The 111,375-nt window shown below is 35.8% G+C and overlaps 9 protein-coding genes and 1 non-coding gene across 14 annotated transcripts in view; 4 read left to right on the top strand and 6 right to left on the bottom strand.

The window, feature by feature from the left end:
- Positions 1-4,979: 4,979 nt before the first annotated feature.
- On the bottom strand, positions 4,980-8,637 carry LOC108989195 (metal tolerance protein 4-like). Its single transcript, XM_018962728.2, has 7 exons — positions 8,371-8,637; positions 8,067-8,236; positions 7,627-7,825; positions 6,086-6,264; positions 5,840-5,990; positions 5,492-5,622; positions 4,980-5,202 (listed from the first exon to the last, which is right to left on the bottom strand). The coding sequence occupies exons 1-7, from the start codon at positions 8,582-8,584 to the stop codon at positions 5,023-5,025; spliced, it is 1,224 nt and encodes a 407-aa protein (XP_018818273.1). The 5' UTR covers positions 8,585-8,637; the 3' UTR covers positions 4,980-5,022.
- A 4,079-nt stretch (positions 8,638-12,716) lies between these two features.
- Positions 12,717-17,267, top strand: LOC108989194 (peroxidase 54-like). Of its 2 annotated transcripts, XM_035689983.1 has the most exons (5): positions 12,717-12,819; positions 14,945-15,082; positions 15,233-15,424; positions 15,688-15,853; positions 16,531-17,266. In XM_035689983.1, the coding sequence occupies exons 1-5, from the start codon at positions 12,805-12,807 to the stop codon at positions 17,019-17,021; spliced, it is 1,002 nt and encodes a 333-aa protein (XP_035545876.1). In that variant the 5' UTR covers positions 12,717-12,804; the 3' UTR covers positions 17,022-17,266. The 2 variants fall into 2 exon arrangements, with proteins under 2 accessions (XP_035545876.1, XP_035545875.1); XM_035689982.1 differs by lacking the exon at positions 12,717-12,819 and having other exon boundaries at positions 14,807-15,082; positions 16,531-17,267.
- An 11,192-nt stretch (positions 17,268-28,459) lies between these two features.
- Positions 28,460-30,538, top strand: LOC109020930 (peroxidase A2-like). The gene is made up of 4 exons (XM_019003459.2): positions 28,460-28,754; positions 28,888-29,079; positions 29,515-29,680; positions 29,821-30,538. The coding sequence occupies exons 1-4, from the start codon at positions 28,533-28,535 to the stop codon at positions 30,309-30,311; spliced, it is 1,071 nt and encodes a 356-aa protein (XP_018859004.1). The 5' UTR covers positions 28,460-28,532; the 3' UTR covers positions 30,312-30,538.
- A 1,121-nt stretch (positions 30,539-31,659) lies between these two features.
- Positions 31,660-31,732, bottom strand: TRNAA-AGC. The gene has a single exon. It is a non-coding gene; the product is annotated as a tRNA-Ala (tRNA).
- Positions 31,733-32,288: 556 nt separating this feature from the next.
- Positions 32,289-34,258, bottom strand: LOC109020926 (peroxidase N). Its single transcript, XM_019003455.2, has 4 exons — positions 33,968-34,258; positions 33,661-33,843; positions 33,197-33,365; positions 32,289-32,835 (listed from the first exon to the last, which is right to left on the bottom strand). Exons 1-4 carry the CDS (start codon positions 34,181-34,183, stop codon positions 32,408-32,410), a joined length of 996 nt encoding a protein of 331 aa, XP_018859000.1. The 5' UTR covers positions 34,184-34,258; the 3' UTR covers positions 32,289-32,407.
- Positions 34,259-42,313: 8,055 nt separating this feature from the next.
- LOC109020932 (probable plastid-lipid-associated protein 12, chloroplastic) lies at positions 42,314-46,425 on the top strand. Its single transcript, XM_019003462.2, has 11 exons — positions 42,314-42,631; positions 42,762-42,815; positions 43,113-43,187; positions 43,389-43,508; positions 44,067-44,258; positions 44,392-44,475; positions 44,567-44,659; positions 45,605-45,658; positions 45,761-45,840; positions 45,959-46,066; positions 46,174-46,425. Exons 1-11 carry the CDS (start codon positions 42,359-42,361, stop codon positions 46,259-46,261), a joined length of 1,221 nt encoding a protein of 406 aa, XP_018859007.1. The 5' UTR covers positions 42,314-42,358; the 3' UTR covers positions 46,262-46,425.
- A 3,630-nt stretch (positions 46,426-50,055) lies between these two features.
- On the bottom strand, positions 50,056-52,909 carry LOC109020929. The gene is made up of 2 exons (XM_019003458.2): positions 50,937-52,909; positions 50,056-50,352 (listed from the first exon to the last, which is right to left on the bottom strand). The coding sequence occupies exon 1, from the start codon at positions 52,564-52,566 to the stop codon at positions 50,953-50,955; it is 1,614 nt and encodes a 537-aa protein (XP_018859003.1). The 5' UTR covers positions 52,567-52,909; the 3' UTR covers positions 50,056-50,352; positions 50,937-50,952.
- Positions 52,910-54,783: 1,874 nt separating this feature from the next.
- Positions 54,784-91,233, bottom strand: LOC109020928 (callose synthase 3). 3 transcript variants are annotated; one of them, XM_035690170.1, is made up of 44 exons: positions 91,071-91,233; positions 90,915-90,950; positions 90,512-90,769; positions 88,402-88,502; positions 87,054-87,178; positions 86,863-86,956; positions 86,561-86,671; positions 86,305-86,418; positions 85,487-85,579; positions 83,764-83,855; positions 83,478-83,604; positions 82,940-83,077; positions 82,763-82,839; positions 82,591-82,681; positions 81,445-81,567; positions 81,230-81,347; positions 78,001-78,335; positions 77,790-77,842; positions 77,639-77,699; positions 77,355-77,436; positions 77,221-77,270; positions 77,054-77,140; positions 69,318-69,455; positions 69,133-69,218; positions 68,896-68,980; positions 68,661-68,821; positions 68,385-68,508; positions 68,194-68,291; positions 67,975-68,107; positions 67,746-67,897; positions 61,867-61,976; positions 61,652-61,777; positions 61,481-61,549; positions 61,167-61,356; positions 60,940-61,093; positions 60,244-60,363; positions 60,037-60,155; positions 59,852-59,935; positions 57,965-58,077; positions 57,652-57,881; positions 56,760-57,557; positions 56,625-56,675; positions 55,440-55,625; positions 54,784-55,276 (listed from the first exon to the last, which is right to left on the bottom strand). In XM_035690170.1, exons 3-44 carry the CDS (start codon positions 90,717-90,719, stop codon positions 55,028-55,030), a joined length of 5,856 nt encoding a protein of 1,951 aa, XP_035546063.1. In that variant the 5' UTR covers positions 90,720-90,769; positions 90,915-90,950; positions 91,071-91,233; the 3' UTR covers positions 54,784-55,027. The 3 variants fall into 3 exon arrangements, with proteins under 3 accessions (XP_035546063.1, XP_035546064.1, XP_035546065.1); XM_035690171.1 differs by having other exon boundaries at positions 90,512-90,761; XM_035690172.1 differs by having other exon boundaries at positions 90,512-90,757.
- Positions 91,234-99,357: 8,124 nt separating this feature from the next.
- Positions 99,358-100,893, bottom strand: LOC108994476. Its single transcript, XM_018969697.2, has one exon. It carries the CDS (start codon positions 100,802-100,804, stop codon positions 99,497-99,499), a length of 1,308 nt encoding a protein of 435 aa, XP_018825242.1. The 5' UTR covers positions 100,805-100,893; the 3' UTR covers positions 99,358-99,496.
- Positions 100,894-108,498: 7,605 nt separating this feature from the next.
- LOC108994511 (nucleolar complex protein 2 homolog) overlaps positions 108,499-111,375 on the top strand; it is a 7,557-nt gene continuing 4,680 nt past the window's right edge. For both annotated transcript variants that reach the window (XM_035690374.1, XM_018969756.2), the window contains exons 1-5: positions 108,499-108,565; positions 108,784-108,827; positions 108,930-109,054; positions 110,462-110,533; positions 110,625-111,167. In XM_035690374.1, coding sequence (XP_035546267.1) covers positions 108,809-108,827; positions 108,930-109,054; positions 110,462-110,533; positions 110,625-111,167 — 759 coding nt within the window. In that variant the 5' untranslated portion in view covers positions 108,499-108,565; positions 108,784-108,808. The remainder of the gene's footprint in view (positions 108,566-108,783; positions 108,828-108,929; positions 109,055-110,461; positions 110,534-110,624; positions 111,168-111,375) is intronic.

Genomic DNA, 111,375 nt, shown 5'->3' with positions numbered 1-111,375 from the left:
CTGAAAAGCTTGTAAACAGATAAGCTATCAAAAACACGATGCTGAAGGTTTGGAAACCAAAAGGAGAAATGTAAATCAAGGGAGTTGGTGACAATCTTTTCTTGATTGAGTTCCAGAGAGTGAAAAGAGGAAGACCATGGACGTTTGACCGAAACTTGTTATGCCTTAACTTGTTTAATGATTTATCTGCACCAAAAGATATTATCTTTGATTAGAAGTACATGTGGATACAATTCCATAATCTTCCTCTTGGTGGAATGACTAGAAACATTGGTGAAAAAATAAGAAAAATGATTGGCGAGGTGGTAGGAGTCGATGTTGATGAAGAAGGGATTGGTTGGGGGCCCTATCTACGTGTTAAAGTTGTTAGTATTACAAAGCCTCTGATGAGAGGTATTCTGCTTATATGCATGGTACCAAAGTATGGATTTCTTTCTTTTATGAAAGATTTCCTAACTTTTGTCTTAGCTATGGTATTATTAAGTATGGTGGTCATGTAGGATGCCCGAAAGATTCCTCTACGAGATCCCTGCATGGTAGTCATGACTCACAGTATGATGCATGGTTTCGTGCATCAATCCTACGAGAAAATGTAAGGGTTACTCAAACTGGCAGTGGAGCCAAAGAAGGGCAAAGTGGCCATGACTTAAAACAAAAGGTTGAAGATGATGATGTAGAGGGATCAAAGTCTCTAAATGGCAAGATTTCAAGGAAATCAGAAGAGGTGGTTGATTCTTGGGAAAATTCCAAGAATCAAGAAGTTAATCAAGCAACTTTCCTTTCAAGGGGAAGTGAGGAATTCACGGGTCAAGGATCACATATGGAAATGAGGCCTTTTATTGTGGCACTATCAAAGGAGCTAGAATATCACATTGTGGGATTTGGCAATCAAATTGAGGAAATCTTGGTGGAACTGGCTAGTAGCAAAGAAGCTAATAACAAGACTGATATTCAAGATCTCTTGATTATTAATTCAGCGACTGACATTATGGAGAATATAGCAATTAAGCCACCAAGTCAGCTTGGACTAGAGGTTGACAAAGAGCAAAGCAACATTGGTTGCAACATGGTGATCGAAATACCAAGTTTTATCACATGCATGCTAACCAAAGAAGAAAAAACAATGCTATTCACTAGATCATTGATCAACAAGGGTGTATGGTTATTGAGAATGAGCAAATAACTGATATTTTCACAAATTACTTCTCTACTTTATTTTCTACTTCTAATCCCTTTGTATTTGTGATTGCCTTAAAGGAATGAAGCAAAAGGTGACTGTTGATATGAATTCCAAATTGCTGGGAAAGAGAAAATCAAAGATGCTGCATTCCAAATGAATTCTTTAGGCTCTCTAGACCCTGATGGTTTTCCAATTTACTTTTATCAAGTTAACTGGGATACCATTAGGAGGGAGGTCTGTAAGTTTACTCTCGTCATTCTTAACCAGGGAGGCTCTTTGAAGAGTGCCAATGAAACTTTTATTACTCTCATTCCCAATTTTGTAATGTTATTTACAAAATTATTGCAAAGGTGATGTCTAATAAGCTTAAATCTATTTTGCCTTGTATAATCTCTTTAAATCAAAGTGCATTTGTTCCAAGAAGGATCACTACTGACAACATTCTGGTTGCATATGAAACTCTTCATTCTATGACCTCTCGAATGTAGGGAAAGTGTGGCTGCATGACACTTAAGCTTGCTATGAGTAAAGCCTATAATCGAGTAGAATGAAACTTCCTTACCTCAATTATGAGTAGTCTGGGTTTTGATCAAAGATGGATCTCCTTAATCATGAATTGCCTCACCTTTGTTTCTTATTCAATCATTTTGAATGGAGAGCCTCAAGCTTCATTCACGCCTAGTAGAGGCCTCGGGCAAATGGACCCTTTTTTCCCATACCTATTAATTCTGTGAGCAAAAGCTTTAACCTGCCTTTTGAATCAAGCTGAAGCAATTGGAAGCATTTCAAGTGTTCCTGTTGGTAAGGGCCCCATAAGAATTAGTCACCTCTTTTTTGCAAAGGACAATCTTCTGTTTTGCAAAGCCAACTCTTTGGAATAGAGTAGAATAATTCGAATTATAGAGGTCTATGAGCAAGCTTCAGGTTAGGTCCTCAATAAAGAAAAAACTTCCATCTTCTTTAGCAGAAATACCCTTACTGAGAATCAAAGAACTATCTTAAGAATAGATGGAGTAAAGTTAACAGGCTCCTTTGAGAAATGCTTGGCTTTACTTGCTATGGTGGGTAAAGCAAAGACTTCTGCTTTTCATTCCCTTATTGATCGGACTTGGTCTCAAATTTTTAATTGGAAATCTAGGTGTCTTTTGGCCGTTGGAAAAGAAGTTCTCCTAAAGGCTATCTTATAAGCAATTCCAACCTACACTATAGAAATTTTCCTTCTCCCTCACTCCATAACTCAAAGGCTCAATCAACTTCTGAAAAACTTTTGGTGGGGCTACACTAAAGACCATTCTAAAATTCAGTGAATAAAGTGGAGCAAACTAAGCCAATCTAAGGAAAGAGGTGGTTTGGGATTCAGGGATTTAATAAGCTTCAACATTGCTTTGCTCTCTAAAAAAATTTGGCGTATGGTGCAGAATCCTGACACCCTTCCAGCACAGCTTCTAAAGCAAAAATACTTCCCAATGGTTGATCTCGTAGATGCCAAACTTGGGCACAAACCCTATCTTGCATGGATAAGCATAATAGCTGGTTTGAAAAAGTTAAAAGAAGGCTTATTGTGGAGAATTAGAAATGGTCAAAAGGTCAGAATATGGGAAGATAAATGGCTTCCTAGTCCCCATTCTTTTAGAGTGCAGTCAAGAAGATGTGAATCTGAACCTTGTGAGATGGTGGCTGACCTTATAGACTCTGACTTGCGAATATGGAAGGAAAACCTAATTCATAGTATGTTTTCCCATCATGATGTTGAACTTATTAAATCCATCTCAATTAGTCTTGGTCGTAGAGAGGATAAGTTGGTTAGGAGCTGCACAAACAATGGAGTATTTTCTGTTTAGAGTGCCTACCATTTACACAAGGAATTAATGACCAGACATGAAGGAGGCCCATCATCAGAAAGATCCCAAATTGAGGTCTGGAAAAATATTTGGAAGCTTCAAGTCCCTAATGTAGTGAAGATGTTTATATGGAGAGCTTGTAGTGAAGCACTACCTACCCTTTTTAATTTGCAGAAGAGGAAAGTAGTGGAAGATAGCCATTGCCCTGTATGCAAGACTGATATAGAAACCTCAGGCCATGTATTATGGGGTTGTGGTGCAGCTAGAGACATTTGGGGTCAAGGTTGAAAAAAAATGCAGAAGATGTCAGTCCACAGTATGAACTTTCTAAGTATGTGGGATCAACTTGTCAAAAATTTACAGCAAGATGAACTTGAAGAGGCAGCCATGCTTGTAAGGCATATCCGGACCAGAAGAAATGAGTTTGTACATGGGAAAGAGTTTAGACATCCCAATTCAGTCCTCAAAAGAGCTCGAGAGGATCTGCAGTTGTTTAGAAGCACAAAACAGACTCAACTCACAAACTCAGGAAGTCACACTGTGAGTATTAATACTTGGAAGAAACCTACCGATGGGAACTATAAGCTTAATTGGGATGTAACTATTGATAATGCACGTGGACAAATTAGTGTTGAGGCCATCCTAAGGGACTGCAAGGGATTGGTTATTGGGACTCTTAGAGCTCGAAGATTGTTGAAAGCTAACCATTTCACAGCAGAAGCTTAAACCATGATGTTAGCTATTATGTTTTGTAAAGAAGTGAGTGTTAACAAATTCATATTTGAGGGAGATGCTTTACAGTTGGTTAACAAGCTAAAGAAACCAAGATCAGACTAGAGTCAAGGAGGACTACTGATTACATATGCCAGATAAGTTTTTTTTTTTTTGTAGTTTTGTATTTTTTTTATTTTCACTAAAACCTCCCCGATTGATCCGATGAAAATATATTTAAAGATATAGAAAAAAGTTTGAGACGGAAAGATGCTTGGATTGGAGTTGAAAATTCTTTTCGTACTTTGAAACGAGGAAATAACCAAACGTAGCCATAGTGTTGAAATTTCAGCGAAGACATCCTTAAAGTTTTCCCACTACAAGAAAATGAATATCCAGAAGTTGCAAAGGGATTTCCGAGCATGTCTTGAACTTACCAAGAAAAATGATAAAAAAGCCTTTAGAATGGGAATAAAGTTGGAGCCCTCTAGCACCGTAAGTTATAAATTTAATGGAAAGTGTGCTATTTGTTTCTGTAATTTGGATACTTTTTAGTGTTAAATAAATCAGAGCTCTTCATGTCATAAATGCCGAAGGATGCACATGAAAGATCAAGTAAAGAGATCTTGGATGAGGATTCAAGTACACTTTCTAGGGGTGGGTAGCCACCTCTATGCACAATCCTAAATGGGGGCTATGACCAGCATTCCGATTCCTTCTTTTCTTTGAGAAGTTTTTCCAAGGGCCTTTAACCCATCCCTACCGAGTAAATCTCAATCTCATATACCACACTTTCAAAAAATTTTCTATACAAAATTAATTAAATCGTTAACTTTTCACCAGGAGATTTAGCCCCCCATGAGGTGTTGAACCACTTTGAAGGCAGTGATATCTCAAGACCAAGACCTTCAGTTTATTTTATTGATAATGAAACAAAGAATAAAAGATGGTACTTAATTTATTGATAATGTAAATCCCTTATTTTTATTTGTTGACAAACAACAAAAAGAATCCTTTTGAGTTCATAGGATAACATATATGTAGAAGTGGTTTGGATGCTCCGTCCCCCGGACCAAACGGAGTCGGTCACATTATTTCTTGGTAAAAGAATTGACAGTTATCCTGTTGAGTTAATATTTGGAACCACTAAACAGCCTCTTAAATAGTAAATGCCCTATGTGATTCAATATAAAGAAACTAAAATCATTTGACCGATATAACCAAAGATCATAAACTCAAGATCAAGGTGAACAAAAGACTCTCTGTGGATCTGTAAGAGAAGTTTGAAATTCAGGACTGAGAGTTGGGCAGCCTGCTGAGAACAGAGTGCTCTGGTTTGTGTTCACATTCATAATCAAGGTGAACAAACGCCCGCTCAACCTCTGGAAGTTTTTCTATCTTAATTTGCAAGCTCTCTCCAATGGCGTGGGCTTCTTTCAAGGGTAAGTCTTCTGGAAGTTCGATGTCAACCTGTTTCAACAATGTAGTGAAAGATCATCATGCTACTGTTATGAGACTAATGTAACTTCTGATGGTAGACAATAGGCATGCCACACTCATTGCATAATAATGTCCAAAAGAAAATGTCTCATGAAATATTTTATTTTTTAAGATTTATTTTTAAAGTGATCTTAAAAGGATGGCAGTTGATTGCTTAATTTAGACTGAAAGCCTTTTTTTTTTAAAAAAAATGACAATAAAAGATTGAAGATGTGATTGAAAGCCCACCAATATTTAATTGGAAATTTACACAACTTACCTCCACAAAATAAAGAACACCAAAGGTGTAAGCACGGACAGTGTCAATACGCTTGACTTGAGGATGCCTTATGACAAGATATGTCAATTTTTGTAAAACTTCAGGAGGTGCAGACTGTCCCACAAGTGAAACTGCACCGGGAAACACATCTTAATATTTCGTGGATATGAAAATTAGAGCCATATAAACCATGTACTAATGGAAGTTTGAAAAGTTCTGGCTTAAGCAATCTACTGGTCAAATGGTGGAGTTAATGAAAAAGTTTTAAGATTTGTTTTCTGTTTCTATCTCTGGATCAAATAAGAGATTCTGATATCAAACAGAACAAAGACAAGGCAGAAAGAATACCTGCATTTTCTATAACAGTTTTAGACCAATTTGTAACAGTGTACACCGCTAGGATGATAGCACCAGCAGGATCAATCCACCAGTAAAACTTATCGCCCAGAACAGCAGCAACTAATCCGACTACATTTGTTACCACATCAAAAAAATGATCCTGGGCATTGGCACTTCAAGAAGTTATGCAGCTGATAACCAGATGGCTAATGCATACAACAGAAGCTTATAAGTATAAAAATAGAGAAGGAAAACCTGTGCATATGCACGGACAATCTCATTTCTTGAGCTTTTACAGTATATCCACAGCAAAAGTTTCACCACAGTAGCAGATATCATGATTGTGCACATCCATATCATTTGACTTGAGGACATATCTTCAGAAGGTTCATCTTTAACCAGTTCTTCTACAGCCTGGATCAATATCTGAAAGCCTGCAAGAAAATTGAAGGGGCATAAAAATGCCATCTTATGAAAGGAGTCTATTGCACATTTTGAGAAGTTAAACACATAGTTTTATAAGGTGAAGGATACGTCTTATAGTTTCATTTAAATATGCTGCAACAGTACATTACAAAGTTAAAAGTGCAAACATTTGCAATTTACCATTGGAGAATATTAGAAGAATCTTGTGAGAAGCCCAAAGGTGTCAATCAAAAATATTTTACCACAGAGATACAAAAAGAAGTTTAGCTAAATATTACATATGTCCTTTGTGAAGATATTTGAATGAATATAAACTCCTTTCCGATAAACCAAAGTTTATCAAGTAACAAATCATTGTGATTAGTTATGCTTATTTCTTATTGTCCCTAAACGGTAGTCATTGTAATTAATTATTCCTATAATCCAACAAAACCTTTATCCATTGTAGCATATAATCGCTCCAAGGGTAGATATTAAAGAAGTGGTCTCTCCTTGATTAGGAAATGGGAAACTTCTAAATTGGATTTTGGCATAGAGAAGTTAGCCGCTGAAGTTTGAAGCATCTGTGCTTAAACCTGGCAAACCACAGGGCTTCTTCATAACTAGCAGGGGGATGTGACAAGGACATTCATCTATCTCTATCCAAGTTTTAGATGAACCCATTTAGAATAATGTTAAGATCAAGCCTGAATAACTGCCTGCCTCATACTGCAAGTGAGAATGTTGTTTTCATGGGGTCATGAAGGTTTTTATCCATGGTTAACAGGAAAAATATTTACTTCATCTTAATCAAAGCAAGCCCCCCTTCCCTTTACCCGCACAAGAGAAGAAATTAGGAAGTAGGAAAATTCCCCAATGCGTTCTTCATAATTCCTTGTCTAAGTCATGCTTATCGAACAGCATATCAATAAACCTTGGCAGTAATAAATAATGTATTTATTATTTAACCTCCCAATCTCTAGGTTATTCAATATTGTTGCACATTATGCCAACCACAGCAGTGATTGTGGATATGCATGGAAATAGAAAGCTTCATATATTCAGTTCCAAATATCAATAATAATTTCAGTAGAAGAGTGCGAAAAACAGTTTCTTGATTCTTCTTTTATTTTGTACGCCATCTTGCTAATTAAAGAGTATTTGGGAACAATCCATTCAACGTTGCAACTGTTACCTATGCTAGTAATCATGTTGAGAATTAAACAGATGTAAAATTGCATTCTCTTCACTTATCTCATTGACCAAAGCTACCTCATATAATAACAAAAGTTCAATTAATGATGAAACACACCACACGTATTACAATCAACAAGCATGTGACAAATGAAAAATAATGGAAACTTACGCCAGGTAAAGGCACTTCAACATACCTAGTGTAGCCATGACAGCAGCAAATACGATTATGCCTACTGGCTGCATTCTCAACTTTCCTATAGGATACTTATAGATATTTATGCTCTTCATCGACAGGTGGGTGAACCAAAGTATGCCACCGGCCATGAGATCCAGTAACGAATCAAGTGTTGATGCTGCAATGGCTATCGATCCACTCTTGATTGTGGCATAGAGCTGAACATTGTATGTAAGAATTTGCATGTATATGAGCAACGAGTTACAGAAAAATATTATCACAAGTATAAATTTGATGATTTAGGGGTGTGCGGATACTAATTATTCAGTTCATATACATAAATACACAGAAAGTTAACACACATCGATTACATATACGTCCGATACAGCATTGAAACACACTTCCATTCAAGTCAATATAGTCAGCTTCAACTCGTGGAGTTTGAATTTGATAGACAACCTTAAATGCCAGTAGTATCATGTTGGCATAATTAGAAATCCGCATCGCTCTTTCATGCTGAGCTTGTTCCTCGAGGTTTTCCTCATCGACGCTATCTGACGCCATCACAGTATCAACTTCCTCGAAAGATTTCAAGGTGTCGAATTGTCTTTCATAGTACGCCCTTTGTCCTACACACAAGACATGCAAGAGAAGACGACCAACGTAAGAAGAAATCGAACAACCATGCTGAGTATGTACATATCATCTTGCTTTATTTTTCGTGCATTAATTTTATCAAAAAACCAAACGGAGAAAGAGATACCTTTGCTTAAGGCTCCGGTTCTGGAAAGATCAAGGTCGGAGGTGGAAGACTCGAGGTCGAGAGCAGAGCGGACACTGTTAGGGAGTCTGGAGACAAACTCTGTCCGCAGTGAGTTAACCGAGTACCGCCGACTGAGTCGGCCATGTCGACCGCTGCGAGAAGACCCCCGACTATCCTTCCCCAGCATCGGTGTCTTCGGATCCGTATCCTCCATTTCTTGGAACTCTCTCACTCTCTCTGGATTATCCTATATAAAGTCAAGAGAACTGCCCGTAAAAAATGCCAAATACTGAAATACATGAGGCCCGGCCCCGTAAACGGATAGGGAGATGTGATATATGATTTTAGATAAAAATTAAAAATTAAATAAAATATTATTATTTAATATTATTATTATTTTGTTATTTAAAAATAATGAATTTTTATTATATTTTATGTAAAAATTTATAATGATAAGATGAAATGTGATATAATAAAATCAAAAGAAATTATTTTTGTATTCAAAGTCAAAGGGTGGATCTTAGGCAAGATTTATATATATAGAAAAATGGTATTATGCCCTCGAGTTTGCTTTGCCCTAATTTGATTGTTCATATATTTTATTTTATTTTATAATATTTTTTTATTTAATAATTAAGAAGGTGATTGTTAATATATTAATATTTTTAAAAATATTTAAATATAGTTAAAAAATGTTTTAAATAAAAAGTAAAAAAAATATATAATTTACTTTAGGGCCACACCAAGTGGGCAAATTTGGGTGGATAGCAGCAGTACCCTTTTATATATATGTAGGCATCGTTTGATTATACAGATAATATGATATGAGATAAAAATTAAAAATTGAATAAAATATTATTTTTATTTTAAAATTTTTTAAAAAAAATAATTATTTATTATATTTTATGTAGAAGTTTAAAAAATTATAATAATTAGATAAAAATAAGATGAGAAGATAGTTTGTGAAAACAAATGAGAATTTAAGTGAAACATATAATTGTTCCCAAAGAAAATTAGTACGATAAGCTATAAAGTCAATAAAAACATTTAGGGATAAATTTTTTTATAAAAAATTATATAAACTCACATTATTTTATATGATATTTTAGATTATAAAACTAATTTTATCGTAACATAAATCTAACTAATCATATAAAATTAAGTAATACTATATACACTCTTATCCTACTTTCATTCTATTATAAAATGTGATATATTATCATTATAAGATGATTATTTATTTTTTTAAAGAATAAATATAAATATTGATAGGTAAATGCCACCTCATCTTAAGATTAAAATGAAAGTGTGATGAGAGTGTAATGTATAAAATTTTTCTATAAAATTATACTAATTTATAAATTTATTTTTGTATATATCATCTAGCCGTAGCATTGTTCGTAGAGTTGGATTGAATATAATTATCTCTTTAGAAAGAAATATTATACTTATTATTTACACGTTACACACCATATATTTTTTATTTTTTTTCTTTTTCCTATAATAAATATATAGTTTATAGACAATGAGTGAAACAACTCAATTACTTTAATAAAAATAAAATAAAAATAAATAAAATAAATAAAAATTAAATATATAAAATATGTCATGTGAGATGATGAGTAGCATTCTCGTATAGATAGGACAACAGTTAAGAAGCACTACCGACAATGTACCGAATTGTTTTTTATTTTTTATTTTGTCCAAATGTAAAGGAACAAGAAAATGAGTATAGTAATGATGATTAACAAACTGATTTATTGTTGTGTTAATTAATATGCTTGTCTAATTTTCCTCCTCTTTGTCGCATGGTCTAATTTTTCTCTGGTTTACAAGTTGAGAAATGAAAAAAGAATTTATAAGCTGACTAAAAAGAGCCTTCAAAATGAAATTCGAGAGAGAGAGAAGCCGAGTCATGGGATGGTGTTGGAACAGAGTGCCACATGAGAAAGGGCTTCCCACGGTGTGCGTGTGACACGTCGGCTCGGCTTTTGTTCAGGCCGGCTGCCTGATATTTATTTTCATAATTTTTTTTAATTCATCTCATTTAATTATTATAATTTTTTTTAATTTTTATATAAAATAAAATAAATAATTTAATTTTTTTAAATCTTAAAATAAAAATAATATTAAAAAAATATATATTAATAATATTTTTTTTAACTTTTTAACTTTAATCTCAACTCATCTCATCTATAAACAAACGAACTAATCGTTTGCCCAAAGCCGGTGTATTTTTGTTTTGAGTAATAACATTCATACAACATATTTTATAATATATTTTACAAATAAATGTTAAATAATGATATTTTTGTAAAATAATATTATTTTATAAGATATTTTATAAAAATTTTCTTTATTTTAAAATATTGTGAAAAATGATATGTTTTTCTTTTGTTTTATATATATATACAGTGCGATGTGCATATAAAGTGAAGTTTTGTGAGAAATTGCTATAAAACAGCCACGTGGATCCACTTGTCTTCTAGAACATCCTTGATTTTTTTTTTTCTTTCTTCAAGACTTGAATTGACCGTAGTTTTCATAATTCACATGCCAGGCCCCCATATTCCTTGACTTTTTTTTTTTTCAACTTTGTTTCTCTCTCTTTCAATTTCTCTAATGAATAATTTATTTCTTAATTTTGAATATTAATATTAATATATTTTATTTTATTGTGTAGATTAACAGTTTTATATAAAAAATAAAGCTCATTTGCTAAATCAGGTTGTTCTGCTATTTTATGTTAATATTTATTTTATTCTACAATATTCATAAGTATAGTAAGAAATTTATATAGTAGATATTGTTCATTTCTATTATAAAATATGTAAATAAAAAATATGCATGAGAAACTTAAAAAAAATAGAAGAATAGAAAAATTGATTGAATCTCAAAAATGATCTTTAAATAAATTTGTTACTAGCAATAAATAAAATATAGCAAAAAAAATTAAATGAAACATATGTAGATGATCAAGAAATACACGAAAAAGGACCAAAAGATAACAAAATAAATCAATTTCTCAATTTAATTAGCAATTTTACATCTCAAAAAGCAAGAAGAATAATTTTTAAATGAAAATATATTTAGATATAACTTAGTTAATTTGATACAAGAAAAATGCTCAATTTTAACTTCTCGCCTTAGGCCTCAAAATCTATTGAGTCGGCCTTGCTTTGAGTTTTTAACAATTTTTAGAAAATTTTATTTAAAAAACCTCAATTTAAAATCTAATAGATATTAAAAAAAAATCTTACTATCACGATGTATTGTGTGCTGTTAAATTATTTAAATAAATACTAAATCTTTTATTGAATTTGAATATGATAACATAAAAATATTATATGTCTATAATCTAAGATTGTATGATAGTTATTATTTTCAGTATACTCACAACATTAATTGTCTAATTACATATATATCTTCTCTCCTTTCAGAACCCTCTCTCTCTCACTCAAAAAAAAAAACCTCTGGATCGATCTTATGTTTGCCGGAAGAGGAGGCCTCGTTCTCCCTCTCCTCTTCTTTCTCTCTATTCTTCACTCATTTCTTACTTTATTTTATTCCTTCAAGGCCAAAAAAGTCAAATCTACAATATTTTGATAACTCTTGAGAAAGGCGCCGCACAAGAAGACTCTCAGGCCGCAAATTATTTGAAAGATAGTGACAATTTTGCAGAAATCACAGTGTGTGGTCTTCACGCTTCGCTCACAACTGTGCATGGTCTTCACGCGTCACCCATTCTGGCAGCTCTTCTAGCCACGAGTGCAGGATCACCCGAATCACCACTTCTAGATCTTTCACATTTGACTTTTGTAGTTAAAAAGAGACAAGGTTGTTGCCTTCACGCTCTGTCAAAATCTATCGAATTTGGTCCAAATTATAATCCATCATTTTTTTGTTCTTATTTTCCTTATTGTATAGTAAAAATAAAATAAGGGTTCGTCTCTTGAACGGTTGTGTTCTTAGAGTTTGAGTCCTCCCTTTCTATGAAAGGTGAGGTAGAGTCTCTGTTTAGATAGAGTGTTATCTCTTGAACGTTTATCTATAAAGAATATCAGCAGCAGAGAAATCTAGATCAGTCCAGTAGTATACTGGTGGAGTTATAAATGGTTGATATAAAGATATCTCTGTATGTATCTATTTATGACTATAAATTTTTCTTGATAAATGAATGAATTATGCCATTTTTCTTAAAAAAAAAAAAAAAAAGTATACTCACGGAATTTTCGTTTAATAAATTGTCACAAGAAAAAAGAAAAGAAAAATATAGCCTATGATCAAGGTGAGGCTAGGTGTATCCTAAATGTGAGGTCCTCGTACTACTGTTTTCCATCGTGAACGTGCAGAGAGAGAGAGAGAGATAGTAGCAACTTCTTCTCGGCTCTCAGCTATCTACATGCAACGTCTTGCTTTTGCTTCCTCGGGGACATGTCCAGTCCAGTAGTAAGTTTTCCCACTCTCTCTCTCTCTCTATACCCACTTCAGAATTCGAGCTTCTTGATAAATGTCCTATCTATATATAAATAAGAACATGAATGAATTTTTCAAAAGCTTTTTCTTTCTCGTGGATGAATCTTCCAATTTGTATGGCCTCTCTTCATTAATTTGGGCTCTTTTATTTCAAGTGTGAATTTGACCATATATATATATATATATATATATATATATATTCGGAAATCCATTAATCCATCTTATAATGGCAGTCAAACTTGAAATGAGGCAGGCCATTCATTCCTGTGAGAGCTAGTTTTGGCAAAACGAGCAACAAAGTCCAGGTGACTCTGACTGACAACCCATCAAACCCAGCAAAAGCATGCATATGTATGTATATACGTTGTTCGAAGTTCACTTCTGGCCTGACAAAAGAAGCCTGTGAGCTTAATATTACTTAGGAAGTACGACTGAACAGCCTCTTAAATACTAAACACCCAGCTTGTACCTCAATATATATAAAGAATCTAAAAATCTAGCATTTGGACGTACGGACGATACAACCATAGGTCACAAACTCGGTGGTTTTAGATCCAAAATTACCATTAAGCTGAATGGATGCCATCCACTGGGTTGAAACTTCTCTCATGTATGTTTGAGGCCGACGGTGCCTAATTTAGGATTGGTTTGTATAGTGAGATAAAATGAATAAAATATTATTTTTTAATATTATTTTTTAAAATTTTAAAAAATAAATTATTTATTATATTTTATGAATAATATTATATATCACATTATATCCTATTTTTATTATATTAAGTAATATGTAATACATCTATTATTATTAGATGATAAAGAAGAATATAATAAATAATTATTTAATAATAAAAAATATTTTATATCTTATTTAATAGAATAAAAATATAATGATAATATGATATATATAATTTTTTATATTTTATATAAAAATTTTAAAAAATTATAATAATAAGATAAAATAAGATTAATTAAAAGTAATTTTATATAGCGACGGACATTAACCTTATCTCAAGAATCGAGATATGTCATTTTCTGCTTTAATTTTTAATCATTATCCTTATCCTTGATTTGTTTTTTTTAATGAACGACAAATAACTGAATAAGTAAAAAAAGGAAAAACCAAATTGTTTATTGACTTAATTGGAAAATATTGAAAAAAATATATAGGCATTGAACGCATTACCTAATACCTAACCCAATGGGCCCTACTACCATAAAATATTACCACATCGCTATGACACTGCACCACATGGCTCCTCTGAAATGGACAGTAAAAGATAATAAATACTGTTTGAGAAAGAGAGGGTTAAAAAATCTACGTGCTCCAGACAAGAAATGGACAGTTAGGGGTGAGTTTGGATACACATGAAGAGATATTTTGTTAAAAATTAAATAAAATATTATTAAATATAATTTTTTAATTTTAATTTTATTTTATAACTTAAAATAATTAAATTATTTATTATATTTTTATATAAAAATTTAAAATAATTTTAATAATAAAATAAAATGAAATATTTTATGTATCAAATTCACACTAATGCTTGAAAAGAGTAGCTAGCAGCTTGGAACCGGAACATATATAAATTATATATTTATCTAGATGGTTGGACTATAGTCTATTATTAATATTATTTCCCAGGCCACAACCAAGACAAAGTCCAGACCTAGCTAGCTAGCTAGCTAAACCTCGAATCATGCAACTCTACCTAGCTAGCAGGTACAGAATAAGGCAGAAATATTAATTGGTGAGACTCCAAGAAAAGTAAACCTGCTCCAACTATCGAATTACATAATCTTTTGAACCCCATGCACACCGACAGGCGACAAGTACACCTAAACAGCTTTACCACTTTTTCCGAGCCCAAGAACTTTCAAACTAGCTAGCGTGCTTGGTAAAACAACGTGTTTGTCACTTTATAAATAAAGGCTCCCAATTTGGTCTGTTAAACATTGAAAACTCGTTCTTGTTTTTCCAGAAAGAGAGAACATTATTACATTACACACAGAGATCATGTCTTCTTCCCACTGCAATGCCATAGTTCTATTCTTCATTGCATTCTTGCTTGGAGGAATAATATCAGTGTCCCATGCCCAGCTTTCCTCAACATTTTATGACGAAACATGTCCAAACGTGACGAGCATCATACGTGGTGTCATCGACAATGCGTTGCTGAGCGATTCCAGGATTGGTGCCAGCCTTCTTAGGCTTCATTTCCATGACTGCTTTGTCAATGTACGTAGTACTTCTCTCCATGCATGCATCCTCCTTACTTTTAAAATCAAGCACCGCTAGCTTGCTTATTAATCATGGGTTTCCAAGTTTTTGTTTTTTTCTTTTTATAAATTGTGTTGAAACGTACGTGTTTTACTTTAATTCTTGCAGGGTTGTGATGGATCAATTTTACTGAACAACAGTGACACCATAGACAGCGAAAAAGAAGCTGCCCGAAATAATAACTCCGTCAGGGGCTTTGGCGTTGTTGATGATATAAAGACTGCGTTGGAAAGCGCTTGTCCCGGAATAGTTTCCTGCGCTGATATTCTCACCATTGCAGCTGAAGAATCAGTTTCAGCGGTACAACGACAACATCAACATGCCCTTGATCTCTTTAAATTTTTGTCCCCGACTCTGCTATACACAACTTAAAATTTTCTCTTATTATGCCTTAAATACCTTTTCTATAGAAATTTTCCAGCTTCTTCTATCTCAGAAAATGTTCTTTTCTGATCTTCATAGATGGCAAAATATGAACCATCTAGTTGAAAATAATGGTTGAGATTTAACAGGTTTTAGTAATGTCTGTTTTACATATGAAGCTAACTAATTGGTGCTCACAGGCAGGGGGTCCATCGTGGACAGTTTTACTGGGAAGAAGGGACGGCACAACAGCCAACCGTACTGGTGCTGACATTTCCCTTCCAAGCGCCATTGATACCCTTGACACTCTTAAATCTGTCTTCTTAGCCGTGGGGCTGAACACCACTGATCTGGTTTCCCTCTCAGGTAGCTAGCATTTCTATACTCATCACTGGTGTCCAAAAATAATAGGTAAAAAAGAAAAAAAAAATCGGAAATCGTTGTTCTCAACGCTTAAATTTTTGTAATTATCAATCACACCAACTACTATATATGTCACATTTCAAGTAATTTTTCATGGTTGATATCCGTGGCGGACCCACGTTTAGCTTTGAAATTTTTTGAAAATTCGAAATAGGCCCAAGATTTCAAAATTTTATTCAATATAATTTTATAATTATAGAAAATGACCCCTCAAAAAAGTTATAATCACCATATATATATATATATACATGCTCTATAAAAGTTTTTAAAATTTCAATATATCTGAAATATCTTTCTATTTTTTTCTTATAATCTTAAAATTTTGTATAATTTTTAAATATTATATATTTTCAAGGATGTGGCCTCACCAAATTTAATTAAAAATAAGTACTTTAGGAGAAATAATTATTTCTCTATGCATGCAGTAGAAAATTATCGAGATGTAATTTTATATATAGTAATGTTTCATAATTTTTTTAATCTATTTTTATTTCACATAAATATCTCAGTAGAAAAATCGGCCCCTAAAAGAAAATTAGAAATTGTTGGTTCCGCCTCGTACGGTTGATATTCATCACAAGTATGAATTAAATGACAAAGTTGACATGCGTAATTTTCAGGCGCTCACACGTTTGGACGCGCACAGTGTCTGACTTTCAGTGGCCGATTGTACAATTTCAACAACACAGGTAATCCTGATGACACCCTGAACACAACCTACTTGGAAACTCTCCAAGGAATATGCCCCCAGAATGGAACTGGGACTGACTTGACAAACCTCGACCTCACAACACTCGATACTTTTGACAACAATTACTTCTCCAATCTTCAACTTGAGAACGGATTACTGCAGACCGATCAAGAACTGTTCTCAACGACAGGAGCGGACACCATTGATATTGTCAACAGCTTTAGTAGTGATCAGAGTGCTTTCTTTGCCAGCTTCGTGGAGTCGATGCTTAAAATGGGGAATATCAGTGTGTTAACGGGGTCGGAAGGAGAAGTTAGATTGAACTGCGGCATAGTTAATACAGACTCTTCTGGATCAGAAAGCTATTTACATAGCTCGATTGAAACCAGAGATGATGCTGAGTACAAATATGCCATATAAAACTAGCTTGTTTTAATAAATGGTGATGATGACAAATATGTTAACAAGACAATACATTAGTAAGTTTTGAGACTTATTAGCATATGTTAGACAAGCCATACGAGATTTGTTAGACAAGTGTCGGGGATCGTTATTAGCATATATATGTTGTCATGGTCTGATCATGTTTTGATAGAAGTACTCTACTCATGGCTGGAAACTTCTTGTATAGAAGGATTTGGTTATGAATAACAGAAAAGTTTCAAACAGGTCGGGTGTTATTTTTCACTTTACAAATAGAATTTCAACACATATGAGACTTATGGATCTTGTGGTGTGTTAGAGTTTCTTGAATTGCAACTCTTCTCTTTCTCTCCTCTCCCCCGCACCCTCTCTTCTCCCTCCTCTCCCCTTTTCCATTTCTCTTCTCTCCCCCTCTTTTGTAACGTGGCTATATATGTTGATCTGTAAGGGGATTGGTGATCCACACCTTAAGTAATGGGTAATACGAGAGTTCTTGATCTTAGCATGCGTTGCCTTGCACATGCACTTTTTCTAAAACTCTCTTGTATTTCTTTGTTTGTTTTTGAAACTTCTTTTTTTGGTGCTGGGTTATTTTTTTTTTTTTTTTGCAATGGCAGGCTTTTTTTTACTGCAAATTTGTGTTTATTTTTATTTTTTATTATTATATTTTTTTTTGCGCTGGGTTGTGACTGTTTTGCTCTAGAAAAGGGTGGGAGGGACCTTGGAAGTGTTTTTCACAAGTCTTGAAAACTTCCCCCACAAAGGAGGGGGGCTGCAAAGAGAGAGAGAGAGCGTGTATTTTAGAGAGAGAGGGAGGGGGAGCTGGAAGACACGGGGTGGGAGAGGAGGAGAGAGAGAGAGGGAGAGAGATCGGGTTGGGTGTTTCTGAAGAAAATAGAGATTGTCGTGAGTTTATTGTTTAATGAGAAATGATACTTGCAGTCGTGAGTGTGTAAATGTCGTGCAGTTATTTTAAAAAAAGTGAATAAATATGAGACCCACATGAAAAGAAATTAATTTTTTATGAGTGGATCTTACTCTTTTTCAAAGCGACTGCACAACATTTACATATTTCACGACTGTATATAGTATTACTCTTGTTTAATTTGCTATAGTATAAAAAAAAATATTTCACCCATCCGACTGGTAGTTTCCATCTCTAAATAAAGATTTGTCTTTTGGCCTTTCAAGAAGTACTTGGGTTCTCATTATTATATCTCTTCACATTCTTTTACAAATTCAGAATATATAGTATTTGAAACATAGAACATGTCAGATTTTGCTCCCTTAGAACTTCATCACCTTTTAATTGGTTTAAGCAGCCATGTCACGCTTTCTTTATGCATAACAATGAGTTTGATGTTTACAATGAGAAATTCATGAGTCTAACTCATTTTATAAAACTGATTCTATAAGAGATGATTGTTCATTCTTTATAAACATGCCCAAGATTTTGTTCACAGGCAATGTGGAAATATTCCTCAACACCCTCCCTCACGTGTATGTTAGTATTTCTCCTAGTCATTGTCATGAGATAAGTAGTGTAGGCCTCATTTGTCATAGCTCATTCGTCCTATGACAGGCTCTAATACCAACTCAACATCATTTGAATGAAAAACTACATCAACTTTAATACTCCTCCTTGATGTATTTTTCTGAAACTCCAAGCATCATTCTTAAGAACTGGAACTTGACTCTAGGAAGAGCTTTTGTAAATATATCTACAACTTGTTCTTTAGTGCTACAGAATTTCAATTTAACTTCTCCTTTTGCTTCACATTCTCTCAAAAAATGATACTTGATTTCAATGTGTTTAGTTCGATTATGAGAAACAAGATTCTTAGCCATAGTAATGGCAGTTTTATTATCACAATAAATCTCCACTAGACCTTGTTGTTTTTCTCCCATATCTTCAAGAATTCTATTCAACCAAATGGCTTGATTTACAGCTCCAGCAGCTGCAACATACTCAACTTCTATAGTTGATTGAGCAACAGTAGCTTGCTTCTTTGATTCCCATGAAAGCACTCTTGACCCCAGATTAAAACAACACCCTGAAATACTTCTCATATCATCCACTGAGCCAGACCAATCACTATCAATAAAACCGATTAGTTTTTAGTGTAAACATGACTTGAACCGGATGCCAAAGTCCATAGTACCTTGAACATCTCTAAGAACTCTTTTAGTAGCACCAAAATGAATTTGACTTGAACTTTGCATAAACCTAGAAAGTAGACTAGAAGCATACATGAGATTTGGTCGAGTTGCAGTTAAATACAACAAACTGCCAACCAAACTTCTATAGGTAGCTGCATCAGTTTTCTTAGCCCCATCTTTCTTTTTAAGCTTTTCATTTGCAATTAAAGGAGTTGCTATTGTCTTACATCCTAACATTTGAATTTTTTCTAACAAATCTTTTGCATACTTTCTCTATGATACGAAGATTCCATTTTCTTGGCAAACTTCCATTCCAAGAAAATAATGCATAAGCCCCAAATCACTCGTTTCAAAATTATTCATCATCTCTTGCTTAAACTCTTCAATCATCTTTAAGTTATTTCTAATTAAAATCAGATCATCAACATACAATGAACCTAGAAGCAAAAGCTTTATCCTTGATTTTCACAAAGATTGTAGGCTCACTTATGCTTCTATTAAAGCCTTTATCACTGAAATAACTAGCTATTTTTTCATATCATGCTCTAGGTGTTTGTTTAAGCCTATATAAAACATTCTTCAAGCAAAACACTTTTCCTTCTTCTCTTATGAAACCTTTTGGCTGATCAATATAGACTTCTTCTTCTAGAATTATATTGAGAAAAGCTGAGTTAACATCAAGTAGAAAAATCTTCCAACTTTTCTGAGCTGCAAGTGCACAAAGAGTTCAAATTGTATCCAACCTCGCAACTGGTGCAAAAGTTTCATTATAATCAATTTCTGGTTGTTGTGAGTAGTCTTTAGCAACAAGTCTTGCTTTGCATTTTTTTAAAGAACCATCAGAGTTAAAGTTTTCTTTTGAAAATCCACTTAACCCCAATCACTTATTTATTGTCAGGACAAGTGACTAACTCCCATGTATTGCTCTTTTCAATCATTTTGACCTCCTCCCCCATTACATCAATCTGGACTTGTTCTTTTACTGCTACAACAAAATTCTTAGGTTCTACAGATGAGTAGTTACAAAATTCATAAATCCTTCTAGGTGGAGATTCTGATGAAGAACTTTCTGTTGAAGACATTTCATTCAAACTGTTTTCTGATCTGGGTGATAAAGATGGAGTCACAGTCATATCTTCATCCTCTTCTCTTCTTTCATTTTGATTTTCAGAAATAGGAAACTGTCTTGTTTGCTATCAAGACTAAAACTCAAAATTTTGAAAACCTCTCATTTCATCATTAAAACTTTACTAAATTCCCACACAAAATAAAATAAACAATTCAACTTTTTCAAATCTCAAAATAAAAATAATATTAAAAAATATATTCTAACAATATTTTATTTAATTTTTTAACTTTAATCTCAACTCATCTCATTCCATTTCATCTCATATCTGAAAACAAACAGGTAAATGAACATATTTACTGATCATCTTTTCTTCATCCCAATTCCAACTAGCCTGCTCATCAAACTCAACATCTCTACTAGTGACAAGCTGTTTTGACTCTAAATTGTAGATTCTATATCCCTTGGATTGAGAGCTATATCCAAGAAAAACTCATTTTTCAGATTTTTCTTCAAGCTTGTCTCTTTTCTGTGAAGGAACATGAATGTAACACATACACTCGAAAACTTTTAGATGACTTGTAGTAAGTTTTTGACCACTCCAAGCCTCAATAGGAGTTTGATTTAGAACTACTTTTGTTGGAAATCTGTTAAGCAAATAAATTGATGTATTAACAGCCTCTGCCCAGAACTTTTTTGGAAGTCCTTTCTTGAGCATCATAGATCTGGCCATTTCCATTACAGTCTTATTTTTCCTTTCAGAAACTCCATTTTGCTGTGGAGTGTAGGCTAATGTCAATTGATGTTCTAACCCTTCTTCTTCACAAAAAGCATCAAACTTCTTTGAATTAAACTTAGTGCCTCTGTCACTTCTCAAAGTTTTGATCTTGCAACCACTTTGGTTCTCAACTAACAGCTTATACTTTATAAAGATCCCAAAAACTTCAGATTTTTCTTTAAAAAAATAAACCCATGTCGTTCTCAAAAAATCATCTATAAACAGTATAAAATACATGTTTTGGCTTAGAGAAGATATTCTCATTGGACCACACACATCAGTGTGCACAAGCTCCAACACCTTTTTAGCCCTCCAAGTTTCACCTTTAGGAAAAGACTATTTGTGTTGTTTTCCAAGCATACAACCTTAACATACTGGCATGTTTAAATCTAGTAGAGGTAAGTTACTTATTGTATTCTTTTGATTCAACACTCTTAGGGCATTAAGATTGTAAGGTCCAAACCTTTGATGCCAAATACTTGTTTCATCAAACTTAGCCATCATAGCCATTTGAAACTGCCAATGAATAGGAAAGCTTTTGCAATTTTCCATTTTCACTTCTGCCACTACTTGTTTATGGTGCTTTAGATAACAAATGGTGCATACTTCCCCCTTCAAAGTGTAGTGAATACCCATTTTGCGTCATTTGACCAACACTTAGTAAACTTTGATCAAAACTTGGAACTAAAAAAACATCATTAATGAATCTACTTCATTTCTTAGTTTCCAAAGTGATTGTGCATTTTCCTTTTGTTTCTACCAATTCACCATTTCCAAGTTTGACTTTACATTTACAGATCTATCAATTTTTGAAAAAATACCTTAATTTGGAGTCATGTGATTGTTGCACCCACTATCCAGAAACCATTCTTCACTTTTCTGTTCAACAGTAGTTTGACATGCATAGAACAAGTGCTACTCCTTTTCTTTTGTATAGTTGGCCTATTGGTTCTTGTTTTTGAATCGATAGTCCTTCTCTATATGTCGAGTTTGTGCACTGAGGCTTCCCGTGATGATAACAATCATTCTCTAAATGATCATTCTTCTTACAAACACCACAAGGAGGAAATTCTCCTTTTTTGAGAACTTTCTCCACCTTTTGGTACACTTTTATAATTCTTTTTAAAGTCTCTTGGTTTTTTATTTTTCAAATTATCCTTTAGTTGGAATGCATTCTCTAAGGAGACTTCACTTCTTCTATCAATTCTTTGTTCATGAGCATGTAAAGATCCCATCAACTCAGTGATAGTTAGTTGAAAGGTCTCTAGATTCTTCAATTGCAACAATCATATGATCATACTTTTCTATCAAACTGATCAAAATTTTCTAGACTACTCTTTCATCAAAAACTTCTTCTCCATAAACATGCATCTGATTTATGATCTCAATAAGTTTGGAACAACAATCTTTTACATTCTCAGACTTTTTCATTTTGAGATTTTCAAGTACTTCTTTTCTTAAACCTTGAAGCTTAATTGTTTTAACTTTAAGATTTCCTTGAAACTCTTGCTGCAGAATCTCCCAGGCCTGTTTTGAAGTTATTGCTCTCATCAATCTTGAAAAGATTGCTTCACTAACAATTTGTTGTAGACTATTAGCACTATCACCTCTGCACCATCCTCACCAGCAGCCGCAACATCTGCTCCACCAAAAGGCACCCAAGCACTCGACAGCAATACAGAATAATCTAGAAGATTTTATTGTTACAACACTTGTCATCACTTTATGCAATATGTGCATTTTGTTATGAAAAGAATATTCCATTCTTTGTTTATAAATACCACATCGATGCACTGTATTAAGATAAGAAAAGAAATACACAGAACATTCTTTCCTCTTCTATTCTTCAGCTCTTAAGTATTTTATTTTTCTGTCTTTATTTTGACATGGTATCAAGGGCCATATAAGACTCATGTCTAAGGTTCTTTCATGGCAGAAACTTCTTCACAATCCCAACCCCATTCTATTGTTTCTCACCTTTCATCTTCTTCCCACTTAGTTACAATAAAACTTACCCATGACAACTACCTCTTGTGGAAGGCTCAAATCATGCCTTACCTCAAAGGTCAAAATCTGTTTGGGTTTGTTGATGGCACCACAAACCTTCCCCCGTAACTTACTAAAAGTTCAAAGAAACCCAATCCAGAATACTTGACTTGGCAACAACAAGATCAAGCTATTATGAGTATGCTAATATCATCCTTATCTGAGAATCTCATTGCTCATGTTTTGGATGCTTCTACGTCTCAAGAGATCTGGGCCACTCTCATTGATCTCTTCTCTACCAAATCACAAGCACGTCTCATGCATGTGCAATATCAGCTAGCCACTTTAAAAAAAGGTTCGGCCTCCATATCTGACTACTATCAAAAGGCAAAACTCCTTAGAGATACTCTTGCCATGGCTGGTAAAACTCTCTCAAATTCTGAATTTATCACATATCTCTTGGTTGGTTTGGGTTCCGACTTTGACTCTATGGTCACTTCTATAACCACTCTCGTTGAACCTCTTAGTCCCCCTCAGGTCTACAGCCACTTACTTACGCATGAATCAAGGCTCTCTCATCAGATTACTAATCTTACTGCCACCACCGAGTTCTCTGCAAATTCCACTTTCAAGTCTCCCACTGAAAATAGCACTCGAGGTCGTGGTTTTTATCGTGGCAGAGGAGGTTTTCGAGGGCGTGGTCGTGGCCGTAATAGTGGACGAACTTCATCTTCCCATTTCTCTTCATCCCGTCCCACTTGCCAAGTCTATCTCAAACAAGGTCACACTGCCATTAATTGTTATTACAAATTCAATCACAGCTACTAGTCACCTCCACCTCCCTCTCTTTCAGCCCATTTCACAAATGTCCCCACATCCTTCTCCACCCTAACTCCATTGGTTGACAATCTTTGGTACCCTGATTCGGCAGCTACTTATCACTTCACCCATGACTTTTCTAACTTATTTGTTAGTCCCACAGAATACAAGGGTGACGAGCAAGTGTGTATAAATGATGGCACATCTCTTCCGATTCAACATGTTGGCAGCTCCACCGTGCACTCCAATTCTGGCAAACTACTTCTCTCAAAACACTATCATGTTCCTTCTATTTCTAAGAATTTAATTTCTGTTCAAAAATTTTGTAAAGACAATAATTTTTTCTTTGAATTTTATTCTACTTTTTTTCGTGTGAAGGATGCTCATACCAACCGAACTCTGCTCCAAGGCAAAACTAAAGATGGAATGTATGTGTTTCCATCTGTTTCTTCTTCCCATCAAGCACATACAAGCATCCGAGCATCACATTTTCAATGGCACATCAGACTTGGACATCCTTCCATGCAATTGGTTCGTCGAATTATCTCCAAAGTCTCTCTTCCCGTGCACTCCTCCCCCATGCCTGACCTATGTTCCTCATACTGTCAAGCGAAACTTCATCAGCTTCCATATAATCACTCCACCTCTCGCTCGTCTGCTCCTCTTCAACTTTTGTTTTCTGATGTTTGGGGTCCTGCACCGGTTCTTTCTCGCGGTGGTTTCCGTTATTATGTTTCGTTTGTAGATGATTATAGCAGATTTACATGGTTGTTTCCATTAAAATGTAAGTCTGATGTAACTTCTACTTTCCTTCCCTTCAAATGTCATGTAGAGAATCTTCTTAATACAAAAATACGTGCCTTACAAACCGATTGGGGTGGTGAATATAGATCTTTACATACTGTTTTACAATATTTTGGTATCTCTCACCGTCTCTCTTGTCCATATGCACATTCTCAAAATGGGTCGGTTGAAAGAAAACACCAACACATTGTTGAAACTGGGTTAGCTCTTCTCTCTCATTCATCCAGTCCTCGTTTATATTGGTCTGATGCATTTATCACTGCAGTCTTTCTCATCAACCGACTCCCTTCCTCTGTTTTAAATTTTAAAACTCCATTTGAACTTTTATTTCATAAAGTTCCAGACTATACTTTCTTAAAGTCTTTTGGATGCATTTGTTGGCCTAACCTTAGACCTTATAATCATCATAAAATGGAATATCGATCCCTTCCTTGTGTATTCCTTGGATATAGCTCAAATCATCATGGCTATCTATGTTTTCATGTGCCTACTGCTCGCATGTATGTCTCGAGAGATGTGCTATTTGATGAATCTAACTTTTATTTTGCTACACATACCTCTGCCTCGTCCCCGAGTTCTCAGCCCATCTCAAATAACATTCCCTTTTTCAATACTTCCCCCTCATCGGCCCACAACCCAATCCATATCTCCCAGTCCAACACCGACCACACCTGCATCTATACGTGACTTAGCCTCTCAGCCTATACCTTCATCCGAGCCCACCAACATAACCCGCCCACACTTTACCTCATCTAGGTCATCATCTTCATCTGCTTCACAATCTCTATCATCCCCACTGCCTCCTTCCTCTGCACATCCTATGAAAACAAGATCCAAGTCCAATCTTCATTTTCCAAAAGTTCTCACTGACGGCACTATTGCGTGGCCTTGACCACAAGCTCATACCATCTCTGCCGAGACACCCCACGAGCCTACCTCAGTGACTGAAGCCTTCAAGTATCACGAATGGCGTTGTGCTATGCAATTAGAGTTTGATGTTCTCTTATCCAACAATACTTGGTCTCTAGTTCCACCTGCATCTAACCAAAATCTTGTAGGTTGCCGATGGATTTTCAAGACCAAATACCTCTCGGATGGATCAATCGAACAGAGAAAAGCCCGACTTGTAGCCAAGGGCTACAGTCAACTTGAGGGGCTCGACTACTCAGAGACGTTTAGTCCAGTCATTAAGCCAACTTCCATCAGGTTAGTGCTCTCTATTGCCGTGCTCCTCGTGCATGGTATGCACGACTAAGTTCACTTCTCTTGGAATTGGGTTTTATTGCCTCTAAATCTGATGCTTCTCTGTTTATCTATCGTCATCAATCTGTGACAATTTATTTTTTGGTCTATGTGGATGATGTCATTCTCACTGGCAATGACCCGAATGCTTTGGCTCAACTTGTTGATATTCTGCAAAGTGACTTTCCTCTTAAAAACTTGGGTGACCTTCATTATTTTTTGGGGCTTGAATGTCATAGAAATTCCAACGGAATTACTGTATCACAACACAAATACATTTTTGACTTGCTCAAGAAGACCAATATGAGCAATTGTAAGCCTGTCAATAGCCCCATGTCCCCCTCCACAAAACTGTCAGCTTTCAATTCTACGTCTATGGAAGATCCCTCTCTTTATAGAAGTGTAGTTGGCAGTTTACAATACTTATTGTTCACTAGACCAGATCTGTCTTTCTCTGTGAATCGGGTGTGTCAATTCATGCATGCACCCTGTATATCCCACTGGCAAGCAGTTAAGCATATTTTACGCTATCTCAAGCACACCATGGATTATGGTCTGGCTATTACTTCATCTCCCTTTCCTCAATTGGCTGCTTTTTCTGATGCCGACTGGGCTGGATGCCCAGTTGACAGAAAATCTACTGGGGGATATTGTGTTTTTTATGGCAAAAATCTGGTTTGTTGGAGTTCTAAGAAACAATCAACAATTGCAAGATCGAGTACCGAAGCAGAATATAAAGACTTGGCACATGCAACTTGTGAGTTATTGTGGCTACAAGCTCTACTTTCTGAATTGGGAATTTTTCTGTCCAAACCTCTCATTCTTTACTGTGATAATTTGGGTGCAACATATCTGTCCGTCAATCCTGTGATGCACTCCCGCACCAAACATGTTGACATCGATTACCATTTTGTGAGGGATCGGATTCATGCCAAAACTCTTCAAGTCTCTTTTCTCTCAAGCAAGGATCAATTGGCTGACATCTTTACAAAGCCATTGTCACTTTCCAGATTTTGCAGTCTGAGATCGAGCCTCACAGTCCTTCCAGTCATGCTTGGCTCGCAGGGGCGTATTAGCACTATCACCTCTGCACCATCCTCACCAGCAGCCGCAACATCTGCTCCACCAAAAGGCACCCAAGCACTCGACAACAATACAGAATAATCTAGAAGATTTTATTGTTACAACATGTGTCATCACTTTATGCAATCTGTGCATTTTGTTATGAAAAGAATATTCCCTTCTTTGTGTATAAATACCACATCGATGCACTGTATTAAGATAAGAAAAGAAATACACAGAACATTCTTTCCTCTTCTATTCTTCAGCTCTTAAGTATTTTATTTTTCTGTCTTTATTTTGACATAGAGTAAACAAAGCTTTAGCATCTCTTTGCTTGTCAATCTTGTTTTGGGTTAATTCTGAAGTTCCTTCTACAATGTCAGAGACTCCACTTTCAACAACATCCCAAAAGTGTCTTCATCTTGATACTCAAGTAATCATAGTTCTCACCACCAAATATTGGAATAGTGGTAGATGAACCAAGAGCTGCCTTGACGCCTTTTTCAGATCGAAGTGACCCTGATGCCAATTGATGGAAATTACAATTGAAAAAACATTGGAAAAATGAAGATAGAAACTTCAATCCCCGAAACTGATGAATTGATTCTTGATGTTCTGTCTATTCCACTTCTCAGAATACAACTGATATAGTCACATTGTAAACATCACAGCATTAATAAAGGAACAACTTTCAAGATAAGCTAATTAACATTATAATCTAAATATATATAGCAGAACACACTAATAATAAAGTTTATGAAAAACTACATCAACTTTAATAAAATTCCACTGATTGGATCTCAGATTCAATGAACCGCATGAATTTAAGATTGCTCTGTACACTGCCTTTTCCTTAGCTGTACCAGGAAACGAACATAGATAGAAACGAACATAGATAATGCATGAGAAAGAGAGGTTTAAAAAATCTACGTGGTCCAGACAAGAAATGGACAGTAATGCTTGGAAAGAATGGCTAGCAGCTTGGACCCGGAACATATATAAATGATGTATTTATCTAGGTGGTTGGACTATTATTAATATTATTTCCCAAGTCCAAACCTAGCTAGCAGGTACAGAAGTCGGAAATATTAAGAGTGGTGTTACTTTGTCGGTTGAGTATAATCATTTTATTTGACCGTTAGGTTATTTTAATTTTTTAATTTATTTATTTTATATTTTTTTAACATATTTAAATATTTTTAAAAATACATCAATACATTACAAATTACTTTCTTAATTATTAAATAAAAAAATTCAAAAAAAAAATAAATATACAAACAGTGGACAAAATAAGAACGCAAACAACCATTTTCCAAATATTAATTGATGAAAATCCAAGAAAAGTAAATTACCTGTTCCCATCGAATTATATAATTTTCCAAATGAATGGACACGCCGACAGGTACACCCAAACAATATTTCAAATCAACTTTGAGACTTTTTCTGAGCCCGTGAACTTTCAAACTAGGTAGCGTGCTTTGTAAATTTAACGTGTTTGTCACTTAATAAATAAAGGCTCCCAATTTGGCCTGTTAAACATCGTTCTTTTTTTCCAGTAAGAGAGAGATAGAGAGCATTGCACACAGAGATCATGTCTTCTTCCCACTTCATTGCGGTAGCTCTATTCTGCATTGCATTCTTGCTGGCCGGAGGAATATCAGTATCCCATGCCCAGCTTTCCTCGACATTTTATGACCAAACATGTCCAAACGTGACGAACATCACACGTGGTGTCATCCAGAATGCGTTGCTGAGCGATCCCAGAATTGGTGCCAGCCTTATTAGGCTTCATTTCCATGACTGCTTTGTCAATGTACGTAGTACTTCTCTCCATGCATCCTCCTTGCTTTTAAAATCAAGCATCGCTTGCTTTATTAATGGGTTTCAAGTTTTTGTTTTTGGTTTTTTTTATAAATTGTGTGGAAACGTGTTTTACTTTCTTGCAGGGTTGTGATGGATCAATTTTACTGAACAACAGTGACACCATAGACAGCGAAAAAGAAGCTGCCCGAAATAATAACTCCGTCAGGGGCTTTGGTGTTGTTGATGATATAAAGACTGCGTTGGAAAGCGCTTGTCCCCGCACAGTTTCCTGCGCTGATATTCTCGCCATTGCAGCTGAAGAATCAGTTTCCTTGGTACAGCGACAACATCAACACGCCCTTGATCTCTTTAAATCTTTGTCCCTGACTCTGCTGCTATACACAACTTAAAATAGAAGGAAACTAAACTGGAGAAATTAAATAAATTAACAGCTTGCTTGCTATGCTACTTAAATGAAGGCATCCAGTTTTGATAGCAGATCAAGATCTAGTATATAATATCTTATTAAACCTTAAATACCTTTTCTATACAAAATTTTCAGCTTCTTCTATCTCAGAAAATGTTCTTTTCTGATCTTCATAGAATAATGGTTGAGTTTTAACAGGCCGGTTTTGATCTACAAAACATTTTTATTGCCCCCAAAACATTAATCATGACACATAAAACACAAGGGAAAGTCTACTGCCACTCCGAAACAAGTTTTTAGTATGTCTGTTTTACATATGAAGCTGACTAATTGGTGCTCACAGGCAAATGGTACCTCGTGGACAGTTTTACTGGGAAGAAGGGACGGGACAACAGCCAACCGTACTGGTGCTGATATTTCCCTTCCAAGCGCCGTCGATACCCTTGACACTCTTAAATCTGTCTTCTCAGCCGTGGGGCTGAACACCACCGATCTGGTTTCCCTCTCAGGTAGCTAGCATTTCTATACTCATCACTGGTGTCCAAAAATAATCACACCAATTACTAATATGTCACATTTAAAGTAATTTTTCATGGTTGATATTCGCAAATATCTATTAGATGACGAAGTTAACATGCGTAATTTTCAGGCGCTCACACGTTTGGACGCGCACAGTGTCCGACTTTCAGTGGCCGATTGTACAATTTCAACAACACAGGTAATCCTGATCCATCCCTGAACACAACCTACTTGGGAACTCTCCGAGGAATATGCCCCGAGAATGGAACTGCGACTGGCTTGGCAAACCTCGACCTCACAACAGCCGATACTTTTGACAACAATTACTTCTCCAATCTTCAAGTTGGGAACGGATTACTGCAGACCGATCAAGAGCTGTTCTCAACGACAGGAGCGGACACCATTGATATTGTCAACAACTTTAGTAGTGATCAGAATGCTTTCTTTGCCAGCTTCGGGGAGTCGATGATTAAAATGGGAAATATCGGTGTGTTAACGGGGTCGCAAGGAGAAATTAGATTGAACTGCGCCTTAGTGAATGCAAACTCTTCTGGATCAGAAAGCTATTTACATAGCTCAATTGAAACCAGAGATGATGCTGAGTACAAATATGCCATATAAAATTACTAGCTTGTTTTAATAAATGGTAATGATGATAAATATGTTAACAAGACAATACAATAATAAGTGTTGGGATCGTTATTAGCATATATATGTTGTCATGGTCTGATCATGTTTTGATATAAGTACTCTACTCATGGCTGGAAACTTCTTGTATAGAAGGATTTGGTTATGAATAAAGATTTGTGTTTTGGCCTTTTAAGAAGTACGTACTTGGGTTCTCAGAATAGATATATAGCATTTGAAAGTACATAGATGATCATGTCATATTTTGCTCCTTTAGTACCTCATCTCCTTCTTGGTTTAAGCAGCTGTGTCACGCTTTTAGCAATGAATTCCATTGATTGGATCTTAGATTGCATGAATCTCACGAATTTAAGATTGCTATGTACACTGCCTTTTCTTTAGCTGTGTACCAGAAAACGATTTAGGGCTTGTTTGAAAATAGATATTATTTCAAAATTTTCATATCATCTATTTTTCAAATATAATTCATATATAAATATTTTCAAATTAATCATTATAGATTTCTCACTGTCAAACAAGAAATAAAAAGAAATTCAAATTATTCAAATCTACAAACAATAATAATATTATAAAACTATATTATAACAATATTTTTAATAATATTTTAATTTTATAATATTTTTTTATTTAACTTTTACTCTTTTTTTTTTTTAAATCTAAAATCTAAAAATTATTAAATTTAAATTATTTTATTACTATTTACAAATTATTAGTTTACGAATAATGGTAAAATGATCATCTTATCTCAGCGCTGGTGCTAGAAGAAGTTGCCAAGGGATTCCTAAAACAAAACATCACAGCAGCAGCGATTGAACGAGATGGTTGTAACAATTGAGCTCCGTGGCAATCTCAGAGACACATATGATGGAGACGCCACATGCCCGCTTTCCCACCGTCTTCGAAAAACTCGTTTTCAGGAATCTGATTTCTTTGGGTGCAATTATTTCGTGGCCTTTAATTTCTACGTACATTCTATTATTTGTGGGCGATTTATAATCCTGTGAGCTGATATTTGAAATTGGGAGTTGAAAGGTCAAAAAATGGCAAATGGATAGTGATAGGGTTATTGTCCAATTACTATCCATATATTATTTAAGTATATTTGAAATTTTTATTATTATTTTTTAAAAATATATTTTTAACATTTTTTATCATAAAAAAATATATAACTTTATTAATATTCACTTCCTTAATAAAATAAAAAATTTAAAAAAAATCACTTCTTTAATCAAAATTAAGTAGAAACTCTATCATTATTTAATCAAAAATTAAAAATTAAAAAACATTAAGTAGATAGTCTATCATTATTGATGGGAAATAATGGAGATGCGGGGTATCGATCCCCGTACCTCTCGCATGCTAAGCGAGCGCTCTACCATCTGAGCTACATCCCCTTTTGGTGGGGTACAAATATTAATAATAAAATTATAAACGAGCGAGCATAATTTTCATGCATATATTTTTTATATTCATGTGTTCATAGATGAAAACAATAATAATAACAAAAAAAAAACTCAATTATTCCTAACTAGCAAAATGTGTATGCACAACCAGGTCGTCAGTCTTGACCTTCTAGACCAATGGCCTGACATGGGTCAACTACTCTCTATGGAGAAAGGTCCATGTTCAAAAAATGGGCGAGAGATCTACAAAGTTGATATGAAAATGCAAAATTTTGATATGCTTGAAAGTGACATTTAGGCTGACTTTGGATGCTAAGTGTATATAAGATATCTGTAAATAGTAATTAATTGTTTGCAAATAGTAATAAAATAATATGAAAATATTTAAAAACAATTATATTTCCAAACAAGTCTTTAATAATATGCGCGTGATTGTTAGAGAGAGATAATAGGAAAACTATTAGCATTAATTAGGGAAATGCAAAAAAATCACAATATTCAAGAAGCTTAATTAAAAGGAGATCATGTCATATTCATATATAAAGCATTAAGACTAAATAACATGTTGCACTTTATAAGTAGCATTTTTTGGTACGTACATGATATCCTTAATTTATTTTTCCACATCACGTATTTTTTGCTAATTATTTCAGCACAATTTTCAATTTATGATGAATTCACTGATCTGCAGCTCTTCCGAATCTCTCCACTGGAACCAGTGAGAGGACTGATGTTGCCCATCTTGATCATGGAATTAGCAAAATCGGCAGAGAAAAGAGGAAAGTTATTGCTGTAACTTTGGACCAAACTTTTGGTTGTTGTGACGGCGGCGACATCACCGGAGACTAGAATTTGGTCGGAACTAAAAAGTCCTTTTCCGTTGAGCAAGTTTTGAAAGTAATGGCTGTCGAACAAATCAGTTGAGTTTCGGTCTATGGCTGTCGTCCTGTTTCCATCCCCATTCACCGGACAAAAGCTTTGCAAATCAGACGCCATGCTTGCATCCATTGTACTGTCTGCAGCGGCCGTCCCGTTCGAGTCGAACAACCTATTGCTGAAGGTGGCACATCTGGCCAGTCCAATGGTATGACCTCCTGCACAATATCATGCATACTCAATTATATATTCTTATACGAGAAATATTTTAATTACAAAAAAATTTGACGAAAGTAAATTTATAAATTAATATGATTTAATGTACTATATTAAATTGTAAAATTATTTTTATTATAAAATAATATAACATATTATATAAATTCATCTCAATTTATAAATTTATTTTTATAAAATATCTTGATACTAGAGCACTTCTATTCATCTTTTACTATTGCTAAACATTTCTTGTTTTTTGAGTGCATGGCCACGATCGAGGTATTTATATATTCTCCTTTACTGATAAAAGGCAACTCATGTAAGTGGAAAACATTAATTTGATTGGCATTATTAATTAATTACCAGATAAGGAGACGACATCTGTGAGATTGAGGCCAACAGCGTCAAACTTGGAAATGATAGAGTCCAGTGCCTCTGTTGGAGCAGGAAGTGCACCATTTACTGTGGATTGCGTTGCGGGCAACAGTGCATCTCTTCTGCCCAACAAAACCTTCCATGACGGCCCTCCACTCTGCAAATTATTTAACCATCATGATACATATAAATATATATATATATATATATATATTTACACACATACACACACACACAACATGCTTATTAATTATTAATGACCAAAGTAGTACCTAACATGCATGCATGAACTCAGAATGATCTCTTTGAGCTAGTTAGCGTTGCTTGATCCAAATATCAAATTGCATGCATATGTTTCCCTAGAAGTCGTGATTATATATATGGATTATTTCAGCTATATATATAGCCCAAAGAAATTGGGGGGAATATTATCATGTATTAGATAAGCTTACTAAGAGCACAGCATCTCGGGCAGCTATGGCGAGTATATCAGCACAAGATACAACGCCACTGCATGAGCTCTCCACGGAGCTTTTGATCTGGTCCACAACTTCATATCCTCTGACTGAGTTTTGGTTAGGAGGGGCAGACTTCTCACTATCCGTTCCATCCAACAGTATCGACGCATCACAACCCTACGAACAAAAATTATTATGGTTTAATCATGATCATCAGGACACGACGATGCATGATATATATATATGCAGCATGATTATATATAAAGACTAGTACGTAGTGATATTGCCCAAACTCACGTACGTTTACAAAGCAATCGTGGAAGTGAAGCCGAAGCAAAGAGGCAGCCATTCGCATTTCAGTCTTGATAGCATTTATCATTTGTTTCCGCACAACGCCAAGAAGATTTGGACATGTTGTCTTGTAAAAGTCCGTAGTTAGTTGAGACCTTGCAACAAGGAACAACATAAAGGTGGTCATAATCAAACAATAACCCTTCTTCATGCTCATGATTTTCATTAGCCTCCACAAACAGGTAATCGAGGGAAACAACGTCTAAGGACACGGCCAAAATGCTAATGCCTTATAATAATTAAGTCTTGCACTAGTTGCAGGCTTAATATATATAGCCGATCGAGGTGATCGCGAGTGCAATATATAGCATGAATTTGATAATGTATGAATCACGAGAGCAATAGGAATTCGGTAATGTATCATTAATAAAGTTTTTGTTGTTTACTATATGGCTAAGTACTAGTGGTGGTGATGTATGGCGGCTGTAGCTAGCCGGTGTTTGCCTCAATTCAAAATTAGTACTGCACTGATGAGATTGATGGTACTTAGAATAAGCCTGAAATAAGTACTGCAAATTAGTAGTTTTAACATTGCCGACATTTGTAATTAATTGACAGATCGGTAGTGGGATTATACTTATCAGATTGCATAGAAAATTATAAATGCTTGAGCTTTCCAATCTAAAGTACCACATGTAAATCCACAAATTGAAAATAACTTTATATGATACGTAAGATCTATTATAAGAAATTAGGAATTTTTCAAAACTCAAAATCATCGCAAAAATCCCATATAATCGCCACATTTATCCATTTTCGTCGATTTTTAGTTCACTGCATTTTTTATAAAATTAATCCTTTACTTCTGAGTTAACCCAACGATAGGCAAAATTCGTCAAAAAAAACAAATATTCCCGGCAATTTTTGTCCGTCACAAATGTCTCATAAATCGATGGAAATGGTCTTTTTGTTTACCATTAAATCGTTGAGAAAAGTCAATTGCCGCGATATATACCTTCACAAAAGGTAAATAAATCGCCAAAAATGACACTTATTTTTTCCAGTAATATAGAATTAGCATCGCCATTAGGTATTCCCAACGGGTCGCAGCAAATAGACCTCAAATCGATGTAAATATGCATGCCCTTTTGCAACAATTATTATTTTCATCGCTCTTGAATTTATTTCCAACGTCCACAAATCGGCGTTAAAGCTATCCTCTCTGCCGCAAAAACTCAATTGTGATGATTTAGTAAGTTGTCCGTATAGATATTTGCAATTGATATCCACTTGTTACGTCACATACAAATCGCCAAAATTGCCTCAATTGCATCGATTCTTTGAATCGCCGCAAAAGATGTGTTCCAAATTAATTGTGTTGATTTCCAGCGAGTTTGAATTTCACTGCAAGGCTACTTTGGTTCATTTTTTTGCCCAAAGACGGTGGCTAGGCTTTATTTTCAAACTTCATCTAAATAATTTGATTTTCTTATTAACACATAATTTATCTTATTTTAGGTTAGTCACTAAATAATTAAGTCATGTAAAATAATATTGTAGACCTCATTCATTGTGAAACAATTTCAGTCATAATATTATGTGTTAATTTCCAATCTTTTTTCACCTAAATTTTTCTTGAAATAATTAAGCTGAGTACTTCTAGAAGTGTTTATCCAACCCCCATGCCTTATGATAATAAGTACTTAGAAATATGAAACATAAAGGAAAAAGATTGAACTTTCATCATATGCACTGAAGAACATGTAGGATTAATTCTCATGTTCAAATCTTTGAGCAGTACCATTTTCATCTAATTTAATAAATTAAAGACATTCATTCATCCAAATTCAGTTGAGAATTCACATTAATGTAGTTATGGGTTATACACTCGGCTGGACCAATTGGAATCCAAAACCTACAACTTAACTACTAAATATTGAGAACATATTATATCCAAGCACAGATCTGAAAATGTGCACATTTAGATAGATTTGTCAACTGTGTTGCTTTTCTATCTTTAAAAATTATATCTAGTCAGCTATAACATTAATATGCACCTGGGCATGAGGGGTGGGTAGAACAGCTTCAATATGACTGCATCAATGCACTTATACTTTTGGGATATTTCATATTTCCATCTCTCCAACTCCAATCTGGCAGTTATACATAAAATAACAAATCAGTTCATAAACATTATACCAGTTATATAGGAGCAGTGCATTCGCTGTTTTGACCAATTAACAGAAATAAAATATGAGATGGTCATATAAAAAAACATTGAAATCTATAACTAACCGACAAAGGATGACAGGTGAAGATGTTGACAAACCAACCCAGAAACCTAATCTAATATGGATCTATGCCTGCTGCTTAAAAGCTTAAAGCAGCTAAAGAAGTTTTGAGAGTATTAATCCATCCTTACATGGTAAAAAAGCACATCTTTTCTGCTACAATCCACTATTATACTGTTGTTGTTTACATGAAAAAAAGTGTCTGGTTTCAAAATCATCGAGGCAGAAATAAATTAGTACTGTTGCTACGTCTGGGTAGGATTACAAATATCACATTCCCTTTTGTAGTGCATTCAATCACAAAGCATGTCCAAGTTCCGTAACTAACTTCATTGGTTTCCTTTCCTTTTGATCAATGAGCATAACGAGATTTGGCTAAATTAAGTGACCCCCACAACTTCAATTTTCTACAAACTAATTGTGTATCTACAGATAATTTGCTGGGTATCTCGAAGAATCCTCCATAGACCTATTTCATACTAGAAAAAAATTAATTACCAGTTTTCTACATGTTTAATATATAGCTTTAAAGATCATAGATATATAGCATTAATGAAATCTAAAGGGATATATAGTGAAATATTATAATATATATATCTTGAAATGGATTAGATCGATATTATTGCATGGTAAACCTCACGACTCATTCAAACAAAGCAATGAACACTGAATAAATTCTCCCTCAGATCATGGCTATAGAAGAATAGACCATCTTGTAAGCCACATAAAGGCAGCATGATTGGGAAGTTGAGCTATAGAAGAATAGACCATCTTGTAAGCCACATAAAGGCAGCATGATTGGGAAGTTGAATGGAAAGCAGAGAATAGAAACCTCATTTCTATTAGTGGATTGAATAAGATAATAATGGAATTGTACGTTGGTGACAATCTTGTGGATTGCACTCTTTTCATTTACTTTGTATTTTCTCAGTCCCACTATTTTCCTCTCATCACTACTTTTATTTTGGACGAATGCTCCCTCACTAAAATATTAGTGCTTTCCTCTTCACTTAACCAGTATTCCTTTTACTCATCTGGTAATAGCATACATCAGTTATCAGTACGCACTTGCCATTGTCTCCACTAGTGTCATAAATGTCTTGTAAAACACAGAAAAGATTTTGGGATAAATAATACTACAGACCCCCTTGAAGAGAAGATTTCATCCAGAAAACTTGTGAAACACCTTTAGATCCTAGAAGCTCAACAATCATGTTGTTCTACTCCATAATCGAACATCAAGAATTTTCCTTTTTTTTTGTTTAATTTGATACATCCTTTCTTTACATCTGACCTTATTAGCATTAGTAGTTCAGATGGGTTGGCAAAATTTACTCTGGTAGTTGATGTAGTACTTGCTGTCTTTGAGATATATATTGGAAATGGCTTAGTATATTTATTTTCTTTGTGGGATGGGAGAGACGGATGGAGGGTTTACAACTGCCAGCCCTCACATTAGAGTCTCTACTCGTGCCCTCTTTAGATCAGAGTTAGACAAGGAACTTGATAAATGAGGTGGTACAGACTACTGATTTCAATTATATTATTTTTTGTTTGAGAAATTGCAAGAATTCTCTGAGGCTTCTTAATACCTCTCTCTCTCTCTCTCTCTCTCTCTCTCTCTCTCTCTCTCTCTCTCTCTCTCTCTCTCTCTCTCTCTCTCTCTGTGAGTATAATTTAGATTTGTCTGTGATATGCATTTTTTCTTTTTCTTTTTCACATCACTGCAGCTAAAGCCTCACTCTATGTACTAAAGCTTTATTGCGTCTATTCATGTAGTGACTCTTTCAATAATATATTGCAGATGCTCCCATCCAAGGATGCAAATTTCGTTGGTTATATCATTCACAGAATTTTGAGATCGTGAATGAGGATCATATACTTGGCATTGGTCAGTATCAGCTACAAGTTCTCTGGATATGGTGCTGAGATATATTATTTATAGTAAGACAAAAAGAAAGAAAAAGAAGGGGTGGATGGTGAGGGATGTGGATCATACCATTCATGATTGGCCATTGTGGTACAAGGTCATTAATATTTGCATTGTCACTATCTCTATGCTTTGTTATTCTTCAAATTATTTCCACAATATTTCTTTTTTCTAATTTTAACTTAAACAAACTGTCAATGAAGTTGGTATCCTTCATTGACAGTGGCATATTTTATTTTTCTTTAATATTTGATATTATTTTCCTTGAGAGATTTACTGATTGGTAAATGTACATTTGGCATGTATATCTCAATTCAGCTGAGTTGAAGAAAAAGACTAACAAGCCCCAAGAGATCCTCTTTGTGCAAACTAACCATTCCCCATTAGAGTTAATTTATTTCATCTCAAATGTTCTTATTACTATAGTACACTAGCTAGAAAGAATCATGGTTCATGTACAATATCATTCTTTTCCTCTTTTGATATATATATATATATATATATATATATATATATATATATATACACCTCGTGGAGTTTTATGAAGAAGTGTCGAATACCTTTCTTATGCAATTGAGAACCACATCAGAGACACAAGCATGCAGGCATACATGATAAAGTAGGGATTTCACAACATGTAATTTGTGTGGGGTAAAGGGGGATGATATGTGTGCAAACGAGATGCTATGATGTTGATGGGTGATTGATAAAGTAGGGATTTAATGCAAAAAAATGACAAATCTATGGTGTGCAAAATAAAAAACTCAAACAAAAATTATCAACATCTAATACCCACATCAACACATTCACAAAATGCTGATATACATGCAAAAGTCATGCAAAAAAGGACATGATTTCACAACTGCACAACTAGAAATTAGTCTACAAACAAAAAGCTGTAAAGCAACAACACAAATAAAGGGGGTGAGATCTCCACTTCTAAGTTGCAACCAAACATGTGGTGATTGAAGGTATCCAAGAGTCTCAAATAACAAATCTCGACCTCTGATACTAGGAAATCTATGAAAAAATCCAATTGCCCAAACGACGAATCGCACGGCACAGTATGGGGAGGAGACAAGTTCGACCGTAGCTTCCGCGGGAGGAAAATGGGGTGGAGGAGAAAGCTTTGGGTGGTGATAAAAAATGGAGATGAAATCGTTTGGGGGTGGATGGAGTAAGCAGGTGATCGAAAGGACTAGGTACGATGAAATGGGGAAGAACAGAGAGAAATGGAGAAGGAAAGAAATTGGGGGGGAAAAATAAAACATTTCGTGCAATTTTGACACCCTAGACCTAACCCCGACGATTCTTTGAGTGTTGCATACTTTTCCCGGCAAAAGATTTCGCTGCAATAACCCTATTATTCGCTCTAAATGCAAAAAAGGAACCACCTACTTTAAATTAACTATCGATGTAAAAACACTGCGGCGATTTTATACAATTATAAAATCGCCGCAATAGGTCATCGCCATAATAGGTGATTTTTCTTGCAGTGACCTATTGCGGCAATTGTAAAATAGATTTATTTTACAATAAAAATAATTTTACAATCTAATTTATCATATCAAGTGAGTTAGTTTGTGAGTTTACTTATATACAATTTCTTTGAAATTAAAGCATTTCTATTATGTTACTAATAACACATACAGTCAGAAACCTCGTGCTAGCTAGCTTGTGAAAAGGCTAAAGTTTTTTGGTTGTGACTTATTGCACGATTTAGTTGTGACTTATGAGATATATATATATATATATATATATATATGTGTGTGTGTGTGTGTTTGCAGTAATTAAGAATGTTTGATATATATCTATAATTAAATTTTGTTGTTATCGGCATTAATCTGCAGGTGGTTTCGATTTAGGTGCCGTTTGGATAGTGAATTGAGATGATATGAGTTAATCAGATGAAAGTTAAAAACTGAATAAAATATTATTCTAATATTATTTTTTATTATTATTATTATTTTAGAATTTGAAAAAGTTGAATTGTTTGTTATATTTTTTGTGAAAATTTAAGAAAATTGTAATGATGAGATAAACTGAGATAAGATGAAATACTTCTTGTATCCAAACGAAACCTTATGCTAGCTCGTCATGTTGTTATTAGCTAGAATGCAATCTCAATTTATGGTGGCAAATTATAGATAGTCGGTTTAGACTTCAACAAAACATAGAAGTAAATGTTGCTTCACCAATGCATGATTCTCATGATCATCATCATCATCATCATCATGTATATATAGATCATCATCAGACCCTAGTTTTCATATATTTATGTATATACGTGCCAATTATATATGACTCTCGCGGACCGAATGGCATTACCCTAATTGATCCTTAGGGACAATGTGTCAATGATCGAGGTTTATATTTGCAGGTTGGAGTACTTCAATCGGCCCCAAACTGCAAGCTAGGGCATTAATGTCGCTAAAAAACTTACCTAGCTACCATTGAATTAACTTTTTAATTCTTTTCAAATTTTTTCAACATACTATATATGATCTATTTTTGAGAGAGAGAGAGAGAGAGAGAGAGAGAGAGGGGTCACATTAAGTTAGGCATAACATTTTCATGAACAATCGTATATATATGATGGCTCGAGCGGGTGTGTTTACTTAATAATTACATGTATTATTTTTGTTTAATAATTAGTAGTTTATTTGGTTTGATAACTGAGGGAGGAAGCTGATCAGGGAGGGAGGGGATCACTCAGAAGAGACAAATAGGGAGCAGAATGCCACACAAGGACACTACCAAAATTTTCATCTCTCTCATGATCCTAACCAGTTTTAATTACTAAATTAATCTCAAGAATATTGTAAGGAAATTAGTATGGAAGTAGTTATCGAAGCATAGTCAAAAAAGAAAGTCAGCCATCAATGATCAGTCAAAGTTGTCAAAAACCAAAAAGCTAATGCTGACAAAACTTAAATCTAAAGCTGTATTTGGTTGTAAGATTAAGTTGAAATTTAGTTTAATTTTAAATTAATTTTAATATTTAAATACTCAACTCTCAAATTATTAAATTTATGTTAATTCAAAATTCTTTTACACGTGAGACTCACAATCTTTTTCAACTTCTTATAAAAAATATTAAACTCATCTTAACATCTAAACATATTTTAAACTCAGTTTAGATAGGTTCTACATAATTTTTTTCACTACTCAACTCACTATTATTCATAAATAACTAAGCTCAACTGAATTCAGCTCAACATTCAAACGCAACAAACATTCTAATTACTGCATGTACAACATAACAGTGTGAGACAAATGGTAGGAAAGAGGCTTTTAGATGTACATGCACTACTAGTCTTTTAAGTGCGCTGCAGTTGAGAAATTGCATGAAAAACTTACATATTTTAAGCAATCTGACAACTCGAAACCCACCAATCTATTACCATACAAAAAGGTCGGTAATATTAAAATCAGTACTGATGTGTTTGGTGTCTGCACGTATCATTAACATCAATGCAGCTAATTCTATATATCAATATATAGTAGTGCATGCGCACACTGGTTGAGTACTACTAGTACTGCATGAGCTGTAGTACTTACATCACTAGCATTAACCTCATAAATAATACTTTTCTATTATATAGTGCATGCATTATAAAACTTTCAATGCATCTAAGCCTTATCCCTTGGTACCTCTGGCAATCTCCAACACCTCAAAATGCAACTGTAAAGTGTGTAAAAATCACATATTCGTTTTGAAAAAAAATGAGATTCACTATTAAAAAATTAATTTTTTTCATGTAAATATCATGTTTTATTTATTTTTTTAAAAATGATTACGCGACGGTTGCATAATTTACGGTTATAAATATATTTTCTCTTCCAAAAACAAGAGTTGCTTTCCTTTCACGACACGTCGTTTTGCTACCGATCAAGACGCTAGAAAAGCATGCATTTCTATTGCATGGTGAGAGAGGACCTTAATTTGGCCCATCAATGGTTCGTTGAGCCGACCGAACTCGGCCCATTGAACTTTATATGCATCTACTGCCACTCGCTCGCTTGCTCCAAGAATCTAAACCCTGAAGGATAGATAACAAACACGTGTCTGATCCAAAAATTTCCACGTAAGCACCATCTACATTGATAATCCAACGGTTTTAACTGTATACCACAGTACTAAGCTAAGAACCAAATTCATCTCCTCCTCCTCTGTGCAATGGCTCTCAAAGTCTATACAACAAATCTAGGATTTCAATGGAACCCAACACCCACATTCTCACCCATGTTCAAGACAAGAAATCTTCGGTACAAAAGTACTAAGCTCTTCGACTCCTCCTATAGCAGTATTCGCAGAAATGTTACTGTTAATGGATCTAATGTTGTGGACGAGCAGCAACAGGTTTCATTCAACGAACAAGAAAACAAGCTCATTGAAGCGCTTATTGGGATCCAGGGCCGAGGCCGCTCTGCTTCTACTCAACAACTCAGTGTACAGTGCTTCTTACACTTTTTTTTTGTTTTTTTTTCCGGGCTGCATTAAGCTCTAACCTATTTCTTATGAATTTACGTGCTTTCTGATCTTTTATCAATTTTGATATAGTATGAAAGATTTTCTGCAGGATGTTGATCGTGCCGTGCAAGTTCTAGAAGGTTTTGAAGGCGTGCCTGATCCGGTGTGTTGTTTTATGTATTAAGATTGTTTTCTTCTTCTGTTTTGTGCTAAATTTCAAGATGTCATTTATGACAAGAAGTTAGCCGAGTTTGTTTGTTTACATCATAGTAGAGCTTGAGAAAACTAAAGCCTAAATTGATTTTCTATCCTTCAATTGGAAAACCAGGAAATTCTGCTGCAATATAGTACTAGTGTTTATTTGCTGCCACTGAGGTTTTGGGTGTAGAAAATAATAATATCTTCTAGTCCTATATACATGTCTATTCCACAGAATTGACTATGCCTTGAACATCTGCAGACAAGCTCTAGTTTGATTGAAGGTCGGTGGCAACTGATGTTTACAACTAGACCTCAAACAGCATCTCCAATTCAGGTCAGACTTCGAACCCCTGCCTCTCAAATGCCTTGATAAGATTGTATAGATCATATTTTTCCATTTTCTAGATGAACTCCATTGAGAATCATGCATCTTAATTATCTCGTTTCTTTTGATCTATTCTTCCCAAGTGCCAAATAGAAGCTTTAAAATCTCGAAATAAACCAATACGCACACTTCCCATGTATGTTTCTGCAGAGAACGTTTGTGGGGGTTGACTTCTTTAGCGTGTTTCAAGAGGTTTACCTTCGGACGAATGATCCGCGTGTATCCAATATCATAAAATTCTCTGATGTAATAGGTGAGCTGAAAGTAGAGGTATGACTTCAATTTCTTAGCTTTCATATTTACTTTTTGAGTTGTGCTACACAGAAGCCTCACACCCTGCACACCCACTTAAAAATATGTGATTTTACTTTTAATTCAATATGAAATATGAGGATAAAAAAGTAAAATCACATGTTTTTAAGTGGGTGTGCAGGGTGTGGGGCTTATATTTAGAATTTTTCTTACTTTTTTGGGTTAAATTACTTACGGCAAGGATTGCCACCTAAGCCTCTTCAGCAATAATATAGAAATGCTATACTTAAGACATGAAAATAAATATGCAGTTACCAAACTTACAAGAAAACTGCTTATTTTTTACTAGTTATTTATAGCGAAAATGATTATTTCCTGTCAAAATGAGTGTTTTGTCGCAAATAGTCATTATAGTCACAAATGCTTATTTTTCTTGTAGATATATATCGATACTCTCAATTCAAAGCATATATCATTGACATGGCCTTAAGGCTCAATTTCATTCACCTGCAAAGCAATAATTATATTCAAAATTCATCTCTCTTATATCATGAATTATCTTTTGGTTCTATTCAGGCAGCAGCATCAATTAAAGATGGTAAACGAATACTTTTCCAGTTTGATCGAGCAGCCTTTTCTTTTAAGTTTTTACCCTTTAAGGTTCCATATCCAGTGCCTTTTAGACTTCTTGGAGATGAAGCAAAGGGTTGGTTGGATACCACGTACCTGTCCCCTTCTGGAGACCTCCGTGTCTCAAGAGGAAATAAGGTAAATGGGCACTTCGTTTGTTCCTTGATACTTTTACTTCAGTACTTGTGCTCAGGTAAAAACCCTTGCCAGAACCTCCTCTTATTTGATTTGATAAATGCTAAGGATATCCAGTAATGTCTCTGTAGTGCAGGGCACCACATTCGTCCTGCAAAAGAAGACTGTACCAAGGCAAAGATTGATATCAGCCATTTCCACGGGTACAGGAGTTAGAGAGGTAAAGATGCCGATACATTTTTTACATTACATGTCATGGAAAATGTTGCTCTATTGCTGATTTGGGTCAGCCCTATTAATCACTTTGGCAGGCAATCGATGAGTTTATCTCCTTGCATCAGAATCTAAGTAGAGATGAAACTGAACTCCAAGAAGGTGAATGGCAAATGATATGGAGTTCACAGGTACTCTCTTCTAAAGATCATAACATCACCTCATTATTTAGTTACATCAACAAGAATACATGGAGACGATTGTCTTGCACAGAAAGCCAACAAGAAATGCCTGAAGATGGCTGCAAAACCAGCCATGCTTTTGTGGTAGACATGGTTTTTGATATTCTGGCAAGAGGCTACGATGGCAATTCAGAGCATTATGGTGCAAATTTAGACGAAGTGGATATGAAGACATTGCTTTTTTTTTTTTTAGAAGAAAGAAAAACTTTATTAGTCAGCCCTCAGAATTAGAGAGCAGAAACAGATGCAGAACCAGAAGGAAGCCCAATCTACAAAAACTAAACATAGAAAACTTATTTACATCTCAAGTAGAAACACCCCACTCTCTAATCAAAGAGTTCCTTCAACTTCTTTTAGAATACTGTCCTGAGCAAAATACTGAATAGAATTCCCCTCTGGCTCGACTCCTTGCAAAGAAATCAGCAGCACCATTGACTTCTCTGTAAACATGACAAGTTTAACCAGATAGACCGCTAGTAGCTTCTGTAATCAGTTCCCAAACGTCAAGAAACTCCTAACGAAGTCCTCCTTTATGCTTCAGCCATCCAATATGAAGGCATTGCTTAAAGTAATGAAGAATCTAGTCATCAAATATGGCTCTTAATAGAGTAAGATCACCAGACAAGAATAAGATTTTATAGCTCAGTTGGGACTAGGTAGTAACTTCTATGTTCTACTCCTCTGTATCTCTAAGCAGGAACTACTACTAACACCACCATTTACAAAAGTTAGTATTATGTACTGCATTTGCACAAAATTTCAAATTACGTAGCTGTACTCATTGCTAGTGTCCGTCGTGAACTCATTGCCGTCATGAGAAGAATGCCTGTCTCTTTTAAACTTGACAAACTTTTCGAGCCGAGCTAAACTCATCGATCCCCTTTCACTCTGTAGATAGAGACAGATAGTTGGATAGAGAATGCTGCCAACGGTCTTATGGGTAAGCAGGTGAGTCAATAATAAGAGCGCTCAGTCAATTATACAGATCGTGTAATAGGATTTTCTGAGATGATTAATCACTTCCACAATCTTAAAATGCTACTCCTATAGATTGTCAAGGAAAATGGACAAATAAAGTTTCTGGTTGACATCTTCCTGGGGCTCAGATTCTCCATGCTTGGTAAATTTGTGTAAGTTCCTCACAGCTTGCCGATTGCCATACCAGGCATCTTGAAGAGCAGTTTTTTTTTTTTTTTTTTTTTTTTAAACATTGGTTGGAATGATTCATGCTGTTGCACATTTCGGCAGGAAATCTGGCAAAAACGTATATGAACTTACAATGGACGATGCTGTAATACTTGGCGGCCCCTTTGGATATCCTATAGAGATGGAAAGCAAGTTTAACTTGGAGCTACTGTAAGACTATTCATTCAACATCACTGCCTTTTGCTGTTCATTTACAACCAATTAATATATAGTCATAAATTGCAGAATTGGAAGATAACTGAATTTACTTGTTGCAGATATAGCGACGACAAGATCAGAATAAGCCGGGGGTACAACAACATTGTTTTTGTGCATTTAAGGACAGATGGATCGAGCAAGAAATAAAACACAGTTTGGGTTTGACCAAAAGAAAGACATGTATTTAGATTCATCACGCTACTCTCTTGCTTACGCCATATGGATGTCTTGTTTGTGAAGTGAAATATCAGGGTGAACATGTTTGCTCTTACTGATCCTATGAAATAAATAAGTATATATCCTTCTATCGACATCATCGTAGTGGACAACTACAAAAGATGAAGTGGTCCCCATCTCAAGAGGAGTGGTTAATCAGTCTTCGTCTCTCCGAATTGACATTTTGAACTTTTGTATCTGATCTTTAAGAAACCCAGCAATCTTCTCGAGCATGCAGGCAACCTGAGCCTCTTATCAACCTAGACACGACAAAAAGTCTTAAAAGGCGTCAAAAGATATTTGAGATTCCATGAATAACTCGGTGAATAATTTATAACAAGGGCTCCTTGATCCCAATTTAATAACTAAAAACAAAGCCTGTGGCTGTTGATTGAACCACACACAGGATTTCAAGTAATAAAAAGTGTTTTCATGTGTCATTCTGTCCTCTGGGTGTCATTTTTTCTTTTCTAGATAAGTATGATTTCATTGTAGAGAAAAAAAAAAAAAAAAAAGAGATCACGGCCCTAGATATACAAGGGAAAGATACCAAATTTGAATTATATTGGATTTGTTCGGATACTGAAAATATTTCATCTTATCTCATCATTACAATTTTTTTAAATTTTCACATAAAATATAATAAACAATTTAATTTTTTTCAATTTTCAAAACAATAATAAGATTATAAAATAATATTCTAACAATATTTTATTCAACTTTCAACTCATCTAATCTCATCTTACTATCCAAATGGCACCTTAGTCTCTGGCCGTCACGACAATCCATATATAATTAAGATGGAAGTATAAATATGATATTTATATCTTCAAATTAGAACTTGAAATTATACAATTTTACTAACGTGACATTTAATAAATAGACTAGAATACCAAAGTTATCCATATTCCGATAATATTAATAAAATAGAGAAGGACGTTGCTACTCGGCCATATAAGTTTACTGCTCAGATAGAACGCTTGACTTGACAGTACCACGTGACATTGCCATGTCATATTAAAATACAAAAACTTTTTTTTCTTCCTTATTATCACAATTATTAATTTATTATCATAATTGCAAGCATCTGCAAAATGATTCACTGAATATAAAAAATTATCAAATTCTTTAATAAATTTCCAAAATGTATGATTCAACTCATTACCAAACAATAATGCTGCTAGAAGTTTTGATCAATCTCCATTGTTTCCAAATTCATAATTTCATGTCTTTCTATTGTGCCAAAGAAATATCACAATTGATCTGACTTGTTTTTATAGTCATTGCTATTAATAAAAAACAAAGCAAGAAATGAATCCGAAGATAATATGCCTAACAATTGAGGGTAAAAAACGGAGTGTTTCAATTTTTTTTTTCCTATTAATATGACTTGATTGTGTCACATGGCATTGCTAGCTTAAGCTGTCGAGTGGTAAACTTAAATGACCGAGTAGCATTTTCCTATGAAAAACTCTAATTACGCCCGGGTTGGGAACCCCCGCATAGCCATCCCTCCACGTGTACAATAATGAAATGGTGCGTTGAAACACCCCCACAGACGAAACATGAAACAAGCTTCCCCACAGACGAAACACCCCCACGAAAAATAGAACACTGTGAGAGAAAGCTAACTTGAGGGAGGGATTGAAGCTAGAGAAAGAGAGTGGGAGTTCTACCAAGAGAACAACCAAGGAGGGTGGAGATACCCTGTGATAGTGGCTCACGAAGGCATGAGCCTTGTATAGTGGGGGAAAAAGTTAGGTTTCGTTATATTGACCAACAGTGGAGAGAAGAGGAGGAGAGGTAGCAGTTCGGGGGGCCAAGAGAGGCAAATAGCTAGTGGTTAGAGCAGAAATTGGCGGGGATAGAGACTGCAGGATAGAGGTTACGCGGCGGCACAGCACGACATGGAGCAGCCGAGAGGGTGGTGAAGGACTGGGCTTTCGTGGTGGTTGGCAGAATGCTTTGTTTTTTAATAGAAAAACAGAATATGTTTCAGTCGACTGCGGCGTGGAGTAACGGCGTGAGGTGGAGGCCCTAGGTGGTAGTTGATGGTTCTTGGTGTAGGGTGGTAACGGCAAGGAGGAGCTTAGGCAGTACTACGTGGTCTTGTTCGATTCTCCTCCAACGAAGGTTGATGTGTGCATGGGGCTACTTCTCGTTTGAGGACATGGAGGAGCTGGGCAGGGGGGTTGGGCGTGGCTGTTGCGGTGTGGAGGAGGCTTGGAAGGTGTTGGTGAAAAGTAGTGGCGCACGGTGGGGCTTATAAAGGATGATTCATTGAATCAAGCTGAAGATCAATCAAGCTGAGCATCATGCATGAAGCACGATTGTAACAGTTAGAAAATCACAAAGGATTTATGATTGTTTGACTATGTAACAAACAGAAACTTCAGCCACAATTTTAGTCTTCTTACTTAGAATAGAACCTGTAAAACATGTATTTATTCTATTCTTATTCGTGTATCAATTAGTGTGTGAATATACAATTATTTTGTGAGCAACAAAGATTCTGTCAATATTCAATCTTCATTAGGGTTTTGGGCTCATAGTTTGGCTATTTCACAAGGGTGGTGCAATGGCTTCGTCGTTAGGTTGGCGAATGAGGGAAAAGAATGCGGTTGTGGTTTCTGGGCAGGGAGAATGTAAACGATGTGGGGGAGTGTTCATCATTGAGCTTGAAGACGGCACCAATGGGTTTCATTTCGTTCCTCTCTCATTTTGTGTTTTTTGAGTTTTTTTTTTTTTTTTAATATATCGTCATATCAGCCGATTCCCCCAAAGGCACCCAACCTCGTGTACCTGTAGCAGAACTACTTTCCTATAGAGAATGCTAGATATTTGCTTTTAAATTCAACATCATCCTTTCTCAATCTTCGACCGTCTTCAAAAGTTTGCATATTGTGTTCTTACCAAACCATCAGCCAAACATCAGAATTTCTATGGTCTCCAAGGGATTCAGCGAACATTCCTATGGTCTCCAAGGGATTCAGCGAACATTCCTACTCCACCACCTGTTGTTGGGTGATAACCCACTCAATCGCAAAGGCGTTTAATATCGTCGTCCTTGATTCCCTGACCAACTCAATGTAGCAAAAATTGATGCTTACTTTTTCCATTTTGCTACACAGAGCACCTATCCAATACCCTCTTTCTTAGATTATCCCATCCCATGGATAAAGATCTTTCCTCGTTTAGTTTCACAACTTATCTTATCTCATCTTATCATTACAACTTTTTTAAATTCTCATACAAAATCAAATAAATAATTCAACTTTTTCAAATCTCAAAATAAAAATAATATTAAAAAAATATATTCTAATAATATTTTATTCAATTTTTAACTTTAATCTAACTCGTCTTGTCTCATTTCATCTCAATCAAACGAGGCGAGCAGCCAAGTGCTAACCAAAAAAAAAAGGGGGGGGGAACCTTTGAAGGCACATTCTCCTAATACACTTTCCAAGGAAATAAGAGCAAAGAGCACATTCAAACAGGATTCAACCTCAAAAACCATCCAAAGGACGAGTTGACCTTTAACATCTCACCTCCCTTCTCCCCCCACCTTGAAAGCAACAATCGTGGCCACACTACAACTGTACAATTAAAGTGCTCAATAGTAATTGTTCAATTCATATATTTTCTTTTAACTCATTTAGTGAAGTGTGTGAGTTATCAGGATTATCCTTTGATTATCCTATACGCCATGACCAGCAACACAAGAATTGCATAAACTTTCCTCATATAATGAAGTAGTGGGGAGGCCTTTGGACTCTAATGTCTGCCAGAAAATTCAAGTAAACTCATTATGAGCATAAAAATGAAGGCGTTGAATCGAAAGAATTTCTAACCCTCTGCAGCTGATCCATCAAAATTTAATCTGATCTACCTTAATCTCTCCATTGGAAAGTAAGAGGCCACGGTTAGAAATGAAAAATTTTATTGAAGACTGCAAAAAGCATAACCATTTACACAGGACGTTTACCAACTAGCAGATCCCCCCCGCACAAGCACACAAGCAACTGCATACACCAGCAAAATTCACCAAGACGTCAGGTATTAGATACTACTTCAAAAACCACTTCCATACGAAACAAAACTCATTCTAAAGTTCCTACACAGCTTTTCAGCGTAACAACAAAAAGATCTTCCCTTTTAACAGATAGCAAAAAGAAATTTATTGGCAAATATGCAAAAGAAATCAAACGAAAGAATCAACAATGCATTGAACCAGAAACAATATACTTAAAGAAGAAAGAAAAAAAAAAACTCCCGTGGGGAAAAAACAGAAGCATAAGTGCATAATAAGTCATCAGATTTAGCATACAAATTCACAGTTTCTTTTCAAAATTAGCCTTGCACCCAAAGAAAAGGGAAAAGAACTAAGAAAGTAGAACCTAATAAGCCTACAGATGTTATTACGCGGAATGATGGCAGCATGTGGAGAACAATGCCAGTTCTCTGCGTCTCTCCTCATCAGACCAACTACAAACAAAGAAAACTAATAACCTACATTCTATTCTATCTCCCATATCCATATGTTGCACAAATCAACGACGGTAATTTAGATGTTCTCGAGATCTATCTGTTCAGAGAAGCTACTTACATTAACGCGGGACAAACTAGTCACCGTCGCCAATGCTCTTCTCTGAGAACACATTCCTCAGTTCCTCATTCGTGAACTCGTTCTCCCCCACAACAATCTTATCCATTGCCTTCTCAATTCCAGTCCCATCGTTGACCGAAGTCAATTCTACATCAGACACAAATTTATTTGCAACCTTTTCAACTTTGACCTCCTCTGCAATGGCGGCTTCATTTGGTAATAACTCGTTCCTTCGTTCTTCATTCTTGGCGTCATTCTCAACTGCAATGACTTCATTCCTTACAGACTCAGTCCTCATATCCGCATCCTTTACCACATTTTCCTTCACAATTTGTTCACCTTTAGGCTTATTTTCATCGGCAATCACTTCTTTCGGTAGAAGCTCATTCCTTTCTTCAAACTCTTCCATACAAACACCGCTTACACCCTCATTACCCGATGCCACATCATTCTCATTATCAGTAGTTCTTTCCTTCACTCCCTTTCCAGGCACATACTCCATGTCTGCATTATTCTCGAAACCCATTAAAGCTGGGGCATCCAACCCCCCCTCGCTTTCGTTTTCAGACCCATTCTCCACCACCTCCTCATTCACATCCCCCATCACTTGGTTCTGTCTCTCTAGGAATTGCAACCTCCTCCTCAAGTCCCCCAGCTCTCTCTCCATCAAGAAAAGCCTCTCCTTCAACGTCAAATTCTCCTCCTCCAACTGCGCTATATGTGAATCCTGATCATCAACCCTATTCTCCAAAACATTATGGTACTCAAACCCACTGTAATTTGGATATATCATCTCGAAGCGGCTCAAGTCATGGTCCAACCTCCTCTCCACTTCCACGTGCTCCTCCACATCACTCTCACTCGACCCACCATTCTCGTCCTCTTCCTCTTCCTCGTGTTCATTCCCACCCGGTGACCGAAGTCGAATCAACCCTTTCATTGACCCATACCCATCAACACCCCACTCCTCCTTTGCCATATCCCCCAACACTTCCCTCGAGGGGGAGAATATTGGCGTAGGGAGCACCGCCGGCGTCACAGGACACGGGGACACCAGATCAGCAATCCCACCAGTCTTCTTTGCCCTGATTATAAACGACGTCGTGTTCCTAGGCGCATAAGGCGCAACCCGATTGTTATACTTCTTCTTCTGGTGGAATTTCCGGGATTTAAATCTATTCTGGGACTGCAATTCGTAAAGAGCCGGGGGTTTGTACCCTCCCCCACTACCACTCGGACCGGTTATCGCCGGGTTTGGCATCGGCATGGGAATTGACATTGATTTCTCCATCCGTCTCGGATTCTTGTGCTTATCAGGCACCTTCTTGCCCTTCCAATTGCTTCGACCAGGCTTTAAAGCCGCCGTGTAATTGGGCTTCAAAGAAGAAGAACTATGAAACTTATTGCTAGGATGATCCATCGAAGCGTGTTGGGGCCACACTTTGTTGTATCCCCGGTTCAACATGGGCAGAGGCTGCGACTGCTGCTTAGACTGGTTCATCATCATAATCTGAGGCTGCTGAGCTTGGGACTGAGCCATCATCTGAATCTGGGGAGGCGGGGGCTGGCTGATCATCTGGTTCAACATCTGCGAAGGCTGCTGATTCATCATCTGTGACTGATCGTTCATCGTTTTTCCACTAATTGAATGGAACCAAACCCTAAAGACTGATTCTTCACAGCCTCCAATCACAATCGCGGGTTAGAACGATAAATTTATTGTTCGTTAAATTGAATCCGAAATCGAACAGTTAGCGACAAATAAACAAACAAATATACAATCAAACGAAAGAGGATAGATCGAACCCTAGAAACCTAATCCATTTCAGGTTCCGATCTTAAGAGACCTTTGAGCGCGTTTCTCTTTAATTTCGGTGAAAAAAATCACTTTTCTTATAAAAAATTTTCTCTCTCTCTCTCTAGAAGTCTGGTAAGCTCTGAGGAAAGGAAATTCTTGAGGTTTCTTCTTCCAAATGTACCGTTTCAGGGGTGACCAAATCGTCACCTAAAGGATGGTTTTATAGATAGAAGTAGAATGGGATGGACGGTTGGATTGAAGGACTTAGTAATTGAACGGCTGAGACTGAAGATTCTTGTCGGCTATGTGTAATTGAGTTCGATGGTAAATATGATTCTATTTTTTGGAATAGTTTTAAAAAGTGGAGAAGTTACATCTTCCCCCTCATGTAGTGTTTAATTTTCGTATCAGCTCTTTATTTCTCAAAATTATAATTTTCTCCCCACTTCAGGAATTCGTTTTTTTTTTTTTGGCTAAAGCAGCTAAAAACATTTTTTATTCAATATTGGATTATATTCTCCCATCCCATCAAATAACAACCAAATAACATAAATTCCGTAAAATTAATTTAAACTACAACTGCTTATATATATATATATATATTCATTTATTCAAGTCACCGACACTATTCATGAAATAGTAAAAATTGAGAAAGTACTATTTATGAACAATGCGTCGTCCCGTGATCAAATTAGACTCAAGTTTGCAGAAGTTTTGAATGAAATAATTATTATAAGATAAGAAATTGTCAGTGTTGTCAAGTCAAAAAGAAAATAATTCGATAGAAGAAAAAGAAAAATCATAGTTGAAGGAATCCTCGTAGCATTCTCAACTCTATAAATAAATAAATATATATATAGTGCAAAGTGATAATAATTGAAATAAAAAAAACCCAAAGGCTTAACTAAAATGTTGTCTTTTTTATGCTTACATGTCAACTTTAAAGAAAATTGAAACCATTCGAGAAATTTTAGACCTTGTTTTTTATTTTGAAGGAAAACACATTCTTTTTTTCTTTAAAGAGGAGAGAAGGGGTTTCTATGAGCAGAGAAGCAAACATGAGCATATTGGAACCTCCCAAAGGAGGTGGTTGAACGGGGGTTAAGAGATGGAGCATACGAAAGCTAGAGCAAGGAGTTGGGGGGGGGGGGGATTAGGAAGTGGGCGAGAGAGAGATCCATGGGAAAATTATGCTTTCATATACTTTTAAGGTGTCTTTTTCTAAAGGAAGTTTTGAAGGGTTATTGCACAAATCTTGTTCAAAATTATCTTTTAGTTGATGGAAAAATGATATTTTGGATAGTTGTATCAAATACTAATCAAGAAAAGGGACGAAATCTATTCTTTGGGATCGCCATGAAAGGGGAGTGAGAAGAGAAGTTGAAGGTTAACAAGAGGTACTTCAAAATTTCTAGCTTGGAGAAATAAATGCAAACTGCACAAGGTCAAGGAATAAGCATCATCCAAATCCATCATCCTCTTTCATTCTTTCTTATAAATCGTTTGTTGCAGTCTTTGCGAGAACTTCTAAACTAGTCTCGGCTATCTAATTGATCTCCCAGGGAGCACATAGAATGATTATTCTTAAGATTAGTTTGGATTCAAAGATGAGATAATTTCAAATGAAAATTAAATAAAATATTATTAAAATATTATTTTTTTAATATTATTATTATAAAATTTGAAAAAATTAAATTACGATTTGATTAAGTTGAATTATTATTAATATTACATATAGCTGTGAAATATACAAATGTCATGCAATCACTTTGAAAATAAATAAAATTCATTATTAAAAAATTAATTTTTTTTTTCATATAGATCTCGTATTTATTCAATTTTTATAAAATAATTATACAGAGCTTACACACTCACGACTACAACTATCATTTATATAATGTTAATAGGTAAGATTCCATCAAAAAAGAAAGAAAACTACATTTCTTTTTTCACCTTATCCCCAATATTTTCCTTTTTCCCTCTCTTGACATTTCGTCAGTATTTTGAGGCTACGGTAGTATGCTGGAAACAAAAAAAGAAAATCAGTAATAACGAAGAATTCGTAGGAAAATATCATTTCAAATAAGAAATCAATCAGTCCAATGTGTTTGGATGACATGGTGAAGAGCTGCAGTGCTCGAGTCATATGGAATACACAAAATTGCACTAATGCAGTCCTATTACTACCATAATTACAACAGCTTAAAATAAGATACGAACAATGAATTCTTTTGCCAGCCATATCGGCGTGCTCCGGAAATAAGCATAAACAATATTTTGTATGTTCGCAAGATTAATCCTTGTTGCGTGCTGCGCGATCCTTCCGTTGGCCACCAAGAATGCGAGAAATCTGTAGACCTCGGCTGAAAGCTTGGTTGAAGAGCATACGAGTCTGGAATTCTGAAACAAAAGGAAACCATGCAAGGAATGCAACTGGAGTGAAGAGAAGCAAGCCAATAATAATCTCATAACCACGAGCAAGCGTCCGAACTGAACCCCAAAACCCAGCTTTCTGAACAGCCGGCTTGCAGGCTTGCGCAATCTGGTGCAATTGGAGGACAAAAAACAAGCATGTGAAATTTAATTAAGCACGCAACTTGCATATACTGGATGTGAAACCAAACAAGATTTTTTTTTTTTTTTTGGTTACTTCAGCACAATATAATAGCAAAATGGAAGTATAAAGAACAGAAACAGTAGAGTACCAGAAGCAGCCCCCAACCAGTTGGCATAAAGGCAAGGATGCAAACAATGATGTCTTGCAGTGTCATATGCGGGAGGGCAATCAAAGTGACCAGAATGGAGACAAAAGTCAAGAATATCATTCCTTTGATTAATCGGAACACCAGTTGGAATTTAGCACTGAACCTTCGACGCCCAACAGAGACAGTCTATAACAAAGAAAAAAAACTTTCAAAAATAAATATGCTCAGAAAGAGATGCAAATGAAACCTTACACTGCAATACAATAAACAGGTAAGAGGAATAAAAAAGACTAAGAAGCAAGTAGCAGAATATTGTGCTGGAACATGCAAATTAAAAACAGAATAAAAATAAAGAATGCCCTATAAGCTGCACTGGGCATCAACCCCCAAACATTTTTCATCACAAAATCAGCCAGATAGTGTGAAAGAAAAATATTTACCATCCCTTAACTCATTAAAATATGTTTACTTGCTCAATTCTATAACCAAGAACAAGTTCAATTCAATATTCAGATATTTGGGGAATGCACTCCTGAATTGCAGTTAAAAAAGAAACGTAATGCTAGGCTCCAATCTATTGCCTGTATAATTTTCAAAGCATCTTCTTTGATTCCTACTAAGCCACGTCACCATTCCTTTACTTAATTGTAACTTAACATGTATAAAATGCATTTTTATTTATTTTAATCGCAAGCATTTTATTAACATCTCATCTTTTGTCAATATTGGCTTTTTCCTCCCACTCATCCCAAGGTTTGTCATGGAGAGGTAGCAAGTGTAGAGATATGCTTTCAGAGAAGTGGGCAATATCTCTGGACTAAATTTATATGAGTAGTAAATTTATGATTTTCTTCTTTCAGCGAGAACATAAATAAGTTGGAAACTTTGGGTAAATTATTAAACTGCAATAATCATTAGAAAAACTAAAAACTATATGGGATAGTGTAATTACTAGAGCTATTTTTGTTGCTTCAATGCTCTGGCATATAATAATCACGTTCAACAGAATTAACTGAATAATTTTGCATATATTTTCATTAAATTTAATAATTCCTTGCACCGTGCGGGTCTACAACTAGTTAGTCTAAAAACATGAAAATTACCTGTTGCGTGGATGAAGCAATATTTTATGCTGTGCATTATGGAACATGTGATAGGAAACTAATAGCAAAAGTTTGCACTTACCTTCATCACAAACAAGATTAGAAAGATCACCAGCCAAGATACTCCATATACCTGCGACCAGGCAAAAAGATTACATGATTTTGCTATTAATATCTTCCAAGAAACAAAATAAAACACAAGAAACAAGATCCTTACCAGAAAACTCCTGGTGTGTTTCGTAATGTTTAAATGATATACAAGCCCATACTGATAGATAAAGAATCTTAAAGATAAAAATATCTCGGCTACGATACCACGCGTTCCAGAATGACGAAGATGCTCTTGTTCCTCTTCCCACCATGATTCCCAACTTTTTTCAGGTGGAACACCTATGCCTCCTCGGTTACTAATCCACTTATTCCAATCGGTCCAGTCGTCTACAATCTTTTGCCACTCAAAACCAGAAGGGTTGAACAGAAAGGGAGCAAAAAGCCAGGTGCCCACCATAAACCACATGGATATAGTGATCAAGACATATGCAACAGCACTTCTATAAGTCTGACCAAATATTTGGTAAACGAGAAGTAAGACCATGAGCTCAAGACCCTTGACAAAATGACTACGGGAGTACAGTCTATAATTGTCAGCAAACTTGGCATGGAACACCACAAAACCTCGACCAGTAGCCCTATATTTTGCACCCCCATGAAGTAATGTCCTCCCATAGTAGTGGGTCTTTGTTCCGAGGGAGAATGTGAAAAATACAGGGGCCAGTTGCAGTTGCATCAATATGAATTCACTCAATGCAGTTCGAAAACCCCTTTCCAAACCAATCTCCATCAACATAGGCAACGCCATCAAAAATCCAATTTGAACAAAAGACTGAGAAGCAAGAGCCACTTGAAGAGGTTTATTGTCTCGAATTGCTCGTTCAGTAATCATCTCTTCTTCAAGCCCACTAAGGACAAGATAAAGGCGACCATAAAGGAACGCATATACAATGAGCACAGTGATCTGCCAGAAGAAAATTAGATAATGGTCAAAGTCTTCAGCTAAATACATAATATTCCAAAACCTGGAAATATTAGCTAGTTAAATTTGTACGTACAAGAGTACTGAAGTAGAAACCAACTGTGGTAAAATAAGCTGATAACATCCGGAAAAAGTCAAAACGGTGTCCAAGCCTGTATATATCGCGACTCACTGTCTGCTCTCCATTGCCATTAGCTATCTTCGCTTCAAACATAGAAATCTGGTTGAGGCCCACGTCCCTACCCTTCCCGACTTGTATGTACTCATGATGGGTAACGTTGCCTTCACGAAGGGTAGAATTGAAGCCTGTGTTTGCAGTTATAATAAAAGTTACTGGATAAAGCCAGAATGTTGCACAAACAAAAAAAAGAGTATAAAAGCTTATATACCAGCAAAGATATCTTCACTCAAATTAATAACTTTAGATGCTTTACTGACACCCCCTCTTGTAAGGTGAAAGAGTCTATCAAACACATCAGGATGACCATAGTGGAATCGAACCCTAGATGCACAAAACAAGAAAAGAGAATTGGTTTATAATCACTCTTAGAAACGAGATAATGTGAAGAAACAACTGAAGACATGCATTTATGATATATTATGAAATGTAAGACTATGAACAGAAACAAGCACGCAACACATTTGTAAAAGAGTTTTGCTATTCATCATCCTCACACACCACACTTTTTTTTTATTTAATTCTTTTTGTTTTATTCTTCCTAAATTAATTGAGTTTTTCTACTTAGCATCCATACACCACACATTTGGTAAGAGAAAAAAAATTAAAAAATTCTGTGGTGTGGTGTGAGGATGATGAGTAGAATTTTTCTTTATAAAAAGTTCCCTTCCAGATATACAGATGGACAAAGAAAGAAAGTGATTGCATATTTTCCGAGTCCCATGCACTAATACTGCCATTGTCATAGTTCTTTTATAAGTAATCAAATAATTTATTAACAGTAAAGTATAACCGTAACCCAAGGACACAGGCGAATACAAGGGAAGACGCCAAGAGGTAGAAATAGATACAAGGAAATCGTGAAAGCCTAGTCATTCCAGAGACCTGCAGACTTGCAATATTTAGTTAAAAAATGGTGCCCCAACGTCATTTTTTTTATAACGGGGGAACCACCCCACGGCAGAACCCTTAGACTCACCCAAGGAACCTAAACGCCCGGAGAGAACAGCCCACCGCCATGGCCCCAATGTCATTTTATTTCTGAGCATTTGTTATATTATACATTACAAATGTCCTAAATCATATTCTGCAAGACAATGATTAACACTTACAATTAGAGATTAAATTTTCAATGTAGTTTGACATTAGTGTCTTGTTTGCAAGGGTCTACTAGTTTCAAGAGAGGTGGAAAAGTAAGTTTCTGGCAGAGAAAGGGGATGTTTGGACACAAAGATAATGCATGAAATTCACAAAATTTCTCATAATTTCCTTCCCAAACATTTCTCAAACACAAAACACTTTTCAATTTCAAATCTTCAACTTTTTCATCTAATCATTACCTAATCATCATCCAAACACAAAAGTAATACAACTTTTACAAACTTCAAAACAAAACACAAAAATCAATACAACTTTTTCATACTTCAAAACAAAAAAATTATATTCAAACAATTTTTTAACTTTATAATATTTTTATTCAATTTTTTCTCTCCTTTCTCAAAACCCAATAAAACATCTTTAACTCAATCCATTTCATAATTATTCACAGAATTCTGAGATACTCGAAGGTTGAATCTTGAGTAGCAATAAATTAACCAGAAATCCAAAGCACTTCCACCATGAATTACTTTCTTTGACTAAGAACTTCCGTTTTTGGAGAAGGCATTTAATACTTCAAAAAAAATCATCCCAGATTTTTCCATCCCCTATGTGACACACTTAAGTGGTTTCATTTGTCAAGCAGTTACATGAAAATTACTTAGAACGTGCCATATAGCTGGTATGACACTAGTGCATCATCTATGAAGCTGTAATGTCAACCACTTTCCTGCAGTGATGATTTTCTAGCTGCTGTTAAAAGTGCATGCGAACAATAGTCCATGAGTTAATAAAATTTTCACCATTTTATTTGAACTGAAAATAGAATATCAAAAAATTTACAGGATTTACAAATAAAGCAATTCCTCTCTCTCAATCATTTAAAATAAGTTCTCAGTTCAATAAGATATTACACTCCAAACTTTCATCAATCAATTAAAATAAGTTTTCACCCTTTCTACTTGTCATTAAAAAAAGATTCAGAACAATGACAACTTACTTCAGAGGGTTGGCTAACAGTCTCTGTCCAATTGTCACAAAACTGGTTTCCTGATTTGACATAAACCAAGCAAGAGAAGAAACACTGCACAATGGTGGAATAGAATAGTTAGCCAGACATTAATATCATATAATTGGTTCCAAAGACAAACAGAATAGATCCAATAACAACATTTAGTTGCTTACCTTCCAGTAAATATATGCTCCCTAAGCCCCAGAATCGTAGGGTACCTCACACCATCATGCTTTTTAAGGAATTCTTGAAGCAAATTCCTCATTTTCAATGCTTCTTCCATGTAGTTATCCTATAGCAATAGACATTTGGTTATGAATATGGTAACAGAAATTGCCCAATAGAGATAAGCATGATTTCTAAGTTTTGACTATCGACACCTGGTTCATATCTATCGTTTGCAAGCCTTCACCCCGAGTAAATATAATGGCATGATTCTGATTTTCTGGCTTTCCCTCACCCAAGATAGCCGGTCCCGGAAGTCTTATTCTATAAATTTCCTGTTTTGACATTAAGACAATTAAAAATGTATTAGGAGGTCGTAGACTGTGTACATAAAAAATTTTGATATAAATGTGTAAATATAAATACAAATAAATAAATTAGAAAATTTTTACCGCATTCATAAAATATAGTTATATCCACAAAAGTCTCGCAACTACTGAAGATTTTATCTTCAGTGCTAAGAAAATCATTCACTTCTACACTGCTATTACTACCCACTGCTAGTTCTCATACCTCGAGCTCCGTCTATTTAATCATGCAAGGGAAGGGAACGAGAGAGAAGGGGGGAGAGGTGCTGGCCTGAACCTGATATGTTAAAACATGCATAGGACTTGACTGCATTTCAGCAAGGTCAGAGAGATATGGGATGCAAAATATCTCTTTTAACGATGCCGGTCTAGTTTCATTGGTAATGTCATCTCATTTAAGTATCAACTAGGTCCAGTATTCACAAGTGTTTTGTCACACTTGAGCGCAACATTTTATGAATATGGCGATTTAAATGGCAAGGATTACAAGATGACTATTCAAAATTTGAGTAATTTCAGTTCTCCGACTGAATGAGCCTCTACCTGGTCCAAATTCTGTACAGGATCTGAGTTATCAGACTTTGGCAAAGCAGCCTTCACTAGACAAGAAAAATAAACCTTCTCATTGATTTTGTTGGATTTTTCACTGCTGGGTTTCTCTACCTCATCAATGTATGCCACACGAAGTGATGGGTATCTGCCAAACAGAAACATATTCAATACCAGAGAGCAATGAAAACAAGTTCACAGTACTAAGTTCGGCTAAATACGTTGTCATGAGCCTCAGGATGTCCTGTGCACGAGGATCACCAGATCGTTTGTTAATCCCATATTGCTGACATGACACCACATACGTGAACTTCATATCAGCCACAGCTTGACATTGCGCCCACAGCGACCTTTCCCCCTTTGAGTGGTCCTCAACATTTGATTCTATGGCTTTATAGCCTTCCATTAAATCTGAATAATCACAATAATGATATTAATAAAAGAGAAAAATCCTTAGAACAGAGATCATTTAAAAAAAGATGATGTTTTTTTTCAAGAATAAACCTATCAAAATATTTTCTTAAGTAAAAGGTACCTTCATCTTTGGCCATATCAAGGAAAGCCTGAAGCTCCAAAGCTTTCCGGTAGTACATCATACCTCTTACTGGCATTAGTAAAGTATCCAATTTGAGAGGACAACACATAAACTCCCAGTTAATTCATGTCAAAACAAAACATGCACGCAAGAGAGAGAGAGAGAGAGTACCAGTTCTAGTCAAAGATTGGCCCCTATAAGATGCCCAGAGGCGAAGTTCTTCCTCTAACTCATCAGATTCTTTAAGTTCTTCTTCACTAGAGCATTTCACTCGTTCAAGAAAGTTATTCCATTCATCTATATATTCATAATTGCCTGTATGTTATGGACCCCAGACCAAATGCTAGAGATGGAAATAGAGCAATAGAAATAGCAACAAAAAGAACCTGGAAAAATTTTTTGCAAGTAGAAAAGGATCGAAACACCATCTTCATTTGGCACTTCCAGATCACGTAAGGAGAAGAGAACCTCCTCGTTGTAGTATGGAGTTAAAACGCTACAGGTAAAGTTATCACATTAGAAACATATATTGGATAAAATTAACCACTTCCTGTATATACAATGCACCTAATGAATAAATGATCTTAGAACGCAGTATATTATTATGCATTTCAATGTTCGGTTCCCACAAAATCTTATAAAGAAAGCTAAAACTACAGAATCTTCTGTTTCTAACTTGTGAAGTCAGTACATAACCATCATGCCTACCACCTAAAATGCAATGTGGTCACTTCTGTTGTACCCATTTCCTGGAAAACAATATGCTAGTAACAAAAAGGAGCAAACCAAGTACACAAGGTAAAAACAAGAGAGCAGAAGACTAGGAAAAAGAGGAAAGTAAAACGACATAAAAAAATTAAAAAAAATCTAAATCCAGGATGCCTAAGAGTGTGGGGAATCTTTTGGTCTGTTCGGGAGGGATTCATGGAAATTGTCAAATAGCGGCTGTTTGGAAGATGATTCCCGTCTTATGTGGTGTATTTGGAATGAGAGGAATGGTCGCTGTTTCAAGAATAGAGCACGCTCGGTGGATGGGATTAGGGCTTTCTTTTTTCATACTTTGTTGCTTTGGGCTTCGATTATTGTAATGGATGGGTTTAGTTCCAATGACTTTTGTGCTGTTTTTCAGCTTTAATTTGTAATTTGGTGTTTTCTCTAGTATACTTCTTGTGTACTTGAGCGTTGCCTAATTAAGTGGTTTTAATAAATTTCTTACTTAACAAAAAAAAAAATCCAGGATTATTATGGAGGGTTAGAGCAGGAGATTAACTTGCCATGCCAAAGTTGGCCCATATCACCCAAGTATGCCAAATATGTTTACATCTAAGTAATGAAAGGGAACCGGTGGGTAATGTGTTTTGAAAACATTTCTGAATGCCCATACTAATTGACATAAACCCGTCATTTCGCTTAAATGGTGGAAAATATGGACGTCACACCTTGAGCAAAGGGAGATCAGAATGGGAAATAGTTTTACTTTCGGGGCAGAAATCAAATTTGGGAAACCATGCAGGTAAATGTGCTTTTTACTCTTCCCCTCAAACTGTTATGCCATAAGAAATCGAGACAAAGGCCATTTCGACGTTCACAGTAGATGGTGAGGGCACATAATAGAATCCAACTCCTACTGCATTGATTTTTTATACAATAAAACTCCAGGTATTGTGAACCTGTAATTTTTAGCTACAATGTTCCTTCCTCACCAGAATCTTCATTTTAAGTTTTACAAAAACTAAAATTTTCATAAATTGTTAAGGGTGTCATGCAATTGCTTTAATGATAAGTTGGTGGTCATTGAAAACCAGCCAAGCGTATTGAGAAGCACAACAAGGGCTTGGTTGAAGCTACAACCATAAGCTACAACCATTTACCCAACTCGGCTTGGTTGAACTTCATCAAGTTATGAATCCCCAATCCACCCCCAGAAATTGGAGTACAAACAATTGACCAATTTACCAAATGAAATTTGAACTCTTCCCCCAATCCACTCTACAAAAAGTCTCGTTGTAACTTCTCAATACGGTTGGCAACCTTTGCATGACACAAAAGGGGGGCCCTATGGAAGTCCGTTATAAATTCACAGTTTGGGGAGGCTTGGGGATGATGGTGCTCGAATTAGGTACGTGGCCCATATGGGTTGAGTTTGTGGAAATACATTAGGAGACATTGTGAGATCTTCCGAAGACATGAACTTGTGGTGGGCAACAACTCGTGTCAGATTTTGGTATGACATATAATGTGGTGAACGAAGCATCCAATACACCTTCCCTACCATTTTTGAGCTCGCACGAGCAATGGATGCAGTGATAGTTGATCTCTTGGTCTTTTCTAGTGGCTCCCCTCAATGTAATGTAGAATTCATTAGGGCAACCCAAGATTGGGAGTTGGAGGCTATCACAGAGTTCTATGCAACATTGCATTCCGTAAGCATGACCAAGGGTACCATAGACAAGATGAATTGGAGCCCCTCCAGGAAAGGTAAATTCACTGTCAAATCATTTTATCAAGATCTAACGACCCTGGAATGGCCAAGTTCCCATGGAAGAGCATGTGGAAGACAAAAGCTCCTTCAAAAGCATATTTTGAAGCTGTGTCGGGGTTTAAGGTCAACCTTGGCAAATCTGAGATGGTGGCGATGGATGAGGTGCCTCAAATAAGCAATCTAGCAGCTCTCTTGGGGTGCAATGTGTCTTCTCTACCTATGAAATATTTGGGCCTCCCTTTGGAGGCGCCTTTCAAAGCAAGAGCTATTTGGGAAGGAGTTATTGAGAAAGTGGAGAAAAGGTTGGCTGGGTGGAAACGGTTGTATCTTTCTAAGGGAGGGCGGATTACACTAATCACAAGCACTTTATCTAATCTTCCGACCTATTTCCTATCTTTATTTTCGTTGCCTGCTGGGGTGGCTAATAGAATCGAGAAGTTATTTCGGGCTTTTTTGTGGGGTGGTTTGGGGGAGAAAAACAAATTTCATCTTATCAATTGGAATAACGTTTGTTCCCAAATAGCAAGTGGAGGTTTGGGTGTGCATAATCTAAGGACTTTCAACAAAGCGTTATTGGGGAAATGGTTATGAAGGTATCATTTGGAGGGTGAGTCTTTGTGGAAGGAAGTTGTTAACGCTAGACATGGAGGTGCTTGGGGTGGTTGGTGCACTAATTTAGTGAGGGGGCGGTATGGCGTGGGTTTGTGGAGATATATTAGGGGGGGGTTGGCAGTGTTTCGAAAACATCCATTATGTGGTTGGCCAGGGTACTAGAATCAGGTATTGGCAGGATGTTTGGTGTGGTGAACGCTCTTTGGAGAGGGCCTTCCCAACACTCTATAGCATTGCAGCTAATAGGGAGGCTACGGTGGCAGATGTGTTAGTGTTTGCTCATGGTACTTATCAGTGGAACATTCTATTCACTCGGGATAATCATGACTGGGAGCTGTCTACCGTTGCAGAATTTTTCAGCTTACTACATTCCTCAGGAGATCTCGCAAGAAGTTCTATGGCACAGGTTAATAGAATACAATGGAGAACGAGTAGTAGCAAGAAATTCACAGTGAAGGCATATTATAAAAGGCTAGCTTCACAAGGTAATGTACCTTTCCCGTGGAAGAGCATTTGGAGATCACGCGTACCCTCCAAAGTAGCTTTCTTTGTGTGGACTATAGCCCTGGGGAATATTTTAACCATGGACAACTTGCGGAGGAGGGGCCTCATTGTGATGGATTGGTGTTATATGTGCAAAAAACACAGAGAACCAGTAGACCACCTTTTATTGCATTGTGAGGTGACAAGAAAGTTGTGGGATGGGATATTTAGTAGAGTGAATGTTGCTTGGGTTATGCTGTCAAAGGAGGCTAATATGCTTGCCTGCTGGAAGGATATTCAAGGCTGTCCCCAGGTGGCCGCAGTTTGGAAGATGATACATTTATGCATTTTGTGGTGTATTTGGATGGAGAGGAACACGAGGTGTTTTGAAGATAGAGAGAGAATAATAGTGGAGCTTCAGAATTTTTTTCTACGCACTTTACTTCTATGGTTTTCAGCTATTGTCCTTAATGGAAACAATGTGTATGATTTCTTATCTTTAATGTAGTTCTTTTAGAATGTATTTAGGCGTTTTCTTTTGTATACTCCCCGTGTACTTGGGCTACGCCTATCTTTTATTCATATCAATGAAACTTACTTCTTACTTATCAAAAAATAAAAGATTTATTCATCTGGACAGCATCATTGGGCAAGATTCTCACCATAAATAATTTAAGGAAATGTGGAGTAATGGTGTTGGACTGGTGTTACATGTGTAAGAATGGTGGATATCATTTGCTTTTGCATTGCAAGGTGGCCAGGATCATGCGTGATGATTTTTTGCAGGAATTGGATTATCATGGGTCATGCCTCTTCGACTAGTGGGTTTCCTAGCAAGCTGGAGAGGTAACCAAGGTAATTCACAAGTGGCAGCAATCTGAAGAATGATTCTTATATGCATGTGTTGGTGTATTTGGCGGGAGTGAAATGATAGAAGCTTCAAATATAGCGAGAGAACAATGGAGGAGCTTAAAGTTTCCTTTTATAAAACATTGTTATTATGGGCGGGGGCCATTGTTTGTAATGGGCTAAATGTCCATGATTTTCTACTTTCAGTACTTTGGTTTTGCCTACTTTTATGAATAAATCTTCTTGATTACCTATTAAAAAATAAATAATAAAAAAAAAAAGCCACACAAGTTTCAATAGAGGTTGCTCGTGGTCTATTACTAATGTGGGATAGTGTGATGGAATAAATGGATGATTTCGTGAGAGAATTCATTGTAGCATGTATTTATATAAGTTGTTGATAATTTTCAAAGGGCTTTCCTGGGTACTACTGGGACAAATTGGTGGAATGTACCATGTTATATTGAGGGTGAGTTTTCTGTCATCGTTTTCTGAGTGAGGTCAAGGAAACATGGAAACATGTCTATCCCCTACTACACCGTGATGTTGCTAAAGCAATGTAGGCCTTGGCTTTCCATCTATTTTGAGTACATTGGATGATGCCTCAAAGAGTAATAGGGTTGTTTGCTTGCTGGAAAAACCAGAATGTAGGTTAATGCAACATGGAGATTAACTTATCAAAAATAAAAAAAAGTAACTTGAAGATTTGGCGGATGATTCCATTCTGTTTAATATGGTGTATTTAGAAGGAACACAATGGCAGGAACTTCGAAGAAATTTTGGTGCAACTGAAGTACACAGAAAGTATACAAGAGAAAAAACTTATAGATAGGAGAAAATGATACGAGAAAAGTTTATAGATGCAACTCAATGGAAAAGGGTATTGATAAAGAAATTCTTGAGCTCCTCCATAGTCCATTAAAGTCTATAGATGCAGCAGAGAGCAGAAACGTTAATACCCTCTCTGTTTGGATGGCAACTAAGAATCATATTGGCTTCTCCAATTTTCATATTTTATATCTTCTAATATTCTTCTTCTTAGTAGGGCACTTTCTCTCGTATACATTATGTATGCCCAGGTTGCATCCCTTTCCACCATTAGTAAAATTATCATAAACAACGCAAGACACAATCGGCGTGTTTGCTTAATGAAATTTTAACAATTCTTTTGAAAGATTTGCGAGACGTGTTTTTTTTTTACTGGAATTTGTGAAGGTAGATAAGAAATTTTGAATAAAAAATTTAGAACTATGTTTTGTATTGGGATTTGTGAAAGCGAATGGGTAGAGTTAAAAAGTTGAATATAATTTTTTGGGAGGTATTTTTATTTTGGATTTTGTAAAAGTTGTTTTGGTTTTTGTGATTTTGACTTCACTGAAATCTATGCAAATGATTGGATGAAAAGTTGAAATAGCAAACTTTTTTAAGATTAAAAGATGTTTGGACAGTTTCAAAATCTTTCCACACATTGGAAAACTCACTAAACCAAACAAGGCCAATAAAGCCCCTTCTAGTAAACTAAAGCCATGATTTAAAAAAGTCCTAATGTAGATCCCAACTAAGAGTATAAAAGCATCACTTTGGCAAGAGATGCCTTTGGGTGACAGGAAAGCCAGATACCATCCCAACATTTTCTTTATAGTTCTTTTTTTCTATCAGTCTTTATGGTTCTTTATAAACCATAAAGGAAATGTGATTCAGACTAAAACTGACAAATTTGAAATTGGCAAGAATGAAGGAAAGGCTCAACCTGCTTTTGATTGAACAATCAAGATTTGTCAGCAAGATCAATGTACCATGCAGAAGCCATTGTTAGAATTAATCAGAAAGGGAGCTTACGAGAAAGAAAGCATATTGCGAACTTTGGGTGCATAAGGCATATCCATAAACAATGAATTTGAGAAGAAGGAAATACGCCTTCTTGCTTCTAAGTTGGATGGTACGTCCATGGCAGATTCCTTTGTGGTAAGCAGTAAATAGAGCCGTTTAATCTGCAAGTAAAATTAAGAGCAGAAGTTATATGTATTAATCAAAATTTTGATTTACAACATTGATAACAACATCAAACCTTCTCTGTCCAAGCCTCCGTTACTTCAACTGGAAAGTTGATAGCACCAGAAGATGCAAATAATTGATATGGATGATCAAGGGGGTCCCTCCCCTCATGCCCAGCAGACCCACCATGGATTGATTCCAACAAGCTATTCAAGAAACATTGAAAATGCTTAAATTTCGATACTTAAATCATAAAAGTATTTGAAGGGGCAAAAATATCAAGATACAGCACCTGGAATGGTCCTCCATCATTATGTCTCTTGTCACAACTTCCAGCATGTCCTGGAAAAGAAACACAACTTGATTGCTGTCCTCCTTCTTATTATCTAACTGCAAAAGTCAAGAGTGATTTGGTCAAATCTTGTCATCAAACGCTACCCAATTAACTGAAAAAGTATTAATCAAGACTCTGTTAAACATTACCAAACATTTCATAAGCTTAACGAAGTAGTCATAAAGGCTTGGAAGGGCACTCATCTTGAATTCGCGTACTAGGTCATGCTTCTCTATATGTTGATCAACTTCTCCAAATATATAGTCGATGACCCTTAAAATGTGCATCAAGAGATGTGCAAAAAATCATTATGATAGAGAACTGTATGTGATGTTAGTTTCTTAAACAACAGTAATAGGGATTACAAAGGAGACTGAAATCCTTCTTGTTCATCAGTATTTCTTCTTTTATTGCACAGAACTTACTGTTTCTCACGTTTCCCTTGAACCAAGAACTTAATAATGTTCTTAAATGATGCATAGCATTCACGAACTGCGCAAGCCATGTAATTGTCATTGTCAATTCTCTTCTGTAGCTCACGATCTTTGCCATTGCTGTCCTTGGCCATATCTAATGCAATGGGAATCTAGAAGCAGATACAAGATAAATATTTGAACAAAAAGATACTGAAATTTCCTGCAGAAAGGTCATAAAACAAACCTTGCTAGCGAGTAAAAATGGAGGCCACTGGATGAGGCCTAGATCACGGTTTGCCCAATAAGGAACAAGCAACAGATCCATTTCCCTGAAAATTATAATAATTTAAGCTTGATAGTACAGTAGAATAAAGGACACATAACGAACATCCAGAACAAAGAAAATGCTGTTGGAGAAACCAATAGCTTTTGAGAACTTAGAAAAATAATATATCTTTTAGTGCAAAACACTCCAGATTACCGATAATCAATGAGATCTTCCTCCCTAAAACTAGTGATTATCTTGTTCCACAACTGCGCAAATCTTGCTGCCTTGTTAGGTTGGATCTGTCGTAGGAGAAAGAAATATAAAACTCAAGATAATGGAAATACTTTTTTAAGTTACCCGAGTTCAGAAATTGAAAGATGAAAATACAATGAGTTAACCTCCTCAGGGAAGTTACGAGACAAAGTGGCCCTCAGTCCTTTCTTTTTTGGCTCTCTTTTTTCCTCTGGAATCAAACAGGCATTAAAAGCACCAGGCAAGGATTGAAATCGAGACCGAAGCATTCCAAGAGTTCGAATCTGGAACCAATTAAAGAAGTTGTTAACAATGCAAGAGGACACTCAGAGCTGGGAAAATGAGATATCTCACTGATAAAAAATAAAAAGTTTTCATATTCAAGGAAAGAAATGATAATGATTATTTAACTGGGTAACAATGTAAAAATGCAACTAGAAATTTCATTTTAATATCAGAAATTCATGTGCAAAATATTGAAGGGATAGAAGCTTCGTGTTGATAAAAGCAACATCTGACATTCAACAAACATGTAATCAACAGCAAGCACTTGTAGGTATGTCGGTAACAGTTATAATCAAAGTGATAGCATGCGAAAGGTTCACTCCAAAATAAAGAAACTAGCAAGAGTTCAGATAAACAAAAGTTTCTGCCTGTTAGCAGTTGAGCATATCATAACATATTTGTACACTGACAGGTCACTTTACAAGCATATGCAACTCACATCTTCGCATTAATGCAAAACTACAAGATTAAGCAAAAATCCTAGAGCCTCGACTAAAAATGAAACTTGGAAGTTATGTAGCATCTTCAACTTTAAGGCCTCATTTGGTTTGGGATTCATCTCATCTCATCTCATCTCATATAATCATTACAACTTTCTCAAATTCTCACACAAAATATAATAAACAGGTCTCACTTTGTATACTTCCTATGTACTTGGGCATTGCCTAGTTTCATTATTTTCAATAAAGATTCTTACTGTGATTTGTGAAGGATCTTTTCTTGCGGCAAAAGTTATCTGGGAAAAGGACTTCTAGAAAATTTTCTCTCCGTACACATGCATTTTTCCTTGGTCTGTTTCTTGATATTGGGTCTGGTTCTTGATTAATCTAGCTTTACCAACGTGGGATGATTGGTTTTAGTTAGATGGCTCGTGTTATAGAACTAGTTATTGAGTCCAAATGCTTTATTATAGCATTATGTGGAGGTGGTGGACTGAGAGTTACAGAGAGAAGCTGGAAGATAGAAAACTCGATGCTGATGGGTGTATCCTCTATACATTGGCTTGGAAAGGTGTTAGAGGAGAGCTTGAGCAGAAAAAAGGAGGTATACTCGGCAACACGCGAGGGTTATTGTAGTTTTATTGCCCAACGTTGTGAAAATAGGAAAGGAAGATATGTAGAAATATCAGAGTATGCTCAGGGAGGAAGAAGAAATATGCTTTGTATCCCAGAAGGTGAGAATGGCTGGGGATGGAGGAAGATGAGGGAGGCTTTGTTAGAACAAAGGAAAGAAAGAACAAGGGAAGGTGGTCTGCATGGAGGAGCCAATCCGAAGGAAGGAAGAGGGAAACTGAAACACTTAGAGAGATCGTATAAAGAGGTTCTTGCGACGTCGACACCGAGAGCTGCGAAGGAGGAGGTGGCTGCTGTGGCTGGTGCGAAGGGATTGGACAAAGGTAAGGGACGTTGGCAAGGTAGGGTGAACCATGCCCATGGCAGGGCCTCTGTCGACTGGCAGACATGGGAAATGCAAAGGAAGTTGTTGAAAATGCAGGGGCAGTTACGTGCATTGCAGAAGGATATGGCTACTATCGTAGCCTTTGTCGGTTCATTAAAGGATTGTGAGGGAACTGATAAGCTGAAGGAGGTGGATGGGCTGAGATTCACTCGAAAAAAGGCTCAACAGAAAGGAAAATTCAGCAAAGGATGGAATGTCTGGCGTCGGTCGAAAGCAGAAGATCAAGCTGGGGCAGGGCCGTCTCAAGTTAAGGCCCAAAGCTACGGACCACAGCCTAAGGCCCATTCATGCAGGTCGTTATCCAGGACCCAAGTAAACGGGTCTGGATCCGGGTCTTCAGAACTCGCGAAACCGAGTTCTAGCCCGATACACTCCATCGAGCTTCACGGGCTCGGGTTCACGCCGGACAAGGTACAGACGACGCCGACAGAGTGCGAGGAGCAACAGACGGCGCCGACGGAGGTAGTGGAAGTCGCCGGTGTGGTCTCGCCGGAGGCTTGTGTCCGAAATCCTCTGTTAGGCGTACAACCTAGGGTTCCTTCGGCAGAGGAGAACCAGAGCTTGCGTTTGGGGGAGGCTGGGATGTCTCTCTTTCCAGTGGAAGGGTCGGGGAGACCAGTAGCAGACCTAGAGTTGGCTGAGGTAGAAGAAGATTCTGATGACTTCATGCATTCTGTGGAAGATGAACTTTTCATCCCATGTGGTTTGGAGGATTTTTCTATGGGAAGTGAATTTCAAAATCAGAATAATAAAATGGGAAACCCTACCCCACTAAATTATTATTTTCCAGATCAAGCATCAGATTGGGTTATTCATAAAGCTAAAGAAATTCAACATGTTGTGGGAATTGAATGTGTTGGGTATGAGGAGCAGTTTATAGCCTTGTTAACTGCTATGGAAGCTGGCCATCATCAAGAAAAGAGGGGGAGCACAAAGAAGAGTAGGGAATTAAAAAGATTAATGTGGTCGATGAACTCGGAAGCAAGTTCTAGTAGGAAGAAGGCAAATGGGAAGGGGCTGAATGTTCTCCAATGAAGCCTAAGATTTTATCTTGGAATGTCCGGGGCCTAAACGAGGTAGAGAAGCGTCTTCGGATTCAAGGCTCCCGGACCGGATGGGTATATCCGGAGTTTGTGGAGTAATATTTATGTGGATTGGGTATATTTGGCCTCTTCAGGGGCTTCGGGAGGAGTTGTGATAATGTGGGATAGACGGGTAGTAGAGAAAGTGGAGGAGTACATAGGGAGATATATGGTAGAGTGTTCTTTTAAAAGTGTATCAGATGATTTCTTGTGGGCATTTGCTGGAGTGTATGGACCTAACTTAGATGTCAATAGAAGTATTTTATGGGATGAACTTGTAGGGGTACAAAGTTGGTGGGACCTCCCATGGTGTATTGGGGGGGATTTCAATGTGGTGCGCTTCCAGAGTGAAAGTTTGGGAAATAGAAGATTGAGACCAGCAAGTCTGGAGTTCTCTGAGTTTATTTTTGATTTAAACTTGGTAGATCTTCCATTAGCAGGGGGTCCAGCTACTTGGTCAAATAATCAGACATGGTCCCGTTTGGATCGTTTTCTGATTTCTTCTGAGTTCGAAAGCCATTTTCCGGAGGTATGGCAAAAGCGTTTGAGTCGTATAACGTCGGATCATTGGCCTATTCTTCTGGATTGTGGAGGTGTACGTAACAGCAGAAGGTGTTTTAAGTTTGAAAATATGTGGTTGAAGTCAGAAGGTTTTGTGGAAAGGGTTAAAAGATGGTGGACGTCGTATCAATTTGAAGGTACACCCAGTTTCATTTTTGCAAACAAACTGAAAGCATTAAAAAAGGATCTAAAGGAGTGGAATAAACAAGTTTTTGGAAATGTGGAGGAGAACAAAAATTCCAAGTTGATGGAAATTCAGTATTTTGAAAGACTACAAGAAGGGAGGCCACTAAATGAAGAGGAACAAGCACAAAAAGTTTTGTTGGTTGCTGATCTTGAAAGGATAATCTTACAGGAAGAAATCTCATGGCGCCAAAAATCAAGAGCTCTTTGGTTGAAAGAAGGGGATCGGAGTACGAAATTTTTCCATAGAATTGCGAACTCACATAGAAGAAATAATAACATTGAAGTCCTGAGAATTGAAGGGGTTGAGAATCTAGAAGAAGAGGTTATTCAAGACCATGTGGTTGTTTTCTTCAAAAAGCTTCTCACGGAAGAGGTGGGTTGGAGGCCTACGTTAGATGGTCTAGCTTTTGACACTATTGAACCAGGGGATGTTACCAGATTGGAGAGGGCTTTTGAAGAGGAAGAGGTATTTGAAGTGGTTAGAAAGATGGTGTAGTACCAGTGTACTTTTAGATCTGTTTCCGTCTCTTTTCTTGATTGCAAGTAACAAAGATGCCACAGTGGCGGAAGTTATGGAAGTCTCAGTCACAGGTAGAAACATTCATTGGAACATCAACTTCAACCGGGCGGCACAGGATTGGGAGATGGGAAGTTTTGTAGAATTTTATAGCCTCTTATATTCTGTTCGACCGAACATTCAGCAGGAAGATGAGATGTGTTGGCATCCTGCAGAGAAAGGGGTATTCTCAACTCGCTCTTTCTATAAGGTTCTCACACAAGAACCAGAGATACAGTTTCCTTGGAGAAAGCTTTGGCGCCATAAGGCTCCTCCCAAAGCCTCTTTCTTTGTGTGGACAGCGTCTTTGGGTAAGATACTCACTACGGATAATCTAAGAAAGAGAAGGATAATTATTGCAGATTGGTGCTGTATGTGTAAAAGAGGGGGTGAGACGGTAAATCACTTACTTCTACACTGTGAGATAGCTAAGACTATTTGGGATGAGGTGTTTAAAAGGATGGATATGGCGTGGGTGATGCCGAAAACAGTTTTGGATGTATTGGCTTGCTGGAATTCTATCCGGGAGATGAGACAGATTAAAGCAGTGTGGAAGATGATCCCTACCTGTATTATGTGGTGTCTATGGCAGGAACGAAATGAGAGGACTTTTGAAGACAAAGAGAGATCTGTGGAGGAGCTAAAATTGTTATTTTTTAAAACTCTTTGTACTTGGGCCATTGCTATAGACTTAAATGACATGGACCTTCATGAATTCCTAGTTTCCAACATGCCTTCATAAACAGGGCATTTTCTTTGTATCATGTTACTTTGGTAATTCAATAAAGTCTTATTTTACTTATCAAAAAAAAAAGATTCTTACTTATCAAAAAAAAATATAATAAACAATTCAACTTTTTCAAATCCCAAAACAAAAATAATATTAAAAAATAATATTTTATTCAACTTTCAAATTTTATGTCATCTCATTTGTGTAACCTAAAGCTTTAAAACTCCTCCATTTCTAAAAGGAACTAATTTGTAGCACTTGCATGGACATAATTCTTCCTTACAACTCCCACATACTCAAGGTAGCAATCACATAACAAGCTTAATGACTGCTCAGAACGAATATTAATAACAAAAAAAAATAATAGTAACAATAATTTAATTTGGGGAAACAAGCACTACAAAAAATGATGTAGCATACGGGTTCTAAGTTAGGGGTTTAAGGATTCTTTTTTTTTTTTTGCTAGTTTATAATTAGTATTATTATTTTCAGTATTATTATTACTAAAGATCAGTTTAGAGATAGTGATTTATTTGAGTGAGATTCTTCCACTCTCTACATGGCCATACCTATTGGTTTTGGTTTCCTAGTTTGCAAAACCTTCCTAATTGGTACCCAACAGTTTTTCACACAGTTTTTCACACACACACACACTCTTTTTCCACGCAATTTTTCTCTCCATCAAACCAGCAGCACCCTAGCAGCCAAACCCATACTCACAGCAAGCCCCCTGTTGAAAACAAAAGCCCTGCAGCCTTCCTCACAGCAAACCGAGGCTCTCCCCTCATCGGAAACCATCACAAAAGATGCCGTTGGTAAGCTTTCCTTCCCCCACGACGTCGGTAAGCTTTCCGTTTCAGCCAGCCCCAGAGCCTTCCTCACAACAAACCAAGGCTCTCTCCTCGACGGAAACCATCACAAAAGACGCCGTCGGTAAGCTTTCCTTCCCCCACGACATGTGTCGACCCCATAGACCCCTTCTCTCTCCATCTTTAATAACTAAAACCATCGTTAATAACCAAAACCACCTCTGTATATTCCGTTTCAGCCACTGTCGACCACCACAAGGGTTGGAGGTACTCGGACAACCCCAGAAACTGCCAATTGGTAGCCTCCCGTCAAACTCGCACCTTCCCGGAAAGCCCAAGCCGGAATCTTCCCCCTCTTTTTCTTCCCATCATGGTTCTTAGGGCTCGTTTGGATAGAGAGATGAAATGAGATGGGTTTAGATAAATTAAATAAAATATTGTTAAAATATTATTTTTTAATATTATTATTATTTTGGGATTTAAAAAAGTTTAATAGTTTATTATATTTTGTGTGAAAATTTGAAAAAGTTGTAATAATGAAATGAGATGAAATTGTTTCTATATCCAAACGAGCCCTCAGTCTAACAGACCACAAAAATTTATTCTCTCTCAAATTTTCTCCGTCACAAGCAGAAGAGGCCGCCTTGACTTTCGATTTCAGTCCGGCCGCCAAAGCCACCCATCGCATTCAGCCCTCTCTCTTGGTAACGTACTACAAAGTGAGGTTTAGGAAGCAACGCTAAGAGGTAAGTAGCATGATCATAACTTTATGTGTGCTGTAAATATTCTGTTTTGCATGAAAACGTGACGTTTACGTATGCTACGCTACGAGACAATTCAAGGTTAGCCCATTTTCATGAACCTCAATGAATTATGATGATATGCTTGTGAATGAGACTATGTATGCTATGCTGATATGGATTGTTGTTAGAATGGATGATGTCATGAAAATCACATGTATGCCATGAAATGTTCAGATTATGTTATGCCCTGTCTATGCTATGCTATGTTACGTACGGCTCATGTTAATAGGCCATGTTTAATGTTATGCCATGCACAAGAATATGTCACGCCATATAAATTCATGAAGTCAACATGTTCACATGCATTATGAAAGCTAGAAAGAAGACACATGAATGACAAGTAAGCTTTAAGTTTGGCCTTATGTTATGGGTGGATGTGCAAGCCACAAACTTAAACGTGGTCCACCACATGCATGCTATGATGTTTTGAGGTGACACGGACCTAAGCGTGTTTTTATGATATGTTATGCGGTGTCATGGACCCAAGCGTGGTTCACCATATGTTATGTGCTAACACGGACCCAAGCGTGGTTCACCATATGTTATGTGATAACACGGACCCAAGCGTGTTTCACTATATCTTGTGATACATTATATGGTGCCACGAACCCAAGCATCATTCACCATATGATTATGCCATCAACGACAATTGGACTGATGCACATATGTTATGATGGACACTAAGTGAAAGACAAGATGAATAAGTTATGTACGAATGATAAGAAATGCATGGAGTCAATCACTCATGCATCCATGTTACATGTACTGCCATGATTATGTTTGATTCTGCTTATGTTACTAATGAATGATCTGTATGTTATGTGTATGTGCGACGATGTAAGTTTCAAAATTAAGTCTAATGTTAAGCTAAGTTAAGTTTACAGTATGATGTGATATTACCGAGTCTTCGACTCATTTGTTTGTTTCTCTTTTTATGTTTCTCTATATTACCGAGTCTTTGACCCATGTGGTATTGTAGAGGCAAATGAAACTTTGTAGCAGTACTCTCTTATTACTGTAGATGTACTATAGCGATTATTAGAAAGTCAAAGATGAGATAAAATTTTATATTCTACCGTTTGGATAGGCCGATGAAAGATGAAGTACAGCTCATATGAGATAGTGTGTATCTCATCTAGGCATCCAAACCGGGCCTAAATGATTTTGATACATAGAACTAGTTTATGATACTTGTACGTTTTAGCTTTTATATTATGAGACTCAGTTGTGCTAAGTTAGCTTTATGATTCAATAAATGAGGTGTTTTTATGAGGTAGAATCTCTTTACCGTGCATTGCTAGGAATACATAACATTTCGTACCTACGGGAAGGGGTGTTACAAAAGAAGAATAGTTGAGATAGAAGCTATGGCAAAAGAATTAATTTAGAGAGTAAGGAAATGGTCCACTAACCTCTCCAAGGCGGCGAAATGCACCATAAACACCTCCAAATATTGTAGAGAATATGGCATACCAAATCTGGGTATCCATAAAATATACCTGAAGAAAAGATGTACCAAAAGTTACATTATGTTCCGAAAGATGGAGACAAAGCAGACATTAGCATAATCCGTCCATACAAGAATAATTGGAGCCCAGAGTGCAATCACAACGCCAATATTGTTCTTTGCTGCAAAGCAAATGAGCACATTATGAACCGCTTCATATAGGAATGAAGTATTTAAAATACAAGGCACATATTCATAATATTTACCACGGGGGAAAAACTCATGCCAATGGTAATTTCTTACTTGAACATCCATTATAGATTTAGTTGGACCCACCAGTGGCTTTATCTGCAAGGCAATGGATCATCAGAACAAGTAATAATGAATAAAGCAACTGCCTATGGACATACAACTGGAAGAGCTTACGCATTACAGCTTTGTTACTCCCTCAACAAAAATTTGCTTGGGGAATTATTTCTAGTATTTTTAATCAAATTTAGTAATGGTAGGTAAAAGCAACTACAGCTTCTATGATGTATGAAAGAATCACCTCTATATAGTAACTAAATGCCAACTTTGTTACTATAAGAAGCACCCAAAACATTGTGTACCTGCAAATTTTGAAAAAGAGATCAATATTGTGAATCATTAAATCATTTAAAGCAGCAATTCAACCCAGCTACCGAACACTACACTCTTACTTGAAAAGAGAAAACGCGCTCTCATGCATTCCCCTCCCAACATAAAGCCGAGGCTGCAAATTTGTAAGTCATAGATACAAATGACCCAACATGTATATAAGCAGATGAACACAAAGATGATGATATTTTTGTATAAGCATCTGCAATAAAAGCCTTAGTACAACACCAAATATAAATAAATCTGGAAAAATAAGAAGGCAATGATGCAAACCTGCGACCACCACATCATTAGCATCACAATCTTATAATTGGACCTCTCAAGAAAACGCCGAATGAAGGGGAAGAGAAACAATAACGCAGCCAGCATATTTGGTGACAAATAGATGACGACAGCCAAAATAAACAACGAAGGTGCACTCGAACTATTTCCAAACCAACTTTTGATGGTCTGGGCAAATCCAGGAGGATTCTCCCAAGTGTAAGCATAAGTAACTGGAAGAACTATCACCCAAGCGGCAGCTGAAACCACTTTTAAGATGTATCTAAGCCTAACATGGAATGACATACTCCATCGTGCTTTCCAACTAAGAATAACATCAAGGACAGCTGCACAAATCAAAAGAGAAATCATCTAGTAACAAGTTCTGCTCGATATGCTGAACTGTAATCTTATAGCCACTTGCAACAATAAAATTGAATTTATTAAGTCAGAGAAATCATCAAGTAACAAGTTCTGCTCGATATGCTGACCGTAATCTTATAGCCACTCGCAACAAAAAAATTGAATTTATTTCAATTTTTATAGCCAAAATAAAATTGTTTCATTGAGTCAAACTTTATTCGTAAACAATTTAGCAATTAACTCAATAGCCATGGGTAAAAAAAGAAAACATGTGGCATATTCCATAATAGCTTCATAGACATCCTCATACAACAGGTATGCATCAAAAATAAAAAATCACATTATGAGGCCTCGTTTGTTTTCACAAATCCTCTCAACTCATCTCATCTAATCTAATCATTACAACTTTCTCAAATTTTTACACAAAATAAAATAAACAATTCAACTTTTTTAAATCTCAAAACAAAAATAATATTAAAAAAATATATTCTAACAATATTTTATTCAACTTTTACTTTAATTTCAACTCATCTCATCTCATCTGTGAAAACAAACGAGGCCTGAGAATAAAGTGCTCGATTCCCCAAAGTTTGATGTCAAAGACATATGATGTGTATAATGGCAAAACCCATGTTTGAATATGTGATGATGCTGCACAACATCTAATGCAACAATCACATTAGATTGCAAGCGATACATAGGCGTTGAACAACACAAATACTGCAAAACTAGGGGTTGAAAAATAACTTAGTGTAGAGGCAGGAAACTATTGCTTGGCTTAAACTAAAAACTTCATAATAGAATTCGGGTAGATGAACTTATCACAGGGATGAGTCTCTAACCAAATAAATGTCAAGAGAAGATTTAGCTTGCCCATCTCAACCATATGAGTACTCTAAAACCTTCTTTGTCGCCCAATGCTGCAGCCCATCTCAGCTTGGCTCGAAAATTTTAACAAGCAATAAAATATGAAAAGATCCAAAGTAGTTTGGTTTGTCCTACTTTCCAATCAAGAGCTCAAAATATTTTATTACAGAAGCAAGTTGCTGACTGCCTTAATGATCATTTTTCATTTTTGTTTTATACTTACAAAAATCTTCATTTTTTCCATGAACATGCAACAAGCATTTATGATTAACTTCATCCATATAAATCAATTGGTATTATATTGCGAGGTAGCTAGGATCATGGGATGATAGAAAATTGGAGGACTTCCTCAAATCGAGAAAAAGAAAAGAGGGGGGGGGGGAGGGGAGGAGGGGCCTCTTACTTGGTAATCCACAAATTGCAACAATATGGAAGATGGCTCCCATATGTTCAACTTGATACATTTGTGAGGAGAGAAATAATAGAAGTTTTGAAGAACGGAAGGGGACAGTGGACAAGCTTAAAGTTTTCTTCTTCAACACTTTGTTCCTCTGGGCAGTCACGATAGATTTTAATGGACTAAGTGTCCATGAGTTTCTTGAATCGACTGTAAATCCTAGTTATGTTTCTATTGCATACATCCTGGGTACTTGAATCGTGCCTATTCTTTTATTAATAAAATTCATGATCTATTAAAAGAAAAAATTTAACAAAAAAACTGCATTACTCATGTACAGTGTTTACCCTTGATTTTGGAGTAAATTCAACCCACTTTTAGAGGCAGTAGATGCAGAATGCAGTTATCTATGTTAACGGTATAATTAAATGATAAATTCACACCTTCCTAAAAGCTTTTAATGGACTAGTTTTCCTGAGTTCAAAATTTCCTATCAGCTCAAGTATTTGAAAAACTGGTAATTAACAATCTGTATGTATGTCATTGTGGTTAACACGCCAGGCCCACCTAAACGCAAACTCTGTCTAGAGTTTAGGCGCAAAGTGCAAGCACACACCTGATTTAAGTAAAACACATTTTTTAGAATGATCTACAATAACAAAAAATATAATAAAAAAGGTTCAAAAGCGGGATGGTAATATATTTAGCCTATTAACTCAATTTATTAGAGTACATTGCAATGTTAAAATTATGTAATCAACCCATTACATAAAATTCAAACATAACACTTCAAATTATAAACAACTTTATAATTAGTCACATTAAAGTACCACCTTGAATCAAAATATACTAAAAATCCCATGACCAAAAAGCACAATAATTGCAGGTGTTCACTTCTATAGAACATAGGCAATCAAATATCAATCCATCTAGAAAGCCAACTTGGACAATTATATCGATTCAAAGCATAGACATGCCTAATAAAACATGTAGCACTAGAATACATCAATTTTTTTTATAAGTAGCACTAGAGTACATCAATGGTATTTGATATCAACAAGTGCATAAGAATATTTGTTTAAATAACGTTCTAGGTCTTGAAATTATATTATATAATTTAAGAAAATTATAAAAGTTTTTGGGTAGAGTTTTAGATCTACGGGAAGCAAGGGGTTGGGGTTGAGGTCAGGCTTGGTGTATTTTGGGTTGTTTTTAACAGGCTTTTTGGGTTATTAGGAGTTTTCTATTATGGGCAAGGTGTTCGCTTGTATACATTCAGTGTACTTGGTTACTCCTTTTGATATATATATATATATAACATTTTTACTTATCAAAAAAAGAAAATTATAAAAGCACTTTTTTCAGTACTTCAAGCTCACACAAAAAGAACCAAAACTGGTGCATGTATAAAATTTAACTTACACTTGGCCTTCACTTTTGTAAATGTGTGTCCATATAGAGCAAGAGAAGACTATAAAATTCAATTATTTCCTTTCTTTTTTTCATGCCGGGGTGGAGGGCAACAGTAGTTTTATCAAGATATTTAAGCATTATAATACTATTGCTTTCAACATGCAAACATGGGGGAAAGCAGATGGAAATGTTGTTACCTACCTTGACCAAGCTTCAATATTGCTGCTGTTATAAAGACACTCAATACCTTCTTGAATACATCAGAACTAAAGATTGAACTTGGATCCCCAGTGCTATTCCAAGCAACAATGATCATAGCCTTATGATAAAAATAGCCACTTTCAGCTCCATTCCATATGATTGATGACATAAATGAATAATAAGAAAAACAAATTGCATGGGGTAGAACTTGGCACCTGTAAGCATAGAATGAAAAAGCTCCACATACGGTCAAAGCTTCTGAAAATATGCCAAAATGATCGGATCTCAACAAAATTAACTTTTCCCACCCATCGATCTCTAGTAGCTGGCTTGTTATCCTGGAGAAGATTTATGTTGTAAAAGATGAGATTATAAAATAATCAAATAAATACATTCTGCACACTTGAACTACCACCTTTTTTGTAATATTCATCCTAAAAATTTGGGGACCTTCGACAAAGATCTAACTATTAAGATCAATGGAAAATTGGACATGTAGCACAATTGTAAGCATAGAATGAAAAACCAATTTTGTAGGATTCACAAAACAATTTAAGGCCTTGTTTGTGTAACAAGGTATTCTCATGTAATTTCATATATTCTCAGATATTTCTTTCCCAAACATCACACAAGCACAAAACACTTTTCAATTTCAAATCTTTAACTTTTTCATCTAATCATTATCTAATCATTATAAATTTCTTAAACTTTCAAATAAAACACAAATAAAAAAATATATATTTCAAAACAAAAATTATATTAAAAAATAATATTCAAACAATATTTTAACTTTATAAAATTTTTATGAGAAATGATTTGTACAAGCCCCAAATAGACAAGCCCCATACAAGCCCTTGTAAAAAAGTGGACCCCACCTTAAAAATGTGTAAAAAAAACTATTCTTTATTAGTGGGACCCATTGTTTTACAAAAGGTTTGTATGGGGCTTGTATCTAGCATTACTCTATTTTTATTTAACTCTTTTCTCTCCTTTCCCAAAACCCAATTAAACATCTTAACTCAAACTATTTCACTACTATTCACAGATATTATAAGTGTCCAAACAAGCCATAAGTCTTGGATTTCCACTCAATGAACCCCAAAAGAAAAAGAAAAAGGAAGGGTCATTAACAAGTTCCCAAGTACATAGAAACAACTTCCTCCCCAAATCCCCAAAGTAGACAAACAGCTCGAAACAAATTCAGTTGATATACATAATATCAATACAGCTAACATATATCCACAAGAAACTCCATGTCATCTTATAATATTTTTTCAGAATGGTTGGAGGAGAACATATGCTAATACTTGGAAGAAGCATGAAATAAACAAAAATAAATGGAAATAACCATCATTGCTTACTCCATTGTTCTCAGGAATCTGATCAATGGGCAAACAAAAAAAATCAGCATCGGCACGCATCGGCCAGCCCAACCGGAAACAATCAACTGACCTATGGTTATACAAAAGAAAATTAATCAGAATAAACTCTAGGTAACAAGGAAATGGCTCAAAATAAGTAAATGGAAATAACCAGAAGTATTCGTTCAAATCATCATAGTTCCTCCACTGAGAATGCTTTGATCTCCCTTTTTTACTTCTTTCAGCTTCCTGCAGAGCAAAACAATCATAACACATGAAAAGATATAATCAAAAGGAAGAAGCAGCACTCAAATTTTGCGGACTCCAAGAAAGGAACTGCACACAATACCTTAGCAATCACTTTGTAGATTGGAGTAACAACTTTCCTTAAAAAGGCCTCTTCTTCACCTCCATATGCTGGCTTTACGTTCTCTCCGGTCATGGGGCTAACATTCCCAGCAAGCATACCATACAATTCAAACGCCATCTAAAAAACGCAGAACAAATAAGCACCAACTCTTATTCTATGAAGATTACGTCTATGAAAGCACATCTTGGAGTTGAATAACCAATTGTAAGATGTTTAGAGCTTTGAAAATAGATATATCACCATGAAAATGCTTCACATGGCATTCAAACAAGTAATGCCACAGCGAGCTACAAATTACGATATTGCTTTAGAGAGAATGAAAAAGAGGCCATTTTACAACAAAACATGTATTGCCTCAACACTAGAAGTGTTACACATTCTACTCATCTGAGCAATGTAACTAGCTAAGAACAATATTTAGATTCAAAGGGCTTCCTTTGGGTGGGGGTATTTGAGTTAAGAGGGTGGCACATTAGTAGGTACAATCATAGAAGAAAAAGAACATCTGGAAACATACGTGATGATAAATATAGCAAAGGCATTCTGGCATGAATCTTAAATTTGCAGCTTCACCCCATATCAGCAGATACAGACCCATGTATAGTAGTTTGCGCTGTTGCACTTCTTGCTGAATGGTCGGTAACCTGAAAGTTTAGAAACTTAAAAGCATTAAACAGATTATTGAAATTGAAAACTAAGGTTATTACTTGAAGCTTGCCCAACAACGTATGAGGCCAAGACATAGCCACCAGTATGTTGGCAGCTGCCATATCAGTCAATCCTATTCATATGAGAAGGCTTACCAAAGGCTACTTTTGCGACCCAGGTACTTGCACCATTTTTTGTAGTTCTTGAAAAGTTTTTTCATCACTTCAGTTAAGGCACGTTCATCCAACTATGCAAGAAATATGCAGGTGTTAAGATAAAAGATGAACTACTAAGCGTATGGAATATATTTTTGCATTATGCACCTGTATTTAAAAATGTAGGCTGAACACACTTTTTAAGTTCAACTCCATTTTGGAAAATATCAAGAATAGAATCAGGTCAATATCACCCCTTTTTTTTTACAAGCTAATTTCACCCTTCCATGTACATAGTTTTTTTTTTTTTTTTTGTGATCGATTAAAGGATAGTATTGATATTAACTAGGAAAAAGGAGTAGCCCCAGTGTATAGAACGTATACAAGCAAAAACAACTAGTCAAGATATGCTCTCTTCTCATAATTCATAATCATTCTCAAAATACGTAACAGGTACTTGTGCAAGAAGCATAAAATTTAAGTTACCACATAAAAAAATAAATATGCACATATATAGGGAGGGACTGGAGGGAGAAGGGGGAGGGAGGGAGGGAGAAAGAGATCAAAAAACTACTGTTTGGATTAAAAATAAAAATGAGAGAATTCCTAATCAAAAAACTCGCTGCGTAAAGACCCAGCCACAAAGAAAATCAGCTACTCCATCCATTCAATAATGTCGGCCCCTTCTATTTTCGTGTAATCTTAGAAAAATCAAATGCAAAAGCTTTAACTTGCTGCATAACACATCCAAAAAAATACAGCTAGTCCATCCATCCAACATTGTTAATACCAAACACCATATTCATGAGCCACTTGAAATGTCAAATTGAAAAAAACTATTGAGTTTCTCAACCGTCCCTCTGGATGGAAAACATGGAACCAAGTTAAGGAGTTGAACGTAAGGTTTGGTAATTCACTTCTTTACTTAAAGGCAAATACCTGTTCCATTAGAGTTGCAAGTTAACCGAGACTGGTAATCATTATTTTTAGTTTAAGAGAAATGATTGTTCCTTTGACAAACTGGATTCCCACAAAAGGGAACAACGTAATGGAATAGTAAGAATACTTATTCCATGCTAAGTGCCCCCACAGCATCATTGCATGTTTACAAAGCCTAAATTGCTCGACATGTGGTGGGGAAGTTACCAAACATGAGCACAAATTTGTTTCTCTTTCATATATCTCGCTAAGCAAGTTTGTTAATAAATAATCAATATTTTACTAAATAAAGCAAAAGGCATAGTGTGAGGACACAGGTAGCATTTATTAAACAAACTCAGCAGTGAAATTGGTTCTCATAGAAGGTTTATAGCAGTGAAAGTTGAGTGGCAACAAAAATCCTAGAACACCTAGGATTGGTGCAGTGTCCCCCCACTTCATGGAAGAATTGTTCTAAGTAGGTGTGGTGGCTGTCTCAAACGTCATGCCAATAACATAAGGTTCCTTTCAGGTGCAATGGACCATGAAGATGGCACCGGCAGAATTGGTCTTATGTTGACATCACTGAAAGGGAACAAGTCCTCCAAAAGGTATAGTTTATGGATGTTAATACAATCCATTAACTTCAGATCAAATTGTTGCTAAAATAAACTTAGCAAGTATTACAATCAATACAAATCACTGATTTAAAAGGGGATAGAAACCAAAGAAACAAAAGCAGTGGACAACATGGAAAGAAACAGAAGTATATCCACTGAGACTAGGCGTTTGTGCAAGGACCAACCTTGGGTTGTTGATCAGGCTTCGGAAATTGTCGTATGTGGACATTTGCAAGCAATAAGATTAGGTGCTCCCTTTGATTTGCCACATTATGCTTCTGCAAATAATATGATCAATGAACTTTAAATTAAAAAAATAAATTCAGTAGGCTATAATCATTTCAAGTAGCTTTCTCTAAAATAAAATTTATGGGTGCAATCGGTCCAGTCCAGGGTCACGGACTGAAAAATTCAGTCCATCCTTTTTCTGGACCAGACCAGACCATTAGTTATCGGTCCAATCAGTCTGATTCGGTGCATATGAGTTAGGAACATTTTTTTCCTCTCTTCTTTTTTTGATAGATAAATTAATACAAAAAAATTAATTAACTTAGTAAAATCAAAATTAAGTGAGCTCTTTAATGTGGATTATGTAACTAACTCATTAAAAAAATAATTAATTATAATTATAATTTATATTTATGATATTAATAGTTACTAACTTAGTACTTTAGCAGAGTATGTATCTACATATAATATCATATGATTTATCATATGATATATTAGTTAATTGATAGCATATATTATTTTACATTTTATATGGTCAATGGTGATAGATTAGATAAAATTACATAATTAACTTCTACAACTACTATATAAATAATATATTATATATATTTAAAATATTTAAAAAATTTAGATGTAAGTGATTCAATTGGTTTCGGTCCGGTCCAATTGGTTTTTCCGGTCCGGACCAAAAACTTTTCACCCCTAAAAACAATCATGCAGGAGGATCCAACAACATTGGTAAAAATTTAGATACAGATCCAATTACTTATATCACCTGAAAGCCAAACATGGCCTGGAGCCAATCCAGAATGTCTTCATCTTTCTTCTGGTAGTCCTTAGGCCAAGGGAGACCCCTAGTATTACGAAGGGCGTAAACAGCAGCTTGGATCTGCAAATCAAGGTATTATAACAGTACACCAAACATAAAATAACTGTACTGAACATGGTAAAAAGTGTGGAAATTGAAAAATACCTCAGGGTATCTCATAACTGTACTGAACATGGTAAAAAGTGTGGAAATTGAAAAATACCTCAGGGTATCTCATAATTGGCTGATCTTTACTGTCAGGATCAAGCGGAAGGATATTGTAAGGGACATAGTACTCTGTCTTTTCAGCAACCTTATCTTGAACATCCAAAATCTTATAAAATATCAACCATGAATGTATCAGTCATATATGCAGCATTATGAAGCAACTTGAAGTTTCTAAGTTGATAGCTAGTTCAATTAATATAATTTCAAAATGATGAAACCTAAACAAACAAAGCATGCACAAAAAAAAAAAAAAAAACAGCTTTAAGATATAAAGTTCAACAAATGTCACATATTCACCTCGCGATCAAGTTCCATAGATTGTGTCATATTTACAGCCTTTAGAACTTCAAAGAGAACATTAGCGGTTTGGTACGCCTTTGTAAGTTGCGCACTGGATGCAAACAGAAAGTCCACAGTCAAGTAGAGCATTGACAAAAGCAGTTTCCAATCATACCAACTAAAGACCTAATAGCTTCCAGAGGACCCACCGATCAGCTTTATCAGCAGCATTTTGCAAAGCCTGTATATATTTCTTGTAGTAATTTTGATAAAAACTCTGCATTTCCCGCGCATCACTTTTTTTTACCCTTCCCATTAATGTAGGATCATTCTCCTGAAAGAGTTACAAAATATTAAGAAACAGCTGTAGCTGATAGTCAGCACAAAGAGAAAGAAAAGAAAACATATAAGCTAAAAGCACTCAGATCTGTTTTTTTTTTTTTTTTTTTTGACAGGTCAAAGTAAAACTTTATTGATAGTAAAAGGCATAGCACAAGTACACAGTAGGTATACACAGAATACAACTAATAACCACTAAGCACTAGTCATGGATACAAGCAGATTATGAAAGCTGTCCCCATTACATACAAGCACTCAGATCTTACAAAAGGCAATTGATAAATGCTACAGAAAAGCACCAAATTTGGCTTCAAAATATCTTCTTATTTCTGCTTGTTTTTCATCATGCAAATTAACTTTGTAATACTGTATTCAATGGCTTCGCCAACCAAGACTCCTTTAGAACATAAATTAGCCACTCCATCTGCTGTTTATGAATCTCAACAACAGATTCCATTAATTCCCAAGATGCCTGAGGAGCCGTCAACATGAGAAATTTCCACCCATATACTCCAAAAATCCATAATTGGATACTTTAGGAATGACCTCTAGCCTAAATTCCTGGTTTTAAAAGTATTACCATCACCGTAGTTATAAACTTCTTTTGGCATAAACATAAACCAAACATAGGACAAGAGTAAGATATGGGGATGTAAATAAATAACGCTGCTCAATAAGCTGCTCAAAATCGACTCAGTCAAACTCGAGTTCGGCTCATTTCATTTATTAAACAAGCCATTCATGAACTTGTAAATTATGATCGATTATTAAACAATACAACTTGGATAAAGCTCGGCTCAACTCGTATAAGCTCATGTAAACTCGAATAACTTCAACTTATTATTTCTTATAATATTATCTTTATAGTTATAATGAGAATATTTTTAATATTTAAAAATGTCAGAGGAAATCATGTTCCTAATACTAAACATAATACCTGAATCCTTATTAATATAATCATTGATATATGTATATATAAAAGTTATAAAGATTGTTAAAATTTGTACTTGAAGTTATAAAATACAATATAAATAATATTTTCTGTCAAAGTAAGCAGTTGTGAACAAGCTCGAACTCACCCAAATTTTAAATGAGTTGTTCATAAATATAAAATCCAAAATCCAGCTAATTGAAAGCTTGATCTTGAAAGCATAATCTTATTATATGTAAAACAGTCTTGGTATGGACTTGAAACAAAGAACATAATATAATGCTTACTCTTTCAAGACGTTGAAGAAGGGCAGTTTTAAATTGACGGACGCCGCGTCCACTAGAAGTTGGATCCAACCTATGAGCTTTCTCAAAAGCATAAAACCGGCCTACATCAAAGCCACAACAGATGAGACTAAGAAAATTGAAAAAGAAATATACCACGAGAAAGTAACAAATAAAGAACATCTACATCTCAAACAAGCTTAGTGAACATGCAAATATAAAAAATAAAAAGTAATAATCGGATGTATGTTGAAAATAACAATAATAGAATATACAGATGACTTGTAACAGGCCAAAAGCAGAAATTAGTTACTCTCGAGCAGCATTGGTATAGGCGCACTTAAACAAAAAGAGACATGGCCAAAGTGATTCACTTACCATACACCTTATAATTGGCTATCAATTTTATTTATCTTTTTGTGAATGAGTGGCTATCAAGTACCTTATGTGCATATCAAGTAAAGCACAAGATAATTATGTGCAATGTTATGTCCAACAAGTGCAGCTTAACTAATCAAGGTAGCATAACATTACATAAGAAAGAAAACGGTTCTAAAATTGAAACCAGCATTTATATTATATGATTGCAAATTCTAGAAATGAGTAGTTAGTAAGAGGTTCAACCAGAAGGAAAGCTCATACAGTAGTTGAACTAGTAATTCTTTCATAATGTAAGTGTGATATCCCATATGATATTGATAAGGATAGGTGGTGTATGGGATCCCACATTGCTTGGAAAGGAGAAGTTATTGCTCTTTATAATGTTCCAATGGGGCTCCAATTATATCATTGACTAGTCCTTTTGGAGTATAAGTCATGTGGTTTGGGCCTTCCATTGGGGTGTTACAAATGGTATCAGAGACAATCTCAACCAGAAATGCAGAACTTGAGCCGTGCCACCTACAATGGACAAGCCCGACGAGGACATCAAGAATGTAAGGAGGGTAGATTGTGATACCCCATATGATATAGATAAGGGTAAGTGGTGTATGGGATCCCACATTGCTTGGGAATTAGAAGTTCTTGCTCTTTATAATGTTTCAATGGGGTTCCAATTGTATCATTGACTAGTCTTTTTGGAGTATAGTCAATATGATTTGGTCCTTCCATTGGGGTGTTACAAATGGTATCAGAGACAATCCCAACCAGAAATGTGAAACTTGAGCCATGCCACCTACAATGGACAGGCCCAACGAGGACGTCGGGAATTTAAGGGGAGTAGATTGTAATACCACATATGATATGGATAAGGGTAGGTGGTGTATGGGATCCCACATTGCTTGGCAATGAGAAGTTCTTGCTCTTTATAATGTTTCAATGGGGCTCCAATTGTATCATTAACTAGTCCTTTTGAAGTATAGGTCATGTAGTTTGGGCCTTCCATTGAAACATTACTGCTTTGTATCACCACCAATGGGAATGCTACACAATTTATCATTTCAGATGGTGTAACTCAACAACCCAAGACAGTACTTTTTCAAACGTTGCACCATGCTTTCTTCCTTGAATAAGAAAATGGCAAATCCACAATAACCAAACAAACTGGAGGGGGGAACCTGATTGTATAGCCTAATGGCTGAAACCTAAAAACATTTTAGAAAAATCCAAAATTACACTCCATTTTAATTTGGTTCCCAACTGGATAAAGAGCTCGGGAATGGAATAATATAATAACTTACAACATCCTGCCCCCTAGCACCAGGAAAGTCATATCCAACTCAGTTTCTAAATGCCTTGCTCTTGAAGGTAGAACATGTGACCATGAGCGTACTTGCACACAATCGATCAGAGAACCCAATATGCCAATGCAAAGAAAGAGACAAATAAACACACAACCACTTAAATATGCAAAACACAAATCTTTTCTTTTGAACGGTCTTAAACATGCAAAGCACATATTTAACAAGCAAGATCAGCTCGGAAGAAGTCATTGCCTTCATTTCTAAGCAAATTTTTTTATGAAAGCTCGATTGGTCACAATTGCAAACTATACACATCGTTCAAACAAAATTATCAGGATATCAAAACAGAACAAGTACCGAAAACAATAATTTTTTTCACAAAACAAACGCCAGTAACAATACAAAATTTGCAAAATTATACATGAACTTACAGAGATAAGCCACTCTGGGGTTGCTCTTTTCAACTTCATTGGCAACACGAAGAATCGGAGCAATCTCAACGAGAGACGACGGGACAACCTCACTATCAAACATCGTCTCCCCAAGGTTCCCAGCAGTCTGCGTCCGCATGATCCGCCTCTGCGGCTGCGGAGGCTGATCGGAACTCCCAGCTCTCATCGAAGACGACGAGGACAACATGTTCACGGACTCCTATCAGAACTTTAAAACCCAACTCCCTAACTTCCCCCCTAAGAAAAAGAGAAAATTAAAAGGTCAAATCCAAGACAGTGAAACACAAATCAAAGCAAGAGAGCAGGGTGGAAGGGCGTAAAAAACAAAAAAAAAAAAAAAAAAAATACAAAAACAAAAGGATCTTTTTTATGTTTTGCTCACCAACTGGTTGAGAAGGTTAAACTTCTGAATCTGCATCTGCAACATTACAGAGAGAGAGAGAGTAAAAACCACTACCAAAGCTAAGAAGCAAACTACACATAACGTGAACAAAAATAGAAACTTAAAGCTTAGAAGAGAGAGACAGAGAGATCTCACGGAGAAATAGATGTAGATGGGCTTCAGATGAAGCACGTACAAACCCTAAGAGAGAGACAAGATTGTGTCTGCTGCAATGTTAAGCTAGTTAAGAGAGAGGAAACAAAGCAGAATGAGTGAGAGAGAGAGAGAGGGGGTTAGCTGTTGCTCTAAGCGAAGATGTGAGAGAGAGAGAGAGAGAGACAGAGACAGAGACGGGGGGATTGAGGGAGTGTGGGCAACTGCCACTGTTAGCATGCAATTACGAGACTGCCACGGGCTCTTATTCGGGCGTATGCGTCGTTGCAATTCACTAAATTACTCAAAAGCCCTTCTATCCATTTTTTAAAAAATATAACATTGGCATTTCTTATTTCCATTACATCAAGTTATTGAGTTCATCCATGAGATTTAAATGAAATTTATTTTAAATAAATCCAATAAATTGGTTAAAAGTGGAAGCAATTTCAATATAGAAATTAAATAGTTCTTTAAAAGAATCTTTTTCTTTCTAAATAAAATATTTAAATAATATTTTATAATGAGATTTTTCTTTTGGCCCAATAAAAAAATATGAAATCCACGTCATAACTTATAAGGGAAAATCGCATGAAAGAAATCATATATTCTTGTAAGATGATTTATATTTATTAGAATTTAATTTTGTTTCTTCTATCCCAATAAATTTAGTAAATTGGGTTATGGAAAGGGGTGTTTTCGTCAAATAGGCCCTTGAGGTTTCCAATGTACCGGAAGATCAAAAGCTCGTAAAAAGGGGCAAATACAAGGGCCTTTTTGGGCATAAACGGTTCGAATTTCAAAAAGTTGAATAAGATGGAGATCCAAAGCTAGATAACCGAGGGAAAAAGTAGCCGTTTCACAAAATCAAACATACGCCTTTTACCCTCTTAAAAACAACTAAATTACAATCCCCCTAACGCACCACCTAATACCCCCCAAACAAGAGCGGGGCCAATATAGTAAATGCAATACAGCGGTAACAACTGATGGGCCCTTCAATCATTTTTTACCGCAAGGATGGTGAAGGCATTAAGTAGAAAGAGGAGGACTATATAGGAATTTCGTTACTCAAAAGATAATTTGTTAGTCTCATTATTATCCAATCAAGAAAATCGCAATATCATTTTGGTATAAACCGTAAAGTTGTATTACATTATTCATAATTGTTTATTCAAATATTTTATATTTTAGAGAAAATCTCATAATATTAATAATAATTTAAAATAAAATTCTATTCATTTCAATTAAAGTAAATAATTTAACATTTATATTTAAAAATAAATAAAAAAAAAAGTAGTTTAATGTTCTACTTATCTTATAAAAAAATAAAAAAAAAAATAAAAAAGGTGGGAAGGGAATTCTTATAGAAATTGTGTACATTTTTTAATATTAAAAATATTTTGAACTCCACTAGCATCGTAATTGGCAAAGGTGTTTTCAGAGAAAATTTTTCTTGTCCGGATTAATTTGTCCTTTAAACTTTAAAGTGCCACATTTTAATTCCCCATTGGTCAGGACTGACGGTGACAGTGACGGTGTCCCTAACGCTCTCAAAACAAGATCAAACCACCAATGAATACCGTGGGACCCGACATTTTTTATTCTCTTCCTGACTTTTGCCAACTTTGCTTTATGAATTACGAGGAAAAAAGTGAAACCTAGGTCCCATTTACTGTTATGTCATTTCTTTTTCGAAAATGACTTCCTACTATTTTTTTTTTATTTGATTTTTTTTAATTTTTTATTTTATTTAATAATTAAAAAAATAATTATTAATAAAATTATATTTTTTTTTAATTTTATCTTAATGATTAAGAATGCTAAAATAATACTTTAAAAAATGATAAAAAAAATACACTATAAATAATAAATAGGTGGTAAATAAGTAATAACCCTATCACTATCTTTTTTTTTTCTTCTGCGCCTCATTTATTTTAAAAGAAAAATTATAGAGTTACTATTCTACTATTATACATTTATTATTCTTTTTATATTTGTTTTTTTTTCACTTTTTAATTTTACTTCATGATTAAAGAAATAAATATTTATAAATTTATATTTTTTTTAGTGATTAAAGATGTTAAAAAAATACTTAAAATAAAATAATAAAAAATTTTGAATCACTACCCATTTTAAAAACATATCTCATCTTACCATATCTAATTTAACTATTATAATTTTTCAATTTTTTATATAAAATAAAATAAATTTTTTAAATTTTTTAAATTTTTAAATAATAATAATATTAAAAATATATATTCTAATAATATTCTATTTAATTTTCAACTTTTATCTAACATTTTCTTATCTCATATCATCTGTAAAAACAAACAAAAGCTACTTTAGATGCGATTTAGATAGTGAGTTAAAATAAAAGTTAAATAAAAATTATTAAAATATTATTTTTTAATATTATTATCGTTTTAAAATTTGAAAAAATTAAATTGTTTATTATATTTTGTATGGGAATTTAAAAAAGTTGTAATAATGAAATTAGATAAAATGAAATATTTATTGTATCCAATCAGGACTTTAAAGTTTAGATGTTGTTTGGATAGTGAATTGAGATAAAATGAGTTAAGATTAAGGTTGAAAGTTAAATAAAATATCATTAGTATTAACGTCGTGTTTTATACATTTAGATCAGGTTCCAACAACTCAAATTTTTAGGACTGTGCCTGCAAAAATGAAGTAAAAAGTAGCTAGAAGAAGGCGACCTTGGGACCAGGAAGTCTCCGATGGCAAAGTTAGTATGGCTGGGTTTGGACACATATTTTTATTTCATCTCATCTCATTATTACAATTTTTTCAAATTTTCATACAAAAATATAATAAACAATTTAATTTTTCAAATCTCAAAATAAAAATAATATTAAAAAATGATGCTTAACAATATTTTATTCAACTACTATTTAAAACATCTGATCTTATCTCATATGAATTGTCTATCCAAACACAACCTTAACTTATTGGAAGTTTATAAATAAGTAAAAAAATATAGGAATCAAAGAGAATTCATCATAACTAGAAGTCGTTATTTATGCCGAGAGTCTAGGAGACAGATCATGTCTGCCCCTGTAGAGTTTGTGTCCTTTGTACCATTCTTTTTATCATAATTCTTTAATTCGGCGTGCTTCTGCGATTACCTCATTAATGTGACGTGTAGCTCAAGTAGTAGTGTTATTAATGCAGCGTAGTTTCCTGATTTGTTTTACTTTTGGTGATCCGTCGATATCCTCATATCATAAGATTAGGGTTCTTCGTCTTTCACGTTCTACCATATACAAGTCCCCATGAGCGGAGCGTGACCAAGTAATGTCAGGCATGTCAATTATATTAGTCATCATCGTTTATTTTTCCTTATAGGTGACTTACTTTATGGGCAAATTTGGGCCTTAGGCTAGATATCGGGTCAAAGTCAGTGGGCTTGTGAAGTGGGAGGAAATTCTCTTACAATTATAATATTATTTTTTTAATAGTATTATTGTTTTAAAATTTAAAAATAATGAATTATTTATTATATTTTATGTAAGAATTAAAAAAAAAATTATAATTAGATAAAATAAATTGAAATTAATTATAAATTCAAACGGGCCTTGTTGCGTGCCATTGTCATGATGTGTTGCTTACGGACAATCCATCAAAAATAGAAATCGAAGAATGTCGGCCGTGAGATAAGGAATGTAATCTGGCGAGTTGAAGTCCATTCGTCCAGATTGTAAGGTGAACAAAATTACAGTTGGAAATTTTGAGAATTATGTAAAAGAATTTTGAAATGTATTTTCTTATGAATTTTGAGAGAGAGAAAAAAAAAACAATATTTGGATAATAATGTCTTTAGGCTTCATGTTAAAATGAATTTAGATAAATTGAATTATTTATAAATAGTAATGAATTAGGATAGTAGAGTGAATTTTGTGGAGTTCTATAAAATGAGTTTATATGTGTTTACATGTTAAGATGAATTTAAATGTATTTATAAGAAGTTAAAAAAATTATGAATCTTGCATATAAAGAGGTGTTGAGTTAAAAAAATTATGAATTTCACGTTTAATAAATTGAGTTAAATTTAATAATTTAAGAATTATATATTTAGATATTAAATTTATTTTAAAATTATATTAAATTGAATTTAACTCAATTCAGTCTAAATTTCAAACGAATTGTTTTATATTGAGTTTTGTGAGAGCAAGTATATATAGATTTGAAAAGTTGTATAAAACGGATTTTTTTCAATTTATCTTTAGGTAAACTGTGCGGGCACACATGTCAAGTTACCTTTTATTTTAAAAATAGAAATATTAAAATGACACTTACCGTGTACAGTACAGGAAAATCTTAAAAAATTACGCTTTTTTCTTTAGTTTCAAATGCTATGGAAATATCAATATTGCAGACCCTCCTATGGGAATATGATATATTAATATTAAAATCGTTACACATTAATAACAGTATAAATGTTTGATTCGGTCCAATTTGGAGATTGATCTATCATTTTCTCGTACCAGATCAGATCGATCACCCATAGTGAACTAGACTAGACCAGACCGTTTAGCTATCGGTTTGGTCGATCCATTTGGCCCGGAGTTATTTTGTTTTATCTTTTTTTTTTTGTAAATAAATTATTAAAATTAAAATTAAGTGAATTATTAATATGGATTATGTAACTAACTCATTAAAAAAATATTTAACTATAATTATATTTATAATGTTGATAGTTACTACTTACTAACTTAGACTTTAGTATATCCAGTATTAAAAATTAAAATTATAACATTTTATATGTGGTTAATGACTATTAAATAAATTCATTTTATATAGATTATTCATACTTAATTGCAATTTAAGTATTTTAAAAAAATTACTTAATTATTTTAATTAAGTATAAATAGTAGAATATATATATGAATGTATTATCTATCTATATATATTATCATATGTTTTATGATACATTATTAATTGATAGCATATATTATTTAACATTTTATATGGTCAATGATAATAGTTTAGATGAAAATTATATAATTAACTTATATAACTACCATATAAAATAATATAATATATATAAATATTTTAAAAATATATATACTAATTCAGTCCAATCCGATCCAAAAATCACAGACCCACTCTGCTGCCTTCGAGCTGTCCAGCATTTAGCAACAATCCTGGAGCACTCATTATGGAGTTTCCAAGAGGCTTCATATCTGAAGATCCTTTGTCTAAGTCCCCCTCCTCTGACATACCTTCTTTATCCAATTCTTAACCCCATATAGATAGGGCTGTGGTCAGAAGAATAGGCTGCAAAAGTTTGAATGCTACAGTCTGAAAATTTCCTGGTTAATTCCATATTACCCAAGGCACGGTCAAGTCTCTCTTTTGTAAAGTGGGATCCTTCTCTATTATTGCACGAAGTATATTTATTGCCCTCAAAACCCAGGTCACTCAAACCACAGAAGTCAACATTACTTCTAAATTCTTCCAGCTGTTTATAGGGTCTTCTAGCTCCCTTTTGTTTCTCATGATAATGCATGATCTCATTAAAATCCCCAAAACAGAGCCATGCCATCCCATCTCTAGGTTTCAATAATCTCATAAGCTTCCAACTGTCACTTCTATGGTTTGTATATGGAAAACCGTAGAAACCAGTCAACAAAACATTTTCAACACTTAGTTCTTGTTGCCAAAATATCGAGATATGGTTATGAGAGTAAGATTGAAGAGTGAAGTTCTCCTCCTTATGCCACATGAAAACTAAACCCCCACTCAAACCTCTACTTTCCACTACTATGCTACAATCAAAACCCACTTTAGTTCTCACCTCTTCCACCTTCTTTTTTCCACACTTTGTTTCCATTAAGAACACAAAATTGGGCCACTTATATTTAACTAACCATTGGAGTTCTCTCACTGCATGGGGGTTCCCAAGCCCCCTACAGTTCCAGCTAAGGCCCATCATGGCTGTTGGTGGAGCTGCAAGGCGGCCTCCACCAACTCAATATCGAAACTGTCTTTTGAACAAACTCCCTCCTGCCTTGATTTTTTACTGGGTAATGCCACTTCTCCTTCTAAACTCTTGCCACTTTTACCCCTCTTTCTTGTCATCACCCCCTCTTGATTTGAAGCCTGAGAAAGTTCCTTTCTAGCCCTCCTTTTCCATGTGTTCCCCCTTCTCTTGGTATTATTCCCTGAGTCCTTTTGATCCCCAACTCCTGGCTTCTTGTCTTTTAGTTGCTTGCTCTTAAAAGTGAATAAATTAGTATTAGGCAAGAGTTCATTTTAAGGCCGTGACAGCTTCTACTTCCATAAAGGACAAACCCTCCTTGGAATCTACCAGCTTTAAATTCACCTGATTTTCCAAATAGATTGGGGACTCTGACTCCGAGACCTGGTTTTTTATACGTGTTTCCCTCCCCTTCAGTAATTCCTCATAATTTTGACTGACTCCCAAATCTTCCGTGCCTTTGTCATTTACTTTACAAGGCAGAATAACAACAGTATCTGGTAAACGCTCCTTAAATGATTCTTGAGAAGCCCCTCCCGACAATTCCTTACCATCTTTGTCTTTCCCTCCACCTGCTTCATTTGTCTCCTCCTTATAACGTCCCTTTTGTTCTCTGGAACTATTTGAACCCCCATATTTTCAAACATCGAAGATATTTGAGTTCATAGGTTGAGCCCGAATCCATGGACCAAACTGCTCACATGGTTGCTCCTTAACTCCATATTCACTTTTCTGTTTACTGCACCTTTTACCCTTATGCGATAAAATGCCACACGTAAAGCAAATATTTTGAAGCCGCTCATACTTGCATGAGACCCAAAACTTCTGGTTATCCATCATCAACCACTTCCCCCTTAACAAAGGTTTATTCAGGTTCACTGCCACTCTCACCCTCATGCATTTACCCCAGGCCCTACCTTCTGAGTCAACATCCACTCTAATCACTTCACCTATTGACGAACCCAGGTGGTTTCCAACTTCCTCTGTCATGGCTGCTAACGGAATTCCATGCATCTGTACCCAGAATGGTTCAAAATCAAACCTGACTGCACTCAGCGGCATTTTTTCATCCACTTCTTGTAGGGATAGAATATTTCGATCAAAAATCCAAGGTCTGCCTCCAAATACTTTCTCTTTATTAGACACATGTTGAAAGTCAATCAAGAAAGTATGGTTACCCAAATCTTTGAACTGCACCCAACCCTCCAATCTCCATACTTGAGACATCGTAACACGGAATGCTTCATTATTTATACCCTTATCAGTCAGAATCCCCCCTACAATACAATGTTTCCAACGTGAAACCCTATCTGTCTCTCCTTCGTTTGTCACTTTGAAGACCATGTTTTCCTCCAGAGATAGATGCAATCTCTCCCACTCTTAGATAAATCCTCTTCCTCCATTCTCTTACACCCGAAAAACTAAGACTCCCGTAGGCTGAGAGATAAACTCCCTAGCAAAGCAGGGTTACTAGCACCTTACGTTCTCCCAGAGAGAGAGAGAGAGAGAGAAGGACCCTTCGTGATAAACGGAGCTTTCTTGCATGTGAAGATTATTAGGGAGTTGAAGATATGGAAAGATCATAACTTTTGACGTGTCTCATGTGTCAGTTGAAACGTGTGCTCGAGTACCAATCAACATCATTTACAGCATAAATATTTTTCGAAATGGGATTTTTATGTTCCAAACCTATCTTTCAAGGGTTGCATACTTGAAAAAGATTGTGCAAGTTGGTTTGAGTTTTAAATCACTAATGAGAAGGTGGAGGTAAACCAAGAAAGTTCATGTTATTGTATTTAATTTCTTTCATTTTTCTCTATGCAAACTTTTTGACAATATGGTTATATATATATATGGTAGTTATATTTGTTCCACCTTATATATATATATTTTTCCTTATACATGTAAATATAATTTTTCTATAAATAATGAGTACGTGGTTGTTAAGAAACAACAATACCATGCTAATTTACAATTGAGTTTTAAATAACGGTTATATGCATGCTCAAGCGCGTGTATCTCAATCCCCACTTGTAAATATAATTTTTCTATAATAATAAGCACGCGAGTATTAATTAAGAAACAACAATGCCATGTCAATTTGCGGTTGAATTTTAAATAACGGTTATATGCATGCTCAAGCGCGCGTATCTTGATCCAACTTGTAAATATAATTATTTTATAATAATAACATGTGACTATTAAGAAACAACAATGTCATATCAATTTGTAGTTTTATTTTAAATAACGGTTATATGCATGCTCAAGCGCGTGCCGATGCGGGCATATACTTAGGCATATATTTAGATATATGTTCTATATTCTTCCAATTAAGTATAAAAGATATTCTTATAAGAAAAACTGTCTTATTTTAATTAGTTCGAGCTTTTATTAAGAAGAGCTCTAATAGCCATCTTTAAATTTATTAAACCATCAGTTCCAAAAGCTCCCTTTTGATCTCATTGCCAATCAAGCCGGCCTCAGCTGCTTCAGGTTCTGGAGGTGGAGCTTGTTTTTGCATCTCATGATCCCCATCAATATCTTCCTCATCCTCATCATCTTCCTCATCCCCATCATCTCTCTCTTCACTTTTCACAGCCATTTCTGCGTTCTCGTGCACATTCCAAGTCCTCCTTTGCCATGCTGTATTTAAAGAATAATCGGGCACCACAGTAAGTCCAGCTCCAAAACGGAAAAGGCGAAGATTTTTCCTTCTTCTCCTGGCTGCTAGTCTTTTCCTCCTCTCCTCGCTGGTCTCGTACTTGTAATGAGACCCTATGTGAGCTGCAAATGATTGTGATGTATCGAAAACTCCCTTGCATTTGGGACATGTGTACGGACCATATTTCTTGTAAGGAAGGCTATGCGTGCGGCCATCACCCTCAATTTCATCATCTTCATCCTCAGAAATATCTGTGTCAACTGAGTTAAAACTTCGCAATGGGTTGCTTATATTGGACTCAAGATAAAAGCGTAGCTCTCCCGAACTGATTTTCCTTATAATTAACGGTGGGTTTGCACTAGGGTTTTGATCCTTGGTTTCCATAGGTACTGAGTTCTGATAATGACTAGGATTATTATAGCCTGGGTTTTGCAAATAGCTACCGAGACTAGGATGATCATGACGGCTATTAATGCTGGTTTGAAAATGAGCAAAGTTGTTGCAGGGTTTTTGAAAATGATGGTCACGTAAAGGTTCCGGCCTCTGGAATGACAATGAATGATTCACTTGGTTGGAGGAGACAGACAAAGCGGTTTGGGTTTGGATACTGGGTTGGCGTTGGATACGGATTTCATCATCATCTGATCCTGGGATATTGAAAATCCGATCCCTAGTGGAGGTTGCAGCCAGAAGTTGAGTTCTCACAATCTCATGGGTGACAGTGACCTCAGTAAGAGGAAGATCTGGTTTTTGATTTTGGACAGGCATGAAGTCGATGAAGCTATGGACATGGACTCTATGAGGGGCAACATAGGATGTTCTCACCTCAGTCACTCGTTTGGACAGACCAAGGTGGCTAAGACTTGAGATAATTGGCCGACTCCCAACGTGGGGGTTGGTGTTTGCAGTAGTAGTACTACTACCTGATGATCCATTGGAATGATTCAGATCACCAAAACTCGAGTGAAGTGATAAGGACGGACCATCATGATCATGAGCTTGATGATCATTATTTTGAAAGCCTGAACCAGTACTCTGGTAAGACTTGGAAGCATTCAAATGCATAGACATGATGATGGGCGGGGAAGATTGATCAGCTAGAGAGAAAGGAAGGAAACAAAGGGTTGATAGAGAGATAGGAGTGGCTGCAGCTAGCTAGCTCGCTGCAATGGATGCCAAAGACTTTGTTGTGAGGTAAATTTGGTGAAAATGGGTTCCTTTTTATAGAGGCGGGAGGCGGGCTAGCTAGCTTTCAAGGGTATAAAACCTCATTTGGGCTTGCCACGAGGAATGACATCATGTGATGTACATTGTACAGAACATTTTTGACTCGAATAAGACACACAAAAGAGGAGTAGTGTCATTATTTCCTGATAAGAGCGAATCTGCACGTTCTAAGTAAAGATGGCAAGAATTAATTACCAACACCGAATGCATGCGTGTTTTATGCTCCTGAATGGTTTTTATAATTTGGCAATGATGCTGTGAAATTTAATACAAAGGCTCTCTACGAATACTTAAAAAGGTTAACAATTAATTAATTAATAGCCTTCATGACTTAATGACTCATGACTATCTTATTCAAGCAGCTAAATGACTGACTATCTTCCCCGTTCAAATCAAGACAGTACTAGATCAGGAGTACTACTACTGTCACGTGATCGGCCACCCCCTGCACTAGCTAATTTCTACTACCTAATATCTTGGCTGTATTAATTAATTAGCTAGCTAGCTAGGGCTATAAATATTAGTCAATGCTTTGTCTGAAAATTTGGATTAAAAAGCAACATAACATTAACATTTATAAATACTATAATTAAGAACCATTTATATCCCATCTCTATTAATGAGGTTTCAAATTATTCTTTTTTTTTTTTTAGGTCTTTCATTTAATTAGTGAATATTAATTAATGGATTTCCGAACTGGCCATAATTTGTCTTCTAGTGAGTTAAGATCCTCTTAAACTTTTTTTTTTTTTTTAAATCAAAATCCTCAGAGTTATGATCAACTTGAGGATATATATATATATATATAAAGTACTAGGAGAGAATAAATTAATTAACCAAATAAAGCAGCTCTTATATATAAATCACTACAAGAAAAATAGATTTTTATGGTAATTTAATTGCGACAAAAAGGTTATTTGTAATTAAAATAGACTCATTTTGTCTATAAATAATCATTTTGTTGGAATTAAATGACTACAAGTAAATAGTTTTTTTATAGTGAATATTTATTGAAAATTAATTCTATACTATTCGCACGAATAATAGTAATAAATATTATAGAGTTTATTTATGTGTTTATCTTTTTCTCATTGTTCTGATCAAATTACTCTCTCTCCCGAAAATCCGGAGGGCAATTCCGGCTTAATTAATTTCTGACTTTTAGCCTTGAGCTAATAAAGGAATGCCTAATGATCAACTTAATTTAGGCGTGCACTGACTTGATCGTTAGAGAACCTCACCCCTTGAAATTAACTCTATAGAAGTCATTTATTGTTTTACATGATACACTATATAATTAACACTAGTTAATTTTCAGATATTCGATCGTGGACCTAGCACTACAAGGAGAATCACCTTTGCCGACGATTCACTTTTGTTGGCAAAACTAACAAAATCGCCGCCTCTCACCTATCCCAGCGATTTATAAATCGCTGTAGGTTCGCCAGTATTAAATCTCCACTTTTGATCTACTCCAACGGAAGCCAAAAATCGCCACCAAATATTTTTTTCCCAGCGATATTTATTCGCCGCAAATAGTATATTTATCGCCGCAATTGCACGATGCGATTAAATTGTTAATCGTTGGGAAATATTAATTCCAGCGATTTAATGTTGTCGCTAAAAGAGGAAACATCGCCGGAAAAGATCAATCCCAGCGATTTTTTGAAATCGCCACAATTAACTAAATGACTTTGAAATATCTTTTCCGGCGATTAAAAGTGCGCCGGCATAGATCAATACTAGCGATTTAAACATCGCTGCAATTGAGTTTTTGGTTTTGTGACCTCAGTTGCGGCAACACAAAATCGCTGGTATTGATCTATGCCGGCGCACTTTTAATCGCTGGAAAAACAGCTGCAGAACACCAAAATCGCTGGCATTGATCTATGTCGGGTTACAAATACCCACTTTTCAACGGAGGCAAACGAAGACCCAAAATTGATAGGGTAGGGCTTAGGGAGGTCGGTGAAGTTAGTGGTGGTGAAGGTTGGCCGTGGGTGGCGGCGTGGGAGGCGGTAGAAGGCCAAAAACACCAAAATTGGAAATGGGGTTGGTTGTGCTTCACCGGTGACGGATCGGAGGTGGGGTTGGGTACAATGGGTTGCTAGGAAGTCGAGAATGAAGTGGTGAGAAGATGGTGGCCAATGGTGGTGCGACGGCGGCGCAGCGGCGGAAAGAGTGTCGCGGCTTCAATGGGCTCGTGGTGGCTAACGGCGGCGCGAATGGAGCTGAGGTTGGTGGGGTAGGGTCGCCGGCGGCTGGGGAAGCTGACGGGCTGGGCGGTGACGGCCACCGCTGGCTCACGACGGCGCTGGGTGGTGAAGAAGGAAACGGACGGAGAGAGGGAGGGGGAGCTGGGTCGCGCGCGGGAAGAGAACCGAAGGAGAAATAAGGAAAAAGAAAAGAAAGAGAAAAGAAAAGGAGAGGAAAAAAAAAATGGAGGAAAAAGAAATGAGGTTCAATTTTCATAATTTGGGTCACAAAAATGATCCAACGGAAACGATTTTAAAACTACAAGTTAAATAAAATAATTTAAACGGAATGGTAAAGTGAAATTGAAATAATTAAATACCACAGTAATTAAGTAAATATGAAAAAAAATTTAAATGCATAACAATAAATAAATATTAAGAAAGCACATAAAAATAATTTTCACCAAATTAAAATCATAAAAATAAACTCACTAAAAATCCAACCAATTTAAAATAAGAGAATAAATTTTTGAATAAAATAAAAGTAATCATTCAATAAAAATATACTAAAATACAGGGTGTTACAGCGTGGGTTGACGGAGAAGAGGGATTGGGAAGGCAGAGCGGGAGAGGGAAATGGTAAGGCGGGTTGTTTAAATTTAATTTCACTTTTCCGGTGATTTTGATTTGCCGCTAATAGTATATAATTTACTAGATATGCTCTTGAGGCGAAAATACGGTGAATATTTTCGTCGCAAATAGTCTTTGTTGTTCAATTTGCGACGATATTAAAATCGCTGCAAAAAGTAAAAGTAATTTCTTTCCATCAGTTGAAAAATTTGAGAAGGAAATCAAGCAGCGACTTAGAAATCGTTGGAAATAATGTTTATTAGTGGTATTTTTGTTGCAACGATATTAAAATCGTTGGGAAAGGCCTAAATTTTCTAGAAGACTATTTCCAGCGTTTTTTATTCGCCGCAAAATTAGCTATTATGGAGATTTTCCCATTCGCCACAATTAAAATATGGCTACAGTTTCTGATATCTTTTGCGGCGATAAAAAAATCGCCGCAAAAGATCAAATAATCGCTGGAAATGAGTGAACAGTAATTGCAACATCAGATTTCGTATACATTGCTTTAGATTTCAGCGACGATAAGAAAATCGCCGCAAATAAGGGTTAATAGCAGCGATTTTTTTGGCGGCGATAGTAAAATCGCTGGAAAAGGCGTTATTTCTTGTAGTGTAGCTAGCTAGTTATATATGCTGGAATTAGACGTACCTTGATGATCAATGAAGTTTTCAAAAAGTTTTCGAAATGTATGATTTTCCATTTACTAACCAAGTTTTCCCATAATTTTTCATCTTTGATTTCCTTTTGCCTTTTTCATTCTTGAAGTACTAGCTAGGGAAATGATCCCATATGTCAAACAAATAATTCGCACGTTCTTATATTTAGTAGTAATAATGGTGATCCTAGAGCAAGCCGAGAAATTTCTTGGTTTGATGGATGAATTGGGGATGCCGAGGATCGAGAGTGATCAAGAATGCTGTGTCTCATGATCTAATTAGTTTTAAGGTTCAAAACAACATTAGTTGGATTAAAGGTTTTTAAGTTCCCTTGTAAAGCAAAGAAGCTGATCATGTGGCAAAGATACCAGCATCCGAGATATATAATTGAAGCCTTTCACGATCAGAACAAATGGGGTTGGAGAGGACATCCCAACCTATTAGACCCCGACATGGGCTTGTGCCCTTACTTAAGTCTAAAGCCTGTCTCATTATTGAAAACCCAGCTCAATATCAAGAGAATCCTGCCCACAACTAATACCGATTGGATAACAATCCAACGATGGCAAGGGATAAAAATGACTATCATTCAAATTTACTAAGGGATGAACACTCATATCTAAGTTTGAATTCGAATTATGGATAACTATTATCAAATAAAGAACTTTATGGAACTCTATATAAGGGGAGAATCCATGAATATGTAAAAGGACCAAATTCATTGATATTATTAAAATTATCTTCAGTCACTAACTTAGGCATCAGATGCGTTTCCTCGAACTCCCAAGCCGTCGACTCTTTGATTGTAGGTGATCGTGAAGTGGTGCCAGTAAAACATGTCCATGATAGGAGTTATAGGAATCATTATATATATTGAAGGTAGGGTTAGTACAATGATCAGCCTAAAGTGAGCGTGACCAAAAGAGAGGATCACCAACTTGCCGATGGAATATTGCTAAAGTTCTACCTGGAGTACCATTGCGCATACATTCTTGATTTGGGTTTAGAGATAAACACTTCGTTAATTTCTGTAAAATCTAGGAACTCTGTGTTAGAGCGCCGGTGACAAGTACGATAACTAATTATCTTCCATGAGAAGTATGGCACCAAAAGGGTTGAGTGGAGGGCGGCTTGCCCATGCATGGGTGGCTCCACCTAGAGCCACGGCCTCACGGTTGCTTGGGATGGGGTTGGACGTTGCTCGTGAGTCTGAACTGCACTAATTAAGGAAGTTGTTCTAGACATGGAAACTGACTTCCGAGATGTGTATGCATAATGATTTGAAAAGCTCTATTTGCAAGTTCATATTTAATAATTTGACACATCGGTGATGTTGAGAATACAACATAAAAGTATGTTCTACAACAAGTGATGCATTAACACATGACTAGACTTACAAGTGGCATAACTCTAGTTTTTTATGTTGTATAATGCCCTTGATTTCCATCATCCAAACTTCCCTTGATTTCCGTTACCAACTTGAGCTTGAAGTACTATATATATCTTCTTTCTTTCTAATGGAGGACTTCCATTCTTTTCTATTGGGATGTAACATGACATAGCACTTAGAATTAAAGTAAATATATTAGCACTTTGTGTAAATCATGATGGAAATAATTTTCTAAATATGCTAATCATGTTCCCTTCAAATTCAAGGTGGAAGTTTATTTATTTATTTATTTTAAATAGTAATTAGATTAGATCATAAAATCAAGAGAGAAATTAGAAGCACTTTTGAGACATCTTAAACTAGGGGTGCCCCTTCATTTCACTATAATAAGCCACGATCCGAGAATTTAGATTTTGTTTGTCTTACCAATAGATGTGACTTAATTACATTAAATGGATTTTTATCTAAATAATTGATATAAGAAGTTACTTAACAAGAAATGATAATAGAGTTTGTAAGATCTGGACTCTCTTTTAGGGAAAAATAAAATAAAATTTAAGACCTACATAAAAAATTAATTTTTAATAATAGACTATATTTTTATTCAAAAAAATATAGGAGACTTATATAATTTAAAATTACATTTAGCATTACTATTAAAGAAAAAGACAACTCCATTAATGCTAATTTTTTGTTATAAATCTCATAGGCATTCGAGAGCAAAAGAGGAGAGAGTGAAATTAACAAGAAGAAAAATTTTAAGAGTAATTTTACGTAGAATTGTGAAATACATAAATATCGTATAATTATTTAAAAAAAAAAGTGAGATCTATTATTAAAAAATTAATTTTTTTTATATTAATCTCATCTTTTATTTACTTTTTTCAATTGTAAATATTTTTTCTTAAGTTGTAAACATAGGCACGTACAACCGCCTAGGCATTGGCTAAGGGTGTTCAACCGGTCCGGTTTTTTTCCGGATCCGGTCCGAAACCCGGAAATCCGGGTGCATCCGGGCGGTTATCCGCCCGGATTACACCCGGGCGGGTGAGAAGAATCCGGATCCGGTTACGGATCCGGTTCTATGACCTGGTTATCCGTAACCGGGTCATTTAAAAATAAAAAAAAACCACCCCGTCGCTTCATGAGGTTGCAGAAATGGAGATGTGGCTTGTTGGTTGTTTCCTGGACGTGGAGAAGTAGTGCAGCGTGGAGTTCAATAACGCTTCTTCATTTCCATTCTTCTCAGCAATCAATTTCTCTGTTCTGAAATTCCAAGCGTCCGCAATTAACAATGTTTCTTAGACCATTTTCAGTTTCAGCCTCTTCTCAATAAAAATAGGATTGCTTCATCATCTGCATCTTCCTTGAACTATCCTTTCTCTTCGTCCACTGCTTCTGTAATCTTTAGCCAAAGAGGAAGTAACAAATTCGTTGTTTCTTCATCAAGCAAGATAGTTGATGCACCTCTCACTGGAGTGTTGTTTCAGCTATTTGAAGAGCTCAAGAAGGACGCTCATGTTGTCCCGGTGTCCCCTCATGTTTTCATCGCTCGGCAGGGCTACTCAGAGGAGTGTGAAGCGGCCATCAATGAGCAGATCAAGTGCGTATATATATAGATACATATATATTTTGTTTGTTTATCTTCTGTTTGCATATCTCTCTGCATCGTCTTTCGTAAATATAATGAAAAATGCTGCTTAATTTCTCTTAAATTTCTAATTCTAAAAGATAAAAATTGATCTGATTGTCGATGGATAATATCATATCAAGATAGTTTGGTATATAGGAGGAGTACGTGAAATTATCATTTGAGGCCCACGATATCCTCAAATGATGCTCTGTTTTTTAGAAGTAAAACAGAGTCTTTTATGCAGGTGTTGCCGTGGCTGCAACGGATGCATGGCAGTGACTGGGTGGTCCGTTGTGGTCAGGTGAGGTGCCATGGTAGTGAAACCGAGGTGGCTGAGACGTGAAGTGGTGGTTCGCAGAGGAGGCTGGGCACGGGCAAGGTGCAATGCGCTGTGCAGGTTGACCGCGTGCATGGTGGTGGCATGGAGTTTACTCTGAGGACTGCAGCAGGTGGAGCTTTAGACGATGGTGCTGCCGTGTGTAGGTGGCTGGGTACGGCTGCGGTAGCGCAGTGGTGGATGGCTGCCAGCAAGGTGGCCGTGCATGTGGGTTGTGCAGAGCTGGTTTCGTGGTGGCTAGGCAGAGCACGGTGCAACTGGGTTGGTGGCTGTTCATGCATGCTGGAGGTTAATTTCTCCAGCATTGTTCGTAAATGGCAACAATACATAAAACAAGTGCTATAATTTTTTTTTTTTTTTTTCAAGTTTTAAAGTCTTTTTTTTTTTTTAAATAAAACATTAAAACCGGATTAAATCCGGTTATAACCTAGAATCCCGGATATCCGGTTACAATCCGGATGAATCCGGTTATCCACCCGGATTAAATCCGGATTAATTCGGGCGGATAACCGCCCGGATTTTAGCATCCGGATCTGGATCCGGTTATGGCCGGATATCCGGATCCGGATCCGGTTGAACACCCCTAGCATTGGCAAGGCTTCTACTGTATTTGATGAAACGGTGCGTTTAGTAACTGATGTTGAAACGGTGCGTGTTACGGAAAAGAAAAAAACCCATTGAAAGAGAACTCCCCAAAAAAGGGTTAAACCCTAAAAACTGAAGCGCCCTGGGTTAGGGGTTTTGTGGTGGTGGTCTCAGAGGTACGTGAATTTTCCCACTTTTTGGAACTCTCTCTATGCCCACTCTTTCTTAATTTATATCTTACTTTCATGTGCTTGATATCCATACTCCTATTTCCTCGCAAATTTGTAATTTTCTGTTTCGTTCCCCCAAAAATCTTTGTGTTAAGATAGCAAGGTTAGCACTTCTTGCAGATACATCTCTTGACCGTTTATTGTAATTTCTTTCTCCTTTTCAGGAATAACTTACTGGCCATTCTCAACATGGGTGCGAAAGGCGCAGGTTTTTTATTTTTTCCCGTTCCAAATTTGTTTATTTAAGCAGTTTTCATTGAATGTTCTGCTTGAATTTGTTGTTCATCTTTTCTCCTTTTTGTGATCTCAGTGAAGAGTTTGGAACCTGAGCTGAATGATGAACAAGAGGAAGAAGAAACCGGTAGAAGCACGACTTCTAAATCTAGGAGTCAAGCGAGAGCGCACATGAAGCAACTAGATAGACTTAAGGAAAAGGTCAGAGGCTTTTGCTCTTGCTCAAGATGTATTTTTGTTATCTTTTAAATCTTAATTTCCTTATATAGAGCATTTGTTCTTTTGGATTCCATGCTTGAATTTGGTATGCGAATCATGAAACCTACTCAAAATTAACGGGATTTCGCACACTAGGTTGGGTTTTTGAGTTTCGCATTGGCATAGCAATTAGTTAATGATTGATTCAATTCAATTATCACTTTTTAATTGGCGTTATATTCTCCAGGTTCCTGAAATTGATCTTAACATTCTCATACTAAGTGCACTAAAAATAGAGATTAAGTGCTCACAATCGTGTAAACCAAAATGCACATCCCTACATGATCTGATTCTTGGTATAAGTTGCCTTGTTTTATGATTTCATATATCTTATACCATATGGATATATCCATTTCATGTTAATACAGTTAATTTTCTTCTAAAGGTAAAATGGTCATAACAAGGTTAACATTCTAAATTCAACTATACTTTAATCCCATCTAATTAAGGTCAGTAGTTGGGGATATTGACAAAGAATCCTTTTCTAGTTCCTAGTTGCTGCAATGTGTAATGCGTGTATACTTCCTGTGTACTTGGGCAATGCCGCTTTTAAATCAATAAAACATTCTTGTAAAAAAAAAAGATATTGACGAAGATTTATGTTGTCTATCAACCTACAACAACCCTTCTTTATCTTGGGCTTGATTCAGTTGATTGATTATCATTATGATTTTCTATAGAGACAATATTTCTACCTAAAGCAGGTAGAGTATTGTGCCTCTATTTTTTTTTTGTTCTAAGGTAAACTGTGAGTGTGGACCATTGAGATTATGGACTGGGGACTCTTGAATCTTGAAAATCAGTTGTTTTAGGGGCTTTTCCTAGATTTTTGTGAAGAAATCTAGTTCGTGATTGTTAAGTGACCAGGTTGTGTAAGACCAGGGGACTTGGGGTCAATTAATTTACCTGTGGTATATTACATTGTGCTGAGCTTATGCATTGATTTATGACACTGCAAAGTCCTAACTTGTAAAGTAGGTGTTTTTTTATCAGTAAACGAGAACTTTATTGATGAAATAGGCATAACTTGTAAAGTAGGCATGATTTATGCTTTTAGCAATATTTGCTATGGCTGCTTCATGTCCAGGAAAAATCATGTTGTAGAGGTTCCATGTTATGGTACCATGAAGTTCATTATGGCTCAGTTGCTTGATTATTGAATAGATGTTGGCTCGGTCAATATTAAATGATCATATCCTCAGATTTGATGTATTAAAATTCTTATTCATTAAATTGTGAAATATTAAATTGGTTGGTACTTGATAATGTTTTACCTTGCTAACTTGTATCTATGCCTATTGCTACTGCTATATCCTTAGTGGTTAAGTCATTGACAAGTCTTTTTTGCAGGACCCTGAATTCTACGAGTTTTTGAAAGAGCATGACAAGGAACTTCTACAATTTAACGATGAGGATATTGACGTAAGTTCAAAAAATATTTTGGAATTTGTAATACTCTAAGTGGGTGCTCTTAATAAAATGGCTCTGTGAAACCTGTTCCACTTTCGTGCAGGATGCCGATACTGACGTGGAAGATGTAGACATACAAATCGATGGTGAAACTGGCAAGCATGATATTTCAAAACAAGATGAGAAACCTTCAAAACATGTGATAACTAGTTCAATGGTTGATTCCTGGTGTAACTCGATACAAGAAAATGGAAACTTAAGTGCTGTTCGTTCGCTTATGAGAGCATTCAAGACTGCATGCCACTATGGTGATGATGGTGGGGATGATCCTTCAACAAAGTTCAGTATCATGTCCAGCAGCGTCTTCAATAAAATAATGTTGTTTGTATTAAGTGAAATGGATTCAATACTTCGAAAATTGTTGAAGCTTCCTAGTTCTGGTGGAAAGAAAGAGACTATAATAGATCTCATGAACTCAAAACAATGGAAGAACTTCAATCACTTTGTGAAGTCATATCTTGGAAATGCCCTACATGTTTTGAACCAAATGACTGATACAGAAATGATATCATTTACTTTACGGCGTCTCAAATATTCTTCCATATTTTTGGTTGCTTTTCCAAGCCTTTTGAGGAGGTACATAAAGGTATGTGTGAACTGTGAAGCTCTTCTTTATTTTTTGGATTCAATATATTTTTCTGCTTCTTTTGTTTACCATAGTTGCTACTTTAAATCTGATGCATACTCATTCTAGTTTGTGGTCCTCTACCCTGCACTAGACCAGGAGTGGTTTAATGTTCCTACTTTAAATGGTATTTTAAAACAATGCTTGCTAGAGAAAAAAGAATCTTTCA

The sequence above is a fragment of the Juglans regia genome, chromosome 5, assembly GCF_001411555.2.
Source record: "Juglans regia cultivar Chandler chromosome 5, Walnut 2.0, whole genome shotgun sequence".
Taxonomy (NCBI): domain Eukaryota; kingdom Viridiplantae; phylum Streptophyta; class Magnoliopsida; order Fagales; family Juglandaceae; genus Juglans; species Juglans regia.
Note: the sequence above shows the minus strand (reverse complement) of the source record. Positions and strands in the feature narration are given on the sequence as shown.

Coding starts and splice junctions, on each gene's coding strand:
- LOC109020930 (XM_019003459.2), top strand. CDS start 28,533: ATGTCTTCTTCCCACTTCATTGCGGTAGCTCTATTCTGCATTGCATTC. Junction 28,755..28,887: donor TCCATGACTGCTTTGTCAAT/GTACGTAGTACT, acceptor ACTTTCTTGCAG/GGTTGTGATGGATCAATTTT. Junction 29,681..29,820: donor CGATCTGGTTTCCCTCTCAG/GTAGCTAGCATT, acceptor CGTAATTTTCAG/GCGCTCACACGTTTGGACGC.
- LOC109020928 (XM_035690170.1), bottom strand. CDS start 90,719: ATGTTGTCCTCGTCGTCTTCGATGAGAGCTGGGAGTTCCGATCAGCCT. Junction 86,672..86,862: donor CTATGGAACTTGATCGCGAG/GTGAATATGTGA, acceptor ATATTTTATAAG/ATTTTGGATGTTCAAGATAA. Junction 61,357..61,480: donor TGATATGGCCAAAGATGAAG/GTACCTTTTACT, acceptor GTGATTATTCAG/ATTTAATGGAAGGCTATAAA.
- LOC109020926 (XM_019003455.2), bottom strand. CDS start 34,183: ATGAAAATCATGAGCATGAAGAAGGGTTATTGTTTGATTATGACCACC. Junction 33,844..33,967: donor TCCACGATTGCTTTGTAAAC/GTACGTGAGTTT, acceptor TTTTGTTCGTAG/GGTTGTGATGCGTCGATACT. Junction 33,366..33,660: donor CCCGAGATGCTGTGCTCTTA/GTAAGCTTATCT, acceptor AATAATTTGCAG/AGTGGAGGGCCGTCATGGAA.
- LOC109020929 (XM_019003458.2), bottom strand. CDS start 52,566: ATGAACGATCAGTCACAGATGATGAATCAGCAGCCTTCGCAGATGTTG.
- LOC108989195 (XM_018962728.2), bottom strand. CDS start 8,584: ATGGAGGATACGGATCCGAAGACACCGATGCTGGGGAAGGATAGTCGG. Junction 8,237..8,370: donor AACCGGAGCCTTAAGCAAAG/GTATCTCTTTCT, acceptor TCTTGTGTGTAG/GACAAAGGGCGTACTATGAA. Junction 5,203..5,491: donor GTGTTCTTTATTTTGTGGAG/GTAAGTTGTGTA, acceptor TTGTTGAAACAG/GTTGACATCGAACTTCCAGA.
- LOC108989194 (XM_035689982.1), top strand. CDS start 14,861: ATGTCTTCTTCCCACTGCAATGCCATAGTTCTATTCTTCATTGCATTC. Junction 15,083..15,232: donor TCCATGACTGCTTTGTCAAT/GTACGTAGTACT, acceptor TAATTCTTGCAG/GGTTGTGATGGATCAATTTT. Junction 15,854..16,530: donor TGATCTGGTTTCCCTCTCAG/GTAGCTAGCATT, acceptor CGTAATTTTCAG/GCGCTCACACGTTTGGACGC.
- LOC109020932 (XM_019003462.2), top strand. CDS start 42,359: ATGGCTCTCAAAGTCTATACAACAAATCTAGGATTTCAATGGAACCCA. Junction 42,816..43,112: donor TTGAAGGCGTGCCTGATCCG/GTGTGTTGTTTT, acceptor GAACATCTGCAG/ACAAGCTCTAGTTTGATTGA. Junction 45,841..45,958: donor TCCATGCTTGGTAAATTTGT/GTAAGTTCCTCA, acceptor ACATTTCGGCAG/GAAATCTGGCAAAAACGTAT.
- LOC108994476 (XM_018969697.2), bottom strand. CDS start 100,804: ATGTCTATGCATTTGAATGCTTCCAAGTCTTACCAGAGTACTGGTTCA.